This window comes from Salvelinus fontinalis, chromosome 3, assembly GCF_029448725.1.
Source record: "Salvelinus fontinalis isolate EN_2023a chromosome 3, ASM2944872v1, whole genome shotgun sequence".
NCBI lineage: Eukaryota > Metazoa > Chordata > Actinopteri > Salmoniformes > Salmonidae > Salvelinus > Salvelinus fontinalis.
In genome coordinates this window covers 9,856,661-9,998,817 of record NC_074667.1, presented here as the reverse complement: position 1 = coordinate 9,998,817, position 142,157 = coordinate 9,856,661, and the positions used below count along the sequence as shown (strand labels likewise).

The window sequence follows — 142,157 nt, the reverse complement described above, 5'->3', positions numbered from 1 at the left end:
GAAAGTAATTTAGAAAACCCTTAGCCGACAACATCCGACAGAGGTGATATGTAAAATGTCATGACATTGTGTCCTACAGTCAGAACTTAAAACTAAATGGCCAACAACTAATGAGGGAAAATATTCAGATATCTTAGCTCACAAACAAAACAATATATGGTGTGTGTGAGTCCAATTAGGTTGGACAAGATTGTTATTATTATGAATTATGTAATTATTATTAATGATTTAATTAGTATTATTATTACGTATTACATGTGCATTATTATTAATAATTATGATTTAATAAATATTATTATTTAATTATTATTCATATGTAATTATAATTATTAATAATAATTCTTACATTGTTATTGGGCAAGGAACCTTTCCATGTACAGTAGTTGCAGCCAGAGTCACCTCTGATTCCGAACACGGATAGCTACTTGTTCCACCCAAGCACTAATATTCCTGATTAATTTGATCAACTAATTATGGTCTCAGCCTGGACCTAGATACTGTAGCTTTAATCTGGTTTGTTAATGCTGGCATTGAACCTCAACACAAACATAGAGCTATGAGGAAATATCTGGGATTTCTCCTATGGATTGAAGATGCTTGAGGTTTGACTGTGTTACTGTATCATTTTTTATTACATACATTGTAATTAATTACATGGAAATAAGACTACCCAAGCCTGAAATCACAACAGAAGTGCAAGAATGTTGGTTGGGGGTGGCAGAGTGCGTAACTTGTATATAACTGCCTTAATGTTGCTGGACTCCAAGAAGAGTAGCTGCTGCCTTGGCAGAAACTAAAGAGAATTCTTAATAAATACAAATACAAATATACACTGGACTGGTATGGTCACGTGTGGCGGTGTTTTGAATCCAGGTGTGTTTTCCATTTGGCACGTTTTTGATTTTTGACCTTACCCTGACTGATAACCCTATCTGCAAACCCCACTCGCTAGCACATCTGAACCTAACTTTACCCTAACCACTCGCTATCATATCTGAACCTAACCTTACCCTAACCACTCGCTATCATGTCTGAACCTAACCTTACCCTAACCACTCGCTATCATATCTGAACCTAACCTTACCCTAACCACTCACTAGCACATCTGAACCTAACTTTACCCTAACCACTTGCTAGCACATCTGAACCTAACCTTACCCTAACCACTCACTATCATATCTGAACCTAACCTTACCCTAACCCCTCGCTATCATATCTGAACCTAAACTTACCCTAACCACTCACTAGCATGTCTGAACCTAACCTTACCCTAACCACTCGCTAGCACATCTAAACTTCACTTTACCCTAACCCCAATCACAAGCATATTTAAACCTTACCCTAACCACTCGCTATCATATCTGAACCTAACCTTACCCTAACCACTCGCTATCACATCTGAACCTAACCTAACCCTAACCACTCGCTATCATGTCTGAACCTAACCTAACCCTAACCACTCGCTATCATGTCTGAACCTAACCTTACCCTAACCACTCGCTATCATGTCTGAACCTAACCTTACCCTAACCACTCGCTATCATATCTGAACCTAACCTTACCCTAACCACTCGCTATCACATCTGAACCTAACCTTACCCTAACCACTCGCTATCATGTCTGAACCTAACCTTACCCTAACCACTCGCTATCATGTCTGAACCTAACCTTACCCTAACCTCACTCGCTAGCATATCTGAACCTAACCTTACCCTAACCACTCGCTATCATGTCTGAACCTAACCTTACCCTAACAACTCGCTATCATATCTGAACCTAACCTTACCCTAACCACTCGCTATCATATCTGAACCTAACCTTACCCTAACCTCACTCACTATCACATCTGAAACTAACTTTACCCTAACCACTCGCTATCACATCTGAACCTAACCTTACCCTAACCACTCGCTATCATGTCTGAACCTAACCTTACCCTAACCACTCGCTATCATGTCTGAACCTAACCTTACCCTAACCTCACTCGCTAGCATATCTGAACCTAACCTTACCCTAACCACTCGCTATCATGTCTGAACCTAACCTTACCCTAACCACTCGCTATCATATCTGAACCTAACCTTACCCTAACCTCACTCACTATCACATCTGAAACTAACTTTACCCTAACCACTCGCTATCATGTCTGAACCTAACCTTACCCTAACCACTCGCTATCATATCTGAACCTAACCTTACCCTAACCACTCGCTACCATATCTGAACCTAACCTTACCCTAACCACTCGCTATCATATCTGAAACTAACCTTACCCTAACCACTCGCTACCATATCTGAACCTAACCTTACCCTAACAACTCACTAATATGCCTCAATGTAACTGGGATGAACCCCCTGGATTATGCTGAGAAAGATTTTATTTTCAAAGTGCTTATGTTTTCATTTGGTCCCATTCTTGATATTGTATTGTTTTCATTTAATTGTCATGGTGTCCAGCTTTCCCCTGTATATTATTTTTGGATGGCTCCTTTTAGATCATATTCTAAAATCTATATTTATTCATTACTTTAGCACCCCTTTAAGACTATCTTATTGTTGTACTCAGGGGATACACAAAACAGAAACACAGATGAATGAAACCAATGAGAGTAACTGAATTGTTTTATATTTTTTTAATTAAATTGTTACCAATACAACATGCACAAATGCATTATAAGATTCACACCATCACTCTCTGGTTAAAAGTTTGTTTTCCTTCATTGTTTGCATAGTGTCAGGCTAAGCGTTTGCACATACACTCTTAGAAATAATGGTTCCAAAAAGGGATCTTCAGCTGTCCCCATAGAATAATCCTCTTTGGTTCCACATAGAACCCTTTTGGGTTCCATGTAGAACCCTCTGTGGAATGGGTTCTACAGGGTTTTACCTGGAACCAAAAAGGGTTTTTCAAAGGGTTCTCCTATGAGAACAGCCAATTAACCATTTTACGTCTACATCTAGATAGCACTTTTTTTTTCTAAGAGTGTAGTTGTCACGTTTAATAATGATAGGAGACAGATGCAGGAATACGATTTTTACTTTTTTATTTCACTACCCAAAATAGAGTACGTCATGCAATAAAATGCAAATTAATTACTTAAAAATCATACAGTGATTTTCTGGATTTTTTTTTAGATTCCGTCTCTCACAGTTGAAGTGTACCTATGATAAAAAATTACAGACCTCTACATGCTTTGTAAGTAGGAATACCTGCAAAATCGGCAGTGTATCAAATACTTGTTCTCCCCTCTGTATATAACACAGGGCTGTAAACCAAACAAAGAGTGAGTTGTAAACCTCTAATAAATACACGGGACGAGAACCGTAATAACAATACACGGGACGAGACCCGTAATAACAATACACGGGACGAGACCCGTAATAACAATACACGGGACGAGACCCGTAATAACAATACACGGGACGAGACCCGTAATAACAATACACGGGACGAGACCCGTAATAACAATACACGGGACGAGACCCGTAATAACAATACACGGGACGAGACCCGTAATAACAATACACGGGACGAGACCCGTAATAACAATACACGGGACGAGACCCGTAATAACAATACACGGGACGAGACCCGTAATGACAATACACGGGATTAGACCCGTAATAACAATACACGGGACGAGACCCGTAATAACAATACACGGGACGAGACCCGTAATAACAATACACGGGACGAGACCCGTAATAACAATACACGGGACGAGACCCGTAATAACAATACACGGGACGAGACCCGTAATGACAACACACGGGATTAGACCCGTAATAACAATACACGGGACGAGACCCGTAATAACAATACACGGGACGAGACCCGTAATGACAATACACGGGATTAGACCCGTAATGACAATACACGGGATTAGACCCGTAATAACAAGTGCACACTAACACGGTAACACACAAGCCGATACAACAGAGCACAGGTACTCACAAGACCAACAGACATGGAACAATAATCAACAAGGACAATGGGGAACAGGCGGCACATATATACACATACTAATCAAGGGGAATGGTTACCAGACAGCCGTAGACCTCCTGAGCTGATGAACGGAATGAGCAGCAGTACCGGGGGGATCCGTGACAGTAGTTCCTGCAATATATACTCCAGGTGAACTGTTTACATTGATCTGGTATTAAGGAAAACATTTCTACGCAGCAGGCAAAACTATTTATATGTATACAGAATATCTTTGATATTGTTAGCATGGGAAATGTATTTTCATTACATTCTGAATTTGACATTTGAATTTACATTTACATGACGCTCTTATCCAGAGCGACTTACAAATTGGAAAGTTCATACATATTCACCCTGGTCCCCCCGTGGGAATTGAACCCTGGTCCCCCTGTGGGAATTGAACCCACAACCCTGGCGTTGCAAGCACCATGCTCTACCAACTGAGCCACACGGGACCACTATGAGTTTCATTACATAGATAAATGTTGATGACCTACTCAGCGTCCTGCAAAGTTGACACACTCACAACTTGGCAGTTTGATGATGGTGAACCCTTGATGATTGAAAGGTTGTGGTCGGCCTAAGTGCACCACATCTCTTGGCCAAGGGGTTCCATGCTGTAAAACATGATATAAAGCCCCACGCGTAAAAACCTGCCAGGCATAATATACTAATTTTAAGGACCTTATCAATACTCTTTTTACACCGATCACTTAGGAACTTTTAGGATGTAAAACGAGTTGACTACCTGTTCTTAAAAAACGTTTGCCAGAATATTTAATTTCCTGTAGAAAACAAAGTGGTGTAACACGAGGATATGAGAGTAAAATGATCCCACAACCGCTGGGCTTAGCAAACAGACTGGGTATCTTCTACCCATGATGCACGGGTAGAAATATCAGAGCCTCTGAAAACAAGATGTACCTCTAGATCTGTGCCACTGTGACATTGAGGATAGTGTATGAGTGATGACAGGATGGCTTTTTCAGCAGGAAATCATTTTTACCTCTCTGTGCACTTTGGGATATTTCAGTGACAGTAGATGCTGAATCATTCTGTTGTGTCATTTTACCCCCCCAACTCCAATTTGCACGTCTAGGCCGAAATGGTCTGATTAACCGTTTTTTTTCTTCTCTTCAACCATTAGATGAACAGCGAAAATTCAGTCTGTGGAAAGGTACTTTGATAAAGGGAAGAGCCTCTTTTCCTTCTAAAAGAGAACCCTAGCTGACCACAGCCTCTGATTGGCTTGCTGCTGATTGCTCCCCTTCTGTGATGCCAGGAAGTTTGCTGAGGAGCTCTGTACGTTTACATTATGTTGTGGAGACTTGAGACTCATTCTAACTCCCAAAGCAATCAGATAAAAAAGAATACGACAGTGGGTTCACTCAAAATGCTTGTTCTATATCGGAGGTCGAAGGCCAAGTTAAAACCCAACACACCTTGCAAGCTCTGCCTTTCACGGACATTGTCATTAAATATTGACGCGAAACCAAATCTTTAAATACTGAAGTTTCTTTAGGTGTTGGGTCTGGGTTCCAATGAAGTTACACTGCTGTAGTGACTCAGGGTGGATACTGTAGTGACTCCGAGTGTATTCCGTAGTGACTCAGTGGATACTGTAGTGACTCCGAGTGTATTCTGTAGTGACTCAGTGGATACTGTAGTGACTCCGAGTGTATTCTGTAGTGACTCAGTGGATACTGTAGTGACTCTGAGTGTATTCTGTAGTGACTCAGTGGATACTGTAGTGACTCCGAGTGTATTCTGTAGTGACCCAGGGTGGATACTGTAGTGACTCAGGGTGGATACTGTAGTGACTCAGGGTGGATACTGTAGTGACTCAGGGTGGATACTGTAGTGACTCAGTGGATACTGTAGTGACTCCGAGTGTATTCCGTAGTGACTCAGTGGATACTGTAGTGACTCCGAGTGTATTCTGTAGTGACTCAGTGGATACTGTAGTGACTCAGAGTGTATTCTGTAGTGACTCAGGGTGGATACTGTAGTGACTCCGAGTGGATTCTGTATTGACTCAGTGGATACTGTAGTGACTCCGAGCGTATTCTGTAGTGACTCAGTGGATACTGTAGTGCCTCAGAGTGTATTCTGTAGTGACTCAGTGGATACTGTAGTGACTCCGAGTGTATTCTGTAGTGACTCAGTGGATACTGTATTGACTCCGAGTGTATTCTGTAGTGACTCAGGGTGGATACTGTAGTGACTCAGGGTGGATACTGTAGTGACTCATGGTGGATACTGTAGTGACTCAGAGTGGATTCTGTAGTGACTCAGTGGATACTGTAGTGACTCCGAGTGTATTCTGTAGTGACTCAGTGGATACTGTAGTGACTCCGAGTGTATTCTGTAGAGGCTCAGGGTGGATACTGTAGTGACTCAGGGTGGATACTGTAGTGACTCATGGTGGATACTGTAGTGACTCAGAGTGGATTCTGTAGTGACTCAGGGTGGATACTGTCGTGACTCAGGGTGGATACTGTAGTGACTCAGGGTGGATACTGTAGTGACTCAGGGTGTATACTGTAGTGACTCAGGGTGGATACTGTTGTGACTCTGAGTGGATTCTGTAGTGACCCAGTGGAAATTATAGTGACTCAGAGTATATTCTGTAGTGACTCAGTGGATACTATAGTGACTCAGAATATATTATGTAGTGACTCAGAGTATATTCTGTTTCTTTAGGTGTTGGGTCTGGGTTCCAATGAAGTTACACTGCTGTAGTGACTCAGGGTGGATACTGTAGTGACTCCGAGTGTATTCTGTAGTGACTCAGTGGATACTGTAGTGACTCCGAGTGTATTCTGTAGTGACTCAGTGGATACTGTAGTGACTCCGAGCGTATTCTGTAGTGACTCAGTGGATTCTGTAGTGACTCAGGGTGTATACTGTAGTGACTCCGAGTGGATTCTGTAGTGACTCGGTGGATACTATAGTGACTCAGAGTATATTCTGTAGTGACTCAGTGGATACTATAGCGACTCAGAGTATTTTCTGTAATGACTCAGGGTGGATACTGTAGTGACAGTGGATACTATAGTGACTCAGAGTATATTCTGTAGTGACTCAGAGTATATTCTGTAGAGACTCCGGGTGGATTCTGTAGTGACAGTGGAGACTATAGTGACTCAGAGTATATTCTGTAGTGACAGCGGATACTATAGTGACTCAGAGTATTTTCTGTAGTGACTCAGAGTATATTCTGTAGTGACTCAGGGTGGATACTGTAGTGGAGGATGAAGGTAGTTCGCCGAGCTAATTTCTAACCCTGAAATATCAAATGCAACATTTACTCAAACAAAAAAGTTTGTTGCCATCAATAACACTATTTAAAAGTAAGACATTTACTAATGAAGCCCACTAATTTGGTTGCATTAAAGAGATCATGCAGCATTTCTGCACACAGTCTGCTGCAGGCACCTGTGCTGTGGTGACTTAATATAGAGACGAATCAACCAACTTATAAACTCATTCAAATGATGATTTGCAAAAAACACGTCCTCATATTGCACTTCTGGCCCCTGAAATAGAAGAGGAGCTAAAGAGTCCAGCATCAGACATCTGGTAATGCGGAGAGGTAATGTGGAGAGGTAATGTGGAGAGGTAATGCGGAGAGGTAATGCGGAAAGGTAATGCGGAGAGGTAATGCGGAGAGGTCATGCGGAGAGGTAGTGTGGAGAGGTAGTGTGGAGAGGTAATGCGGAGAGGTAATGCGGAGAGGTAATGCGGAGAGGTAATGTGAAGAGGTAATGCGGAGAGGTAATGTGGAGAGGTAATCGAGCTACATAGAACCACACAAACCAAAGCCTTTGCAAATTAGGCCCATGTTACTTAAGGAATTTAAATTAAGTTTGTACTCTTAAAAAAGGTGTCTCAACGCTAGACTAAATTAAGTATGATCGCCCTCTGACTCAGAGAGTCGAAGGAGCGGCGCAAGTGTGAGAGGTAGGAGAGTGAGATGATTTGTCTGTTCCTGGTGCTCTCACTTCTCCCATTTTCCCTCGTTTCCCTGGTTCATCACCGTTGACCTGGTTCATACGATATCCTCTTCTATCCACTTCATCACCGTCCCGACAGAAACGTCCTGACAGAAACGGAGCAGAAGGGCAGAAGGAACCACGCTTGGCAGCTTGAATAGGAATTTATTTCCGGTGTCATTTTCTCCATAATCTATTTTGATGACATGGCCAAACATCAATGTTCCTGTCATTTGGTGAAGAAAAGTTTAGCGTAAATGATGTCGGAAATCTGACCCTGGGCCACCAGCTGCGAAATTTTATTTTGTATTTATCTCAAGGGGGAAAATGCATTTGGAGGTCAAGGTAAACCGTATGCATTTCCAGGTAAATCAACACGGCCCAGTGTATGTGTATGAAAAAATTAACTCTGTATTGAGTATTATATCAAATCCTCATTCCCATCTTAGAGCTAAGTCCTTCAGCCCCCACCACTCAACAAAGACGCAGGAATTAAGTGTCAATTCTTGAGAGAAACGTGCTTCCTGTCCTTTGCTGTGGGGCATATTTGAGTTTGAAGGGCAGCGAGTCTAGAATCAGGCCTAGCTTTGCCACAGCATCTCTCCCGGTAGGACCTCATTAAAAGTAATCCTGTCATTCTTTCTTTACCTGAGAATTTGGGAGACAATCTTGGTTTTGTTACACTTTATTGTAATGAGACTTCCCGGGTGTCTTAAAGCCGAGTCGACATCAATATCGTGGAAATACATACCAGTACCACCAGGAATATTACCCTTTCATAAACGATTTGGCTTGGCTTGGGACCGAGCGAATTTCAATATACAAATGTATCTAAAGCCGTTACTGTGGTATTCAGTACATCAAGGCATCAGCCCTTCTCCATACAAAGACCATTGGAGCCCCCCCCCCCTCAGGAAATCTAGAGCCAAACAAAGTGATTCAAAGTTTATTATAATGAATGAGTGTCACTTTGGATCACTGTTAGTTGTTCCTGGTTGATATCATTCGTTGAATGATCATCTTTAATTTGAGTTATTGTACGCCATGCACTTGTTTCGCTGTCACAACTTTATACCCACAGGGCACACAATTTACGCAGTTACTTTAAACGGCTATCTTTTGTTTTAATCACGTACTTATGATGTTCATTTTGTCTCTGGTGGACGCCAGTGGATTTCAAGGGATCATGGCTCAATTCTCCCCCTTCCTGTCCTAGAGCTGAGTTCTATATAGCTTGTGTCTCTGGTGACAACACAGCACCATTTGTAACAGAATATTGACAGACCTCTAGTCTGTACTGAGGTGGATATAGAAGAGTCATGACGATTGGAAGATATAAAGAGACAAAGTAGACTCCTGGTCTGGTTGGTATCTAATTCCCCAGGGATCAGGTGACCCTCACCTGTAGTATGTGCTGATCCAAGGTCAGATCAGCTCCTTGTGTTTAAAGCCAAGAATGCGCTCTATAAATCCAATGAATTATTATTTGTTATTAAGAATAGATATTAGAGAGGCTGATTGTAGATCTGAGCATACGGGCAACTTCTGCCTAAGAGATTGTTGTCTGTACAAGGATGGTTTTCACCAGTCAGTCCTATGTAATGTTGTCTCCCTAGGCAGACGGTTACCTCCTACAACGTATCCTAAGTTACTGCTGTTGCTAGGGTTGGATTTACAAGACTATATGTAATGGGGTTTGTGTTGGTTACAGCTGACAAGACTGAGGAAATCTAAGACCTTAGTGATGCAAGAGAAAACCACCACAATATCAGACACTTTACCAGTGACCACACATGAGGACGTTTTCTGCCCTATTTACTAGAGTTAATTAACTATGGGGGAAAAAAGAAAATCCATGGATGTCAAACAAAGTAAGGGTGGGGAAGGTCTCTTGGTTTCCACGGTTGTTTCAGCTCCAGCTGAGCCAAGTGGAAAAAGCCAGACTTACACCTCATTTAATGATTTGTATAATTACAAAAAGTCACCTATGAACCTTTTATTTAAATGGCATCAAACTGGGAGGATGGCAACAACAAAAATGTCACCATTCCTGCTTTTATTTTCATTGGACAATAGAGAGAAAAGCTGAGTGAAATAACTGTCTTATTTGCTTGGCTTGCTGAATGGGACTAAAGACAAAAGCCGAGGATAAGGAGAGGATTTATTCATTCAAGTTGATTAATCCAACCTGCTACTCAACTGATTGTATTAAAGTTTTAGTTACAGCTGAATACACACACGTTCGGTCAACAATTGTTATTTGACGGCGCCATGAATGCGACCTCAACAACAATACACTGCTGTGCTGGAGAATGAGTCATTTATCTGTTGATGATCTCAATACACTAGGAGAGGGGGGGGGGGGGGGGGGTAGAGAGAGGGGGTAGAGCAGAGAGAGGGAGTAGAGAGGAGAGGGGGGGTAGAGAGGAGAGAGGGGGTAGAGCAGAGAGAGGGAGTAGAGAGGAGAGAAGGGGTAGAGAGGGGGTAGAATGGAGAGAGGGGGTAGAGAGGAGAGAGGGGGGTAGAAAGGAGAGAGGGGGGTAGAGAGGAGACAGGGTGGTAGAGAGGAGAGAGGGGGTAGAATGGAGAGAGGGGGTAGAGAGGAGAGAGGGGGTAGAGAGGAGAGAGGGGGGTAGAGAGGAGAGAGGTGGGTAGAGTGGAGATAAGGGGTAGAGAGGAGAGAGGGGAGAGAGGGGTAGGGAGGAGAGGGGGGGTAGAATGGAGAGAGGGGGTAGAGAGGAGTGAGGGGGGTAGAGCGGAGTGAAGGGGTAGAGGGGATAGAATGAAGAGAGGGGTAGAGAGGAGAGAGGGGGGTAGAGAGGGGAGAGAGGGGTAGAGAGGAGAGAGGGGGGTAGAGAGGAGAGAGGGGTAGAGAGGGGAGAGAGGGGTAGGGAGGAGAGAAAGGGTAGAATGGAGAGAGGGGGGTAGAGAGGAGAGAGGGGTAGAGAGGGGAGAGAGGGGTAGGGAGGAGAGGGGGGTAGGGAGGAGAGGGGGGGTAGAATGGAGAGAGAGGGTAGAGAGGAGAGAGGGGAGTAGAGCGGAGTGAAGGGGTAGAGAGGGAGAATGGAGAGACGGGGGTAGAGCGGAGAGAAGGGGTAGAGAGGGGGTAGAATGAAGAGAGGGGGTAGAGAGGAGAGAGGAGGGTAGAATGAAGAGAAAGGGTAGAATGGAGAGAGGGGGGTAGAGAGGAGAGAGGGGGGTAGAGAAGGGAGAGAGGGGTAGAGAGGAGAGAGGGGGGTAGAGAAGGGAGAGAGGGGTAGAGAGGAGAGAGGGGGGTAGAATGGAGAGAGGGGGTAGAGAGGAGAGAGGGGGGTAGAGAATGGAGAGAGGGGGTAGAGAGGAGAGAGGGGGGTAGAATGGACAGAGGTGGGTAGAATGGAGAGAGGTGGGTAGAGAGGAGAGATAAGGGTATTCAACTCTTACCCTACGAGGTCCGGAGCCTGCGGGTTTTCTGTCCTACCTAATAATGAATTGTACACACATGGTGTCCCAGGTCTAAATCCCTCCCTGATTAGAGTGGAACAATGAAGAAATGCAGTGGAACAGGCTTCAAGGTCCAGAGGTTGATGGTCCTAGACTGTGTACACTTTCAACTTTTGACCGTCTTCCTTTTTTCAAAGATACATTTTCAACCTCTAGCAAACGATCCGCTCTGTATTGTTCCCCACCCCGGCAATCCCCGGCCGTCCCATCAGCCGCCCTTCCCTCCAGTTAAATTGTTCTCAGTGGTGAGAATCGGTACGGAGGGCAGAGTGTATTCTAACTAATGGGATGTGACTTACCGTGTGGCACTGATGAATGGTGTTGACCGCAGCAGTGGTTCCCAGAATGCCACAGTGTGGTCGGAAGGGCTTGCTACTCTCTTCAAACATGCACTCGGCAACAGTCCACTCTCCACTATCTACCTCTCAGGCCTGCATGCGCACTACTGTGACTTGTGGACTGACACAAGACGTGGCGACAAGCCAGCTCTCATGCCTCATGTAAAGTAACATTGCAGCGGCCAGGCTGTGTGCTGCAATGTGGACAAAGCAACACCCGACAGTGAATGAGAAAGGGGTGTTAAGACACTGCTCGCTGTAAAGGAGTCATCAACACATCGCCTGCAGTATGGTGAGAAAAACAATACACAATAGAAATAGAATTACAAGAACAGGAATTTCTGATTCTAATCAATATTCTGTGCTAGGTGTAATGCTTTTTCTATGGGAAAGAGAAAGTGGTGGTGGTAATGGACTCAAGTAATAGAATAGGTACCATCATATTCATAAAATAAATATAAACGCAAAATGAAGCAATTTCAAAGATTTTACTGAGTTACAGCTCATAATAAGGAATTCAGTCAATTTAAATAAATAAATTAGGCCCTACTCTATGAATTTCACATGACTTGGAATACAGATATGCATCTGTTCGTGACAGATACCTTAATAAAGAGTAGGGCCGTGGACCAAAAGAACAGTCCGTATCTGGTGGGACCATTTGCCTCATTCAGCTCATCTCTTTCGCATAGAGTTGATCGGGATGTTGATTGTGGCCTGGGGAATGTTGTTCCACTCCTAGAGAGTAGAGAGGGGGGTAGAATGGAGAGAGGGGTAGAATGGAGAGGGGTTAGAATTGAGAGAGTGGTTAGAATTGAGAGACGGGGGTAGAATAGAGAGGAGGTAGAATGGAGAGAGGGGTAAGGAGGGAGGGGGGGGTAGAATGGAGAGAGGAGGGTAGAATGGAGAGAGGGGGTAGAATGGAGAGATGGGGTAGAATGGAGAGAGGAGGGTAGAATGGAGAGAGGGAGGTAGAATGGAGAGAGGGGTTAGAATGGAGAGAGGGGTAAGGAGGGAGGGGGGGGTAGAATGGAGAGAGGAGGGTAGAATGGAGAGAGGAGGGTAGAATGGAGAGAAGAGGGTAGAATGGAGAGAGGAGGGTAGAATGGAGAGAGGGGGGTAGAATGCAGAGATGGGGTAGAATGGAGAGAGGAGGGTAGAATGGAGAGAGGGAGGTAGAATGGAGAGAGGGGTTAGAATGGAGAGAGGGGTAAGGAGGGAGGGGGGGTAGAATGGAGAGAGGAGGGTAGAATGGAGAGAGGAGGGTAGAATGGAGAGAAGAGGGTAGAATGGAGAGAGGGGGTAGAATGGAGAGAGGGGTTAGGATGTAGAGAGGGGTTAGAATGGAGAGAGGAGGGTAGAATGGGGAGAGGAGGGTAGAATGGAGAGAGGAGGGTAGAATGGAGAGAGGGGGGTAGAATGGAGAGAGGGGGTAGAATGGAGAGATGGGTTAGAATGGAGAGAGGGGGTAGAATGGAGAGATGGGGTAGAATGGAGAGAGGAGGGTAGAATGGAGAGAGGGGTTAGAATGGAGAGAGGGGTTGGAATGGAGAGAGGGGTTGGAATGGAGAGAGGGGTTGGAATGGAGAGATGGGTTAGAATGGAGAGAGGGGGTAGAATGGAGAGAGGAGGGGTAGAATGGAAAGAGGAGGGTAGAATGGAGAGAGGGGTTAGAATGGAGAGAGGGGTTGGAATGGAGAGATGGGTTAGAATGGAGAGAGGGGTTAGAATGGAGAGAGGGGTTGGAATGGAGAGAGGGGTTGGAATGGAGAGATAGGTTAGAATGGAGAGAGGGGGTAGAATGGAGAGAGGAGGGGTAGAATGGAAAGAGGAGGGTAGAATGGAGAGAGGGGTTGGAATGGAGAGATGGGTTAGAATGGAGAGAGGGGGTAGAATGGAGAGAGGAGGGGTAGAATGGAAAGAGGAGGGTAGAATGGAGAGAGGAGGGTAGAATGGAGAGAGGAGGGTAGAATGGAGAGAGGGGTTAGAATGGAGAGAGGGGTTGGAATGGAGAGAGGGGTTGGAATGGAGAGATGGGTTAGAATGGAGAGAGGGAGTAGAATGGAGAGAGGAGGGTAGAATGGAGAGATGAGGGTAGAATGGAGAGAGGGGTTAGAATGGAGAGATGATGGTAGAATGGAGAGAGGGGTTAGAATGGAGAGAGGGGTTGGAATGGAGAGAGGGGTTGGAATGGAGAGAGGAGGGTAGAATGGAGAGAGGAGGTAGAATGGAGAGATGAGGGTAGAATGGAGAGATGAGGGTAGAATGGAGAGAGGGGTTAGAATGGAGAGAGGAGGGTAGAATGGAGAGAGGAGGGTAGAATGGAGAGAGGGGGGTAGAATGGTAGAATGGAGAGAGGGGGGTAGAATGGAGAGAGCGGGGTAGAATGGAGAGAGGGGTAGAATGGAGAGGGGGGGTAGAATGGAGAGAGGAGGGTAGAATGGAGAGAGGGGTAGAATGGAGAGAGGGGTTAGAAGGTAGAGAGGGGGATAGAATGGAGAGAGGGGTTAGAATGGAGAGAGGAGGGTAGAATGGAGAGAGGGGGGTAGAATTTTAGAATGGAGAGAGGAGGGTAGAATGGAGAGAGGGGGTAGAATGGAGAGAGGGGTTAGAATGGAGAGGGGTTAGAATATAGAGAGGAGGGTAGAATGGAGAGAGGGGTTAGAATGGAGAGAGGGGTTAGAATGGAGAGAGGGGTTAGAATGGAGAGAGGGGGGTAGAATGGAGAGATGGGGTAGAATGGAGAGAGGAGGGTAGAATGGAGAGAGGGAGGGAGAATGGAGAGAGGGGTTAGAATGGAGAGAGGGGTAAGGAGGGAGGGGGGGTAGAATGGAGAGAGGAGGGTAGAATGGAGAGAGGAGGGTAGAATGGAGAGAAGAGGGTAGAATGGAGAGAGGAGGGTAGAATGGAGAGAGGGGGGTAGAATGGAGAGATGGGGTAGAATGGAGAGAGGAGGGTAGAATGGAGAGAGGGAGGTAGAATGGAGAGAGGGGTTAGAATGGAGAGAGGGGTAAGGAGGGAGGGGGGGTAGAATGGAGAGAGGAGGGTAGAATGGAGAGAGGAGGGTAGAATGGAGAGAAGAGGGTAGAATGGAGAGAGGAGGGTAGAATGGAGAGAGGGGGGTAGAATGGAGAGAGGGGGTAGAATGGAGAGATGGGTTAGAATGGAGAGAGGGGGGTAGAATGGAGAGATGGGGTAGAATGGAGAGAGGAGGGTAGAATGGAGAGAGGGGTTAGAATGGAGAGAGGGGTTGGAATGGAGAGAGGGGTTGGAATGGAGAGAGGGGTTGGAATGGAGAGATGGGTTAGAATGGAGAGAGGGGGTAGAATGGAGAGAGGAGGGGTAGAATGGAAAGAGGAGGGTAGAATGGAGAGAGGGGTTAGAATGGAGAGAGGGGTTGGAATGGAGAGAGGGGTTGGAATGGAGAGATGGGTTAGAATGGAGAGAGGGGTTAGAATGGAGAGAGGGGTTGGAATGGAGAGAGGGGTTGGAATGGAGAGATAGGTTAGAATGGAGAGAGGGGGTAGAATGGAGAGAGGAGGGGTAGAATGGAAAGAGGAGGGTAGAATGGAGAGAGGGGTTGGAATGGAGAGAGGGGTTGGAATGGAGAGATGGGTTAGAATGGAGAGAGGGGGTAGAATGGAGAGAGGAGGGGTAGAATGGAAAGAGGAGGGTAGAATGGAGAGAGGAGGGTAGAATGGAGAGAGGAGGGTAGAATGGAGAGAGGGGTTAGAATGGAGAGAGGGGTTGGAATGGAGAGAGGGGTTGGAATGGAGAGATGGGTTAGAATGGAGAGAGGGAGTAGAATGGAGAGAGGAGGGTAGAATGGAGAGATGAGGGTAGAATGGAGAGAGGGGTTCGAATGGAGAGATGATGGTAGAATGGAGAGAGGGGTTAGAATGGAGAGAGGGGTTGGAATGGAGAGAGGGGTTGGAATGGAGAGAGGAGGGTAGAATGGAGAGAGGAGGTAGAATGGAGAGATGAGGGTAGAATGGAGAGATGAGGGTAGAATGGAGAGAGGGGTTAGAATGGAGAGAGGAGGGTAGAATGGAGAGAGGAGGGTAGAATGGAGAGAGGGGGGTAGAATGGTAGAATGGAGAGAGGGGGGTAGAATGGAGAGAGGGGGGTAGAATGGAGAGAGGGGTAGAATGGAGAGGGGGGGTAGAATGGAGAGAGGAGGGTAGAATGGAGAGAGGGGTAGAATGGAGAGAGGGGTTAGAAGGTAGAGAGGGGGATAGAATGGAGAGAGGGGTTAGAATGGAGAGAGGAGGGTAGAATGGAGAGAGGGGGGTAGAATTTTAGAATGGAGAGAGGAGGGTAGAATGGAGAGAGGGGGTAGAATGGAGAGAGGGGTTAGAATGGAGAGAGGAGGGTAGAATGGAGAGAGGGGTTAGAATGGAGAGAGGGGTTAGAATGGAGAGAGGGGTTAGAATGGAGAGAGGGGGGTAGAATGGAGAGATGGGGTAGAATGGAGAGAGGAGGGTAGAATGGAGAGAGGGAGGTAGAATGGAGAGAGGGGTTAGAATGGAGAGAGGGGTAAGGAGGGAGGGGGGGTAGAATGGAGAGAGGAGGGTAGAATGGAGAGAGGAGGGTAGAATGGAGAGAGGGGGGTAGAATGGAGAGAGGAGGGTAGAATGGAGAGAGGGGGTAGAATGGAGAGAGGGGTTAGAAGGTAGAGAGGGGGGTAGAATGGAGAGAGGAGTGTAGAATGGAGAGAGGAGGGTAGAATGGAGAGAGGGGGGGTAGAATGGAGAGAGGGGGTAGAATAGAGATAGGGGGTATAATGGAGAGAGGGGTAGAATGGAGAGAGGAGGGTAGAATGGAGAGAGGGGTTAGAAGGTAGAGAGGAGGGTAGAATAGAGAAAGGAGGGTAGAATGGAGAGAGGGGTTGGAATGGAGAGAGGAGGGGTAGAATGGAAAGAGGAGGGTAGAATGGAGAGAGGGGTTAGAATGGAGAGAGGGGTTGGAATGGAGAGAGGGGTTGGAATGGAGAGATGGGTTAGAATGGAGAGAGGTTAGAATGGAGAGAGGAGGGGTAGAATGGAAAGAGGAGGGTAGAATGGAGAGAGGGGTTAGAATGGAGAGAGGGGTTGGAATGGAGAGAGGGGTTGGAATGGAGAGATGGGTTAGAATGGAGAGAGGGGTTAGAAGGTAGAGAGGGGTTAGAATGGAGAGAGGGGTTAGAATGGAGAGAGGGGTTAGAATGGAGAGAGGAGGGTAGAATGAAGAGAGGGGTTAGAAGGTAGAGAGGAGGGTAGAATGGAGAGAGGGGTTAGAATGGAGAGAGGGGTTAGAATGGAGAGAGGGGTTGGAATGGAGAGAGGGGTTGGAATGGAGAGAGGAGGGTAGAATGGAGAGATGAGGGTAGAATGGAGAGATGAGGGTAGAATGGAGAGAGGGGGTAGAATGGAGAGAGGGGGGTAGAATGGTAGAATGGAGAGAGGGGGGTAGAATGGAGAGAGGGGGGTAGAATGGAGAAAGGGGTAGAATGGAGAGGGGGGGTAGAATGGAGAGAGGAGGGTAGAATGGAGAGAGGGGTAGAATGGAGAGAGGGGTTAGAATGGAGAGAGGAGGGTCGAATGGAGAGAGGGGGGTAGAATGGTAGAATGGAGAGAGGAGGGTAGAATGGAGAGAGGGGGTAGAATGGAGAGAGGGGGTAGAATGGAGAGAGGAGGGTAGAATGGAGAGAGGAGGATAGAATGGAGAGAGGGGTTAGAATGGAGAGAGGAGGATAGAATGGAGAGAGGGGTTAGAATGGAGAGAGGAGGGTAGAATGGAGAGAGGAGGATAGAATGGAGAGAGGGGTTAGAATGGAGAGAGGAGGGTAGAATGGAGAGAGGAGGATAGAATGGAGAGAGGGGTTAGAATTGAGAGAGGGGGTAGAATGGAGAGAGGAGGGTAGAATGGAGAGAGGAGGATAGAATGGAGAGAGGGGTTAGAATGGAGAGAGGGGTTAGAATGGAGAGAGGAGGGTAGAATGGAGAGAGGGGGGTAGAATGGAGAGAGGGGGGTAGAATGGAGAGAGGGGTTAGAATGGAGAGAGGAGGGTAGAATGGAGAGAGGAGGGTAGAATGGAGAGAAGGGGGTAGAATGGTAGAATGGAGAGAGGAGGGTAGAATGGAGAGAGGGGGGTAGAATGGAGAGAGGGGGGTAGAATGGAGAGAGGGGGGTAGAATGGTAGAATGGAGAGAGGGGGGTAGAATGGAGAGAGGGGTTGGAATGGAGAGAGGGGTTGGAAGGTAGAGAGGGGTTAGAATGGAGAGAGGGGTTAGAATGGAGAGAGGGGTTGGAATGGAGAGAGGGGTTGGAATGGAGAGAGGAGGGTAGAATGGAGAGAGGGGGGTAGAATGGAGAGAGGAGGGTAGAATGGAGAGAGGGGGTAGAATGGTAGAATGGAGAGAGGAGGGTAGAATGGAGAGAGGGGTTAGAATGGAGAGAGGAGGGTAGAATGGAGAGAGGGGTTAGAATGGAGAGAGGAGGGTAGAATGGAGAGAGGGGTTAGAATGGAGAGAGGAGGGTAGAATGGAGAGAGGGGTTAGAATGGAGAGAGGGGTTAGAATGGAGAGAGGAGGGTAGAATGGAGAGAGGGGTTAGAATGGAGAGAGGAGGGTAGAATGGAGAGATAGGTTAGAATGGAGAGAGGGGTTAGAATGGAGAGAGGGGGGTAGAATGGAGAGAGGAGGGTAGAATGGAGAGAGGGGGGTAGAATAGTAGAATGGAGAGAGGAGGGTAGAATGGAGAGAGGGGGTAGAATGGAGAGAGGGGGTAGAATGGAGAGAGGAGGGTAGAATGGAGAGAGGAGGATAGAATGGAGAGAGGGGTTAGAATGGAGAGAGGAGGATAGAATGGAGAGAGGGGTTAGAATGGAGAGAGGAGGGTAGAATGGAGAGAGGAGGATAGAATGGAGAGAGGGGTTAGAATGGAGAGAGGAGGGTAGAATGGAGAGAGGAGGATAGAATGGAGAGAGGGGTTAGAATTGAGAGAGGGGGTAGAATGGAGAGAGGAGGGTAGAATGGAGAGAGGAGGATAGAATGGAGAGAGGGGTTAGAATGGAGAGAGGGGTTAGAATGGAGAGAGGAGGGTAGAATGGAGAGAGGGGGGTAGAATGGAGAGAGGGGGGTAGAATGGAGAGAGGGGTTAGAATGGAGAGAGGAGGGTAGAATGGAGAGAGGAGGGTAGAATGGAGAGAGGGGGGTAGAATGGTAGAATGGAGAGAGGAGGGTAGAATGGAGAGAGGGGGGTAGAATGGAGAGAGGGGGGTAGAATGGAGAGAGGGGGGTAGAATGGTAGAATGGAGAGAGGGGGGTAGAATGGAGAGAGGGGTTGGAATGGAGAGAGGGGTTGGAAGGTAGAGAGGGGTTAGAATGGAGAGAGGGGTTAGAATGGAGAGAGGGGTTGGAATGGAGAGAGGGGTTGGAATGGAGAGAGGAGGGTAGAATGGAGAGAGGGGGGTAGAATGGAGAGAGGGGGGTAGAATGGAGAGAGGGGGGTAGAATGGTAGAATGGAGAGAGGAGGGTAGAATGGAGAGAGGGGTTAGAATGGAGAGAGGAGGGTAGAATGGAGAGAGGGGTTAGAATGGAGAGAGGAGGGTAGAATGGAGAGAGGGGTTAGAATGGAGAGAGGAGGGTAGAATGGAGAGAGGGGTTAGAATGGAGAGAGGGGTTAGAATGGAGAGAGGAGGGTAGAATGGAGAGAGGGGTTAGAATGGAGAGAGGAGGGTAGAATGGAGAGATAGGTTAGAATGGAGAGAGGGGTTAGAATGGAGAGAGGGGGGTAGAATGGAGAGAGGAGGGTAAAATGGAGAGAGGGGTTAGAATGGAGAGAGGAGGGTAGAATGGAGAGAGGAGGGTAGAATGGAGAGAGGAGGGTAGAATGGAGAGAGGAGGGTAGAATGGAGAGAGGGGGTAGAATGGAGAGAGGGGTTAGAATGGAGAGAAGGGTTAGAATGGAGTGAGGAGGGTAGAATGGAGAGAGGGGTTAGAATGGAGAGAGGGGTTAGAATGGAGAGAGGAGGGTAGAATGGAGAGAGGAGGGTAGAATGGAGAGAGGAGGGTAGAATGGAGAGAGGAGGGTAGAATGGAGAGAGGAGGGTAGAATGGAGAGAGGGGGTAGAATGGAGAGAGGGGTTAGAATGGAGAGAGGGGTTAGAATGGAGAGAGGGGTTAGAATGGAGAGAGGAGGGTAGAATGGAGAGAGGAGGGTAGAATGGAGAGAGGAGGGTAGAATGGAGAGAGGAGGGTAGAATGGAGAGAGGAGGGTAGAATGGAGAGAGGGGGTAGAATGGAGAGAGGGGTTAGAATGGAGAGAGGGGTTAGAATGGAGAGAGGAGGGTAGAATGGAGAGAGGGGTTAGAATGGAGAGAGGGGTTAGAATGGAGAGAGGAGGGTAGAATGGAGAGAGGGGGTAGAATGGAGAGAGGGGTTAGAATGGAGAGAGGAGGGTAGAATGGAGAGAGGAGGGTAGAATGGAGAGAGGAGGGTAGAATGGAGAGAGGAGGGTAGAATGGAGAGAGGAGGGTAGAATGGAGAGAGGAGGGTAGAATGGAGAGAGGAGGGTAGAATGGAGAGAGGGGGGTAGAATGGAGAGAGGGGTTAGAATGGAGTGAGGGGTTAGAATGGAGAGAGGAGGGTGGAATGGAGAGAGGAGGGTAGAATGGAGAGAGGGGGTAGAATGGAGAGAGGGGTTAGAATGGAGAGAGGGGTTAGAATGGAGAGAGGAGGGTAGAATGGGGAGAGGGGTTAGAATGGAGAGAGGGGTTAGAATGGAGAGAGGAGGGTAGAATGGAGAGAGGAGGGTAGAATGGAGAGAGGAGGGTAGAATGGAGAGAGGAGGGTAGAATGGAGAGAGGAGGGTAGAATGGAGAGAGGAGGGTAGAATGGAGAGAGGGGGGTAGAATGGAGAGAGGGGTTAGAATGGAGAGAGGGGTTAGAATGGAGAGAGGAGGGTAGAATGGAGAGAGGAGGGTAGAATGGAGAGAGGGGTTAGAATGGAGAGAGGAGGGTAGAATGGAGAGAGGAGGGTAGAATGGAGAGAGGAGGGTAGAATGGAGAGAGGGGGGTAGAATGGAGAGAGGGGTTAGAATGGAGAGAGGAGGGTAGAATGGAGAGAGGGGTTAGAATGGAGAGAGGGGTTAGAATGGAGAGAGGAGGGTAGAATGGAGAGAGGAGGGTAGAATGGAGAGAGGAGGGTAGAATGGAGAGAGGAGGGTAGAATGGAGAGAGGGGGGTAGAATGGAGAGAGGGGTTAGAATGGAGAGAGGAGGGTAGAATGGAGAGAGGGGTTAGAATGGAGAGAGGGGTTAGAATGGAGAGAGGAGGGTAGAATGGAGAGAGGAGGGTAGAATGGAGAGAGGAGGGTAGAATGGAGAGAGGAGGGTAGAATGGAGAGAGGAGGGTAGAATGGAGAGAGGAGGGTAGAATGGAGAGAGGGGGTAGAATGGAGAGAGGGGTTAGAATGGAGAGAGGGGTTAGAATGGAGAGAGGAGGGTAGAATGGAGAGAGGGTTAGAATGGAGAGAGGGGTTAGAATGGAGAGAGGAGGGTAGAATGGAGAGAGGGGGTAGAATGGAGAGAGGGGTTAGAATGGAGAGAGGAGGGTAGAATGGAGAGAGGAGGGTAGAATGGAGAGAGGAGGGTAGAATGGAGAGAGGGGGGTAGAATGGAGAGAGGAGGGTAGAATGGAGAGAGGGGGGTAGAATGGAGAGAGGGGTTAGAATGGAGAGAGGGGTTAGAATGGAGAGAGGAGGGTGGAATGGAGAGAGGAGGGTAGAATGGAGAGAGGGGGTATAATGGAGAGAGGGGTTAGAATGGAGAGAGGGGTTAGAATGGAGAGAGGAGGGTAGAATGGAGAGAGGGGTTAGAATGGAGAGAGGGGTTAGAATGGAGAGAGGAGGGTAGAATGGAGAGAGGAGGGTAGAATGGAGAGAGGAGGGTAGAATGGAGAGAGGAGGGTAGAATGGAGAGAGGAGGGTAGAATGGAGAGAGGAGGGTAGAATGGAGAGAGGGGGGTAGAATGGAGAGAGGGGTTAGAATGGAGAGAGGGGTTAGAATGGAGAGAGGAGGGTAGAATGGAGAGAGGAGGGTAGAATGGAGAGAGGGGTTAGAATGGAGAGAGGGGTTAGAATGGAGAGAGGAGGGTAGAATGGAGAGAGGAGGGTAGAATGGAGAGAGGGGGGTAGAATGGAGAGAGGGGTTAGAATGGAGAGAGGAGGGTAGAATGGAGAGAGGGGTTAGAATGGAGAGAGGGGTTAGAATGGAGAGAGGAGGGTAGAATGGAGAGAGGAGGGTAGAATGGAGAGAGGAGGGTAGAATGGAGAGAGGAGGGTAGAATGGAGAGAGGGGGGTAGAATGGAGAGAGGGGTTAGAATGGAGAGAGGAGGGTAGAATGGAGAGAGGGGTTAGAATGGAGAGAGGGGTTAGAATGGAGAGAGGAGGTAGAATGGAGAGAGGAGGATAGAATGGAGAGAGGAGGGTAGAATGGAGAGAGGAGGGTAGAATGGAGAGAGGAGGGTAGAATGGAGAGAGGAGGGTAGAATGGAGAGAGGGGGGTAGAATGGAGAGAGGGGTTAGAATGGAGAGAGGGGTTAGAATGGAGAGAGGAGGGTAGAATGGAGAGAGGATGGTAGAATGGAGAGAGGGGTTAGAATGGAGAGAGGGGTTAGAATGGAGAGAGGAGGGTAGAATGGAGAGAGGAGGGTAGAATGGAGAGAGGGGTTAGAATGGAGAGAGGGGTTAGAATGGAGAGAGGGGTTAGAATGGAGAGAGGAGGGTAGAATGGAGAGAGGAGGGTAGAATGGAGAGAGGGGTTGGAATGGAGAGAATGGTTAGAAATGAGAGAGGGGTTAGAATGGAGAGAGGAGGGTAGAATGGAGAGAGGAGGGTAGAATGGAGAGAGGGGTTAGAATGGAGAGAGGAGGGTAGAATGGAGAGAGGAGGGTAGAATGGAGAGAGGGGTTGGAATGGAGAGAATGGTTAGAAATGAGAGAGGGGTTAGAATGGAGAGAGGAGGGTAGAATGGAGAGAGGAGGGTAGAATGGAGAGAGATTAACCAGGCGTTAAACCAAACACTCCCGGCTCAGAGTAACCTCTCAAATATCATCTCTTCGCCCTCCTTTCATTTGGGGTTGTTATCCCAGTATGCCCATCACATGACTTGTGACCTTAGCCCAAAAGTCCTAATTGGTTTGTCTTATGATGTTGAAACTGCTGCCTCACAAGTCTTGTCTTTTCCCCCCTACTTAGATGGCACAAGACATAACTTTAAAGTCCTTATATAGTGGAAGAAGGAGCCACATTGTTTATACCTCTGTCTTTAGGCCAAAATATAATACAGTATCATTTGAGTGTTGAGGGTTGCTTGACAAGGCCTAGACGTAAATAATTCCCGACATGATCTAACGAATGTATTGCAAAAACTGACGACTATCCCAAAAGACGCAAACTTCGAACTGCAAAGCTGCAGTAAAACGTCCTATAATGCCTTGACATGTGCAGCATGGTTGCCCAAATCTGCACCCAAGATGCAGGGCTCATTTGCTTGTGACAAGTTGAGGTTGAATCCATATATAATGTTACGGTAACGGATAATGAGAGGGGGTAAAACAATTGCTACACACGGGAATCTAATCTGCTGGGTTTGGAGCCGTGGTTAAAGGTAGTTTCCGATTGAGCTGAAATAAACAGCGTTTACCATGAATGCAATCTCCACTAACGCGGGAACATTGCCTTTAAATTTCAATCACAGCTGTAACGCAGAACTTCCGCTATACGGATTTAGTTACCTGAGAGTCATTTTTAGTCTTGGAATCGAGCAATGTTCAGGTCCTCCACCCACTCATGTTCCCCCGTAACAATGTTCAGGTCCTCCACCCACTCATGTTCCCCCGTAACAATGTTCAGGTCCTCCACCCACTCAGGTTCCCCCGTAACAATGTTCAGGTCCTCCACCCACTCATGTTCCCCCGTAACAATGTTCAGGTCCTCCACCCACTCATGTTCCCCCGTAACAATGTTCAGGTCCTCCACCCACTCATGTTCCCCCGTAACAATGTTCAGGTCTTCCACCCACTCATGTTCCCTCGTAACAATGTTCAGGTCCTCCACCCACTCATGTTCCCCCGTAACAATGTTCAGGTCCTCCACTCTCTCATGTTCCCCCGTAACAATGTTCACGTCCTCCACCGACTCATGTTCCCCCGTAACAATGTTCAGGTCCTCCACTCTCTCATGTTCCCCCGTAACAATGCTCAGGTCCTCCACTTACACACGTTTCCCCATAACAATGTTCAGGTCCTCCACCCACTCATGTTCCCCCGTAACAATGTTCAGGTCCTCCACTCACACGCGTTCCCCCGTAACAATGTTCAGGTCCTCCACCCACTCATGTTCCCCCGTAACAATGTTCAGGTCCTCCACCCACTCATGTTCCCCCGTAACAATGTTCAGGTCCTCCACCCACTCATGTTCCCACGTAACAATGTTCAGGTCCTCCACTCACAAACGTTTCCCCATAACAATGTTCAGGTCCTCCACTCTCTCATGTTCCCCCGTAACAATGTTCAGGTCCTCCACTCACAAACGTTTCCCCATACCAATGTTCAGGTCCTCCACCCACTCATGTTCCCCCGTAACAATGTTCAGGTCCTCCACCCACTCATGTTCCCCCGTAACAATGTTCAGGTCCTCCACCCACTCATGTTCCCCCATAACAATGTTCAGGTCCTCCACCCACTCATGTTCCCCCGTAACAATGTTCAGGTCCTCCACCCACTCATGTTCCCCCATAACAATGTTCAGGTCCTCCACTCTCTCATGTTCCCCCGTAACAATGTTCAGGTCCTCCACCCACTCATGTTCCCCCGTAACAATGTTCAGGTCCTCCACCCACTCATGTTCCCTCGTAACAATGTTCAGGTCCTCCACTCTCTCATGTTCCCCCGTAACAATGTTCAGGTCCTCCACTCTCTCATGTTCCCTCGTAACAATGTTCAGGTCCTCCACTCTCTCATGTTCCCCCGTAACAATGTTCAGGTCCTCCACTCTCTCATGTTCCCCCGTAACAATGTTCAGGTCCTCCACCCACTCATGTTCCCCCATAACAATGTTCAGGTCCTCCACCCACTCATGTTCCCCCATAACAATGTTCAGGTCCTCCACTCACTCATGTTCCCCCGTAACAATAATCAGGTCCTTCACCCACTCATGTTCCCCAATAACAATGTTCAGGTCCTCCACCAACTCATGTTCCTCCGTAACAATGTTTAGGTCCTCCACTCTCTCATGTTCCCCCGTAACAATGTTCAGGTCCTCCACCCACTCATGTTCCCCCGTAACAATGTTTAGGTCCTCCACCCACTCATGTTCCCCCGTAACAATGTTCAGGTCCTTCACCCACTCATGTTCCCCAATAACAATGTTCAGGTCCTCCACCCACTCATGTTCCTCCGTAACAATGTTCAGGTCCTCCACCCACTCATGTTCCCCCGTAACAATGTTCAGGTCCTCCACCCACTCATGTTCCCCCGTAACAATGTTCAGGTCCTCCACTCTCTCATGTTCCCCCGTAACAATGTTCAGGTCCTCCACCCACTCATGTTCCCTCGTAACAATGTTCAGGTCCTCCACTCTCTCATGTTCCCCCGTAACAATGTTCAGGTCCTCCACCCACTCATGTTCCCCCATAACAATGTTCAGGTCCTCCACTCTCTCATGTTCCCCCGTAACAATGTTCAGGTCCTCCACCCACTCATGTTCCCCCGTAACAATGTTCAGGTCCTCCACCCACTCATGTTCCCCCATAACAATGTTCAGGTCCTCCACCCACTCATGTTCCCCCGTAACAATGTTCAGGTCCTCCACCCACTCATGTTCCCCCGTAACAATGTTCAGGTCCTCCACTCACACGCGTTTCCCGATAACAAAGGTTGTGAATAATGATTATTCAACTTCTGTTCTGAACAGAAAGAGACAAAAGAGATTTAAAAAAGTCTTGTTTGAATGTTCTAGAACTGAAGTCCTCACCCAGACCGTAACACTACCTCCTATTAAACTAAACAACATAGCCTGCAAATACAATGTTTCCCTGTTGAAATACAGCATTCAGTATTCATGCCTTGATGGGGTTCATTGACACCCGTGCGACAATTTCAACACAGACCTAATCAGGGAAAAATAATCTCCTGACTGTTTCCGTTTGATGAAGCTGCTATAATTCATTGATATTTATCGATACATAGACATGTAATGGAAAGTTAATTTACTACTAAATCAATGGGATAATTAGTGGAATATTTAGACGGCCGATGTGTGTGTGAGCTGCTTGGGGCACTAAATGATTGTGTTTAATAATGGCCTCATTATATCATGGTGAATTTACAGGTCAGTGCAATAGATTATATCATTGCCTTTTTGGTTGCTATACGATGTGAATAGGAATTGCGTAATTGTAGAGACAAGCGTTCTGCCTGCATTACTACTGGATTATTACAAACAGAAGACAATTGAACCTCAAATTATCTTTACAACCTCGGAGAAGAAGTTCAAGTAAAAAAAAATACGGCTTTGTTTTTTAGCATTTATCCAGACGGCTTCACCACGGTGAGTTAACATAGAGGAGACATCTCTATAAACATTGTCTAATCTCCGACAACAACAACAATTATGTGGCCCACCGATTGTCATTATCCTGTGAATTAAATACAATGCATTTCTGTCAAAAAGGTCAATGGTGGAGAAAAAAAATAATATATCGGGTCAGATATAGCAGAGGTTTGGAAAAGGTTGTGGCCGATTCCATAAGGTAGATAAAGTGATGAATTTGTAATGGCCGCTCTTTCTCACCACATCAGCACTTCTCTGAGGTACGGCAGTTAAAAATGAGGAGCGTAAAGGGAGACTGGACCGGTCAAGTGCCGTTAAACGAAACGAGAGGGACCTTTTTCTTTTTTGAATGGCTCCCAGTTTGTTTGGGGCGATTTGGTTCATCGTCCTGGTGAGTCAGGCACGTTGAGAACCCTGAGGTCTCTCTGACATGTAGTGTAAGTAGCCAAGCGGTTGATGGATGACTCTCATTTTCCTGTCAACCTTGAACTCCTTTTTCTGTTTATCTTGATATCGCCTTGATGTGACTTCATTCACCTGTACAGTCCGGAGAGAAGGAGATTTTTACGAGACAGAAAGAGGGAGAAACGGCAGAGAGAGAGAGAGAGCATATGTCTATCAATTTGAACATAAATAGGCAGGTGTGCATTTCAACCATAGAGCTGTGATCGCTACAGTACATACAGAATCCGAGCCATTCATAGGATAGTCAAGGACAGAAATGGGCATGAAACGATAAACTTTAATATTATATGGCGGACAAACAGATACAGTAATTGTGGACATGAATCAGTAATTTTGTTTTAAAGGCAATCACCCTATTTTGCAAAGGGGATCCCAGAAGCCCTGTGAATGTAGAGTTAAATATTGTCTGTCTAATGTTCAGATCCCGTCTTTCATGGGTCATACATTTGTCTGTTCAATCGCTTTCTGTACATCACTTTGTAACCTTGGCATCTACTCCTGCTAGACATATCAAAGAACACCAAAAAGAGCCTCATTTATTAAGTGTCTGCACTAGGACCAAACAAAAGTCAAAAAGTGAAACTGTCTCCATTTACCTGAATGTCATTCAGGCTGTTAACCTATTTAACCTGTTTCTTCTGTCCTCTATGCTTCATTCCCTCTATGGTAACTATGTTTGCACCAGTTATATTTTTCCCTCCAAAGTCAAACAGTCTGTAGAAGATTATTTTTCTCCTGCTGATTTTATCTCTGCCCTGTGGTTGTGAGGTACTGGATGAGTTTCCCCTCAACATACTCTAGGGAAATTCAAAACCACCCCAGAATGATTTTTCTTTTAAATACCCTAACCAATTTATCTCATGAAATCCCGAGGATCCTTGTGGGCTTTCCTAGAGGGTCCAAGACTTGGACAGTATCTGGCATCTAGGGCAATCCAAACTCTTGAGCAATCCAATCAAACCACTGATATGCTCAGTGTGTCATGACGGAGGGTACATTGTAGCGGTTTAGCAAAGTGCTATGACCTAACGCTTCCTTTCTGAATCTCTGTTGAGATTAAATGGGTGGGTTCCAGAACATGCCCTTTGTTAGGGTCTAATTATTAGGCGGACACTGTGAAAGCTTAAACCAAGTTTATTCTTCCCAGCGGATCGAACAGCTGAATCGACAAAGACATGATTCCACCCGTTTTAGTATACATACCCCAATTTGGGTGGAGTTACCTCCTTATCGCTAAACATTTTCATCATTATTGCCTGTCAGGGAGCAATATGGGTAATATGGACCTCTTTTATACAGTTCCTCCCCTTATCCGTACTGCCTCACGTGACTGTTTTCCCTGCACTCAGCCCCTCCCAAGCGTAAGAACAGCACCCCTCATGTCACTATTATAAAAAAATGATTTAAAATATAACTAGTGATTAATAATATAACTAATGATTAATAACATAATTAATGGTTAATAACAGTTAACTTCTTATGGCTTGGGGGCAGTATTTCAACGTCTGGATGAGAAGCGTGCCCCAAGTAAACTGCCTGTTGCTCAGGCCAAGAAGCTAGGATATGCATATGGACAGACTTTGATCAGTCATCGAACAGGGAGTTTAATCTCCCTGTTCGAAGACTGATTAAAGTCTGTCAATCACACAGCATCATCTGATTTAGGAATTAGCAGTGTGCCAGGCTTTTGGGAGAGACAATTATCATCTAAAGCAGCATTGGTTTGTTTGTTTTCGTGTGTGATTAGTACTGTAAAGCCACATTGGTACTAGTGCTGATTCATTGAGTAAAGAAGTCGGAGATCACACACATAAAAATACTGACTACGACGTGGTTTGAACACACAACCTTCTGATCTGGAGTCAGATTTGCTACCATTGCGCCACAAAGTCTTGGACAAATTGCAACTTTGGAGGGGATGCCTAGTTCAGATTTCGTTGACTGTATAATTTGGAATGGAGACCTGGTTCTCTGGGGAAATATACCATCTGACAATGCCCCCTCGTCAGCACGTGCCTCTGCCCGGCAGGTTAGGTGTATGAAAATAAGCAAATGCAGAGCCCAGATACCTCAGTCGGTAGAGCATCAGACTTTTAATCTGAGTGTCCAGGGTTCAAGTCCCTGTTCGGGCGTGGCTTAATTTGTTCTACACTCTCATTTTCTATGACTTTCCATGACATATTCACCTGTGGACAATACACTCCCAGAGCCAAAACTACTTAGTCTGAAGACATTAGGATTTTTAATCTGAACCTCTATGTTTAACCTCTCTGGCGCAGGTCTTCTGCTAGCATCCCACCTCGACAACATCCGGTGAAATTGCGCCAAATTCAAAATACAGAAATAGTCATAATAAACATTCACAAAAATACAAGTGTTATACATCGGCTTAAAGATTCATTTCTTGTTTATCCAGCCGCTTTGTCAGATTTCAAAAAAGCGCCCAGCTTACAAAAGCATACAAACATATTCCAACCAAGTAGAGGAGTCACGAAAGTCAGAAAGAGCGATAAAATAAATCACTTACCTTTGAAGATCTTCATCTGGTTTCAGTCACAAGAGTCCCAGCTACACAATACATGTTTGTTTTGTTCGATAAAGTCCCTCTTTATATCCCAAAAACTCAGTTTTGTTGGCGCGTTGTGTTCAGTAATACACTGGCTCAAAGGTGGTAAGAACATGCAGACGAATACATCCTAATAGTACCGGTAAAGTTTGTCGAAAATGTCAAACGATGTTTATAATTAATCCTCACGTTGTCAATTGTCGAAATAATCGATAATATTTCAACCTGACAATAGCTTATTCAATAGAAAGGAAAAACAACGAAGGGCGTGCACTCTGTCACGCGCTCAAACCAGCACTGCATGCTTCCTCAGTCCACTGACAGAAAGTTCTCATTCTTCTTAATTTTTCAGAAAACAAGCCTGAAACAAAGTCTAAAGACTGTTGACATCTAGTGGAAGCCATAGGAACTGCAATCTGGGTCCTAGCCCATTAGAAACTCAATAGGCATTCAATTGAAAACTACCCACATCAAAAAAATGCGAGAGTGGAGGACCTTATATCCTTCTAATCTGGAGTCAGACGCGCTACCGTTGCACCACTAAGTCTTGGACAAATTGCATCTTTGGAGGGGAGGCATAGTTCAGATTTCACATTCACGACTCAGGTGAATCAGTAGAAATCATTCACACCTCAGACGACTCAGTAGAAATCATTCACACCTCAGTAGAAATCATTCAAAACTCAGACGACTCAGTAGGAATCATTCACACCTCAGTAGAAATCATTCACACCTCAGTAGACATCATTCACGACTCAGACGACTCAGTAGAAATCATTCACGACTCAGACAACTCAGTAGAAATCTACAACATCATCCATCACCCTATGACAGCCCTTTGCTGGTTCATCTATCTCATGCGGAAGGGTTTTCTCCTACCCCTAATCCTACCCCTTCAGCCATTTACCCAACAGTCTGTGAGGTTGCACATATAGGGCTCTAAGGGTGCTCGAGCACCTACCATTTTGCCCTCAATAGAGACATTTTGCCTTCATATAAGAAAAGTGCCCTTGCGGATTGTTGATGTTTTTATTTCTTATTTTAATTCTCTCTTGTAACTGTAAACGTAACAAATTGCCCACCAAACTAGTCAATTTCACAAGCTTTTGAATCTTAGAAAATGTCTGTACTGCTACTGTAGCAGTTCCCCAAAGGTCTGTCCTGGCAATGTTGCTGTGAAGAGAGCCCCTAAACATGATCTTGCTTAAGGCCTCCAAAAAGCTTTTAACCAGCCCTGAGTGAGGCTGTGGGAGTGAGGGGGCGGTGGGTTGTGGTGGCTCAAGGACAGCTAGCTAACTGTGAGGATAATCTCTATTAATGTGCTGATGAATAGGTAAAGGCACTGGATTCTCCATCTGCACTGTTTGGAGGGGACACTTGGAAGCTCCCTCTCGGTTGGCTGCAACCCAGCTGCCCTGTCTAGGTTGCAGCAGTAGCTAAAACTCAGTCGAGACTTTAAGTAGAACTCCTGCTGTCTTTCTTTTATGTGGTCCATCTCTCATTCTTTCTCTGTTTCTCAATCTATCTCTCTGTCCATATAGATACAGCAAGAGCGACATTTTGAGGCCCCATCTCCCTTTTCTGTCTCTTTTTTCTATCAATCTCTCCCTCCCTGAAACATTTGTCTGAGAGACAACAGCAGGGGTGTCCTAGTGTGAAGTCTGTATGACCGTCCAAACAATAGACAAGGCCATCTGCTGTCTCAAATGGAAGAAACACACAAACAAACAACAACATCAATTTTTCAGGTCGTGCTACAATGCTAATCAATGCTAATCAAATTGGCATCTATCTGTGGGGGGTTCGGAACACAATAAAGAACTGTGACACAAAAGACTTCCACTAACTCAAAAACAGAATAAAGCAGAGATTTTTGAAAGTAGCTCAACATACTCGCTTTTCCCCCGACCTTGATGAAGTAGCTGAAATAATTGAATGGGCAGGAGATATCCTCCCCTAGGTGTTGACTTCACACAGGTGCCATCTTGGCTGCGACAATTTCCAAGCCAAACAAGTTCATCAATAAGTATCACGCCACAATAAATAACATCTGGCCAACGTTGAAGAACACCCAAGTAGTGTATCTCTTCGTCTTTTGCGGAGAAGTTAGTTTCTCTGTACTGTGGTTCTGAGAAAACAATTCTCTGGTTTGCTGGTGTATATCAGGGTGGTCCTGGAATATGGCCAATCTAATCAATATGCTCTTGGTATTCTGTTATCTCCCTTCTATCTGATCTTGGGGGAAAAAACAAACAAACCCAGCCTCTCAACATCCTAAATATTTTTAAAGTTTACCTCCTTGTTAAAACTTTTAGTAGAAAAGCAATACTTTTCTTTGTTGAGTAAAGTATTAGAAAACAGGAAGCGTATATCTATTAAACCCAAATGAAAGAAAAAAAGATTGAAAGGGTCTTGGACAAGGTGGGGGGGGGGGGGATTTCCAACATTAAACCGGAGCTCTAATGTTTGTAGACAGCCAAATACATTACCAGTAACTTGAGTGGACAAAACATTAAGAACACCTGCTCTTTCAATTACGTAGATTTGACCAAGTGAATCCAGGTGATAGCTATGATCCCTTATTGATGTCACTTGTTAAATCCACTTCAATCAGTGTAGATGAAGGGGAGGAGACAGTTTAAAGAATAATTTTTAAGCCTTGAGACAAATGAGACATGGATTGTGAATGTGTGCCATTCAGAGGGTGAATGGGTAATACAAAATATTTAAGTGCCTTTGAACGGTGTATGGTAGGTGCCAGGTGCACTCGTTTGTTTCAAGAACTGCACCGCTGCTGGGTTTGTCACGCTCAACAGTTTCTCATGTGTATCAAGAATGTTCCACCACCCAAAAGACATCCAGCCAACTTGACACAACTTTGGGAAGCATTGGAGTCAACATGAAACGCTTTCGACACCTTGTAGAGTCCATGCCCTGACGAACTGAGGCTGTTCTGAGGGCAAATGGTGTGTGTGTGGGGGGGGGGGGGGGGGGGGGGGGGGGTGCAACTCAATACTTGGAAGGTGTTCTTAATGTTATGTACGTCCTTGGGAAGGAGAGTGAGTATATCTTTGCCACCTGGTCACATAAACCTCATCACACACTCCCCCCGGCGAAGTTGACTGATGAGTTGTGTGATTAATGATGTCTTTATAATCTCAAAGAAAGTCACAGGGGCAGAGGCAACTGTCAGAGGAAAAAAAGGAATAAATGTAAGGCTGAGCATGGAACTGTTTCATCAGACAGCCACTGGCGGACTTACCATTAGGCAGAAGAGGCAACTGCCTCAGGCCTCACTCAACCCCCCCATGATTGGGTTGAGTCACTGACGTGATCTTTCTGTCTGGTTTTGCGCCCCCTCGGGCTCGTGCGGTGGAGGAGATCTTTGTGGGCTATACTCAGCCTTGTCTTAGGGTTGGTGGTCTTTTGATATCCCTCTGGTGGTGTGGGGAGTGTGCTTTGGCAAAGTGGGTGGGGTTATATCTTGCCTGGTTCGCCCTGTCCGGGGGTAACGTTGGGCGGTGCCACAGTGTCCCCCACCCCCGTCTCAGTCTCCATTATCTATGCTGCAACAGTCTATGTGCCGGGGGACTAGGAACAGTTTGTCCTATCTGGTGTAATTCTCCTGTCCTATCTGGTGTAATTGTCCTGTCTTATCTGGTGTAATTCTCCTGTCCTATCTGGTGTAATTCTCCTGTCTTATCTGGTGTACTGTGTGAAGTAAGTATGCTGCCTCTAATTATGTAAGTATGCTCCCTCTAATTCTCACATCTCTCTCTCTCTCTCTCTCTCTCTCTCTCTCTCTCTCTCTCTCTCTCTCTCTCTCTCTCTCTCTCTCTCTCTCTCTCTCTCTCTCTCTCTCCCCTCTCTCTCTCTCTCTCCCCTCTCCCGGAGGACCTGAGCTCTAGGACTATGCCTCAGGATTACCTAGCCTGATGACTCCTGGCTGTCCGCATCCCCAGTCCACCTGGTCTTGTTGCTGATCCAGTTTCTACTGTTCTGCCTGCAGCTATGGAACCCTGACCTGTTCACCGGATGTGCTACCTTTTCCTGGACCTGCTGTTTTGACCTTGCCTCTCCATCTCCTTCTCTCTCACTCTCTCTCTCTCTCTCTCTCTCTCTATTTCTCTCTCGCTCTCTCTCTCTACCGCACCTGTTGTCTCAACCTCTGAATGCTTGGCTATGAAAAGCCAATTGACATTTACTCCTGAGGTGCTGACCTGTTGCACCCTCTATAACAACTGTGATTATTATTTGACCCTGCTGGTCGTCTATGGACATTTGAATATCTTCAAGAACGATCTGGCCTTAATGGCGATGTACTCTTTTAATCTCCAACGAGCACAGCCAGAAGAGGACTGGCCATCCCTCAGAGACTGGTTTCTCTCTAGGTTTCTTCCTAGGTTCCTGCCTTACTAGGGTGTTTTCCCTAGCCACCGTGCTTCTAGATCTGCGTTGCTTGCTCTTTAGGGTTGTAGGCTGGGTTTCTGGGCCTCATGAGCTTGGCGTTCTGAAAAAAATATCTACAATTTTTTTTGTATTTTTGTAAATAATTTCACTTCTTGAGGCCCCCCTGTGCTCCTCCCCCTGACAAACGACCTGTTGTTGTGGATTGCTCAGTTCATTGCTCTCACTCTGTCTTGATTTAGCAGTTTGGTCTGCGGGAAGCTTCAAAATTGCAAAGGACATTTGCAGGGAGGGGATTTTTCCTGGCTACTGTGCCCAGGTTAATGAGGACACATTGTTGAGAAAAATGGACGTCCAATGAAGTAAATTAATCCATACAGCCAAATAATAATAATAGATTCATACTTTTTTCCCATACAAACATTTCATATTAATATAATCCAAGTTTTTCTCATAATAGTAGAAACAAGTTTCATTAATCACCCACGGACTGGTTCACATTAATAATGAATTATTTCACCCTGACTATTGTTATCATGCTGTTATTGCCGTGCATTGTTTCACGTGATATGATTGCAAATGTGACTTTCATTGAACGTAAGCTAGAGCAAAAATTCTGTGATGAGGTGGTTTCAGAAGAGCAGAGAAAAGAAAATGAAAGAAGATTAAATTTTAACCGAAAAATGTATTTCTTTAGTAAAAAGACAGGTGCCCGCTGATAATGCTGCCATCATCGTCGAGGCAGAGGCAGCAGACACGACGGCAAGCCTATAGACAGTGTATTCAAGTGAAGAGGGCACAACAACGCCTATTCCCCCTCAGGAGACTGAAAACATTTGGCATGGGTCCTCAGATCCTCAAAACGTTCTACAGCTGCACTATCAAGAGCATCCTGACCGGTTGCATCACTGCCTGGTATGGCAGCTGCTCAGCCTCCAACCGCAAGGTCCTAGTGAGTAAGACCCAGTACATCATTGGGGCCAAGCTTCCTGCCATCCAGAACCTCTATACCAGGCGGTGTCAGAGGAAAAATTGCCAAAGACTCCAGCCACCCTAGTCATAGACTGTTCTCTCTGCTACTGCACGGTAATCGGTACCGGAGCGCCAAGTCTAAGTCCAAAAGGCTTCTTAACAGCTTCTATCCCCAAGCCATAAGACTCCTGAACAGCTAATCAAATGGCTAACCAGATTATTTTCATTGACCCCCCCCCCCCCCACACACACACACACATGTTTGATCTGCTGATACTCGCTGTTTATTATCTATGCATAGCCACTATACCTCTACTACATGTATATATTACCCCGACTAACCGGTGCCCCCGCACATTCACTCTGTACCGGTACCCCCTGTATATAGCCTCATTACTGTTATTTTATTGTTGTTCTTTAATGACTTTTTTTCTTCCGTTTATTTAGTAAATACTTTCTTAATACTTATTTTTCTAAACTGCATTGTTGGTTAAGGCCTTATAAGTCAGCATTTCACTCTAAGGTCTACACCTGTTGTATTTGGCGCATGTGACAAATACAAATTGATTTGATGTGATGATGCGGCATTGTGGCTTGAAGCGCTGTGTGACAAACCAAAGGTGTGATCTTGTCAAAAAGGGGCCAAAACAGATCAGAGTTATTGTATTTCCCCAGTCCCTCAGTAGATTTAGTAGTGACAACTATGAACACGTTATGAATAACGGAGAAAAAATGACACGGACATGGCTAGTGTAGAGCTGATGCAGATTTTTGTTTTTGTTGTTACATATTGGGAAAAAGAGACTCTCATTTGAACAGTAACGGTTTTCGTTACTGGAAAAATATCAGGATCAATTTGAAAGCACATGAGTTGCGCAGCGGTCCAAGGCACTGCATTTCAGTGCAAGAGGTGTCTCACAGCAGTCGTTGGTTCGAATCCAGCATAACCTTCAGCTGTGATTGGGAGTCGCATAGGGTGGTGCACAATGGGCCCAGTGTCATCTGGGTTTGGCCGGGGTAGGCTGTCATTTGAAAAAATAATTTGTTCTTAACTGACTTGCCTAGTTAAATAAAGGTATGAAATTGTACTGAGCATAAACAAAACATGGAGAGCTGGCATCATCTTGTGCAAAGATTGAAAACAGGCACAACGATTGATGCAATTTCGCCCAGGAGTTTATGGCACTTGAGTTAAATCACTGGAAGATGGTTTTGAGGAGATTGCTCGCCATTTTCTTTCATTAGGCTGAATGAAACCAGGCCTTTGGTGGACACTTAGAGGATCATCATGAGCCTAGAAATGGCAACTTCCTTGGGCAGGTGGAGTTAATGGAACAATTTAACCCTGTAATGATTGAATGTTTGAAAATCAGGAAATAAGTGACCATTATCTGAGCAAGAGTATCCAAAATGAACTGATAACTATGGTTGCGCAAAAAAAACAATAGAGCCAATTGTTGAGAAGATTAAGAAGGCAAAACACTTTGCTGTCATCATGGACTCCAGATATAAAGCCATACTGGACAGCTGTCAGTCTTATTACATATCTTGAAGAGCACTTTGTAGGGTTCATCAATGTCCATGGTACAACTGGGAGGAGACTCATTTTTTAAAACCCTCTGAACAAACTCAAACTGAACATCTCTGACTGCTGTGGCCAGTCATGCGTCAACGGCAGCAACACACAGTGGGGTAGAACCATGGGGTACAACGAAGAGTGCTTGATGTAAACAAAAAAAGTCTCTGTGTGGGTCCATGTGAGAGTCACACCCTCAATCTGGTAGTAGTGGATGCAACAAAATAATGTGTAAAGTCGCTGAGCTTCTTTGGGCTTCTCCAGAGGTTGTACAACCTGTTCAGCTCCCCTGTGCAGCGCTGGGAGATAATGCAGAAGTATGTCAACTTGACAGTCAACAATCTGCCAACAAGCAGATGTTGTGTAGTTAGTGATAAAGCTCTTCGCTATCAAAACACCTGAAGTTTTGGAGGGTTTTGGAGGCCCTGGAAAAAAAGAATGCTGCCGCTGTGTCCACATCACAGAGCACATACAAAGAAATTAGGACATGGAGTTACGTACTGTTATTATTTGGTATAACATATTGTATCAAATCAGTCGTGTCAGCAAACTCCTGCAGTCACCGTGTGTCAATAGAAGCACTGAACAGTTAGACTGATGCAGTGAAAGATGTCCTACAAGAGTACAGGGACACAAAGCAGCAGAAACAGATGCAAGGGAAGAAGAGCTGCATATTGACCTGCCAGGAGAGAGACAGAGGACCTCACCGGTTCCTTTATGAAGGAAGAGAAGAAGCTCCAGAGCAACGGTTCCACAATGAGTTTTTCCTGCGGTTCAACCATGAGTTTTTCCTGCTGTTCAACCATGAGTTGTTCCTGCGGTTCTACCATGAGTTTCTCCTGCCACTTGTGGACACAGCACTTACCAGCCTCAATGATCAATTCATCCATATGGATTTTTGTTATTCAGTAGAGTTGAAAAACTCTAAAAAAGCAGTCCAGGATCAGACATTGGGCCAGAGCTGCAGGAATATGGAGCTGAAAACAGAAGATTTTGACGTTGAGGACTTCAAATCAAATCAAAGTTTATTTGTCACGTGTGCCGAATACAACAGGTGTAGACCTTACAGTGAAATGGTTACTTACAAGCCCTAAGCGACAGTGCACTTTTCAAGTAAAAATATGTATTAGGTAACCAATAGATAAGTAAAGAAATAAAAGAAAACAGTAAAATGACAGTGAAAATAACAGTATACAGGTGGTACCAGTTCAGAGTCAATGTTCGGGGGCACTGGTTGGTCGGGCTAATTGAGGTAATATGTACTTGAATGTATAGTTAAAGTGACTATGCATAGATGATAAACAGAGAGTAGCAGCAGCGTAAAAGAGGTGAGGGGGGGTTTGGGTGGTGGCGGGACCCAATGCAAATAGTTCGGGTAGCCATTTGATTACCTGTTCAGGAGTCCTATGGCTTGGGGGTAAAAGCTGTTGAAGAGCATTTTTGGTCCTAGACTTGGCACTCCAATACCGCTTGCCATGCGGTAGCAGAGACAACAGTCTATGACTGGGGTGACTGGGGTCTTTGAAAATGTTTAGGGCCTTCCTCTGACACTGCCTGGTATAGAGGTTCTGGATGGCAGGCAGCTTAGCCCGAGTGATGTACTGGGCCATATGCACTACCCTCTGTAGTGCATTGCAGTCGGTCGGAGGCCGAGCAGTTGCCGTACCAGGCTTTGATGCAACCAGTCAGGATGCTCTCGATCTTGCAGCTGTAGAACCTTTTGAGGATCTGAGGACCCATGCCAAATATTTTCAGTCTCCTGATGGGGAATAGGTTTTGTTGTGCCCTCTTCATGACTGTCTTGGTGTGTTTGGACCATTCTAGTTTGTTGGTGATGTGTACACCAAGGAACTTGAAGCTCTCATTGTGTCACTGGGCAGCTCGCGGCTGTGTTTCCCTTAGTAGTCTGTTATAGTTTGCAGGCCCTGCCACATCCGACGAGCGTCGGAGCCGGTGTAGTACGGTTCAATCTTAGTCCTGTATTGGCGCTTTGCCTGTTTGATGATTCGTTGGAGGGTATAGCAGGATTTCTTATACGCTTCCAGGTTAGAGTCCAACACCTTGAAAGCGGCAGCTCTACCCTTTAGCTCAGGGCGAATGTTTTCCTGGTTGGGGTATGTACGTACAGTCACTGTGGGGACGACGTCCTCGATGCACTTATTGATGAAGTCAGTGACTGATGTGGTGCACTCCTCAATGCCATTGGAAAAATCCCGAATCATATTCCAGTCTGTGCTAGCAAAACAGTCCTCTAGTATCTGCTTCATCTGACCACTTTTTTAATAGACCAAATCACTGGTGCTTCCTGCTGTAATTTTTGCTTGTTAACAGGAATCAGGAGGATAGAATTGTGGTCAGATTTACCAAATGGAGGGCGAGGGAGAGCTTTGTACGTGTCTCTGTGTGTGGAGTACAGGTGATCTAAAACAACATTCTCTCTGGTTACACATTTAACATACTGATAAAAATTAGGTGAAACTGATTTAAGTTTCCCTGCATTAAAGTCCACAGCCACTAGGAGCACCACTTCTGGGTGAGCGGTTTCCTGTTTGCTTACTTCCTTATACAGCTGACTCAGTGCAGTCTTAGTGCCAGCATCCATCTGTGGTGGTAAATAAACAGCCCCGAAAAAAATAGTGTGGTCAAATAGTGTGGTCTACAGTTTATCATGAGATACTCTACTTCAGTCGAGAAAAATCTAGAGACTTCCTTAGATTTCATGCACCAGCTGTTGTTTAAAAATATACACAGACCGCCCCCGCTATTCTTACCAGAGTGTGCTGTTCTATCTAGCCGGTGCAGCGTATATCCCGCTAGCTGAATATCCATGTCGTCATTCAGCCATGATTCAGTGAAACATAAGATATTACAGTTTTCATGTACTGTTAGTAGAATATTCGTGATCTTACCTCGTCTTATTTATTGTACGTTAGCAAGTAATATTGACGGTAATGGCAGCTTCCCCGGTCGCCGTCTGAGGCACCCCACTCTGTGTCCTCTGTACCTGCGTCTCCTTTCTCTTGCCAATGACGGGGATGTTGGCCTTGTCGGGTGTCTGAAGTACATCCTGTGCGTCCTGCTTGTTGAAGAAAAAATCTTTGTCTAATCCGAGGTGAGTGATCGCTGTCCTGAGATCCAGAAGCTATTTTTTGCTGTAAGATAACCTGTTAAGAATAGGGGGTGCTGTTGTCACTATTTATGGAAATCGTGTAATTTTTGAAACGGCTTCCTACAAAATTTTTGATCGTACAATATGCATATTATTACTATTATTGGATAGAAAACAGTCTATAGTTTCTATAGGCGTTGAAATTTTGTCTCTGAGTGGAACAGAACTCATTCTACAGCAATTTCCCTGACATGGAGTCAGATTTCACACATTTTGGCCCCTGTTCTGGAGTCAGTTTTAAGCCCACTGTTATTCCTATGAGTATACGGACACTGCTTACGTCTTCCCCTGGATGCCTTTACGTGATGACGCTTTGAATGGTATCGATTGCCCAATCACAGCCACTATAAATGAAAAAATCCTGTAGGTAGGAACTCTTTTCTTGGTGCGTCAGGCGCGCGGAGGACACTGACCTACTGTTTTTCCAAGCATTAGTGTAGCCAGTTATATTTCTCCGGTCATATTTTTACTCGTTATAGGAGTTAAAAACATCATAAGGTAGTTAATTTAAAGCGTTTTATAGCAATTTATATCCGTTTAGTGCGATTTTGGGACATTTATTTCTGAGCCACTGTGAATCTCTGGGCACCGTTCCAGTTCATGCCGAACGCAATGTGCATTTCTACATGGCAAGAGGACAGCTTTCGACCAAAAGACGATTAGACCCAAGAAAGGATTCTTTGACCAAGATTCTGATGGAAGAACAGCTCAAAGTAGGAACAATTTATTATGATAAATCGTGTTTCTGTCGAAAAATGTTAGTGGCTTAGGACGCCATCTTTTTTGACGTAGCTTCGCTTGGCGCAAACTGTATTGAAAAGTAAGGATAATTTAAAAAATGTAATTCCGCGATTGTATTAAGAATTAAATTGTCTATCAATCGCTGTCCACCCTATATTTTTTAGTCACGTTTATGAGTATTTATGTATACGACTAGATCACTGTCTAATATGGCGCACGACATTTTCTGACCAGCTGGGCTACTTTTCTCATTGTCTAACCATGATTTTGGTAGCTAAATATGCACATTTTCGAACAAACTGTATATGTATGTTGTAATGTGATGTTACAGGAGTGTCATCTGAAGAATTCTGAGAAGGTTAGTGAAAAAATGTATATATTTTGGCGATGTTTACATTATCGCTCTCTTTGGCTAGAATCAATGCTGGGGTAATGTTTGCTCATGTGCTATGCTAATATAACGATTTATTGTGTTTTCGCTGTAAGACACTTAGAAAATCTGAAATATTGTCTGTATTCACAGGATCTGTGTCTTTCGATTAGTGTATGCTGTGTATTTTTACGAAATGTTTGATGATTAGTAGTTAGGTAAACACGTTGCTCATTGTAATTATTCTTGTCCATTTGTGACGGTGGGTGCAATTGTAAACTATGACATCTACCTGAAATATGCACATTTTTCTAACAAAACCTATCCTATACCATAAATATGTTATCAGACTGTCATCTGAGGAGGTTTTTTCTTGGTTGGTGGCTATCAATATCTTAGTTTAGCCGAATTGGTGATAGCTACTGGTGTTGGTGGACAAAGAAAAGATGGTGGATTATGCTAATGTGTTTTTAGGTAATAGATTTACATCTTTACATATTGTGTCTTCCCTGTAAAACATTTTAAAAATCGGACATGTTGGCTGGATTCACAAGATCTGTGTCTTTCATTAGCTGTATTGGACTTTAATGTGTGAAAGTTAAATATTTAAAAAATATATTTTTTTTGAATTTCGCGGCTCTGCCTTTTCAGTGGGGGTGGGGGGGGTGTGCCGCTCGCGGCACCCCGGGGCTAGACAGGATAAGGTGGCAGAAACATTATGTACAAAATAAGTTACAAATAACGCGAAAAAAAAATGTATTAGCACAATTGGTTAGGCGCCCGTAAAACTGCTGCCATTTCTTCCGGCACCATTTCTCCATTGGAGCTGGAGGTAAGGGCTGCTGTTAAGGCCTTCCCCGACTGCATTTCTACAGTACACCAACAGAATTGCTGGACTACATATATACGGAAAACCTGCTTGTTTTGTATCCCAACTTAAGCATCGCCTTCAGGTAAGATGAAAGATGTAAGTATTTACACCAGGAGCCCTGCAGCATGTTTGTGTGTGTGTGTGTCGTCTCCGTCTGAAGCAGGACTATTTTATCCTGGTGGAGAAGCAATACAGGATGCAGCCTAAAGCTCTGGGCAGGGCTAAAGATGTGTAGGAGATCAATGATTGAGTCAAGCAGCTGACTGGCTACTCGACTTGCATCCTGACAAAGCCCCTGGGTGGAAGCGGTGGCTTGGTTGATCTGGGTGTTACCTACTTCAAAGGAACTTGATGGCTGGGGTTCCATCTCCTGATGTTGTTTTCACCTTTCACCTGTGGGCTCTTATTTGCGTGTGTGTGTGTGTGTGTGTGTGTGTGTGTGCGATGTGTGTGTGTGTGTGTGTGTGTGTGTGTGTGTGTGTGTGTGTGTGTGTGTGTGTGTGTGTGTGTGTGTGTGTGTGTGTGTGTGTGTGTGTGTGTGTGTGTGTGTGTGTGTGTGTGTGTGTGTGTATATATGTGTGTGTCAGTGTAGATGGATAACTCGGTTCAGTCAAAGTAGAGGGATGGAGGACTTCCAGCTAGATGGGGAGGCGCTCATCCACATTGCCATGATGACCCAGGACCATTACCCAGTGAAATTGGGCATCAACTGAGACCTGGGTTGCACAGTCAGTACACAGTTCATTTGTTCTCACAGCATAAGAAGTTTTTCATTAACCTATTTTCCAATTCATCTGATCTCTCCCCTTCTCTATTTTCTCCCTGCCTCTTTCTCTTTCTCCTTCCCTCGCTCTCCCTTTCTCTCTGCAGATTGTTCAGATGCAGGGCTCCTGAGTGGCGCAGCAGTTTAAGGTACTGCAGCTCAGTGTTAGAGGTGTCCCTACAGTCCCTGGTTGAAATCCAGACTGTATCACATCTGACTGATTGGGAGTACCATATGGTGGCGCACAATTGGCCCAGCGTTGTCTGGGTTTGGCCGGGGTAGACCATCATTGTAAAATAAGAATTTGTTCTTAACAGACTTGCCTAGTTAAAAAATGCAGAATGTTTGTGCTGGTCACTACCAATATGACCCTGATGGAGGAGAGTTTGTCCAGGACCTCTACATGAGCCGTTAGTCTGCCTCCCTAGAGTTCAGCTACACCACTGACCTGCTGCCTCTGCTCACTGACCAGGAGAGTACTCATTCATGCTGTCTTTGAATGGTTGTCCCCCTCACTTCTCAACCCTTAGGACCAGTAAAACTCAAAACTTTAGGAGTAAAGTAACTATAATGAAAAAAATGATGAGGGAAGATAATAGGTGTGTCCAGTGGTGATTTTAGCATGTACATTTTTGGGGAAAAAAAGTGGGATGCATGCCAGTAAAGCCATTAAACAATACATGAATTGCACTATAACGGTGACAAATGTTGCCCACAAACTGTTAGGGTCTACAGAAAGCTGTCCCGACAGCAGAGGTTACCCTTCAGCACCATGGAGTGAATCCTTACTCAAATCAAGTTTATTTTATATAGCCCTTCGTACATCAGCTAATATCTCGAAGTGCTGTACAGAAACCCAGCCTAAAACCCCAAACAGCAAGCAATGCGGGTGTAGAAGCACGGCGGCTAGGAAAAACTCCCTAGAAAGGCCAAAACCTAGGAAGAAACCTAGAGAGGAACCAGGCTATGAGGGGTGGCCAGTCCTCTTCTGGCTGTGCCGGGTGGAGATTATAACAGAACATGGCCAAGATGTTCAAATGTTCATAAATGTTCACAAATAATAATAAGGAGTAAATGTCAGTTGGCTTTTCATAGCCGATCATTAAGAGTATCTCTACCGCTCCTGCGGTCTCTAGAGAGTTGAAAACAGCAGGTCTGGGACAGGTAGCACGTCCGGTGGACAGGTCAGGGTTCCATAGCCGCAGGCAGAACAGTTGAAACTGGAACAGCAGCAAGGCCAGGTGGACTGGGGACAGCAAGGAGTCATCATGCCCGGTATTCCTGACGCATGGTCCTAGGGCTCAGGTCCCCCGAGAGAGAGAAAGAAAGAGAGAAGGAGAGAATTAGAGAGAGCATACTTAAATTCACACATGACACCGGATAAGACAGGAGAAGTACTCCAGATATAACCAACTGACCCTAGCCCCCGACACATAAACTACTGCAGCATAAATCCTGGAGGATGAGACAGAAGGGGTCAGGAGACACTGTGGCCCCATCCGATGATACCCCCGGACAGGGCCAAACAGGAAGATTTTTTTTTTTACCGTTACTTCAAGCATACAGCGTGCGCTAAAGCGAGATGCACTGAAAAACATGGCGGAATAATTATTTGCCATTTGTCATCATAAATATGAATTAATACATTAAAAATTGCTTACTATTTGCCGGGCTTCCATCAGAATCTTGTGAAAGGCGTCATTTGTCCAAAAGAATCGTTGCTAGGTTGTATTATGTCGTCTTCCACTTTGCAACTAGCAGTAAACATTAGCTTGAGAGAGAGAGCTACCCAACTTTCTACTGCGCCAAGAAAATAAATACCAGAAAATCGCAATATACTGACATAAACTGATATAATTCGGTTCAAAATAACAACATTACGATGTCTTCAACACCTATATCGAATAAAAACACAGCCGGAAATGTCTGAGCCGGAAATGTCTGAGGAACCGATGGTTCCAAAAGAACGTCCCCAGCTCCTCAGTGCGCCCGAGCGAAGGTGAAAAGAATCAGCCACCTCGTTCCCAATCAATTTATAGACTTTGGGAACTACGTAGAGACACCATTTCAAGACTCCCTATTCGCTAATAACCAGGGGAAGGCGTATGCAGTGCATCTCAACCAATAGAAGACAGTCAGGGTTATCCACAGGTCTGGGAACAGCAAGCAGATTTCACCATTTTCAAATCCTCATAGGAGAATTGCTCTGAGTCTAGTTCTGTTTCACTTACAGACATAATTCAAACGGTTTTCGAAACTAGAGAGTGTTTTCTATCCAATAGTAATAATAATATGCATATTGTACGAGCAAGAATTGAGTACGAGGCAGTTTAATTTGGATACGAATTTGTGCTATGTCGAAATGGCACCCCCCTAGTGGCAAGAAGTTTTAACAAGTCCAAGACACCAGATGAAAGGTACACATCTTGTGAATCAAGCCAACATGTCCGATTTTTAAAATGTTTTACAGGGAAGACACAATATGTAAATCTATTAGCTAACCACGTTAGCAAAAGACACCACTATTTTTACTCCATCAGTTTTTTACTACATCAGTAGCTATCACAAATTCGACCAAATAAAGATATAATTGGCCACTAACCAAGAAACAACTTCATCAGATGACAGTCTGATAACATATTTATTGTATAGCATATGTTTTGTTAGAAAAATGTGCATATTTCAGGTATAAATCATAGTTTACATTGCAGCTACAGTCAGAAATTGCACCGAAAGCAGACAGAAAAATTACAGACATCAACGCCAAATAACTCAATACTCATCATAAAACATTTCTGATAAATACATAGTGTACAGCAATTGAAAGACAGGCATCTTGTGATTCCAGACAATATTTCCGATTTATCAAGTGTTTTACAGCGAAAACACAATATAGCGTTATATTAGCTTAGCACAATAGCAAACATAACAACAGCATTGATTCAAGGCAAAAATAGCTATAACGTATAAACCACCAAAATATATTAATTGTTTCACTAACCTTCTCAGAATTCTTCACATGACAGTCCTGTAACATCATATTACACAATGCATATAGAGTTTGTTCGAAAATGTGCATATTTGGCGGCACAAATCGTGCTTATCCTGTTGAGGCTGGGGGCGCTGTTGTCACTATTTATGCTAATCGTGTAATTTTTGAAACGGCTTCCTACAAAATTCTTGATCGTACAATATGCATATTATTATTATTATTGGATAGAAAACAGTCTATAGTTTCTATAGGAGTTGAAATTTTGTCTCTAAGTGGAACAGAACCCATTCTACAGCAATTTCCCTGACATGGAGTCAGATTTCAGAAATTTTGGCCACTGTTCTGGAGTCAGTTTTAAAGCCAATGTTATTCCTATGAGTATACGGACACTGCTTACGTCTTCCCCTGGATGCCTTTACGTGATGACGATTTGAATGGGGTCGATTGCGCGTTCACAGGCACTATAAATTAAAAAACCCTGTAGCTAGTAAGTCTTTTGCAGCTGCGTCATGCGCGTGGAGGACACCGACCCGCACCTGTTCCAAGCATTAGTGTTGGGAGTAATCTTTCTCCGGTCATGTTAAGACTGGTTATAGGAGTTAAAAACATCATAAGGTAGTTAATTTAAAGCGTTTTATAGCAATTTATATCCGTTTAGTGCGATTTTGGGACATTTATTTCTGAAACGCTGTGAATCGCTGGGCACGCTTCCAGTTCATGCTGAACGCAGTTGGCATTTCCACATGGCAAGAGGACAGCTTTCCACCAAAAGACGATTAGACCCAAGAAAGGATCCTTTGCCCAAGATACTGATGGAAGAACAGCTCAAAGTAGGAAATTCTTATTATGATAAATCGTGTTTCTGTCGAAAAATGTTAGTGGCTTAGGACGCCATGTTTTTTGACGTAGCTTCGCTTGGCGCAAACTGTATTGAAAAGTAAGGATAATTTAAAAAATGTAATTCCGCGATTGTATTAAGAATTAAATTGTCTATCAATCGCTGTCCACCCTATATTTTTTAGTCACGTTTATGAGTATTTATGTATACGAGTAGATCACTGTCTAATATGGCGCACGGACATTTTCTCACCAGCTGGGCTACTTTCCCCATTGTCTAACCATGATTTTGGTGGCTAAATATGCACATTTTCGAACAAACTGTATATGCATGTTGTAATGTGATGTTACAGGGGTGTCATCTGAAGAATTCTGAGAAGGTTAGTGAAAAAATTTATATATTTTGGCGATGTTTACGTTATCGCTCACTTTGGCTAGAATTAATGCTGGGGTAATGTTTGCACATGTGCTATGCTAATATAACGATTTATTGTGTTTTCGCCGTAAGACACTTAGAAAATCTGAAATATTGTCTGTATTCACAGGATCTGTGTCTTTCGATTAGTGTATGCTGTGTATTTTTACGAAATGTTTGATGATTAGTAAGTAGGTAAACACGTTGCTCTATGTAGTTATTCTAGTCCATTTGTGACGGTGGGTGCAATTGTAACCTATGCCATCTACCTGAAATATGCACATTTTTCTAACAAAACCTATCCCATACCATAAATATGTTATCAGACTGTCATCTGATGAGTTTTTTTCTTGGTTAGGGGCTATAAATATCTTAGTTTAGCCGAATTGGTGATAGCTACTGGTGTTGGTGGACAAATAAAAGATGGTGGATTATGCTAATGTGTTTTTAGCTAATAGATTTACATCTTTACATATTGTGTCTTCCCTGTAAAACATTTTAAAAATCGGACATGTTGGCTGGATTCACAAGATCTGTGTCTTTCATTAGCTGTATTGGACTTTAATGTGTGAAAGTTAAATATTTAAAAAAAATATTTTTTTTGAATTTCGCGGCTCTGCCTTTTCAGTGGGGGTGGGGGGGGAGTGCCGCTAGCGGCACCCTCATCCTAGACAGGTTATACAAGAGAATAGTGTCCATAACGTCAAGCAATCTGTCCGGCGCCATCTTGTAAAGGCACCTATTCTTATCGAAAACTATTCATAAACTTGACTAAAAAAATACAGGTTGGACAGCAATTGAAAGACAAAGTAGTTCTTAATGCAATCGCTGAATTACATTTTTAAAATTAACCTTACTGCGCAATACAGGCTGCGATAACGCAAGGCTACACTGCAGGAAATGGCGTCTCATGCATTTGACATTTTTCAACAGAACAATGAATTATCAGCATAAATAGTTCTTACTTTTCGATGAACTCCCATCAGAATCTTGGGAAAGGTGTCCTTTGTCCAAAAGAATCGTTGCTAGGTTGGAGAACGTCGTCTTCAACGTTGCAATTAGCAGTAAACAATAGCCATGTGGGCCAGAGATACCCAACTTCCTACAACGTCACGAAAATAAATACCCGAAAATCGCAATATACTGACATAAACTGATATAATTCGGTTTAAAATAACAACATTACGATGTCTTCAACACCTATATCGAATAAAAACAGAGCCGGATATATCTAGGAGCTAAAACGGGAGCTTCTAAAATGACATGCCAAGACCCTCCCTGCGTCAGAGCGAAGAGTGGAAAGATGGGACACTTCGGTTCCAAGCAATTTATAACCTTTGGGAACTACGTAGAAACTCCATTTCAACTCTACCTATTCGCTGACACCCAGTGGAAGGCGTATGCAGTGCATCTCAACCAATAGAGGACAGGCAAATTAATACACAGGTCTCAGAACAGCCAGCAAAATTCTGCCTTCTGACATACACATAGGAAAATTGCTCTAAGTCTAGTTCTGTTTCACCCACAGATATAATTCAAACGGTTTTAGAAACTAGAGAGTGTTTTCTATCCAATAGTAATAATAATATGCATATTGTACGAGCAAGAATTGAGTACGGGGCCTTTTTGAAATGGGCACCTTTTATCTGGCTACTCAATACTGCCCCTTGAGCCCAAAAAGGTTAACAAGAAGTTCATCTTTAAGCCAATGTATAACACTTGTATTTTTGTGAATTTTTATTATGACTATTTCTGTGATTTGAATTTGGTGCTCTGCAATTTCACCGGATGTTGTCGAGGTGGGTTGCTAGCAGAACACCTGCGCCGAGAGGTTAAACCTGGAGGTTCAGATAAAAAATCCTAAAGTCTTCAGAATAAGCTGTTTTGGCTCTGGGAGTGTATTGTCCACAGGTGAACATGTCATGGAAAGTCATAGAATATGAGTGTGTAGAAAGACTTCCTAATGAAGGAAGGAGAACATCTCCACCACACCCGAACAGGGACTTGAACCCTGGACTCTCAGATTAAAAGTCTGATGCTCTACTGACTGAGCTATCCGGGATCTGTAGATAACTGTATTCATACACCTAACCTGCCGGGCAGAGGCACGTGCTTACGAGGGGGCATTGTCAGATGGTATATTTCCCCAGAGAACCAGGTCTCCATTCCAAATTATACAGTCAACGAAATCTGAACTAGGCATCCCCTCCAAAGGTGCAATTTTTCCAAGACTTCGTGGCGCAACGGTAGCGCGTCTGACTCCAGATCAGAAGGATTGCGTGTTCAAGTCACGTCGTGGTCAGTGTTTTTATGTGTGTAATCTCTGCTTTCTTTACTCATTTAATCAGCACTAGTACCAATGTGCCTTTACAGTACTAATCTCACACGAAAACAAACAAACCAATGCTACTTTACATGACAATTGTCTCTCACAAAAGCCTGGCACACTGCAAATTCCTAAATCAGATGATGCTGTGTGATTGATTGACTTAACTCAGTCTTCGAACAGGGAGTTTAACTTCTTATTGCTTGGGGGCAGTATTTCGACGTCTGGATGAGAAGCGTGCCCCAAGTAAACTGCCTGTTACTCAGGCCCGGAAGCTAGGATATGCATATAATGGGCAGATTTGGATAGAACACACTCTAAAGTTTCCAAAACTGTTAAAATGATGTCTGTGAGTATAACAGTACTGATAGGGCAGGCAAAAACCTGAGGAAAATCCATCCAGGAAGTGGGATTTTTTTGATGTGGGTAGTTTTCAAATGAATGTGACTGCAACCAGATGAAGATCTTCAAAGGTAAGTGATTCATTTTATCGCTATTTCTGACTTTCGTGACTCCTCTACTTGGTTGGAATATGTTTGTATGCTTTTGTGCTTTCCCTCTAGTGGTGTGGGGGCTGTGCTTTGGCAGAGTGGGTGGGGTTATATCCTTCCTGTTTGGCCCTGTCCGGGGGTTTCTTCGGATGGGGCCACAGTGTCTCCTGACCGCTCCTGTCTCAGCCTCCAGTATTTATGCTGCAGTAGTTTATGTGTCGGGGGGCTAGGGTCAGTTGGTTATACCTGGAGTACTTCTCCTGTCTTATCCAGTGTCCTGTGTGAATTTAAGTATGCTCTCTCTAATTCTCTCGTTCTCTCTTTCTCTCTGAGAACCTGAGCCCTAGGACCATACGTCAGGACTACCGGGCATGCTGACACCTTGCTGTCCCCAGTCCGCCCGGCCTTGCTGCTATTCCAGTTTCAACTGTTTCTGCCTGCGGTTACGAAACCCCTACCTGTCCCAGACCTGCTGTTTTCAACTCTTAATGATCGGCTATGAAAAGCCAACTGAGATTTATTCCTGATTATTATTTGACCATGCTTGTCATTTATGAACATTTTGAAAATCTTGGCTCTCTCTAATTTTCTCCTTCTCTCTTTCTCTCGGAGGACCTGAGCCCTAGGACCATTCGTCTGGACTTCCGGCCTTGGTGACTCCTTGCTGTCCCCAGTCCGCCTGGCCTTGCTGCTATTCCAGTTTCAGCTGTTCTGCCTGCGGTTATGGAACCGCCACCTGTCCCAGACCTGTTGTTTTTCAACTCTTAATGATCAGCTATGAAAAGCCAACTGAAAATTATTCATGATTTTTATTTGACCATGCTTGTCACTTATGAACATTTTTGAACATCTTGGCATAGTTCTGTTATAATCTCCACCCGGCACAGCCAGAAGAGGACTGGCCACCCCTCATAGCCTGGTTCCTCTCTAGGTTTCTTCCTAGGTTTTGGCCTTTCTAGGGAGTTTTTCCTAGCCACCGTGCTTCTACACCTGCATTCTAGCTGTTTGGGGTTTTAGGCTGGGTTTCTGTACAGCACTTCGAGATATTATCTGATGTACGAAGGGCTATATAAAATAAAAATTGATTGAAATTGATTGATTTTGTAAGTGGGGTGCTGTCCTCAGATAAACGCATGGTATGCTTTCGCAGAAATGCCTTTTTGAAATCTGACAAAGCGGCTGGATTAACAAGAAGTTCATCTTTAAGCCAATGTATAACACTTGTATTTTTGTGAATTTTTATTATGACTATTTCTGTGTTTTGAATTTTGTGCTCTGCAATTTCACCGGATGTTGTCGAGGTGGGTTGCTAGTAGAACACCTGCGCCGAGAGGTTAAACCTGGAGGTTCAGATAAAAAATCCTAAAGTCTTCAGACTAAGCTGTTTTGGATCTGGGAGTGTATTGTCCACAGGTGAACATGTCATGCAAAGTCATAGAAAATGAGCGTTTAGAAAGACTTCCTAGTGAAGGAAGGAGAAAATTACGTCACGCCCGAACAGGGACTTGAACCCTGGACCCTCAGATTAAAAGTCTGATGCTCTACCGACTGAGCTATCCGGGCTCTGCAAATGCCTATTTTCATACACCTAACCTGCCAGGCAGAGGCACGTGCTGACGAGGGGGCATTGTCAGATGGTATATTTCCCCAGAGAACCAGGTCTCCATTCCAAAATATACAGTCAACGAAATCTGAACTAGGCATCCCCTCCAAAGATGCAATTTGTCCAAGACTTCGTGGCGCAACGGTAGCGCGTCTGACTCCAGATCAGAAGGTTGCGTGTTCAAATCACGTCGTGGTCAGTGTTTTTATGTTTATAATCTCTGCCTTCTTTACTCAATGAATCAGCACTAGTACCAATGTGCCTTTACAGTACTAATCACACACGAAAACAAACAAACCAATGCTACTTTACATGACAATTGTCTCTCACAAAAGCCTGGCACACTGCAAATTCCTAAATCAGATGATGCTGTGTGATTGATAGACTTAAATCAGTCTTCGAACAGGGAGTTTAACTTCTTATTGCTTGGGGGCAGTATTTCGACGTCTGGATGAGAAGCGTGCCCCAAGTAAACTGCCTTTTACTCAGGCCCGGAAGTAAGGATATGCATATAATGGGCAGATTTGGATAGAACACACTCTAAAGTTTCCAAAACTGTTAAAATTATGTCTGTGAGTATAACAGAACTGATAGGGCAGGCAAAAATCTGAGGAAAATCCATCCAGGAAGTGGGCTTTTTTTGATGTGGGTAGTTTTCAAATGAATGTGACTGCAACCAGATGAAGATCTTCAAAGGTAAGTGATTCATTTTATCGCTATTTCTGACTTTCGTGACTCCTCTACTTGGTTGGAATATGTTTGTATGCTTTTGTAAGTGGGGTGCTGTCCTCAGATAAACGCATGGTATGCTTTCGCAGAAAAGCCTTTTTGAAATCTGACAAAGCGGCTGGATTAACAAGAAGTTCATCTTTAAGCCAATGTATAACACTTGTATTTTTGTGAATTTTTATTATGACTATTTCTGTGTTTTGAATTTGGTGCTCTGCAATTTCACGGGATGTTGTCGAGGTGGGTTGCTAGTAGAACACCTGCGCCGAGAGGTTAAACCTGGAGGTTCAGATTAAAAATCCTAAAGTCTTCAGACTAAGCTGTTTTGGCTCTGGGAGTGTATTGTCCACAGGTGAACATGTCATGCAAAGTCATAGAAAATGAGCGTTTAGAAAGACTACCTAGTGATGGAAGGAGAACATTACGTCACGCCCGAACAGGGACTTGAACCCTGGACCCTCAGATTAAAAGTCTGATGCTCTACCGACTGAGCTATCCGGGCTCTGCAAATGCCTATTTTCATACACCTAACCTACCAGGCAGAGGCACGTGCTGACGAGGGGGCATTGTCAGATGGTATATTTCCCCAGAGAACCAGGTCTCCATTCCAAATTATACAGTCAACGAAATCTGAACTAGGCATCCCCTCCAAAGATGAAATTTGTCCAAGACTTCGTGGCGCAACGGTAGCGCGTCTGACTCCGATTCAGAAGGATGCGTATTCAAATCACGTCGTGGTCAGTGTTTTTATGTTTATAATCTCTGCCTTCTTTACTCAATGAATCAGCACTAGTACCAATGTGCCTTTACAGTAATAACCACACACGAAAACAAACAAACCAATGCTACTTTACATGACAATTGTCTCTCACAAAAGCCTGGCACACTGCAAATTCCTAAATCAGATGATGCTGTGTGATTGATAGACTTAAATCAGTCTTCGAACAGGGAGTTTAACTTCTTATTGCTTGGGGACAGTATTTCGACGTCTGGATGAGAAGCGTGCCCCAAGTAAACTGCCTTTTACTCAGGCCCGGAAGTAAGGATATGCATATAATGGGCAGATTTGGATAGAACACACTCTAAAGTTTCCAAAACTGTTAAAATTATGTCTGTGAGTATAACAGAACTGATAGGGCAGGCAAAAACCTGAGGAAAATCCATCCAGGAAGTGGGCTTTTTTTGATGTGGGTAGTTTTCAAATGAATGTGACTGCAACCAGATGAAGATCTTCAAAGGTAAGTGATTCATTTTATCGCTATTTCTGACTTTCGTGACTCCTCTACTTGGTTGGAATATGTTTGTATGCTTTTGTAAGTGGGGTGCTGTCCTCAGATAAACGCATGGTATGCTTTCGCAGAAAAGCCTTTTTGAAATCTGACAAAGCGGCTGGATTAACAAGAAGTTCATCTTTAAGCCAATGTATAACACTTGTATTTTTGTGAATTTTTATTATGACTATTTCTGTGTTTTGAATTTGGTGCTCTGCAATTTCACGGGATGTTGTCGAGGTGGGTTGCTAGTAGAACACCTGCGCCGAGAGGTTAAACCTGGAGGTTCAGATTAAAAATCCTAAAGTCTTCAGACGAAGCTGTTTTGGCTCTGGGAGTGTATTGTCCACAGGTGAACATGTCATGCAAAGTCATAGAAAATGAGCGTTTAGAAAGACGTCCTAGTGAAGGAAGGAGAACATTATGTCACGACCGAACAGGGACTTGAACCCTGGACCCTCAGATTAAAAGTCTGATGCTCTACCGATTGAGCTATCCGGGCTCTGCAAACGCCTATTTTCATACACCTAACCTACCAGGCAGAGGCACGTGCTGACGAGGGGGCATTGTCAGATGGTATATTTCCCCAGAGAACCAGGTCTCCATTCCAAATTATACAGTCAACGAAATCTGAACTAGGCATCCCCTCCAAAGATGCAATTTGTCCAAGACTTCGTGGCGCAACGGTAGCGCGTCTGACTCCAGATCAGAAGGTTGCGTATTCAAATCACGTCGTGGTCAGTGTTTTTATGTTTATAATCTCTGCCTTCTTTACTCAATGAATCAGCACTAGTACCAATGTGCCTTTACAGTACTAATCACACACGAAAACAAACAAACCAATGCTACTTTACATGACAATTGTCTCTCACAAAAGCCTGGCACACTGCAAATTCCTAAATCAGATGATGCTGTGTGATTGATAGACTTAAATCAGTCTTCGAACAGGGAGTTTAACTTCTTATTGCTTGGGGGCAGTATTTCGACGTCTGGATGAGAAGCGTGCCCCAAGTAAACTGCCTTTTACTCAGGCCCGGAAGTAAGGATATGCATATAATGGGCAGATTTGGATAGAACACACTCTAAAGTTTCCAAAACTGTTAAAATTATGTCTGTGAGTATAACAGAACTGATAGGGCAGGCAAAAACCTGAGGAAAATCCATCCAGGAAGTGGGCTTTTTTTGATGTGGGTAGTTTTCAAATGAATGTCACTGCAACCAGATGAAGATCTTCAAAGGTAAGTGATTCATTTTATCGCTATTTCTGACTTTTGTGACTCCTCTACTTGGTTGGAATATGTTTGTATGCTTTTGTAAGTGGGGTGCTGTCCTCAGATAAACCTATGGTATGCTTTCGCAGAAATGCCTTTTTGAAATCTGACAAAGCGGCTGGATTAACAAGAAGTTCATCTTTAAGCCAATGTATAACTCTTGTATTTTTGTGAATTTTTATTATGACTATTTCTGTGTTTTGAATTTGGTGCTCTGCAATTTCACGGGATGTTGTCGAGGTGTGTTGCTAGTAGAACACCTGCGCCGAGAGGTTAAACCTGGAGGTTCAGATAAAAAATCCTAAAGTCTTCAGACTAAGCTGTTTTGGATCTGGGAGTGTATTGTCCACAGGTGAACATGTCATGGAAAGTCATAGAAAATGAGCGTTTAGAAAGACTTCCTAGTGAAGGTAGGAGAAAATTACGTCACGCCCGAACAGGGACTTGAACCCTGGACCCTCAGATTAAAAGGCTGATGCTCTACCGACTGAGCTATCCAGGCTCTGCAAATGCCTATTTTCATACACCTAACCTGCCAGGCAGAGGCACGTGCTGACGAGGGGGCATTGTCAGATGGTATATTTCCCCAGAGAACCAGGTCTCCATTCCAAAATATACAGTCAACGAAATCTGAACTAGGCATCCCCTCCAAAGTTGCAATTTGTCCAAGACTTCGTGGCGCAACGGTAGCGTGTCTGACTCCAGATCAGAAGGTTGCGTGTTCAAATCACGTCGTGGTCAGTGTTTTTATGTTTATAATCTCTGCCTTTTTTACTCAATGAATCAGCACTAGTACCAATGTGCCTTTACAGTACTAATCACACACGAAAACAAACAAACCAATGCTACTTTACATGACAATTGTCTCTCACAAAAGCCTGGCACACTGCAAATTCCTAAATCAGATGATGCTGTGTGATTGATAGACTTAAATCAGTCTTCGAACAGGGAGTTTAACTTCTTATTGCTTGGGGGCAGTATTTCGACGTCTGGATGAGAAGCGTGCCCCAAGTAAACTGCCTGTAACTCAGGCCCGGAAAATAGGATATGCATATAATGGGCAGATTTGGATAGAACACACTCTAAAGTTTCCAAAACTGTTAAAATTATGTCTGTGAGTATAACAGAACTGATAGGGCAGGCAAAAACCTGAGGAAAATCCATCCAGGAAGTGGGCTTTTTTTGATGTGGGTAGTTTTCAAATGAATGTCACTGCAACCAGATGAAGATCTTCAAAGGTAAGTGATTCATTTTATCGCTATTTCTGACTTTTGTGACTCCTCTACTTGGTTGGAATATGTTTGAATGCTTTTGTAAGTGGGGTGCTGTCCTCAGATAAACGCATGGTATGCTTTCGCAGAAATGCCTTTTTGAAATCTGACAAAGCGGCTGGATTAACAAGAAGTTCATCTTTAAGCCAATGTATAACACTTGTATTTTTGTGAATTTTTATTATGACTATTTCTGTGTTTTGAATTTGGTGCTCTGCAATTTCACGGGATGTTGTTGAGGTGGGTTGCTAGTAGAACACCTGCGCCGAGAGGTTAAACCTGGAGGTTAAAAAAAAAAAATCCTAAAGTCTTCAGACTAAGCTGTTTTGGATCTGGGAGTGTATTGTCCACAGGTGAACATGTCATGGAAAGTCATAGAAAATGAGCGTTTAGAAAGACTTCCTAGTGAAGGAAGGAGAAAATTACGTCACGCCCGAACAGGGACTTGAACCCTGGACCCTCAGATTAAAAGGCTGATGCTCTACCGACTGAGCTATCCAGGCTCTGCAAATGCCTATTTTCATACACCTAACCTGCCAGGCAGAGGCACGTGCTGACGAGGGGGCATTGTCAGATGGTATATTTCCCCAGAGAACCAGGTCTCCATTCCAAAATATACAGTCAACGAAATCTGAACTAGGCATCCCCTCCAAAGTTGCAATTTGTCCAAGACTTCGTGGCGCAACGGTAGCGTGTCTGACTCCAGATCAGAAGGTTGCGTGTTCAAATCACGTCGTGGTCAGTGTTTTTATGTTTATAATCTCTGCCTTTTTTACTCAATGAATCAGCACTAGTACCAATGTGCCTTTACAGTACTAATCACACACGAAAACAAACAAACCAATGCTACTTTACATGACAATTGTCTCTCACAAAAGCCTGGCACACTGCAAATTCCTAAATCAGATGATGCTGTGTGATTGATAGACTTAAATCAGTCTTCGAACAGGGAGTTTAACTTCTTATTGCTTGGGGGCAGTATTTCGACGTCTGGATGAGAAGCGTGCCCCAAGTAAACTGCCTGTAACTCAGGCCCGGAAAATAGGATATGCATATAATGGGCAGATTTGGATAGAACACACTCTAAAGTTTCCAAAACTGTTAAAATTATGTCTGTGAGTATAACAGAACTGATAGGGCAGGCAAAAACCTGAGGAAAATCCATCCAGGAAGTGGGCTTTTTTTGATGTGGGTAGTTTTCAAATGAATGTCACTGCAACCAGATGAAGATCTTCAAAGGTAAGTGATTCATTTTATCGCTATTTCTGACTTTTGTGACTCCTCTACTTGGTTGGAATATGTTTGAATGCTTTTGTAAGTGGGGTGCTGTCCTCAGATAAACGCATGGTATGCTTTCGCAGAAATGCCTTTTTGAAATCTGACAAAGCGGCTGGATTAACAAGAAGTTCATCTTTAAGCCAATGTATAACACTTGTATTTTTGTGAATTTTTATTATGACTATTTCTGTGTTTTGAATTTGGTGCTCTGCAATTTCACGGGATGTTGTTGAGGTGGGTTGCTAGTAGAACACCTGCGCCGAGAGGTTAAACCTGGAGGTTAAAAAAAAAAAATCCTAAAGTCTTCAGACTAAGCTGTTTTGGATCTGGGAGTGTATTGTCCACAGGTGAACATGTCATGGAAAGTCATAGAAAATGAGCGTTTAGAAAGACTTCCTAGTGAAGGAAGGAGAAAATTACGTCACGCCCGAACAGGGACTTGAACCCTGGACCCTCAGATTAAAAGTCTGATGCTCTACCGACTGAGCTATCCGGGCTCTGCAAATGCCTATTTTCATACACCTAACCTGCCAGGCAGAGGCACGTGCTGACGAGGGGGCATTGTCAGATGGTATATTTCCCCAGAGAACCAGGTCTCCATTCCAAATTATACAGTCAACGAAATCTGAACTAGGCATCCCCTCCAAAGATGCAATTTGTCCAAGACTTCGTGGCGCAACGGTAGCGCGTCTGACTCCAGATCAGAAGGTTGCGTATTCAAATCACGTCGTGGTCAGTGTTTTTATGTTTATAATCTCTGCCTTCTTTACTCAATGAATCAGCACTAGTACCAATGTGCCTTTACAGTACTAATCACACACGAAAACAAACAAACCAATGCTACTTTACATGACAATTGTCTCTCACAAAAGCCTGGCGCACTGCAAATTCCTAAATCAGATGATGCTGTGTGATTGATAGACTTAAATCAGTCTTCGAACAGGGAGTTTAACTTCTTATTGCTTGGGGGCAGTATTTCGACGTCTGGATGAGAAGCGTGCCCCAAGTAAACTGCCTTTTACTCAGGCCCGGAAGCTAGGATATGCATATAATGGGCAGATTTGGATAGAACACACTCTAAAGTTTCCAAAACTGTTAAAATTATGTCTGTGAGTATAACAGAACTGATAGGGCAGGCAAAAACCTGAGGAAAATCCATCCAGGAAGTGGGCTTTTTTTGATGTGGGTAGTTTTCAAATGAATGTCACTGCAACCAGATGAAGATCTTCAAAGGTAAGTGATTCATTTTATCGCTATTTCTGACTTTTGTGACTCCTCTACTTGGTTGGAATATGTTTGTATGCTTTTGTAAGTGGGGTGCTGTCCTCAGATAAACGCATGGTATGCTTTCGCAGAAATGCCTTTTTGAAATCTGACAAAGCGGCTGGATTAACAAGAAGTTCATCTTTAAGCCAATGTATAACACTTGTATTTTTGTGAATTTTTATTATGACTATTTCTGTGTTTTGAATTTGGTGCTCTGCAATTTCACGGGATGTTGTCGAGGTGGGTTGCTAGTAGAACACTTGCGCCGAGAAGTTAAACCTGGAGGTTCAGATTAAAAATCCTAAAGTCTTCAGACTAAGCTGTTTTGGCTCTGGGAGTGTATTGTCCACAGGTGAACATGTCATGGAAAGTCATAGAAAACGAGCGTTTAGAAAGACTTCTTAGTGAAGGAAGGAGAACATTACTTCACGCCCGAACAGGGACTTGAACCCTGGACCCTCAGATTAAAAGTCTGATGCTCTACCGACTGAGCTATCCGGGCTCTGAAAATGCCTATTTTCATACACCTAACCTGCCAGGCAGAGGCACGTGCTGACGAGGGGGTATTGTCAGATGGTATATTTCCCCAGAGAACCAGGTGTCCATTCCAAAATATACAGTCAACGAAATCTGAACTAGGCATCCCCTCCAAAGATGCAATTTGTCCAAGACTTCGTGGCGCAACGGTAGCGCGTCTGACTCCAGATCAGAAGGTTGCGTATTCAAATCACGTCGTGGTCAGTGTTTTTATGTTTATAATCTCTGCCTTCTTTACTCAATGAATCAGCACTAGTACCAATGTGCCTTTACAGTACTAATCACACACGAAAACAAACAAACCAATGCTACTTTACATGACAATTGTCTCTCACAAAAGCCTGGCACACTGCAAATTCCTAAATCAGATGATGCTGTGTGATTGATAGACTTAAATCAGTCTTCGAACAGGGAGTTTAACTTCTTATTGCTTGGGGGCAGTATTTCGACGTCTGGATGAGAAGCGTGCTCCAAGTAAACTGCCTTTTACTCAGGCCCGGAAGCTAGGATATGCATATAATGGGCAGATTTGGATAGAACACACTCTAAAGTTTCCAAAACTGTTAAAATTGTGTCTGTGAGTATAACAGAACTGATAGGGCAGGCAAAAACCTGAGGAAAATCCATCCAGGAAGTGGGCTTTTTTTGATGTGGGTAGTTTTCAAATGAATGTCACTGCAACCAGATGAAGATCTTCAAAGGTAAGTGATTCATTTTATCGCTATTTCTGACTTTTGTGACTCCTCTACTTGGTTGGAATATGTTTGTATGCTTTTGTAAGTGGGGTGCTGTCCTCAGATAAACGCATGGTATGCTTTCGCAGAAATGCCTTTTTGAAATCTGACAAAGCGGCTGGATTAACAAGAAGTTCATCTTTAAGCCAATGTATAACACTTGTATTTTTGTGAATTTTTATTATGACTATTTCTGTGTTTTGAATTTGGTGCTCTGCAATTTCACGGGATGTTGTCGAGGTGGGTTGCTAGTAGAACACCTGCGCCGAGAGGTTAAACCTGGAGGTTCAGATAAAAAATCCTAAAGTCTTCAGACTAAGCTATTTTGGATCTGGGAGTGTATTGTCCACAGGTGAACATGTCATGCAAAGTCATAGAAAATGAGCGTTTAGAAAGACTTCCTAGTGAAGGAAGGAGAAAATTACATCACGCCCGAACAGGGACTTGAACCCTGGACCCTCAGATTAAAAGTCTGATGCTCTACCGACTGAGCTATCCGGGCTCTGCAAATGCCTATTTTCATACACCTAACCTGCCAGGCAGAGGCACGTGCTGACGAGGGGGCATTGTCAGATGGTATATTTCCCCAGAGAACCAGGTCTCCATTCCAAAATATACAGTCAACGAAATCTGAACTAGGCATCCCCTCCAAAGATGCAATTTGTCCAAGACTTCGTGGTGCAACGGTAGCGCGTCTGACTCCAGATCAGAAGGTTGCATGTTCAAATCACGTCGTGGTCAGTGTTTTTATGTTTATAATCTCTGCCTTCTTTACTCAATGAATCAGCACTAGTACCAATGTGCCTTTACAGTACTAATCACACACGAAAACAAACAAACTAATGCTACTTTACATGACAATTGTCTCTCACAAAAGCCTGGCGCACTGCAAATTCCTAAATCAGATGATGCTGTGTGATTGATAGACTTAAATCAGTCTTCGAACAGGGAGTTTAACTTCTTATTGCTTGGGGGCAGTATTTCGACATCTGGATGAGAAGCGTGCCCCAAGTAAACTGCCTGTTACTCAGGCCCGGAAGCTAGGATATGCATATAATGGGCAGATTTGGATAGAACACACTCTAAAGTTTCCAAAACTGTTAAAATTGTGTCTGTGAGTATAACAGAACTGATAGGGCAGGCAAAAACCTGAGGAAAATCCATCCAGGAAGTGGGCTTTTTTTGATGTGGGTAGTTTTCAAATGAATGTCACTGCAACCAGATGAAGATCTTCAAAGGTAAGTGATTCATTTTATCGCTATTTCTGACTTTTGTGACTCCTCTACTTGGTTGGAATATGTTTGTATGCTTTTGTAAGTGGGGTGCTGTCCTCAGATAAACGCATGGTATGCTTTCGCAGAAATGCCTTTTTGAAATCTGACAAAGCGGCTGGATTAACAAGAAGTTCATCTTTAAGCCAATGTATAACACTTGTATTTTTGTGAATTTTTATTATGACTATTTCTGTGTTTTGAATTTGGTGCTGTGCAATTTCACGGGATGTTGTCGAGGTGGGTTGCTAGTAGAACACCTGCGCCGAGAGGTTAAACCTGGAGGTTCAAAAAAAGAATCCTAAAGTCTTCAGACTAAGCTGTTTTGGATCTGGGAGTGTATTGTCCACAGGTGAACATGTCATGGAAAGTCATAGAAAATGAGCGTTTAGAAAGACTTCCTGGTGAAGGAAGGAGAAAATTACATCACGCCCGAACAGGGACTTGAACCCTGGACCCTCAGATTAAAAGTCTGATGCTCTACCGGCTGAGCTATGCGGGCTCTGCAAATGCCTATTTTCATACACCTAACCTGCCAGGCAGAGGCACGTGCTGACGAGGGGGCATTGTCAGATGGTATATTTCCCCAGAGAACCAGGTCTCCATTCCAAAATATACAGTCAACGAAATCTGAACTAGGCATCCCCTCCAACGACGCAATTCGTCCAAGACTTCGTGGCGCAACGGTAGCGCGTCTGACTCCAGATCAGAAGGTTGCGTGTTCAAATCACGTCGTGGTCAGTGTTTTTATGTTTATAATCTCTGCCTTCTTTACTCAATGAATCAGCACTAGTACCAATGTGCCTTTACAGTACTAATCACACACGAAAACAAACAAACCAATGCTACTTTACATGACAATTGTCTCTCACAAAAGCCTGGCGCACTGCAAATTCCTAAATCAGATGATGCTGTGTGATTGATAGACTTAAATCAGTCTTCGAACAGGGAGTTTAACTTCTTATTGCTTGGGGGCAGTATTTCGACGTCTGGATGAGAAGCGTGCCCCAAGTAAACTGCCTTTTACTCAGGCCCGGAAGTAAGGATATGCATATAATGGGCAGATTTGGATAGAACACACTCTAAAGTTTCCAAAACTGTTAAAATTATGTCTGTGAGTATAACAGAACTGATAGTGCAGGCAAAAACCTGAGGAAAATCCATCCAGGAAGTGGGCTTTTTTTGATGTGGGTAGTTTTCAAATGAATGTCACTGCAACCAGATGAAGATCTTCAAAGGTAAGTGATTCATTTTATCGCTATTTCTGACTTTTGTGACTCCTCTACTTGGTTGGAATATGTTTGTATGCTTTTGTAAGTGGGGTGCTGTCCTCAGATAAACGCATGGTGTGCTTTCGCAGAAATGCCTTTTTGAAATCTGACAAAGCGGCTGGATTAACCTGTTGGGGATGGGGGCGCTGTTTAGACTATTTATGCTAATGTGGCTAATTTTTTAAACGGCTTCCCACAAAATCCTTGATCGTACAATATGCATATTATTATTATTATTGGATAGAAAACAGTCTATAGTTTCTATAGGAGTTGAAATTTTGTCTCTAAGTGGAACAGAGCCCATTCTACAGCAATTTCCCTGACATGGAGTCAGATTTGAGAAATGTTGGCCACTCTTCTGAAGGCAGTTAAAAGGGCACTGTCGTTGCTATGACTATACGGACACTTCTTACGTCTTCCCCTGGATGCCTTTACGTGATGACGATTCCAACGGGGTCGATTGCACGTTCACAGGCCCTACAAATGAAAAAACCCTGAAGCTAGTCATTCTTTCCTTGGTGCGTAACGCGCGTGCTGGTCACCGACCCGCTCCTGTTCCAAGCGTTAGTTTAGCCTGTTATATTTCTCCGGTCATCTTTTCACTCGTTATAGGAGTTAAAAACATCATAAGGTAGTTAATTTAAAGCGTTTTATAGCAATTTATATCCGTTTAGTGCGATTTTGGGACATTTATTTTTGCAACGATGTGAAAAGTTGGGCACGCTTTTCAGTTCATCCCGAACGCAGTTGACATTTCCACATGGCAAGAGGACAGCTTTCCACCAAAAGACGATTTCTCCCAAGAAAGGATCCTTTGCCCAAGATACTGATGGAAGAACAGCTCAAGGTAGGACATTTTTATTATGATAAATCGTGTTTCTGTCGAAACATTTTAGTGGCTTAGAACGCCATGTTTTATGACGTAGCTTCGCTAGGCGCAAACTGTATTGAAAAGTAAGGATAAATTAAAAAATGTAATAACGCAATTGTATTAAGAATTAAATTGTCTATCAATCCCTGTCCACCCTATATTTTTTAGTCACGTTTATGAGTATTTATGTATAAGAGTAGATCACTGTCTAAGTGGCGCAAGGACATTTTCTTTACCAGCTTGTCTACATTTCACATTGTCTAACCATGATTTTGGTGGCTAAATATAAACATTTGCGATCAAACTCTATATGGAATGTGTAATATGATGTTACAGGAGTGTCATCGGAAGAATTCTGAGAAGGTTAGTGAAAAAATTAATATCTTTTGGCGATGTTGACTTTTATCGCTCACTTTGGCTAGAATCAATGCTGGGCTGCTAATTGCTATGTGCTAAGCTAATATAACGATTTATTGTGTTTTCGCTGTAAGACACTTAGAAAATCTGAAATATTGTCTGTATTCACAGGATCTGTGTCTTTCGATTCGTGTATGCTGTGTATTTTTACGAAATGTTTGATGATTAGTAGTTAGGTAAACACGTTGCTCATTGTAATTATTCTAGTCCATTTGTGATGGTGGGTGCAATTGTAAACTATGCCATCTACCTGAAATATGCACTTTTTTCTAACAAAACCTATCCCATACCATAAATATGTTATCAGACTGTCATCTAATGAGTTTTTTTGTTGGTTAGGGGCTATAAATATCTTAGTTTAGCCGAATTGGTGATGGCTACTGGTGTTGGTGGACAAATAAAAGATGGTGGATTATGCTAATGTGTTTTTAGGTAATAGATGTACATCTTTACATATTGTGTCTTCCCTGTAAAACATTTTAAAAATCGGAAATGTTGACTGGATTCACAAGATCTGTGTCTTTCATTAGCTGTATTGGACTTTAATGTGTGAAAGTTAAATATTTTAAAAAAAATATTTTTTTTGAATTTCGCGGCACTGGTTTTTCAGTGGGGGGGGGGGGGGGGGTGCCGCTAGCGCCACGCTGATCCTAGACAGGTTAACAAGAAGTTCATCTTTAAGCCAATGTATAACTCTTGTATTTTTGTGAATTTTTGTTATGACTATTTCTGTGTTTTGAATTTGGTGCTCTGCAATTTCACGGGATGTTGTCGAGGTGGGTTGCTAGTAGAACACCTGCGCCGAGAGGTTAAACCTGGAGGTTCAGATAAAAAATCCTAAAGTCTTCAGGCTAAGCTGTTTTGGATCTGGGAGTGTATTGTCCACAGGTGAACATGTCATGGAAAGTCATAGAAAATGAGCGTTTAGAAAGACTTCCTAGTGAAGGAAGGAGAAAATTACGTCACACCTTGAACAGGGACTTGAACCCTGGACCCTCAGATTAAAAGTCTGATGCTCTACCGACTGAGCTATCCGGGCTCTGAAAATGCCTGTTTTCATACACCTAACCTGCCAGGCAGAGGCACGTGCTGACGAGGGGGCATTGTCAGATGGTATATTTCCCCAGAGAACCAGGTCTCCATTCCAAAATATACAGTCAACGAAATCTGAACTAGGCATCCCCTCCAAAGATGCAATTTGTCCAAGACTTCGTGGCGCAAGGGTAGCGCGTCTGACTTTAGATCAGAAGGTTGCGTGTTCAAATCACGTCGTGGTCAGTGTTTTTATGTTTATAATCTCTGCCTTTACTCAATGAATCAGCACTAGTACCAATGTGCCTTTACAGTACTAATCACACACGAAAACAAACAGACCAATGCTACTTTACATGACAATTGTCTCTCACAAAAGCCTGGCGCACTGCAAATTCCTAAATCAGATGATGCTGTGTGATTGATAGACTTAAATCAGTCTTCGAACAGGGAGTTTAACTTCTTATTGCTTGGGGGCAGTATTTCGACGTCTGGATGAGAAGCGTGCCCCAAGTAAACTGCCTGTTACTCAGGCCCGGAAGCTAGGATATGCATATAATGGGCAGATTTGGATAGAACACACTCTAAAGTTTCCAAAACTGTTAAAATTATGTCTGTGAGTATAACAGAACTGATAGGGCAGGCAAAAACCTGAGGAAAATCCATCCAGGAAGTGGGCTTTTTTTGATGTGGGTAGTTTTCAAATGAATGTCACTGCAACCAGATGAAGATCTTCAAAGGTAAGTGATTCATTTTATCGCTATTTCTGACTTTTGTGACTCCTCTACTTGGTTGGAATATGTTTGTATGCTTTTGTAAGTGGGGTGCTGTCCTCAGATAAACGCATGGTATGCTTTCGCAGAAAAGCCTTTTTGAAATCTGACAAAGCGGCTGGATTAACAAGAAGTTCATCTTTAAGCCAATGTATAACACTTGTATTTTTGTGAATTTTTATTATGACTATTTCTGTGTTTTGAATTTGGTGCTCTGCAATTTCACGGGATGTTGTTGAGGTGGGTTGCTAGTAGAACACCTGCGCCGAGAGGTTAAACCTGGAGGTTCAAAAAAAAAATCCTAAAGTCTTCAGACTAAGCTGTTTTGGATCTGGGAGTGTATTGTCCACAGGTGAACATGTCATGGAAAGTCATAGAAAATGAGCATTTAGAAAGACTTCCTAGTGAAGGAAGGAGAAAATTACGTCACGCCCGAACAGGGACTTGAACCCTGGACCCTCAGATTAAAAGTCTGATGCTCTACCGACTGAGCTATCCGGGCTCTGGAAATGCCTATTTTCATACACCTAACCTGCCAGGCAGAGGCACGTGCTGACGAGGGGGCATTGTCAGATGGTATATTTCCCCAGAGAACCAGGTCTCCATTCCAAAATATACAGTCAACGAAATCTGAACTAGGCATCCCCTCCAAAGATGCAATTTGTCCAAGACTTCGTGGCGCAACGGTAGCGTGTCTGACTCCAGATCAGAAGGTTGCGTGTTCAAATCACGTCGTGGTCAGTGTTTTTATGTTTATAATCTCTGCCTTCTTTACTCAATGAATCAGCACTATTACCAATGTGCCTTTACAGTACTAATCACACACGAAAACAAACAAACCAATGCTACTTTACATGACAATTGTCTCTCACAAAAGCCTGGCGCACTGCAAATTCCTAAATCAGATGATGCTGTGTGATTGATAGACTTAAATCAGTCTTCGAACAGGGAGTTTAACTTCTTATTGCTTGGGGGCAGTATTTCGACGTCTGGATGAGAAGCGTGCCCCAAGTAAACTGCCTGTTACTCAGGCCCGGAAGCTAGGATATGCATATAATGGGCAGATTTGGATAGAACACACTCTAAAGTTTCCAAAACTGTTACAATTATGTCTGTGAGTATAACAGAACTGATAGGGCAGGCAAAAACCTGAGGAAAATCCATCCAGGAAGTGGGCTTTTTTTGATGTGGGTAGTTTTCAAATGAATGTCACTGCAACCAGATGAAGATCTTCAAAGGTAAGTGATTCATTTTATCGCTATTTCTGACTTTTGTGACTCCTCTACTTGGTTGGAATATGTTTGTATGCTTTTGTAAGTGGGGTGCTGTCCTCAGATAAACGCATGGTATGCTTTCGCAGAAATGCCTTTTTGAAATCTGACAAAGCGGCTGGATTAACGAGAAGTACATCTTTAAGCCAATGTATAACTCTTGTATTTTTGTGAATTTTTATTATGACTATTTCTGTGTTTTGAATTTGGTGCTCTGCAATTTCACGGGATGTTGTTGAGGTGGGTTGCTAGTAGAACACCTGCGCCGAGAGGTTAAACCTGGAGGTTCAAAAAAAAAATCCTAAAGTCTTCAGACTAAGCTGTTTTGGATCTGGGAGTGTATTGTCCACAGGTGAACATGTCATGGAAAGTCATAGAAAATGAGCATTTAGAAAGACTTCCTAGTGAAGGAAGGAGAAAATTACGTCACGCCCGAACAGGGACTTGAACCCTGGACCCTCAGATTAAAAGTCTGATGCTCTACCGACTGAGCTATCCGGGCTCTGGAAATGCCTATTTTCATACACCTAACCTGCCAGGCAGAGGCACGTGCTGACGAGGGGGCATTGTCAGATGGTATATTTCCCCAGAGAACCAGGTCTCCATTCCAAAATATACAGTCAACGAAATCTGAACTAGGCATCCCCTCCAAAGATGCAATTTGTCCAAGACTTCGTGGCGCAACGGTAGCGTGTCTGACTCCAGATCAGAAGGTTGCGTGTTCAAATCACGTCGTGGTCAGTGTTTTTATGTTTATAATCTCTGCCTTCTTTACTCAATGAATCAGCACTATTACCAATGTGCCTTTACAGTACTAATCACACACGAAAACAAACAAACCAATGCTACTTTACATGACAATTGTCTCTCACAAAAGCCTGGCGCACTGCAAATTCCTAAATCAGATGATGCTGTGTGATTGATAGACTTAAATCAGTCTTCGAACAGGGAGTTTAACTTCTTATTGCTTGGGGGCAGTATTTCGACGTCTGGATGAGAAGCGTGCCCCAAGTAAACTGCCTGTTACTCAGGCCCGGAAGCTAGGATATGCATATAATGGGCAGATTTGGATAGAACACACTCTAAAGTTTCCAAAACTGTTACAATTATGTCTGTGAGTATAACAGAACTGATAGGGCAGGCAAAAACCTGAGGAAAATCCATCCAGGAAGTGGGCTTTTTTTGATGTGGGTAGTTTTCAAATGAATGTCACTGCAACCAGATGAAGATCTTCAAAGGTAAGTGATTCATTTTATCGCTATTTCTGACTTTTGTGACTCCTCTACTTGGTTGGAATATGTTTGTATGCTTTTGTAAGTGGGGTGCTGTCCTCAGATAAACGCATGGTATGCTTTCGCAGAAATGCCTTTTTGAAATCTGACAAAGCGGCTGGATTAACGAGAAGTACATCTTTAAGCCAATGTATAACTCTTGTATTTTTGTGAATTTTTATTATGACTATTTCTGTGTTTTGAATTTGGTGCTCTGCAATTTCACGGGATGTTGTCGAGGTGGGTTGCTAGTAGAACACCTGCGCCGAGAGGTTAAACCTGGAGGTTCAAAAAAAGAATCCTAAAGTCTTCAGACTAAGCTGTTTTGGATCTGGGAGTGTATTGTCCACAGGTGAACATGTCATGGAAAGTCATAGAAAATGAGCGTTTAGAAAGACTTCCTAGTGAAGGAAGGAGAAAATTACGTCACACCTTGAACAGGGACTTGAACCCTGGACCCTCAGATTAAAAGTCTGATGCTCTACCGACTGAGCTATCCGGGCTCTGAAAATGCCTGTTTTCATACACCTAACCTGCCAGGCAGAGGCACGTGCTGACGAGGGGGCATTGTCAGATGGTATATTTCCCCAGAGAACCAGGTCTCCATTCCAAAATATACAGTCAACGAAATCTGAACTAGGCATCCCCTCCAAAGATGCAATTTGTCCAAGACTTCGTGGCGCAACGGTAGCGCGTCTGACTCCAGATCAGAAGGTTGCGTGTTCAAATCACGTCGTGGTCAGTGTTTTTATGTTTATAATCTCTGCCTTTACTCAATGAATCAGCACTAGTACCAATGTGCCTTTACAGTACTAATCACACACGAAAACAAACAGACCAATGCTACTTTACATGACAATTGTCTCTCACAAAAGCCTGGCGCACTGCAAATTCCTAAATCAGATGATGCTGTGTGATTGATAGACTTAAATCAGTCTTCGAACAGGGAGTTTAACTTCTTATTGCTTGGGGGCAGTATTTCGACGTCTGGATGAGAAGCGTGCCCCAAGTAAACTGCCTGTTACTCAGGCCCGGAAGCTAGGATATGCATATAATGGGCAGATTTGGATAGAACACACTCTAAAGTTTCCAAAACTGTTAAAATTATGTCTGTGAGTATAACAGAACTGATAGGGCAGGCAAAAACCTGAGGAAAATCCATCCAGGAAGTGGGCTTTTTTTGATGTGGGTAGTTTTCAAATGAATGTCACTGCAACCAGATGAAGATCTTCAAAGGTAAGTGATTCATTTTATCGCTATTTCTGACTTTTGTGACTCCTCTACTTGGTTGGAATATGTTTGTATGCTTTTGTAAGTGGGGTGCTGTCCTCAGATAAACGCATGGTATGCTTTCGCAGAAAAGCCTTTTTGAAATCTGACAAAGCGGCTGGATTAACAAGAAGTTCATCTTTAAGCCAATGTATAACACTTGTATTTTTGTGAATTTTTATTATGACTATTTCTGTGTTTTGAATTTGGTGCTCTGCAATTTCACGGGATGTTGTTGAGGTGGGTTGCTAGTAGAACACCTGCGCCGAGAGGTTAAACCTGGAGGTTCAAAAAAAAAATCCTAAAGTCTTCAGACTAAGCTGTTTTGGATCTGGGAGTGTATTGTCCACAGGTGAACATGTCATGGAAAGTCATAGAAAATGAGCATTTAGAAAGACTTCCTAGTGAAGGAAGGAGAAAATTACATCACGCCCGAACAGGGACTTGAACCCTGGACCCTCAGATTAAAAGTCTGATGCTCTACCGACTGAGCTATCCGGGCTCTGGAAATGCCTATTTTCATACACCTAACCTGCCAGGCAGAGGCACGTGCTGACGAGGGGGCATTGTCAGATGGTATATTTCCCCAGAGAACCAGGTCTCCATTCCAAAATATACAGTCAACGAAATCTGAACTAGGCATCCCCTCCAAAGATGCAATTTGTCCAAGACTTCGTGGCGCAACGGTAGCGCGTCTGACTCCAGATCAGAAGGTTGCGTGTTCAAATCACGTCGTGGTCAGTGCTTTTATGTTTATAATCTCTGCCTTGTTTACTCAATGAATCAGCACTATTACCAATGTGCCTTTACAGTACTAATCACACACGAAAACAAACAAACCAATGCTACTTTACATGACAATTGTCTCTCACAAAAGCCTGGCGCACTGCAAATTCCTAAATCAGATGATGCTGTGTGATTGATAGACTTAAATCAGTCTTCGAACAGGGAGTTTAACTTCTTATTGCTTGGGGGCAGTATTTCGACGTCTGGATGAGAAGCGTGCCCCAAGTAAACTGCCTGTTACTCAGGCCCGGAAGCTAGGATATGCATATAATGGGCAGATTTGGATAGAACACACTCTAAAGTTTCCAAAACTGTTACAATTATGTCTGTGAGTATAACAGAACTGATAGGGCAGGCAAAAACCTGAGGAAAATCCATCCAGGAAGTGGGCTTTTTTTGATGTGGGTAGTTTTCAAATGAATGTCACTGCAACCAGATGAAGATCTTCAAAGGTAAGTGATTCATTTTATCGCTATTTCTGACTTTTGTGACTCCTCTACTTGGTTGGAATATGTTTGTATGCTTTTGTAAGTGGGGTGCTGTCCTCAGATAAACGCATGGTATGCTTTCGCAGAAATGCCTTTTTGAAATCTGACAAAGCGGCTGGATTAACGAGAAGTACATCTTTAAGCCAATGTATAACTCTTGTATTTTTGTGAATTTTTATTATGACTATTTCTGTGTTTTGAATTTGGTGCTCTGCAATTTCACGGGATGTTGTCGAGGTGGGTTGCTAGTAGAACACCTGCGCCGAGAGGTTAAACCTGGAGGTTCAAAAAAAGAATCCTAAAGTCTTCAGACTAAGCTGTTTTGGATCTGGGAGTGTATTGTCCACAGGTGAACATGTCATGGAAAGTCATAGAAAATGAGCGTTTAGAAAGACTTCCTAGTGAAGGAAGGAGAAAATTACATCACGCCCGAACAGGGACTTGAACCCTGGACCCTCAGTTTAAAAGTCTGATGCTCTACCGACTGAGCTATCCGGGCTCTGCAAATGCCTATTTTCATACACCTAACCTGCCAGGCAGAGGCACGTGCTGACGAGGGGGCATTGTCAGATGGTATATTTCCCCAGAGAACCAGGTCTCCATTCCAAAATATACAGTCAACGAAATCTGAACTAGGCATCCCCTCCAAAGACGCAATTCGTCCAAGACTTCGTGGCGCAACGGTAGCGCGTCCGACTCCAGATCAGAAGGTTGCGTGTTCAAATCACGTCGTGGTTAGTGTTTTTATGTTTATAATCTCTGCCTTCTTTACTCAATGAATCAGCACTAGTACCAATGTGCCTTTACAGTACTAATCACACACGAAAACAAACAAACCAATGCTACTTTACATGACAATTGTCTCTCACAAAAGCCTGGCGCACTGCAAATTCCTAAATCAGATGATGCTGTGTGATTGATAGACTTAAATCAGTCTTCGAACAGGGAGTTTAACTTCTTATTGCTTGGGGGCAGTATTTCGACGTCTGGATGAGAAGCGTGCCCCAAGTAAACTGCCTTTTACTCAGGCCCGGAAGTAAGGATATGCATATAATGGGCAGATTTGGATAGAACACACTCTAAAGTTTCCAAAACTGTTAAAATTATGTCTGTGAGTATAACAGAACTGATAGTGCAGGCAAAAACCTGAGGAAAATCCATCCAGGAAGTGGGCTTTTTTTGATGTGGGTAGTTTTCAAATGAATGTCACTGCAACCAGATGAAGATCTTCAAAGGTAAGTGATTCATTTTATCGCTATTTCTGACTTTTGTGACTCCTCTACTTGGTTGGAATATGTTTGTATGCTTTTGTAAGTGGGGTGCTGTCCTCAGATAAACGCATGGTATGCTTTCGCAGAAATGCCTTTTTGAAATCTGACAAAGCGGCTGGATTAACAAGAAGTTCATCTTTAAGCCAATGTATAACTCTTGTATTTTTGTGAATTTTTATTATGACTATTTCTGTGTTTTGAATTTGGTGCTCTGCAATTTCACGGGATGTTGTCGAGGTGTGTTGCTAGTAGAACACCTGCGCCGAGAGGTTAAACCTGGAGGTTCAAAAAAAGAATCCTAAAGTCTTCAGACTAAGCTGTTTTGGATCTGGGAGTGTATTGTCCACAGGTGAACATGTCATGGAAAGTCATAGAAAATGAGCGTTTAGAAAGACTTCCTAGTGAAGGAAGGAGAAAATTACATCACGCCCGAACAGGGACTTGAACCCTGGACCCTCAGATTAAAAGTCTGATGCTCTACCGACTGAGCTATCCGGGCTCTGCAAATGCCTATTTTCATACACCTAACCTGCCAGGCAGAGGCACGTGCTGACGAGGGGGCATTGTCAGATGGTATATTTCCCCAGAGAACCAGGTCTCCATTCCAAAATATACAGTCAACGAAATCTGAACTAGGCATCCCCTCCAAAGACGCAATTCGTCCAAGACTTCGTGGCGCAACGGTAGCGCGTCCGACTCCAGATCAGAAGGTTGCGTGTTCAAATCACGTCGTGGTCAGTGTTTTTATGTTTATAATCTCTGCCTTCTTTACTCAATGAATCAGCACTAGTACCAATGTGCCTTTACAGTACTAATCACACACGAAAACAAACAAACCAATGCTACTTTACATGACAATTGTCTCTCACAAAAGCCTGGCGCACTGCAAATTCCTAAATCAGATGATGCTGTGTGATTGATAGACTTAAATCAGTCTTCGAACAGGGAGTTTAACTTCTTATTGCTTGGGGGCAGTATTTCGACGTCTGGATGAGAAGCGTGCCCCAAGTAAACTGCCTTTTACTCAGGCCCGGAAGTAAGGATATGCATATAATGGGCAGATTTGGATAGAACACACTCTAAAGTTTCCAAAACTGTTAAAATTATGTCTGTGAGTATAACAGAACTGATAGGGCAGGCAAAAACCTGAGGAAAATCCATCCAGGAAGTGGGCTTTTTTTTGATGTGGGTAGTTTTCAAATGAATGTCACTGCAACCAGATGAAGATCTTCAAAGGTAAGTGATTCATTTTATCGCTATTTCTGACTTTTGTGACTCCTCTACTTGGTTGGAATATGTTTGTATGCTTTTGTAAGTGGGGTGCTGTCCTCAGATAAACGCATGGTATGCTTTCGCAGAAAAGCCTTTTTGAAATCTGACAAAGCGGCTGGATTAACAAGAAGTTCATCTTTAAGCCAATGTATAACACTTGTATTTTTGTGAATTTTTATTATGACTATTTCTGTGTTTTGAATTTGGTGCTCTGCAATTTCACGGGATGTTGTCGAGGTGTGTTGCTAGTAGAACACCTGCGCCGAGAGGTTAAACCTGGAGGTTCAAAAAAAGAATCCTAAAGTCTTCAGACTAAGCTGTTTTGGATCTGGGAGTGTATTGTCCACAGGTGAACATGTCCACAGGTGAACATGTCATGGAAAGTCATAGAAAATGAGCATTTAGAAAGACTTCCTAGTGAAGGAAGGAGAAAATTAGGTCACGCCCGAACAGGGACTTGAACCCTGGACCCTCAGATTAAAAGTCTGATGCTCTACCGACTGAGCTATCCGGGCTCTGCAAATGCCTATTTTCATACACCTAACCTGCCAGGCAGAGGCACGTGCTGACGAGGGGGCATTGTCAGATGGTATATTTCCCCAGAGAACCAGGTCTCCATTCCAAAATATACAGTCAACGAAATCTGAACTAGTCATCCCCTCCAAAGATGCAAATTGTCCAAGACTTCGTGGCGCGACGGTAGCGCGTCTGACTCCAGATCAGAAGGTTGCGTGTTCATATCACGTCGTGGTCAGTGTTTTTATGTTTATAATCTCTGCCTTCTTTACTCAATGAATCAGCACTAGTACCAATGTGCCTTTACAGTACTAATCACACACGAAAACAAACAAACCAATGCTACTTTACATGACAATTGTCTCTCACAAAAGCCTGGCGCACTGCAAATTCCTAAATCAGATGATGCTGTGTGATTGATAGACTTAAATCAGTCTTCGAACAGGGAGTTTAACTTCTTATTGCTTGGGGGCAGTATTTCGACGTCCGGATGAGAAGCGTGCCTCAAGTAAACTGCCTGTTACTCAGGCCCGGAAGCTAGGATATGCATATAATGGGCAGATTTGGATAGAACACACTCTAAAGTTTCCAAAACTGTTACAATTATGTCTGTGAGTATAACAGAACTGATAGGGCAGGCAAAAACCTGAGGAAAATCCATCCAGGAAGTGGGCTTTTTTTGATGTGGGTAGTTTTCAAATGAATGTGACTGCAACCAGATGAAGATCTTCAAAGTTAAGTGATTCATTTTATCGCTATTTCTGACTTTTGTGACTCCTCTACTTGGTTGGAATATGTTTGTATGCTTTTGTAAGTGGGGTGCTGTCCTCAGATAAACGCATGGTATGCTTTCGCAGAAATGCCTTTTTGAAATCTGACAAAGCGGCTGGATTAACGAGAAGTACATCTTTAAGCCAATGTATAACTCTTGTATTTTTGTGAATTTTTATTATGACTATTTCTGTGTTTTGAATTTGGTGCTCTGCAATTTCACGGGATGTTGTCGAGGTGGGTTGCTAGTAGAACACCTGCGCCGAGAGGTTAACCTGTTGAGGATGGGGGCGCTGTTGAGACTATTTATGCTAATCGTGTAATTTTTGAAACGGCTTCCCACAAAATCCTTGATCGTACAATATGCATATTATTATTATTACTGGATAGAAAACAGTCTATAGTTTCTATAGGAGTTGAAATTTTGTCTCTTAGTGGAACAGAGCCCATTCTACAGCAATTTCCCTGACATGGAGTCAGATTTCAGAAATTTTGGCCACTGTTCTGGAGTCAGTTAAAAGGGCACTGTTTTTGCTATGACTATACGGACACTGCTTACGTCTTCCCCTGGATGCCTTTACGTGATGACGATTTCAATGGGGTCGATTGCGCGTTCACAGGCCCTACAAATAAAAAAACCCTGTAGGTAGGAGCTCCTTTGCAGCTGCGTAATGCACGTGGAGGACATCGACCTGCTATTTTTCCAAGCGTTAGTTTAGCCTGTTATATTTTTCCGGTCATGTTTTTACTCGTTATAGGAGTTAAAAACATCATAAGGTAGTTCATTTAAAGCATTTTATAGCAATTTATATCCGTTTAGTGCGATTTTGGGACATTTATTTCTTTAACGCTGTGAATAGCTGGGCACGCTTTCAGTTCATCCCGAACGCATTTGGCATTTTCACATGGCAAGAGGACAGCTTTCCACCAAAAGACGATTACTCCCAAGAAAGGATCCTTTGCCCAAGATACTGATGGAAGAACAGCTCAAAGTAGGACATTTTTATTATGATAAATCGTGTTTCTGTCGAAAAATTTTAGTGGCTTAGGACGCCATGTTTTTTGACGTAGCTTCGCTTGGCGCAAACTGTATTGAAAAGTAAGGATAAATAAAAAAATGTAATTCCGCAATTGTATTAAGAATTAAATTGTCTATCAATCCCTGTCCACCCTATATTTTTTAGTCACGTTTATGAGTATTTATGTATAAGAGTAGATCACTGTCTAAGTGGCGCAAGGACATTTTCTGACCAGCTGAGCTACATTTCACATTGTCTAACCATGATTTTGGTGGCTAAATATAAACATTTTCGATCAAACTCTAAATGGATTGTGTAATATGATGTTACAGGAGTGTCATCTGAAGAATTCTGAGAAGGTTAGTGAAAAAATTAATATATTTTTGGCGATGTTGACGTTATCGCCCACTTTGGCTAGAATCAATGCTGGGCTGCTATGTGCTATGTGCTATGCTAATATAACGATTTATTGTGTTTTCGCTGTAAGACACTTAGAAAATCTGAAATATTGTCTGTATTCACAGGATCTGTGTCTTTCGATTAGTGTATGCTGTGTATTTTTACGAAATGTTTGATGATTAGTAAGTAGGTAAACACGTTGCTCATAGTAATTATTCTAGTCCATTTGTGACGGTGGGTGCAATTGTAACCTATGCCATCTACCTGAAATATGCACTTTTTTCTAACAAAACCTATCCCATACCATAAATATGTTATCAGACTGTCATCTGATGAGTTTTTTTCTTGGTTAGGGGCTATAAATATCTTAGTTTAGCCGAATTGGTGATAGCTACTGGTGTTGGTGGACAAATAAAAGATGGTGGATTATGCTAATGTGTTTTTAGGTAATAGATGTACATCTTTACATATTGTGTCTTCCCTGTAAAACATTTTAAAAATCGGACATGTTGACTGGATTCACAAGATCTGTGTCTTTCATTAGCTGTATTGGACTTTAATGTGTGAAAGTTAAATATTTAAAAAAAATATTTTTTTTGAATTTCGCGGCACTGGTTTTTCAGTGGGGGTGGGGGGGGAGTGCCGCTAGCGGCACACTCATCCTAGACAGGTTAAACCTGGAGGTTCAGATAAAAAATCCTAAAGTCTTCAGACTAAGCTGTTTTGGATCTGGGAGTGTATTGTCCACAGGTGAACATGTCATGGAAAGTCATAGAAAATGAGCGTTTAGAAAGACTTCCTAGTGAAGGAAGGAGAAAATTACGTCACGCCCGAACAGGGACTTGAACCCTGGACCCTCAGATTAAAAGTCTGATGCTCTACCGACTGAGCTATGCGGGCTCTGCAAATGCCTATTTTCATACACCTAACATGCCAGGCAGAGGCACGTGCTGACGAGGGGGCATTGTCAGATGGTATATTTCCCCAGAGAACCAGGTCTCCATTCCAAAATATACAGTCAACGAAATCTGAACTAGGTATCCCCTCCAAAGATGCAATTTGTCCAAGACTTCGTGGCGCAACGGTAGCGCGTCTTACTCCAGATAAGAAGGTTGCGTGTTCAAATCACGTCGTGGTCAGTGTTTTTATGTTTATAATCTCTGCCTTCTTTACTCAATGAATCAGCACTAGTACCAATGTGCCTTTACAGTACTAATCACACACGAAAACAAACAAACTAATGCTACTTTACATGACAATTGTCTCTCACAAAAGCCTGGCGCACTGCAAATTCCTAAATCAGATGATGCTGTGTGATTGATAGACTTAAATCAGTCTTCGAACAGGGAGTTTAACTTCTTATTGCTTGGGGGCAGTATTTCGACGTCTGGATGAGAAGCGTGCCCCAAGTAAACTGCCTGTTACTCAGGCCCGGAAGCTAGGATATGCATATAATGGGCAGATTTGGATAGACCACACTCTAAAGTTTCCAAAACTGTTAAAATTATGTCTGTGAGTATAACAGAACTGATAGGGCAGGCAAAAACCTGAGGAAAATCCATCCAGGAAGTGGGCTTTTTTTTGATGTGGGTAGTTTTCAAATGAATGTCACTGCAACCAGATGAAGATCTTCAAAGGTAAGTGATTCATTTTATCGCTATTTCTGACTTTTGTGACTCCTCTACTTGGTTGGAATATGTTTGTATGCTTTTGTAAGTGGGGTGCTGTCCTCAGATAAACGCATGGTATGCTTTCGCAGAAAAGCCTTTTTGAAATCTGACAAAGCGGCTGGATTAACAAGAAGTTCATCTTTAAGCCAATGTATAACACTTGTATTTTTGTGAATTTTTATTATGACTATTTCTGTGTTTTGAATTTGGTGCTCTGCAATTTCACGGGATGTTGTTGAGGTGGGTTGCTAGTAGAACACCTGCGCCGAGAGGTTAAACCTGGAGGTTCAAAAAAAAAATCCTAAAGTCTTCAGACTAAGCTGTTTTTGATCTGGGAGTGTATTGTCCACAGGTGAACATGTCCACAGGTGAACATGTCATGGAAAGTCATAGAAAATGAGCATTTAGAAAGACTTCCTAGTGAAGGAAGGAGAAAATTAGGTCACGCCCGAACAGGGACTTGAACCCTGGACCCTCAGATTAAAAGTCTGATGCTCTACCGACTGAGCTATCCGGGCTCTGCAAATGCCTATTTTCATACACCTAACCTGCCAGGCAGAGGCACGTGCTGACGAGGGGGCATTGTCAGATGGTATATTTCCCCAGAGAACCAGGTCTCCATTCCAAAATATACAGTCAACGAAATCTGAACTAGTCATCCCCTCCAAAGATGCAATTTGTCCAAGACTTCGTGGCGCGACGGTAGCGCGTCTGACTCCAGATCAGAAGGTTGCGTGTTCATATCACGTCGTGGTCAGTGTTTTTATGTTTATAATCTCTGCCTTCTTTACTCAATGAATCAGCACTAGTACCAATGTGCCTTTACAGTACTAATCACACACGAAAACAAACAAACCAATGCTACTTTACATGACAATTGTCTCTCACAAAAGCCTGGCGCACTGCAAATTCCTAAATCAGATGATGCTGTGTGATTGATAGACTTAAATCAGTCTTCGAACAGGGAGTTTAACTTCTTATTGCTTGGGGGCAGTATTTCGACGTCTGGATGAGAAGCGTGCCTCAAGTAAACTGCCTGTTACTCAGGCCCGGAAGCTAGGATATGCATATAATGGGCAGATTTGGATAGAACACACTCTAAAGTTTCCAAAACTGTTACAATTATGTCTGTGAGTATAACAGAACTGATAGGGCAGGCAAAAACCTGAGGAAAATCCATCCAGGAAGTGGGCTTTTTTTGATGTGGGTAGTTTTCAAATGAATGTGACTGCAACCAGATGAAGATCTTCAAAGGTAAGTGATTCATTTTATCGCTATTTCTGACTTTTGTGACTCCTCTACTTGGTTGGAATATGTTTGTATGCTTTTGTAAGTGGGGTGCTGTCCTCAGATAAACGCATGGTATGCTTTCGCAGAAATGCCTTTTTGAAATCTGACAAAGCGGCTGGATTAACGAGAAGTACATCTTTAAGCCAATGTATAACTCTTGTATTTTTGTGAATTTTTATTATGACTATTTCTGTGTTTTGAATTTGGTGCTCTGCAATTTCACGGGATGTTGTCGAGGTGGGTTGCTAGTAGAACACCTGCGCCGAGAGGTTAAACCTGGAGGTTCAGATAAAAAATCCTAAAGTCTTCAGACTAAGCTGTTTTGGATCTGGGAGTGTATTGTCCACAGGTGAACATGTCATGGAAAGTCATAGAAAATGAGCGTTTAGAAAGACTTCCTAGTGAAGGAAGGAGAAAATTACGTCACGCCCGAACAGGGACTTGAACCCTGGACCCTCAGATTAAAAGTCTGATGCTCTACCGACTGAGCTATCCGGGCTCTGCAAATGCCTATTTTCATACACCTAACCTGCCAGGCAGAGGCACGTGCTGACGAGGGGGCATTGTCAGATGGTATATTTCCCCAGAGAACCAGGTCTCCATTCCAAAATATACAGTCAACGAAATCTGAACTAGGTATCCCCTCCAAAGATGCAATTTGTCCAAGACTTCGTGGCGCAACGGTAGCGCGTCTGACTCCAGATAAGAAGGTTGCGTGTTCAAATCACGTCGTGGTCAGTGTTTTTATGTTTATAATCTCTGCCTTCTTTACTCAATGAATCAGCACTAGTACCAATGTGCCTTTACAGTACTAATCACACACGAAAACAAACAAACTAATGCTACTTTACATGACAATTGTCTCTCACAAAAGCCTGGCGCACTGCAAATTCCTAAATCAGATGATGCTGTGTGATTGATAGACTTAAATCAGTCTTCGAACAGGGAGTTTAACTTCTTATTGCTTGGGGGCAGTATTTCGACGTCTGGATGAGAAGCGTGCCCCAAGTAAACTGCCTGTTACTCAGGCCCGGAAGCTAGGATATGCATATAATGGGCAGATTTGGATAGACCACACTCTAAAGTTTCCAAAACTGTTAAAATTATGTCTGTGAGTATAACAGAACTGATAGGGCAGGCAAAAACCTGAGGAAAATCCATCCAGGAAGTGGGCTTTTTTTTGATGTGGGTAGTTTTCAAATGAATGTCACTGCAACCAGATGAAGATCTTCAAAGGTAAGTGATTCATTTTATCGCTATTTCTGACTTTTGTGACTCCTCTACTTGGTTGGAATATGTTTGTATGCTTTTGTAAGTGGGGTGCTGTCCTCAGATAAACGCATGGTATGCTTTCGCAGAAAAGCCTTTTTGAAATCTGACAAAGCGGCTGGATTAACAAGAAGTTCATCTTTAAGCCAATGTATAACACTTGTATTTTTGTGAATTTTTATTATGACTATTTCTGTGTTTTGAATTTGGTGCTCTGCAATTTCACGGGATGTTGTTGAGGTGGGTTGCTAGTAGAACACCTGCGCCGAGAGGTTAAACCTGGAGGTTCAAAAAAAAAATCCTAAAGTCTTCAGACTAAGCTGTTTTTGATCTGGGAGTGTATTGTCCACAGGTGAACATGTCCACAGGTGAACATGTCATGGAAAGTCATAGAAAATGAGCATTTAGAAAGACTTCCTAGTGAAGGAAGGAGAAAATTAGGTCACGCCCGAACAGGGACTTGAACCCTGGACCCTCAGATTAAAAGTCTGATGCTCTACCGACTGAGCTATCCGGGCTCTGCAAATGCCTATTTTCATACACCTAACCTGCCAGGCAGAGGCACGTGCTGACGAGGGGGCATTGTCAGATGGTATATTTCCCCAGAGAACCAGGTCTCCATTCCAAAATATACAGTCAACGAAATCTGAACTAGTCATCCCCTCCAAAGATGCAATTTGTCCAAGACTTCGTGGCGCGACGGTAGCGCGTCTGACTCCAGATCAGAAGGTTGCGTGTTCATATCACGTCGTGGTCAGTGTTTTTATGTTTATAATCTCTGCCTTCTTTACTCAATGAATCAGCACTAGTACCAATGTGCCTTTACAGTACTAATCACACACGAAAACAAACAAACCAATGCTACTTTACATGACAATTGTCTCTCACAAAAGCCTGGCGCACTGCAAATTCCTAAATCAGATGATGCTGTGTGATTGATAGACTTAAATCAGTCTTCGAACAGGGAGTTTAACTTCTTATTGCTTGGGGGCAGTATTTCGACGTCTGGATGAGAAGCGTGCCTCAAGTAAACTGCCTGTTACTCAGGCCCGGAAGCTAGGATATGCATATAATGGGCAGATTTGGATAGAACACACTCTAAAGTTTCCAAAACTGTTACAATTATGTCTGTGAGTATAACAGAACTGATAGGGCAGGCAAAAACCTGAGGAAAATCCATCCAGGAAGTGGGCTTTTTTTGATGTGGGTAGTTTTCAAATGAATGTGACTGCAACCAGATGAAGATCTTCAAAGGTAAGTGATTCATTTTATCGCTATTTCTGACTTTTGTGACTCCTCTACTTGGTTGGAATATGTTTGTATGCTTTTGTAAGTGGGGTGCTGTCCTCAGATAAACGCATGGTATGCTTTCGCAGAAATGCCTTTTTGAAATCTGACAAAGCGGCTGGATTAACGAGAAGTACATCTTTAAGCCAATGTATAACTCTTGTATTTTTGTGAATTTTTATTATGACTATTTCTGTGTTTTGAATTTGGTGCTCTGCAATTTCACGGGATGTTGTCGAGGTGGGTTGCTAGTAGAACACCTGCGCCGAGAGGTTAACCTGTTGAGGATGGGGGCGCTGTTGAGACTATTTATGCTAATCGTGTAATTTTTGAAACGGCTTCCCACAAAATCCTTGATCGTACAATATGCATATTATTATTATTACTGGATAGAAAACAGTCTATAGTTTCTATAGGAGTTGAAATTTTGTCTCTTAGTGGAACAGAGCCCATTCTACAGCAATTTCCCTGACATGGAGTCAGATTTCAGAAATTTTGGCCACTGTTCTGGAGTCAGTTAAAAGGGCACTGTTTTTGCTATGACTATACGGACACTGCTTACGTCTTCCCCTGGATGCCTTTACGTGATGACGATTTCAATGGGGTCGATTGCGCGTTCACAGGCCCTACAAATAAAAAAACCCTGTAGGTAGGAGCTCCTTTGCAGCTGCGTAATGCACGTGGAGGACATCGACCTGCTATTTTTCCAAGCGTTAGTTTAGCCTGTTATATTTTTCCGGTCATGTTTTTACTCGTTATAGGAGTTAAAAACATCATAAGGTAGTTCATTTAAAGCATTTTATAGCAATTTATATCCGTTTAGTGCGATTTTGGGACATTTATTTCTTTAACGCTGTGAATAGCTGGGCACGCTTTCAGTTCATCCCGAACGCAGTTGGCATTTCCACATGGCAAGAGGACAGCTTTCCACCAAAAGACGATTACTCCCAAGAAAGGATCCTTTGCCCAAGATACTGATGGAAGAACAGCTCAAAGTAGGACATTTTTATTATGATAAATCGTGTTTCTGTCGAAAAATTTTAGTGGCTTAGGACGCCATGTTTTTTGACGTAGCTTCGCTTGGCGCAAACTGTATTGAAAAGTAAGGATAAATAAAAAAATGTAATTCCGCAATTGTATTAAGAATTAAATTGTCTATCAATCCCTGTCCACCCTATATTTTTTAGTCACGTTTATGAGTATTTATGTATAAGAGTAGATCACTGTCTAAGTGGCGCAAGGACATTTTCTGACCAGCTGAGCTACATTTCACATTGTCTAACCATGATTTTGGTGGCTAAATATAAACATTTTCGATCAAACTCTAAATGGATTGTGTAATATGATGTTACAGGAGTGTCATCTGAAGAATTCTGAGAAGGTTAGTGAAAAAATTAATATATTTTTGGCGATGTTGACGTTATCGCCCACTTTGGCTAGAATCAATGCTGGGCTGCTATGTGCTATGTGCTATGCTAATATAACGATTTATTGTGTTTTCGCTGTAAGACACTTAGAAAATCTGAAATATTGTCTGTATTCACAGGATCTGTGTCTTTCGATTAGTGTATGCTGTGTATTTTTACGAAATGTTTGATGATTAGTAAGTAGGTAAACACGTTGCTCATAGTAATTATTCTAGTCCATTTGTGACGGTGGGTGCAATTGTAACCTATGCCATCTACCTGAAATATGCACTTTTTTCTAACAAAACCTATCCCATACCATAAATATGTTATCAGACTGTCATCTGATGAGTTTTTTTCTTGGTTAGGGGCTATAAATATCTTAGTTTAGCCGAATTGGTGATAGCTACTGGTGTTGGTGGACAAATAAAAGATGGTGGATTATGCTAATGTGTTTTTAGGTAATAGATGTACATCTTTACATATTGTGTCTTCCCTGTAAAACATTTTAAAAATCGGACATGTTGACTGGATTCACAAGATCTGTGTCTTTCATTAGCTGTATTGGACTTTAATGTGTGAAAGTTAAATATTTTAAAAAAATATTTTTTTTGAATTTCGCGGCACTGGTTTTTCAGTGGGGGTGGGGGGGGAGTGCCGCTAGCGGCACACTCATCCTAGACAGGTTAAACCTGGAGGTTCAGATAAAAAATCCTAAAGTCTTCAGACTAAGCTGTTTTGGATCTGGGAGTGTATTGTCCACAGGTGAACATGTCATGGAAAGTCATAGAAAATGAGCGTTTAGAAAGACTTCCTAGTGAAGGAAGGAGAAAATTACGTCACGCCCGAACAGGGACTTGAACCCTGGACCCTCAGATTAAAAGTCTGATGCTCTACCGACTGAGCTATCCGGGCTCTGCAAATGCCTATTTTCATACACCTAACCTGCCAGGCAGAGGCACGTGCTGACGAGGGGGCATTGTCAGATGGTATATTTCCCCAGAGAACCAGGTCTCCATTCCAAAATATACAGTCAACGAAATCTGAACTAGGTATCCCCTCCAAAGATGCAATTTGTCCAAGACTTCGTGGCGCAACGGTAGCGCGTCTGACTCCAGATAAGAAGGTTGCGTGTTCAAATCACGTCGTGGTCAGTGTTTTTATGTTTATAATCTCTGCCTTCTTTACTCAATGAATCAGCACTAGTACCAATGTGCCTTTACAGTACTAATCACACACGAAAACAAACAAACTAATGCTACTTTACATGACAATTGTCTCTCACAAAAGCCTGGCGCACTGCAAATTCCTAAATCAGATGATGCTGTGTGATTGATAGACTTAAATCAGTCTTCGAACAGGGAGTTTAACTTCTTATTGCTTGGGGGCAGTATTTCGACGTCTGGATGAGAAGCGTGCCCCAAGTAAACTGCCTGTTACTCAGGCCCGGAAGCTAGGATATGCATATAATGGGCAGATTTGGATAGAACACACTCTAAAGTTTGCAAAACTGTTAAAATTATGTCTGTGAGTATAACAGAACTGATAGGGCAGGCAAAAACCAGAGGAAAATCCATCCAGGAAGTGGGCTTTTTTTGATGTGGGTAGTTTTCAAATGAATGTGACTGCAACCAGATGAAGATCTTCAAAGGTAAGTGATTCATTTTATCGCTATTTCTGACTTTCGTGACTCCTCTACTTGGTTGGAATATGTTTGTATGCTTTTGTAAGTGGGGTGCTGTCCTCAGATAAACGCATGGTATGCTTTCGCAGAAAAGCCTTTTTGAAATCTGACAAAGCGGCTGGATTAACAAGAAGTTCATCTTTAAGCCAATGTATAACACTTGTATTTTTGTGAATTTTTATTATGACTATTTCTGTGTTTTGAATTTGGTGCTCTGCAATTTTACGGGATGTTGTCGAGGTGGGTTGCTAGCAGAACACCTGCGCCGAGAGGTTAACCCTGGAGGTTCAGATTAAAAATCCTAAAGTCTTCAGACTAAGCTGTTTTGGCTCTGGGAGTGTATTGTCCACAGGTGAACATGTCATGGAAAGTCATAGAAAACGAGCGTTTAGAAAGACTTCTTAGTGAAGGAAGGAGAACATTACTTCACGCCCGAACAGGGACTTGAACCCTGGACCCTCAGATTAAAAGTCTGATGCTCTACCGACTGAGCTATCCGGGCTCTGCAAATGCCTATTTTCATACACCTAACCTGCCAGGCAGAGGCACGTGCTGACGAGGGGGCATTGTCAGATGGTATATTTCCCCAGAGAACCAGGTCTCCTTTCCAAAATATACAGTCAACGAAATCTGAACTAGGCATCCCCTCCAAAGATGCAATTTGTCCAAGACTTTGTGGCGCAACGGTAGCGCGTCTGACTCCAGATCAGAAGGTTGCGTGTTCAAATCACATCGTGGTCAGTGTTTTTATGTTTATAATCTCTGCCTTCTTTACTCAATGAATCAGCACTAGTACCGATGTGCCTTTACAGTACTAATCACACACGAAAACAAACAAACCAATGCTACTTTACATGACAATTGTCTCTCACAAAAGCCTGGCACACTGCAAATTCCTAAATCAGATGATGCTGTGTGATTGATAGACTTAAATCAGTCTTCGAACAGGGAGTTTAACTTCTTATTGCTTGGGGGCAGTATTTCGACGTCTGGATGAGAAGCGTGCCCCAAGTAAACTGCCTGTTACTCAGGCCCGGAAGCTAGGATATGCATATAATGGGCAGATTTGGATAGAACATACTCTAAAGTTTCCAAAACTGTTAAAATTATGTCTGTGAGTATAACAGAACTGATAGGGCAGGCAAAAACCTGAGGAAAATCCATCCAGGAAGTGGGCTTTTTTTGATGTGGGTAGTTTTCAAATGAATGTGACTGCAACCAGATGAAGATCTTCAAAGGTAAGTGATTCATTTTATCGCTATTTCTGACTTTTGTGACTCCTCTACTTGGTTGGAATATGTTTGTATGCTTTTGTAAGTGGGGTGCTGTCCTCAGATAAACGCATGGTATGCTTTCGCAGAAAAGCCTTTTTGAAATCTGACAAAGCGGCTGGATTAACAAGAAGTTCATCTTTAAGCCAATGTATAACACTTGTATTTTTGTGAATTTTTATTATGACTATTTCTGTGTTTTGAATTTGGTGCTCTGCAATTTCACGGGATGTTGTCGAGGTGGGTTGCTAGTAGAACACCTGCGCCGAGAGGTTAAACCTGGAGGTTCAGATAAAAAATCCTAAAGTCTTCAGACTAAGCTGTTTTGGCTCTGGGAGTGTATTGTCCACAGGTGAACATGTCATGGAAAGTCATAGAAAATAAGCGTTTACAAAGACTTCCTAGTGATGGAACGAGAACATTACATCACGCCCGAACAGGGACTTGAACCCTGGACCCTCAGATTAAAAGTCTGATGCTCTACCGACTGAGCTATCCGGGCTCTGTAAATGCCTATTTTCATACACCTAACCTGCCAGGCAGAGGCACGTGCTGACGAGGGGGCATTGTCAGATGGTATATTTCCCCAGAGAACCTGGTCTCCATTCCAAATTATACAGTCAACGAAATCTGAACTAGGCATCCCCTCCAAAGATGCAATTTGTCCAAGACTTCGTGGCGCAACGGTAGCGCGTCTGACTCCAGATCAGAAGGTTGCGTGTTCAAATCACGTCGTGGTCAGTGTTTTTATGTTTATAATCTCTGCCTTCTTTACTCAATGAATCAGCACTAGTACCAATGTGCCTTTACAGTACTAATCTCAAACGAAAACAAACAAACCTATGCTACTTTACATGACAATTGTTTCTCACAAAAGCCTGGCACACTGCAAATTCCTAAATCAGATGATGCTGTGTGATTGATAGACTTAAATCAGTCTTCGAACAGGGAGTTTAACTTCTTATTGCTTGGGGGCAGTATTTCGACGTCTGGATGAGAAGCGTGCCCCAAGTAAACTGCCTGTTACTCAAGCCCGGAAGCTAGGATATGCATATAATGGGCAGATTTGGATAGAACACACTCTAAAGTTTCCAAAACTGTTAAAATTATGTCTGTGTGAGTATAACAGAACTGATAGGGCAGGCAAAAACCTGAGGAAAATCCATCCAGGAAGTGGGATTTTTTTGATGTGGGTAGTTTTCAAATGAATGTGACTGCAACCAGATGAAGATCTTCAAAGGTAAGTGATTCATTTTATCGCTATTTCTGACTTTTGTGACTCCTCTACTTGGTTGGAATATGTTTGTATGCTTTTGTAAGTGGGGTGCTGTCCTCAGATAAACGCATGGTATGCTTTCGCAGAAAAGCCTTTTTGAAATCTGACAAAGCGGCTGGATTAACAAGAAGTTCATCTTTAAGCCAATGTATAACACCTGTATTTTTGTGAATTTTTATTATGACTATTTCTGTGTTTTGAATTTGGTGCTCTGCAATTTCACCGGATGTTGTCGAGGTGGGTTGCTAGCAGAACACCTGCGCCGAGAGGTTAGCCCTGGAGGTTCAGATTAAAAATCCTAGTCTTCAGACTAAGCTGTTTTGGCTCTGGGAGTGTATTGTCCACAGGTGAACATGTCATGGAAAGTCATACAAAATGAGCGTTTAGAAAGACTTCCTAGTGAAGGAAGGAGAACATTACTTCACGCCCGAACAGGGACTTGAACCCTGGACCCTCAGATTAAAAGTCTGATGCTCTACCGACTGAGCTATCCGGTCTCTGCAAATGCCTATTTTCATACACCTAACCTGCCGGGCAGAGGCACGTGCTGACGAGGGGGCGTTGTCAGATGGTATATTTCCCCAGAGAACCAGGTCTCCATTCCAAATTATACAGTCAACGAAATCTGAACTAGGCATCCCCTCCAAAGATGCAATTTGTACAAGACTACGTGGCGCAATGGTAGCGCGTCTGACTCCAGATCAGAAGGTTGCGTGTACAAATCACGTGGTGGTCAGTGCTATTTTATGTGTGTAATCTCTGCCTTCTTTACTCATTGAATCAGCACTAGTACCAATGTGCCTTTACAGTACTAATCTCACACGAAAACAAACAAACCAATGCTACTTTACATGACAATTGTCTCTCACAAAAGCCTGGCACACTGCAAATTCCTAAATCAGATGATGCTGTGTGATTGATAGACTTAAATCAGTCTTCGAACAGGGAGTTTAACTTCTTATTGCTTGGGGGCAGTATTTCGACGTCTGGATGAGAAGCGTGCCCCAAGTAAACTGCCTGTTACTCAGGCCCGGAAGCTAGGATATGCATATAATGGGCAGATTTGGATAGAACACACTCTAAAGTTTCCAAAATTGTTAAAATTATGTCTGTGAGTATAACAGAACTGATAGGGCAGGCAAAAACCTGAGGAAAATCCATCCAGGAAGTGGGATTTTTTTGATGTGGGTAGTTTTTAAATGAATGTGACTGCAACCAGATGAAGATCTTCAAAGGTAAGTGATTCGTTTTATCGCTATTTCTGACTTTTGTGACTCCTCTACTTGGTTGGAATATGTTTGTATGCTTTTGTAAGTGGGGTGCTGTCCTCAGATAAACGCATGGTATGCTTTCGCAGAAAAGCCTTTTTGAAATCTGACAAAGCGGCTGGATTAACAAGAAGTTCATCTTTAAGCCAATTTATAACACTTGTATTTTTGTGAATTTTTATTATGACTATTTCTGTGTTTTGAATTTGGTGCTCTGCAATTTCACGGGATGTTGTCGAGGTGGGTTGCTAGTAGAACACCTGCGCCGAGAGGTTAAACCTGGAGGTTCAGATAAAAAATCCTAAAGTCTTCAGACTAAGCTGTTTTGGCTCTGGGAGTGTATTGTCCACAGGTGAACATGTCATAGAAAGTCATAGAAAATGAGCTTTTAGAAAGACTTCCTAGTGAAGGAAGGAGAACATTACATCACACCCAAACACGGACTTGAACCCTGGACCCTCAGATTAAAAGTCTGATGCTCTACCGACTGAGCTATCCGGGCTCTGCAAATGCCTATTTTCATACACCTAACCTGCCAGGCAGAGGCACGTGCTGACGAGGGGGCATTGTCAGATGGTATATTTCCCCAGAGAACCTGGTCTCCATTCCAAATTATACAGTCAACGAAATCTGAACTAGGCATCCCCTCCAAAGATGCAATTTGTCCAAGACTTCGTGGCGCAACGGTAGCGCGTCTGACTCCAGATCAGAAGGTTGCGTGTTCAAATCACGTCGTGGTCAGTCTTTTTATGTTTATAATCTCTGCCTACTTTACTCAATGAATCAGCACTAGTACCAATGTGCCTTTACAGTACTAATCTCAAACGAAAACAAACAAACCTATGCTACTTTACATGACAATTGTCTCTCACAAAAGCCTGGCACACTGCAAATTCCTAAATCAGATGATGCTGTGTGATTGATAGACTTAAATCAGTCTTCGAACAGGGAGTTTAACTTCTTATTGCTTGGGGGCAGTATTTCGACGTCTGGATGAGAAGCGTGCCCCAAGTAAACTGCCTGTTACTCAGGCCCGGAAGCTAGTATATGCATATAATGGGCGGATTTGGATAGAACACACTCTAAAGTTTCCAAAACTGTTAAAATTATGTCTGTGAGTATAACAGAACTGATAGGGCAGGCAAAAACCTGAGGAAAATCCATCCAGGAAGTGGGCTTTTTTTGATGTGGGTAGTTTTCAAATGAATGTGACTGCAACCAGATGAAGATCTTCAAAGGTAAGTGATTCATTTTATCGCTATTTCTGACTTTCGTGACTCCTCTACTTGGTTGGAATATGTTTGTATGCTTTTGTAAGTGGGGTGCTGTCCTCAGATAAACGCATGGTATGCTTTCGCAGAAAAGCCTTTTTGAAATCTGACAAAGCGGCTGGATTAACAAGAAGTTCATCTTTAAGCCAATGTATAACACTTGTATTTTTGTGAATTTTTATTATGACTATTTCTGTGTTTTGAATTTGGTGCTCTGCAATTTCACGGGATGTTGTCGAGGTGGGTTGCTAGTAGAACACCTGCGCCGAGAGGTTAAACCTGGAGGTTCAGATTAAAAATCCTAAAGTCTTCAGACTAAGCTGTTTTGGCTCTGGGAGTGTATTGTCCACAGGTGAACATGTCATGGAAAGTCATAGAAAATGAGTGTTTAGAAAGACTTCCTAGTGAAGGAAGGAGAACATTACTTCACGCCCGAACAGGGACTTGAACCCTGGACCCTCAGATTAAAAGTCTGATTATCTACCGACTGAGCTATCCGGGCTCTGCAAATGCCTATTTTCATACACCTAACCTGCCGGGCAGAGGCACGTGCTGACGAGGGGGCGTTGTCAGATGGTATATTTCCCCAGAGAACCAGGTCTCCATTCCAAATTATACAGTCAACGAAATCTGAACTAGGCATCCCCTCCAAACATGCAATTTGTACAAGACTACGTGGCGCAATGGTAGCGCGTCTGACTCCAGATCAGAAGGTTGCGTGTTCAAATCACGTCGTGGTCAGTGTTTTTTTATGTGTGTAATCTCTGCCTTCTTTACTCATTGAATCAGCACTAGTACCAATGTGCTTTTACAGTACTAATCTCACACGAAAAAAAACAAACCAATGCTACTTTACATGACAATTGTCTCTCACAAAAGCCTGGCACACTGCAAATTCCTAAATCAGATGATGCTGTGTGATTGATAGACTTAAATCAGTCTTCGAACAGGGAGTTTAACTTCTTATTGCTTGGGGGCAGTATTTCGACGTCTGGATGAGAAGCGTGCCCCAAGTAAACTGCCTGTTACTCAGGCCCGGAAGCTAGGATATGCATATAATGGGCAGATTTGGATAGAACACACTCTAAAGTTTCCAAAACTGTTAAAATTATGTCTGTGAGTATAACAGAACTGATAGGGCAGGCAAAAACCTGAGGAAAATCCATCCAGGAAGTGGGATTTTTTTGATGTGGGTAGTTTTCAAATGAATGTGACTGCAACCAGATGAAGATCTTCAAAGGTAAGTGATTCGTTTTATCGCTATTTCTGACTTTTGTGACTCCTCTACTTGGTTGGAATATGTTTGTATGCTTTTGTAAGTGGGGTGCTGTCCTCAGATAAACGCATGGTAAACACTTTGGATGTACAGAGCTGCGGGCAGGTTAGTGAAGCATAATAGCACACACACACACACACACACACACACACACACACACACACACACACACACACACACACACACAGAAAATAATGGGGCTCTGAGTAACACATCTCAGATCCCTCAGGGTCATATTGTTACTGAATTTGAAATATGGCCACAGACGAGGAAACAGGCCGTTTCTTTGGGATTGATGTTCCATTCACGCAACATGCTTTCAAGTCCTACAGCAGCATTGTCCTCGAACCTTCACAACACTGCCAAGAGCTTAAGCACAGGATGGTGATGTAATCGCCTACACAATGAATCTAAGTGGGCATCGCCATTAGGCGAGAGCGACCTCACGAATCCCTCACTTCCTTCTCGAAAACCACGTAGGACGTGGAAAACGAGGAAGAGGAACAAGACCCTGGATTGCTCGTTGGCTGACCGAGTCTCAGGCTTTCAAGGGCTTTGTTCCGTGCTTTTTTAAACTGGCGACAGAAGATCCATTTCTGGATACAGAGTTTGTCTGGCTACAGAAAATCCGTTTCTGGCTAGAGACTTTGTCTGGCTGCAGAAGATCCATTACAGCACCGTCAACACTCTCTGAGCCCCCCGTCCTCCTCGACGAGGAAGTGATATCATGGCGTGTCAATGTCAGAGTGTGTCACGTCTAAGACCGAATGCACACCACACACACACACACCTCCTGTAAGAGGATAAGAACACACACCAAAGACTAGCCCATCAAAGGAAGGGATGTGAGAGATTCTTTCCGGAGATGAAAGCGAGGGATATTCTCTCATTTCAGAGAGGGATCGAGCTCAGCTCTTCTCCCTCCATCGCCACGAGAAGCCTTGAAGTAACACTAACACATTTTTTTTTTTAAAGATGGAGAAAGGAAAAAAATGTGATTTTACGTCCCACTCGGTGCTATTTGGTCTGTCACTTCCAATTTTCTACCACAGCTTTCCTCTTAGCTGGCTTCACTCACTCTGCCCCCCCCCCATCTCCCTCCCTATCCAAGTCTGTATTTGTTGAGGTAATTACAAAGTGACAGCTTCAAATCCTCCGCCACACACTCTTCATTATAGCCACCTCCGCTTCAGAGGCCCCGCTGATGACTGGTTTTGATGGGCTTTTGCTACTGTGACACTGTCGAGCATGGGAGGGTGGATGCTCTTTTTGGTGTTTGTATGTGCATCGGTTTGTAGCTGGGGTAAGCTTCTGAAGGACAGAAAGGCAAAAAAATGCATTTCGACAGCAGATTTGGGGAGGGGGGGACTCCATCTTCTCTATTTTCCATCCCCCTTTTCTCCCCCTCTCTTCCTCTCTGAAGATGTAAGAGAGGGTGTACCCCCCCCCCCCCCCCCCTCATCCCCATGTCTTAAGAAGCTGGGACTCCCTGCAGGTCGGCCTATTTGATGACCCCCAGAAGCATTTACTGGTGGGGTGAAACCTGGAACCTGGCCAAGGGTCTCGCTGAATCAATTATGTTTCTTTTGAAGTGAGAAACTCTGAAGTCGAAGGGTGTAGAAGACATACTATCTTAACAGTCTGACCATGACCTAGACTCCGGCCATATCAGCCATTTTTCATCTTTAAGCCGAGCTAGCACAAACCTCTTTTCTCCCTTAATACAAGGTCATCGTCATACAGGGTCTTCGTCACACATGCATGTTTATGTGCCACATAAACATGCACGTGTGCACACACACACACACACACACACACACACACACACACACACACACACACACACGTGTGCAAGCAAGCAAGCAAGCACACACACACACACACACACACACACACACACACACACACACACACACACACACACACACACACACACACACACACACACACACACACACACACACACACACACACACACACAAAGCAGACACACACACACACACACAACCGACACTGAGCCCCTCTGCCAACAACAAGCTATAAAGCCCACATCTGTCCCACTTCTCACCACCACTTTTTAGGACATGCCAGTATCTCAGACCGTATCTTACTGTAACCTATCTTTGGATGTCGGATGTAATCCATCAACAAAGTGAATGTAGTGTACCTTCATCTGTGTTTTTACTACATACCAGTATAGAAATATATCCAGATGCTGACTGTGAAGAAATACAGTACACTACTCTAAATAAACGCACGCACGCACACACACACACACACACAAACACTTTTGTTTTACTATCCTTGTGGGGACCAAAACATGTATTCCCTTCCAAAATTGTATTTTCCCTAACCCCGAACCCTAACCCTAACCTTAACCTAATCCCAAACCCCTAACTCCTAAACCGAAAATTAAACCGAACCCTAACTCCTATCTCTAAATCTTACTCTTAATTCTGACCATAATTGTAACTCTAAACCTAACCCCTAAGCCTAAAATAACCTTTTTCCTATTGGAAAAATGTCCACACTTGTCCGTATTTTCCTTGTTTTACTATCCTTGTGAGGACTTATTTTCCCCACAAGGATAGTAAAACCAAACCAACCCAACCCCCCCCCCCCCCCCCCCCCCCCCCCCAACCCCCCACACACACAGTCTACAGAACTGCACGTTCCCTATCACAGATGTAACTAGGAAGACTAGCTTCAGATGAGTTTGGACGAGACCAAATAGAAAAAGGGGGAGAAATCAGAAAATTGCTGATAGCTAGCCATGCACCCTTTAAGCTGTGACATAAACCCCCGTTGTTTCTGAGAATGGTTGGAGCCAGAGGAGATAGGCCTGGGTATTAGGAGAAATGCAAGGCTGTTGTTCTGTCTGAGGTTGACTTTCTCCACACCGATATGCCTGAAAGATGATTTGATGATTTGTCTGTTTCGCTGCCAGGTTATCCCCCTTCTTTCTCCTTCGCCACCTCCTCCCCCTTTTTCTCTCTCCTCGCCCTGGTAACTTATTAATTTCTGTCAGCTGTTTTTCTGTCACTTAGAGATACACCAAATCACATTATGTTTGTCATGGATTATGTAGAGGCAATACATATCAGAGAAGAGAAGAAAAAGATCAAAGATGTTTCACAATCACCTACTAGTGGTGAAGGAGGGTGTGTGTGTGTGTGTGTGTGTGTGTGTGGTGTTTTGAGCGATCAGTTTTCAAGTTTCAAGTTTTAATGTCTTTCTTTTAATGCCTTTCTTGCATAACAATGTATTACTAGGAAACAAATATGAAATACCCAATGACGTAAGGAAGTAATGAAGTAAGGAAGAATACTATATACGTGAAGCAAAGTTTGGTCGGAGCTTGCAAAACGGAGGCCATCCAGTACGGTGCCATCTTACAGTAAGTCTGATTTATTTAGGAATTCACAGGTTGTGGTCAGTGCGAGGACCACCTTTGCCATTGCCTAACCTTTGAACTTGAGCCAGGGGGTGCCATGAGACCCTCGAAATCTAGTTTGGGACACACAATCATGGTGTGGGAAAAGGAGATGATTGACACAAGCCAGGTCAAACTTAAATAAGACTCGAGAAAAGCTTCCCTGATGTCTTTAGTGGACATAGAGTGTGTGTGTGTGAGAGAGAGAGAGAGAGAGAGAGAGAGAGAGAGAGAGAGAGAGAGAGAGAGAGAGAGAGAGAGAGAGAGAGAGAGAGAGAGAGAGAGAGAGAGAGGGAGAGGGAGAGGGAGAGGGAGAGGGAGAGGGAGAGAGAAAATACATATACACAGACATTATGGATTTAGCTGTTTCACTCTAACCAAGGTCGTTTCTCAGTATATTCTGTATGGTGTAGGTCCTGCCTGTCAAGCCCTACCCTCTCCTTTCTTTCCCTCCTCCCCCTATTCAGACAACCTTGGATACACACACACCTCAATCTGCTCACACTTAGCCTCTGTCTCTGTCTCTGTCTCTGTCTCTGTCTCTGTCTCTGTCTCTGTCTCTGTCTCTGTCTCTGTCTCTGTCTCTGTCTCTGTCTCTGTCTCTCTCTCTCTCTCTCTCTCTCTCTCTCTCTCCTATCTTCCTCCCTTTGTCATCCCTGTTGTTCTTTCCATCCCTTTGAAACGTATAAATATCCTGGACCGATTGTGTTCTGTTCTGTGCATTCTGTTACCATGGTAATTGCCATGCAGAGCATAGGGAGTGTGTGTGTTTGTGTTCATGTGTGTGTATGCATGTGTGTATGGGTGTGTGCATGTGCTCGTGTGTGTGTGTGTGTGTTCATGTGCCAGTGCTGTCAGCCAAGCACAGAGGGTGTCCAAATCTGTTTAAAAAAGATCAACTATAAAATTTGAATACCCCTCCCTACCTCCATCCCTCCCTCCCTCTTTCCTTCTCTCTGCAGTGGCTACACCAGCTCACTCCTTCAAACAAACCGTCCCCCCCTTTCCCTTTCTCTCTCTCTCTGCAGCAGCAGTTGAGAAGGATGGAAGAAACTCACAGGTCTAGTGGGAGTAGAACGTGATGATAGTGAGGAAAGGAGCGAGAGGCTGGGGCTCATCTGGCTTACAGATTGCAGCAACAGCAAAGTCTCAGTAATCATGGCATCTCGGTGTCAGCTTACATTACCCTCCGCTCTGACCATAAACCACAAGTGCAACTGGTTTTAATGGAACACCCTGACTGGGATGTGAGGGGAGTGTGGGGTGTGTGTGTGTGTGTGTGTGTGTGTGTGTGTGTGTGTGTGTGTGTGTGTGTGTGTGTGTGTGTGTGTGTGTGTGTGTGTGTGTGTGTGTGTGTGTGTGTGTGTGTGTGTGTGTGTGGGGGGGGGGGGGGGGGGGGTGGCAGGGGGCAGGGGGCAGGGTCGTTCCTGTTGATTGAGAGAGCAAGAAAGCTTTTTATCTCGTTTATCCAGAGGTGGTCCACAATCATCCAACCTGAGAATCAACCAACCAAGAGAAGATGAATGGGAAGGAGAAGTAGTGTGTGGTTCGTGCTCATCTTAAAAGCTCCACACGTTCACCTCAATGAGCCTGACAGTGTTGTGGCACAAGTGCTTATTGAGGCATGGCGAAGACCAAATCAAGACCTTTTCATTGGTGTGTGGGTTCCATCTCAGTCATCCATAACATACAGTTGTGCTGTGGTCAAAATGAGTGCACTATAAAGGGAACGTCCATTTGGGACGCATCTGTTTTGGTACTATGTGAACTGAACTATTCTAGCTGTTCTTATTATTTCATCTGTCTGGTGCGATATAGTTTTGACTGGGTGACTGGTGTGTGTGTGTGTGTGTGTGTGTGTGTGTGTGTGTGTGTGTGTGTGTGTGTGTGTGTGTGTGTGTGTGTGTGTGTGTGTGTGTGTGTGTGTGTGTGTGTGCGTGTGTGTGTGTGTGTGTGTGTGTGCGTGTGCGTGTGTGTGTGTGTGAGAGAGAGAGTGAGAGACAGACAGACAGACAGACAGACAGACAGACAGACAGACAGACAGACAGAGAGAGAAAACCTCAAATGGCGCCGACAGAGATGGTCGCCTCGCTTCGAGTCCTTAGGAAACTATGCAGTATTTTTTTTTTTTTATGTATTATTTCTTACATTGTTACCCAGGAAATGTTAAGTCTTATTACATACAGCCGGGAAGAACTATGGAATATAAGAGCGACGTCAACTTACCAACATTACGACCAGGAATACGACTTTCCCGAAGTGGATTCTCTGTTTGGACCACCACCCAGGACAATGGATCTAATACCAGAAGCCGACGCAGAACAACGGTGCAGACAGAGATGCCTCCTGGTCAGGCTCCGTAGACGTGCACATCACTCACCGCTCCTGAGTATACTACTAGCCAATGTCCAGTCTCTTGACAACAAGGCAGGCAGAATTCAAGCAAGGGTTGCCTTCCAGAAAGACACCAGAGATTGTAACATTCTCCGTTTCACGGAAACGTGGCTCTCTCGGGATATGTTGTTGGAATCGGTTCAGCCACCTAGCTTCTCCATGCATCGCGCCAACAGAGATAAACACCTCTCTGTGTATGCCTCATGATTAACGACTCATGGTGTAATCATAACAACATACAGGAACTCAAGTCCTTCTGCTCACCCAACCTAGAATTCCTTACAGTCAAATGCCGACCATATTACCTCCCAAGAGAATTCTCGTCGGTTATCATCACAGCTGTGTACATTCCCCCTCAAGCAGACACCACAACGGCCCTCAAGGAACTTCACTGGACTCTATGTAAACTGGAAACCATATGTCCTGAGGCTGCATTTATTGTGGCTGGGGATTTTGACAAAGCAAATTTGAGAACAAGGCTACCGAAATTCTATCAGCATATTGATTGCAGTACTCACGGGGGTAATACACTCGATCACTGCTACTCTAACTTCCGCAATGCATACAAAGCCCAGCACCTCTTGTCCGGTTCATAACCCTCCCAGTCAACTAGGTACTGGAAACCCCTGCCCCGTGGTCGAACACTCGGGAGGCATCTCACTGTGTATGCCGGATGGCCATCGATGACACTGGGAGGCGGGTTGGGCCTGGAAACAGAAGACAAAGGGCTGTGAGACACAGGCTTGATCCTAGACACATGGAAAGTAGGGTGAATACGGAGGGTACAAAAAAGACAAAAGACAAACAGCAGTGGGGCTAATGACTCTAGAGATGGGGAACGGACCGATGAAACGGGAGGAAAGTTTACGGGACTCCACTCGAAGCGGCAGGTCCCGGCTGGAGAGCCATACGCTCTGCCCGATCCAACAGCATGGAGCTGGGGTCCAGTGGCAATCCACTTGTCGTCTATACCTGGAAGTGGTCTTCAACAGAAGGGCTCTCTTCCAGGTATGGCGACAGATGAACATCTGGGCAGAGGGATAGCTGACCTCCTCCTCTTGCTCGGGGAAGAGCGGAGGCTGATATCCCAAGGAACACTCGAAGGGCAAGAAACCCGTGGCAGAGCAAGGAAGGGTGTTGCGAGTATACTCAACCCACACCAGTTGCTGACTCTAGATGGTAGGGTTGGCGGAGACTAGGCAGCGAAGAGTCGTCTCTAAGTCCTGGTTGGCTCGCTCTGACTGGCCGTTGGACTGGGGGTCGAATCCGGAGGACAGGCTGGCCGGCGACCCAATGAACGTGCAGAATGCCTTCCAGAACTGGGACGAGAACTGCGGAGACCATGTCCACCGGGAGAGGAATGAAGTTGGCAGCTTTGGAAAACCGGTCGACCACTGTCAGGATGGCAGTGTTGTCCTCAGACGGAGGGAGATCCGTTATGAAATCCAGGGATATATGGGACCAGGGACGGTGAGGGACAGGCAGTGGTTGGGGAAGACCAGCCGTAGCTTACCGAAGAGTCTTGTTCTGTGCGCAGACCGTGCATGCGGTGACAAACACGGCAACATCCGGAACCATAGTAGGCCACCAAAAGCGTTGTCGCACGAAGGCCAGGGTCCGACGAGAGCCTGGCCTTGGGAGAAGCAGAAGAAGACGAGGATGTCATCAATGTAGATGAAGACGAACCGGTTCAGCATGTTGTGGAGAACATCATTCACCAGAGCCTGGAACACGGCAGGGGCATTGGTGAGGCCAAAGGGCATGAGCAGATATTCGTAGTGGCCACTGGTCGTGTTGAAGGCTCGTATCCGCACCAGGTGGTAGGCGTTTCGTAGATCCAGCTTGGAGAAAACAGTGGCCCCCTGGAGCGGCTCAAAGGCTGAGGAAATGAGTGATGGCGGTAATGTCACAGTAATGTCATTGAGTCCCTGGTCAATGCACGGGCGCATGGTCTTGTCCTTTTTCTCCATGAAGAAGAAACCTGCGCCAACGGGAGAGGAAGAGGGACGGATAAATGCTGTAGTTAGGGAGTCTCCAATTTAGGCGGTGCGGCGGAAGGGAAGAGGCCCGGGACTTGCTGAACACCTCCCAGAGGTCCTGGTACTCCGCAGGAATGGCGGAGAGGTCTAGAGCAACTTCCGAGCCTCCAGGAAGACATCCCTGGGCAGGCTGCATCGACTTCAGACAATGATCACACCCATAGACCAGTTGATGAGGGGATTGTGTCACTGGAGCCAGGAGAATCCCAAAACCATGGGAATCTGGGGGGACTTGAATGGTCTCACTGGGATTCCCTGACACATGTAAGTTGATGTGAGTGGTGTTATGGGTGACCCAACCTATAAAGCGCCCGTCCGGGGCTCTAACATCCATGGGAATGGAGAGGGGCTGAGCGGGGATGTTCAGCTCGGAAGCCAGTGTGGTATCCAAAAAGCTCTCACCGGCCCCAGAGTCAACGAGGACCCGGAGAGATTTGGACTGGTTTCCCAACAGCAGAATGACATGAAAAGGGGTGAGGAAGGGAAGCAGAAAGGTTCTCCATATGGCCCACCAGTGTAGTTGCTCCTCCCGATGAGCCTGGTCTTTTACCGTGCAAAAGGACACAAAATTACCAAAAGTCCCGCAACACAGACAGCTCCTTGTGTTGATCCTGTGTTGCCATTCCGCTGGCGACAGCCCAGCTCTGCCTAGTTGCATATGCTCGGGAAATAGTGCCTCGGCCGTCTTCGGTGACTCTCGAGGAAGGTCGGGAAACCTCGGGTGCTCTCGGCAATGGGACCATCGGGGACTTCCAGGATTTCTCAAGGCGAGGTGGAATCCCTGGACGTGCGAGCAAAGTTGAATTTCCTCTCCGACCGTCGTTCCCGCAATCGCCCATCAATGCGGATGGTCAAAGCGATGAGGGAGTCAAGATCCGTGGGTAACTCCCGAGCAAAAAGCTCGTCCTTAACCTCCTCCGAGACATCGTGCAGGAATAGTCGAACAGTGCTTCCTGGTTCCAAGCACTCTCCGCTGCCAAGTGCGGAAATCCACTGCATGGTCGGCCACTCTGCGGGCGTCCTGCCTGAGCTGGATTAGCTTCCGGGCAGCCTCTCTCCCGAAGAACGTAGCATCAAAAACCTTCCTTACCTCTCCCACGAACCCCTCCAGACTCACGCACATGGCCAGCTGTTGTTTCCATACTGCGGTAGCCCAGGTGAGAGTCCTCCCTGACATCAGCATGATGAGGTAGGCTATCTTGGAGCCATCCGAGGGGAAGGAGGAGTGCTGAATTGCGAAAATGAGGGCACACTGAGCTAAAAACGCCCGACAGGTGCTCGGCTCTCCGTTAAAGTGTTTTGGGAGAGGTAAACGGGGCTCCCGGGAAGGTGGAGTGGCTGGTGGTGCAGTGCTGCCAACCGCAGAGTTACTGAGTGGCGGCAGGGTTACCACCGTGGCAGGCTGCCCCCCAGACAACCTGCGGAATTGCTCCAGCAGCATGTCCAACACCCGGTCATGGCACTCAGCCAACGTTTGGACCCCCTCCAAGACCACCTAGACCATGAAGCAATTCCTTGTGCCCACCAATGGAGGCTCCTTGGGAGGAGATGGCATTGTGCAACTGGCCCGGGTCTGCTGGGTCAGTCATGGCCAATTCGTACTGTCAGGTATGAAGGTAAGACCCAGATGCAGACAACATCGAAATAACAATGGTTTAATAATCCAACAGGGGCAGGCAATAGACAGGTCAAAGCAGGCAGGGGTCAGTAAACCAGAGGTGGGGCAATGGAACCGGACGGCAGGCAGGCTCAGGGTCAGGGTAGGCTCAGGCAGGATCAGGGTCAGGGTAGGCAGAGGTCAATAATCCAGAGATGGCGCAAAGATACAGGTCGGCAGGCAGGCTCAGGATCAGGGGCAGGCAGAGTGGTGAGGCAGGCGGGCTCAGAGTCAGGACAGGCAAGGGTCAAAACCAGGAGGGCGAGAAAAAGAAAGACTGGGAAAAGCAGAAGCTGAGACACAAAAACGCTGGTTGACTTGACAAACAAGACGAACTGGCAACAAACAAACAGAGAACACAGGTATAAATACACAGGGGATAATGGGGAATATGGGAGACACCTGGAAAGGGGTGGAGACAATCACAAAGACAGGTGAAACAGATCAGGGTGTGACAACGGGAAGAGGGCCAGCCACGTCACGGACACCGACGTCACACTTCCGGACGGGCTGGGCACCTTCTTTGCCCGCTTTGAGGATAATACAGTGCCACCATCGTGGCCCACTTACAAGGACGTTCTTTGTGTCCGACGTGCGTGGAACGTTTGGGCTTGTTGGCCAGGATTTGGGCTTGTTGGCCCTCGCAGGGCTGCTGGCCCAGACGGCATCCCTAGCCGCGTCCTCAGAGCATGTGCAGACCAGCTGGCGGGTGTGTTTGCAGACGTCTTCGGTCGCTCCCTGTCCCGGTCTGCTGTACCCACGTGCTTCGGGATGGCCACCGTTGTTCCTGTGCCCAAGAAGGCAAAGATAACTGAACTAAATGACTACCCCCCCCTAGCACTCACTTCTGTCATCATGAAGTGCTTTGAGAGACTAGTCAAGGATCATATCACCTCCACCTTACCAGCCACCCTAGACACACTTCAGTTTGCATACCGCCCCAACAGGTCCACAGAAGATGCAATCGCCATCACACTGCACACTGCCCTATCCCATCTGGACCAGAGGAATACCTATGTAAGAAGGCTGTTCATTGACTACAGCTCAGCATTCAACACCACAGTACCATCCAAAGTCATCATCAAGCTGGAGGCCCTGGGTCTCAACCCCGCCCTGTTCAATTGGGTCCTGGACTTTCTGACGGGTCGCCCCCAGGTGGTGAAGGTAGGAAACATCTCCACTCCCCTGACCCTCAACACTGGGGACCCACAAGGGTGCGTGCTCAGCCCCCTTACTGTAGTCCCTGTTCACTCACGACTGAGTGGCCATGCATGCCTCCAACTTAATCATCAAGTTAGTAGACGACACAACAGTAGTGGGCTTGATGAGGGCTTGATGAGGGCACTCGGAGTGTGGTGACAGGAAAACAACCTCTCACTCAATGTCAACAAAACAAAGGAGATGATTGTGGACTTCAGGAAACAGCAGAGGGAGCACCCCCTATCCACATCGAAGGGACAGCAGTGGAGAAAGTGGAACGTTTCTAGCTCCTCGGCGTACACATCACAGATAAACTGGAATGGTCCACCCACACAGACAGCGTGGTGAAGAAAGCGCAACAGCGCCTCTTTAAAAACCTGTTGAGGATGGGGGCGCTGTTGTCACTATTTATGCTAATCGTGTAATTTTTGAAACGGCTTCCCACAAAATTCTTGATCGTACAATATGCATATTATTATTATTATTGGATAGAAAACAGTCTATAGTTTCTATAGGAGTTGAAATTTTGTCTCTAAGTGGAACAGAAGTCATTCTACAGCAATTTCCCTGACATGGAGTCAGATTTCAGAAATTTTGGCCCCTGATCTGGAGTCAGTTAAAAGGCCGCAGTTATTGCTATGAGTATACGGACACTGCTTACGTCTTCCCCTGGATGCCTTTACGTGATGACGATTTGAATGGGGTCGATTGCGCGTTCACAGGCACTACAAATTAAAAAACCCTGTAGCTAGGAACTCTTTTCTTGCTGCATAATGCGCCTTGAGGACATCGACCCGCACTTGTTCCAAGCATTAGTGGAGGGAGTAATATTACTCTGGTCATGTTTCTACTCGTTATGGGAGTTAAAAACATCATAAGGTAGTTAATTTAAAGCGTTTTATAGCAATTTATATCCGTTTAGTGCGATTTTGGGACATTTATTTCTGAAACGCTGTGAATTGCTGGGCACGCTTCCAGTTCATCCCGAACGCAGTTGGCATTTCCACATGGCAAGAGGACAGCTTTCCACCAAAAGACGATTAGACCCAAGAAAGGATCCTTTGCCCAAGATACTGATGGAAGAACAGCTCAAAGTAGGAAATTTTTATTATGATAAATCGTGTTTCTGTCGAAAAATGTTAGTGGCTTAGGACGCCATGTTTTTTGACGTAGCTTCGCTTGGCGCAAACTGTATTGAAAAGTAAGGATAATTAAAAAAATGTAATTCCGCGATTGTATTAAGAATTAAATTGTCTATCAATCCCTGTCCACCCTATATTTTTTAGTCACGTTTATGAGTATTTATGTATAAGAGTAGATCACTGTCTAATATGGCGCACGGACATTTTCTCACCAGCTGGGCTACATTTCACATTGTCTAACCATGATTTTGGTGGCTAAATATAAACATTTTCGATCAAACTCTATATGGATTGTGTAATATGATGTTACAGGAGTGTCATCTGAAGAATTCTGAGAAGGTTAGTGAAAAAATTAATATATTTTGGCGATGTTGACGTTATCGCTCACTTTGGCTAGAATCAATGCTGGGCTGCTATGTGCTATGTGCTATGCTAATATAACGATGTATTGTGTTTTCGCTGTAAGACACTTAGAAAATCTGAAATATTGTCTCTTATTCACAGGATCTGTGTCTTTTGATTAGTGTATGCTGTGTATTTTTACGAAATGTTTGATGATTAGTAAGTAGGTAAACACGTTGCTCTATGTAGTTTTTCTAGTCCATTTGTGACGGTGGGTGCAATTGTAACCTATGCCATCTACCTGAAATATGCACTTTTTTCTAACAAAACCTATCCCATACCATAAATATGTTATCAGACTGTCATCTGATGAGTTTTTTTCTTGGTTAGGGGCTATAAATATCTTAGTTTAGCCGAATTGGTGATAGCTACTGGTGTTGGTGGACAAATAAAAGATGGTGGATTATGCTAATGTTTTTTTAGGTAATAGATGTACATCTTTACATATTGTGTCTTCCCTGTAAAACATTTTAAAAATCGGACATGTTGGCTGGATTCACAAGATCTGTGTCTTTCATTAGCTGTATTGGACTTTAATGTGTGAAAGTTAAATATTTAAAAAAAATATTTTTTTTGAATTTCGCGGCACTGGTTTTTCAGTGGGGGTGGGGGGGGAGTGCCGCTAGCGGCACCCTCATCCTAGACAGGTTAACCTCAGGAGGCTGAAGAAATTTGGCTTGTCACCCAAAACCCTGACAAACTTTTACAGGTGCACAATCGAGAGTATCCTGTCGGGCTGTACCACAGCCTGGTACAGCAACTGCAACGCCCTCAACCACAAGGCTCTCCAGAGTGTGGTGCGGTCTACACAACGCATGGCCGGGGGTAAACTACCTGCCCTCCATGACACCTACAGGAGGGCCAGGGTGATCATCGGGGACGGTAACCACCCAAGCCACTGCCTGTTCACACCGCTGCCATCCGGAGAGCGAGGTCAGTACAGGTGCATCAAGGCTGGGACCGAGAGACTGAAAAACAGCTTCTACCTCAAGGCCATCGCACTGCTAAACAGCAATCACTAGCTCAGAGAGGCTGCAGCCTACATTGAGACCCAATCACTGGCCACTTTAATAAATGGATCACTAGTCACTTTAAACAATGCCACTGTAAATAATGCCACTTTAATAATGTTCACATATTTTACATTACTCATATCATATGTACAGTTGAAGTCGGAGGTTTACATACACCTTATGCGAGTGTAGATAGACAGAGAGACAGAAAGACAGACAGACAGACACAGAAACAGTAACAGTAACAGAACAATAAATAAAAAACAGCTAGAGTTACACACAGTGGGCAGGGAGAGGGGGGGGAGGGGGTTCCATGTCTTCAGCACCGCCTTGCCAGACACATTCTAGGATGGGGGCAGCAGTAGTGTGATAAGCCCTGTCTCTCCTTGGATTGCAATTACCTCTTGAGGAAAGGGAGACAAGGGGAAATAAAGAGGAGACGTGTAGGGACTGAGTAATAGGAGATTTAGACAGGCAGTGGGTTTATCTGTCGGTACAAGAGTTCCCACCCATGCACACACACATACATGCACACACACACATACATGTACACACACATACATGTACACAAACAAACTGGGCAAAATAATTTTTTTTACAGTTCTGTCACGTCCTGACCATAGAAAGCCTGTATTTTCTATGGTAGAGTAGGTCAGGGCGTGACTAGGGGTGTTTAGTCTAGTTTATTATTTCTATGTGGGATTCTAGGTTTCTTTTTCTATGTTGGTGTTTGTGTATGATTCCCAATTAGAGGCAGCTGGTAATCGTTGTCTCTAATTGGGGATCATACTTAAGTTGCCTTTTTTCCACCTGTGGGTTATGGGATATTGTTTATGTTTAGTTGCCTGATTCGCACTGCTTTGTCGTCACGGTTCGTTTATTCTTTATTTGTTTTGTTTTGCTGTGAGTTTCACCTAGTAATAAAAATATGTGGAACCCAGATCACGCTGCGCTTTGGTCCAGTTATTATGACGAGCGTGACAGAATATCCCATCTACAAAGGACCAAGCAGCGTGCCCGGGAGGTAATGGCATCCTGGTTTTTAGAGGAGATTAGGGAGAGAACATCCTGGACTTGGGACGACATAATGGAAGGAGAGAAGAGCCTGCCATGGAAGCAGGCGGAAGCAGGGAAAGAGGGACAGCGTCGAAGTCGGGGAGGAAGGCCACAGAAACCCCAATAAATATTTTTTTTTTGGGGGGGGGCACATGAAGCAGTCGGCGGAGCCGAGGAGTGAACCAGATCCAGTCTGGGAGAAGAAGGAGAATTTGGAGGAGAGAGGAATTTGGAGGAGAGAGAAATGGGAGAGTTGTTGAGTTGGTGGAGGATGCACGGATTTGGACTAAAGGAACGTGTTGTCAGTTTGGTGCCACCGGATTCAGCTCCCCGTACTCGTCCTGAGAAGTGTGTTAAAGTTCCGGAACAATTGATGCCGGCTATACGCACCAGGTCTCCAGTGCACCTTCACAACCCAGTACGTCCTGTGCCAGCTCCTCGCACTTGCCGTGCGAAGTGTGTTAAAGTTCCAGTACCATTGATGCCGGCTATACGCACCAGGTCTCCAGTACGTCTCCACAACCCGGTACGTCCTGTGCCTGCTCCTCGCACTCTCCCTCAAGTGCGCTTTCCCAGTCAGGTGCGTCCTGTTCCTGCTCCTCACACTGTCCTTGGAGTGCGTGTCCCCAGTCCAGTACGTCCTGTACCTGCTCCTCGCACTCGCCCTGAGGTGCGCCTCCCCAGTCCAGTACGTCCTGTGCCTGCTCCTCGCGCTCGCCCTGAGGTGCGTGTCACCAGCCCGGTACCACCAGTGCCGGCCCCATGCACCAGGCTGCCTGCGACGGGCCCCAGTCCAAAGCTTCCGGCGGCAGTTCCCAGTCCAGAGCTTCCGGCGGCAGTTCCCAGTCCAGAGCTTCCGGCGACAGTTCCCAGTCCAGAGCTTCCGGCGACAGTTCCCAGTCCAGAGCTTCCGGCGACAGTTCCCAGTCCAGAGCTTCCGGCGACAGTGCCCAGTCCAGAGCTTCCGGCGACAGTGCCCAGTCCAGAGCTTCCGGCGACGGTCCACGGTCCGGAACCTCCTGAGACGGTCCACGGTCCGGAACCTCCTGAGACGGTCCACGGTCCGGAACCTCCTGAGACGGTTCACGGTCCGGAACCTCCTGCGACGGTTCACGGTCCGGAACCTCCTGCGACGGTCAACGGCTCGAAACCTCCTGCGACGGTCAACGGTTCGAAACCTCCAGCTCCATGGCCAGAGCCTTCCCCTGCGCCAATGCCCAGTCTAAGCACGGCGTCCAGTCCAGCTCCAAGGCCAGAGTCTTCTTCTGCGTTGGTGCCCAGTCCAGGCACAGCGTTTAGTCCTGCTCCATGGCGGGAGCCTTCCCCTGCGCCGATGCCCAGTCCAGACAAAGTGTTCAGCCTGGGTCCATTGCTGGATCCGCAGGATGAGCGGGTACTTCGTCCCACACCAGAGCCACCCCTGATGCTGGTGGATGAGCGGGTACTTCGCCCCGCACCAGAACCGCCACCGACACTAGACACCCGGTCGGAGTCCGCACCTTTGGGGGGGGGGGGGGGTACTGTCACGTCCTGACCATAGAAGCCTGTATTTTCTATGGTAGAGTGGGTCAGGGCGTGTCTAGGGGTGTTTAGTCTAGTTTATTATTTCTATGTGGGGTTCTAGGTTTATTTTTATATGTTGATGTTTGTGTATGATTCCCAATTAGAGACAGCTAGTAATCATTGTCTCTAATTGGGGATCATACTTAAGTTGCCTTTTTTCCACCTATGGGTTATGGGATATTGTTTATGTTGAGTTGCCTGATTCGCACTGCATTGTCATCACGGTTCGTTCATTTGTTTTGTTTTGCTGTGAGTTTCACCTAGTAATAAAAAGATGTGGAACCCAGATCACGCTGCACTTTGGTCCAGTTATTATGACGAGTTTGACAAGTTCTAACACCTTGTTAGCAACCAGGCAGCCAAATGAATGTGTCTTGGTCAGGTCATTTCTCTCCTCTCTCGCCCTCCTCTCTCTAACATTACTTCTCCGACTACAGTACGTAGCAATCAGCCATTCAATCTGATCTCTTCTGATATTCGCTCTCCCTCGACCACACAATCCCTTCAAACAAACGCCTGTTAATGAAAATGCATTCCAGAGTTGTGTGGATTTAACCGGATTTTCTCCACTCTTTTTCTCGGCTTCGGGGAAAGTGCTGAGGCTCCGGCAGCCCACTTTAAGAAGTGCTGACACCAGAGGAATGAGGACTACAGATCAGCTTAGGAGAACTCCAGCCACGCGTTATGGAGCAGCAGCACAACCCACCCGAAAAATAGGGCCTCCTGTTGTGCATACCAAATGGCACCCTATTCCCTATAAAGTGCACTATTTTTGACCAGAACCTTATGGGCCCTGGTCAAAAGTAGTGCACTACATAGGAAATAGGGTGCCATTTGAGACATGTCCTTACTGAAATACCAGGATGAATTTTGCACCTATTTCGGGAAACTGGGATTGTGAGAGCTTTAACCTGGCACATTTGACATGCTCAAGTGTAGATTCAGCTCTAAGTATTACAAGCATCACAGGCCGTTGTACCACTGTGGTGTCGTCAGTATCGCCACGTTACTGTGTCCTTGTCGAAACGTTTACCTTTGAAATGAATGGATAACGAGTCAGAAAACATTTGATCATTTGACACAGTGTTCAAACAAACATTAGGACTTAAAGTGCTTGAAACAGTGAAACTGTGAAATATCACTCTGTGCATTTATATGCATTAGGTTATGTACATATAATATCCATTACAGACATTCAGGATGGGAGGGGTCGGCTGTACGGTATACATATGGACCTAAATGAAGTCTGGATTTCGAGACATTCCCAGACGACAATAATACCGTGCAGATGTATTGAGAGGACTTGGCGACACAGGCACATTAGTTCCATTGAAAGGACAATGGCTTTGATGGGAACCAATCAAGACCATGATTCCTGATAAATGCCACACAAATCAATTACCTTTTTATTCTGCAAGGTAACCAAGCTGCTAGGTAACCATGACTGTTATGGACTGTTTATAAAAGGTTTATAAAGCCTGTATAAATAGTCATAGCATAGGTACATGTGCTGGTAGTTATAGATAACTATATTAAAGCAGTAAGGCCCGAGGAGGTGTTGAATATGGCCAATATACCACTGCTAAGGACTGTTCTTAAGCACGACGCAACAAGGAGTGCCTGGATAGAGCCCTTAGCTGTGGTATATTGGCCATATATCACAAACCCCCAAGGTGCGTTATTAATATTTTAAACTGATTACCAATGTAATTAGAGCAGCAATTGTTTTACCTCTTTATAACCCCTTTATAACCAGATATGTCATAGTAACGGTACATTGATTAGGAAGTGAGGGGTTATGTCACATCCGTGGCCAACAGATCTCAACATTCCTCATGGTCTGCTGATATGAAGAGTGACAGGGGTTAAGGCGGCAGCGGCACATCGGTCCAAACCACAGTCCCCCCACGGCAGCCAAACGAAACCCAGTCCAACCCTACTGCCGTGCCTGTCTCGCCCCTGCCAAATCCTCAGAGGCTCAGGCCTAGTTTGCAATGTGGAGACGTCAGAATATCGACCTCCTACACAGCTGAGAGGGGATGTTCAGCCCTGGAGGACTGTGGAGTTTGCACACAGGGTCCGGGGTCTACCATTGACAGAGAATTAAACAAACTTCGAAGAATAGCCGCCACAAAGTAACATTCACTGACAAAATTGGTTAGAATGATGAAAATGAAATGAAAATAAAGGTTCACATGAAGAACAAAAGTGAAAAAAACTAAACTTTACAAGCCAATAATGAGCTGAATATGAACAATAACACTCACGCTACATCAACATGTTGACAACATACATTACAACATGCCAAGTCATGCTCTCAATAATGAGTCTTGGAGCAGGGCCTAAAGGGTGATTGGACAGCGAGATAAACAACTAAATGGAGGACACTAAAGGGAGAACATCACATCTTCATGCCTCTCACTTTCAAGATGGTCCATGTTGGTCTGAACAGAAAAAGTCCGTCTTCGACTGGTCCAGATGTCCCCTTGTCCCATTGTCATCCAGACGCAAGCCTGGTTCCTTGACAAGCCTCTCCAGACAGAACCCACTCCCATTGGCCCACACTGGACCGCTTCCAATCTTCTGACAGCTCCTTTCCACGGGTCAACATTAGAATAGTCCTTTGTGCCATAGCCTGAAAGACAAAGGAAGAGAGCACATCCCCCTTGAGGTTAGTATAATGAAAGAACCTTTGGACACATATTAGCTCCACAGGGAGCATTGGGGACATATATCCAGGTAGATAATATTCTAGATAGTTTATTATTCAGACCCTGCTTAGGGCGTTAGTCAGATCTCCCTCATGATCGCCACAGTGGTCGAGGGTGAAAGGTCACATCAAATAGACAAGGCCTAAGATGACAGCAGCAGACGCCACCGCGCAATTCCCCAGAGTCCGCCATGAGCCAGGATCCCCCCCCCCCCCCCCCATTCAACGGTTTTCGGCAAGGGATTGGAAAGGTCGCCCGGCAACACAGGTCAACGCTTTGATCCAATCAGAGGAAATATCAAGGCCCTTTTATGCATGAGAAGAAGTGGGCTGCCATTTTGAATTTCAGAGGTGAAAAGCTGGGCCAGAGGGTCCCAAAGGAAGCCGGCAGCTCTTCATTATTCAATCAGCAGCGTCGCTTAGATGCTGATGGACTAAAACAAGATGGGTGGAAACAAAAAAGGACCCATTGATAGCAGTTATTAAACTGCATATTTTATCAGGCCCCCCATTAGAAAGTCAATTGGCGGTTATGTATTCATGCAGGCAGTGAAAGGCTCCGAGAGAGACTGACCCCTATGCTTGACCTCTCTACGGCTTTGAACTTTTTTTTTTTGTGTGTGTGGTGCCGACTCCCTCCCAGAATGAATGCTTTGATTCGGCGTCCAGTTGCAGAAGTAAACCACATTACATTTTAGGAATGTAAATAATAGAAAGTGCTTTTGTGAAAAATTCATTGGACGCTCCGGCGTTGCCACATAATTATTTAGAGAGCATATGTAAATACCTCTTACGATTATGGAGGAATGCGTGCCATTTCCTCTTCAAAGCCATAACCATTCATTTGGTTAGCGGAGATAGGAGTTCCATAAAGAAGAAATGCCGGACAACTATAGAAATCAGTTGCTTCGTGGTTGTGAACTGCGGACATTGCATTTTCAAGTGTTCCAAGTGCTCCTTAGCCCGAGTATAAAGGCCTATTTATCGTTCTATGAAGCATGTGTTTAAGTCCATTTGTCTGAGAGCTTCAATTAACACCGTTCTTGAGTTCTCAAATGAAAACGGTTTATTGAACCCAAACTTTCACAGGCTACTGTCTGGCCGTAGCCCACACCGAACAAACCCTTAAAGAAACAGCAACAAGTTACACAAGAAAAGAGAGAGAACAAAGAAAAAGCCTGGTCTTATAACTTGCAGTGCCTGTTCCACCAACCACAAGGACTCCTGGCCCGAACACATTTCAGGCATTCACTTGACTGGCAGACAGCAGGGGTACTGGCACGCTGGGCCCCGTGAAACCCAGAGCAAATCGAGAAATGGGTCCTAATTACCACAGAACAGCAGCACATCCGAACACAGGCGCATAACTGTCCAAGCGGGTCGCTGCTATATAAAACAACAAAACAAAACTGGGAACATTCTATCATATGAATCAAGAACATTTTTCGCAGATATTCACATGTCTGTCTGTCAGCTGTGTATGTTTTGACTCAGATATTCACATGGTCTTTAAGTCTGTCAGCTGTGTATGTTTTGACTCAGATATTCACATGGTCTTTAAGTCTGTCAGCTGTGTATGTTTTGACTCAGATATTCACATGGTCTTTAAGTCTATCAGCTGTGTATGTTTTGACTCAGATATTCACATGGTCTTTAAGTCTATCAGCTGTGTATGTTTTGACTCAGATATTCACACGGTCTTTAAGTCTGTCAGCTGTGTATGTTTTGACTCAGATATTCACATGGTCTTTAAGACTGTCAGCTGTGTATGTTTTGACTCAGATATTCACATGGTCTTTAAGTCTATCAGCTGTGTATGTTTTGACTCAGATATTCACATGGTCTTTTTCCTATGCTTCCTGGCTGATGTTTTGGTCACTTTTGAATGCTGGCGGTGCTCTCACTCTAGTGGTAGCATGAGACGGAGTCTACAACCCACACAAGTGGCTCAGGTAGTGCAGTTCATCCAGGATGGCACATCAATGCGAGCTGTGGCAAAAAGGTTTGCTGTGTCTGTCAACGTAGTGTCCAGAGCATGGAGGCGCTACCAGGAGACAGGCCAGTACATCAGGAGACATGGAGTAGGCCGTAGGAGGGCAACAACCCAGCAGCAGGACCGCTACCTCCGCCTTTGTGCAAGGAGGTGCACTGCCAGCGCCCTGCAAAATGACCTCCAGCAGGCCACAAATGTGCATGTGTCTGCTCAAACGGTCAGAAACAGACTCCATGAGGGTGGTATGAGGGCCCGACGTCCACAGGTGGGCTTACAGCCCAACACCGTGCAGGACGTTTGGCATTTGCCAGAGAACACCAAGATTGGCAAATTCGCCACTGGCGCCCTGTGCTCTTCACAGATGAAAGCAGGTTCACACTGAGCACATGAGCACATGTGACAGACGTGACAGAGTCTGGAGATGCCGTGGAGAACGTTCTGCTGCCTGCAACATCCTCCAGCATGACCGGTTTGGCGATGGGTCAGTCATGGTGTGGGGTGGCATTTCTTTGTGGGGCCGCACAGCCCTCCATGTCCTCGCCAGAGGTAGCCTGACTGCCAATAGGTACCAAGATGAGATCCTCAGACCCCTTGTGAGACCATATGCTGACACATGCACATTTGTGGCCTGCTGGAGGTCATTTTGCAGGGCTCTGGCAGTGCACCTCCTTGCACAAAGGCGGAGGTAGCGGTCCTACTGCTGGGTTGTTGCCCTCCTACGGCCTACTCCACGTCTCCTGATGTACTGGCCTGTCTCCTGGTAGCGCCTCCATGCTCTGGACACTACGCTGACAGACACAGCAAACCTTTTTGCCACAGCTCGCATTGATGTGCCATCCTGGATGAACTGCACTACCTGAGCCACCACTGTGGGTAGACTCCGTCTCATGCTACCACTAGAGTGAGAGCACCGCCAGCACCGCCAGCATTCAAAAGTGACCAAAACATCAGCCAGGAAGCATAGGAACTGAGAAGTGGTCTGTGTTCACCACCTGCAGAATCACTCCTTTTTTGGGGGTGTCTTGCTAATTGCCTATAATTTCCACATTTTGTCTATTCCATTTGCACAACAGCATGTGAAATTTATTGTCAATCAGTGTTGCTTCCTAAGTGGACAGTTTGATTTCACAGAAGTGTGATTGACTTGGAGTTACATTGTGTTGTTTAAGTGTTCCCTTTATTTTTTTGAGCAGTGTAGTTAATTGTCATAAATCAAAGGATATATGATGAACACTCTTTGCGCTAAAATCTGCATTGAATAATTTGGCCAACCAATGGAGATGGTGTTATCGATTCCCATGTGACCAAGTGAACCGACGTTGACAAAAACACTTATAGAAAAACCTTGTTTTTTACAAGATACCATAATCATGTAAATGAATATGGTTTGATATAAACTCTGTCAAACATCAGTAGCTAGACTAAGACTACCGCAAAACAAGATAAAAATGAAAATAACGACAGTATTTTTGTTGAAGTTACTGAGGAAAATAATTAGCTAAGCACACAATGGGACAAAGATATACTACAAAGACACCCCAACTATCCCTTGGGAGAGACACACGGCTTCAATTAACTGACAGACAGGGACAGCATTAGGAATTCTATCATGTGTTGGCTGTAGCCTCTACTGCTTTCAACCTCAACCATACAGCAGCTAGCGCGCTAGCGTGGCTTCCCATCAATCGTGTCCTCTGGGTGTTTTGATCTGCTGGGTGGTATGTGTCCTTGGAGATACACGTCTCTCTCCTCCTCCAACCTCTTTGTTTCCAACACCTGATTTTCCTTCCTGCATTGAAGCCAGCTAGCTGATCTGTTCTCTGCTGCAGCGGCTTCCTGCTTATGGCTTCCTGCTTATTATGCAGTAAAGGTCACGTGACTGTGGTGACTTTAAACATGCATAATGCTGAGTCCGCCCCTAACAGTTTTACAGACACATGGAATGGGATACACGCACACACGCACACACACACACGCACACACACACTACCTCTTTGGAACCGGGTCTAACCTAACCATGTAAGCCCAGAGCCTCCTCCTCCGGCGGCCCAGAGCCAAGTCATTCCGACAGGCCGACAGAACCCCCTGACTGCCTACGTCAGCCATTTCCACGGTTCCCCTTGAACATGGAGGGTCGTTTCCTGTAAGCCAGACAATATGCATGAATGCCCCTTCGTACTCCTGCTCCCCCTGTGAAGTAGTGTTCAGGTTACATTCCTCCAGGCTTAGCCTCAGCCTTCCCCCAACCTGCCAGACCCAGACACACACACACACACACACATAGATCTGTAAACTGTTTACACCCCAGTTCTCCCACCTGGAGGAGGGCCAAGCCAAACCTCCCTCTAAACCAAACCCAGAGCTCCAATGAGCATCAAGGCACCTCGGATTTCACCGTCGGGGATTCAGGAATAGTTGTGCTTGGAGACACTCTCCATGATAGGGGAAGAGAGGAAGAGGAGAAGAGGAAGAGGGGAAGAGGACATGGAAGTGATCTTCCTAAAAAAGAGGAAGAGAAAGCAGGAAGTTTTGTCTTCACAGTTAGAGCTTGTTTTCTCAGTAAGAGCTGGAAATGAATTCCAACATGTATTCTCAGGTTTGGAGGGTATCTGCCTCCCCAATGCTTTGATTTTGATGGAAGCTGCTGAGAATGGAGAGAGGCAACATACGCCATTGTCTCCAATAGACTCAGGTGTTCCCTTACACATCACTGTCTTCAAAGTCCCATAAGAACCTCATATACTGCATTTACCACCACTTTAAACATTCCGCTACGTCAAACCCTATTTGCTCCACCACATGGTAATGCATGTTGAATTCTTGACATATTGTGCAAATGTGATGTAAATCTACGACGGAGAAACCTCCCTACCCATACTCCCTGCATAGAGTTGCTTAGAACGAGCTAAACATACACTATTACTAAAAGAGGGAGAGAAAGGGGGGAGGGAGGGAGGGAGGGAGAGAGGGATATGTCACGAGAGCATGGGAGTGAAAGAGACAGAGAAAGAGGTATGTCGAGAGGGAGAAATAGAGAGATGGAGGGAGAAAGATAGAGAAATATAGATTTACTGAGAAAGGGAGGGGGAGAAGAAGAGAGAGTTGGAGAACGAGAGGGGGGAGTGTGTAATCAGAGAGGGAGGAAGAGCCTTGCATACATGAGGAATGAAAATGACGTTCCTTAACACATTTGCAAGGCTGCCACTCCCTTAATTCCGTGTCCAATTTGCTGCATCTTTGTCATAACGAGGAACTGTGGCCAAAAAAAGACAGTTTTATGGCTGGGGAGTGGAATTAAGAGAAGAAAAGGGCAAAGAAAAGAAAAGAAGAGAGAGAGAGAGAGAGAGAGAGAGAGAGAGAGAGAGAGAGAGAGAGAGAGAGAGAGAGAGAGAGAGAGAGAGAGAGAGAGAGAGAGAGAGAGAGAGAGAGAGAGAGAGAGAGAGAGAGAGAGAGAGAGAGAGAGAGAGAGAGAGAGAGAGAGAGAGAGAGAGAGAGATAGAATCCACAGCCTCCAAACTAGCATGTCCTGCAGTGACATGTACACTACCGTCCAAAAGTTTGGGGTCACTTAGAAATGTCCTTGTTTTTGAAAGAGAAGCACTTTTTTTTTGTCCATTAAAATAACATCAAATTGATCAGAAATACAGTGTAGACATTGTTAATGTTGTAAATGACTATTGTAGCTGGAAACGGCAGATTTTCTATGGAATATCTACATAGGTGTACAGATGCCCATTATCAGCAACCATCACTCCTGTGTTCCAATGGCACGTTGTTTTAGCTAATCCAAGTTTATAATTTTAAAAGGCTAATTGATCATTAACCTTTTTGCAATTATGTTAGCACAGCTGAAAACTGTTGTTCTGATTGAATAAGCAATAAAACTGTCCTTCTTTAGACTAGTTGAGTATCTGGATCATCAGCATTTGTGGGTTTGATTACAGGCTCAAAATGGCCAGTAACAAAGACGTTTCTTCTGAAACTCATCAGTCTATTCTTATTCTGAGAAATGAAGGCTATTCCAGGCAAGATATTGCCAAGAAACGGAAGATCTCGTACAACACTGTGTACTACTCCCTCTAACCAGAATAGAAAGAGGAGTGGGAGGCCCCGGTGCACAACTGAGCAAGAGGACAAGTACATTAGAGAGTCTAGTTTGAGAAACAGATGCCTCACAAGTCCTCAACTGGCAGCTTCATTAAATAGTACCCGCAAAACACCAGTCTCAACGTCAACAGTGAAGAGGCGACTCCGGGATGCTGGCCTTCTAGGCAGACTTCCTCTGTCCAGTGTCTGTGTTCTTTTGCCCATCTTAATCTTTTATTTTTATTGGCCAGTCTGAGATATGGCTTTTTCTTTGCAACTCTGCCTAGAAGGCCAGCATCCCAGAGTCACCTCTTCACTGTTGACGTTGAGACTGGTGTTTTGCAGGTACTATTTAATGAAGCTCCTCTTTCTATTCTGGTTAGGGCCAGTTTGCGTTGTTCTGTGAAGGGAGTAGTACACAGCGCTGCACGAGATCTTCAATTTCTTGCCAATTTTTCACATGGAATAGCCTTCATTTCTCAGAACAAGAATAGACTGATGAGTTTCAGAAGAAACGTCTTTGTTACTGGCCATTTTGAGCCTGTAATTGAATTCTCCAGATACTCAACTAGTCTCAAGAAGGCCAGTTTTTTTGCTTCTTTAGTCAGAACAACAGTTTTCAGCTGTGCTAACATAATTGCAAAAGGGTCTTCTAATGATCAATTAGCTTTTTAAAATGATAAACTTGGATTAGCTAAAACAACGTGCCGTTGGAACACAGGAGTGATGGTTGCTGATAATGGGCCTCTGTACGCCTATGTAGATATTCCATAAAAAATCTGATGTTTCCAGCTACTATAGTCATTTACAACATTAACAATGTCTACACTGTATTTCGGATTAATTTGATGTTATTTTAATGGACAACAAATGTGCTTTTCTTTCATAAACAAGGATATTTCTAAGTGACCCCAAACTTTTGAACGGTAGTGTACATTTAATACAAATCAGAGGCATTGCCTGTTTTACTTGCTAGCTGTGGCGCTGCAACTCATTTGCAATGCATCAACTGGAGCTCAATCAGAGAAGGGCCCTGGTGCATAAAAAGGCGAGCTGCTCTGTGAGTATTAGCTAATACTACATTTGCAAGTCTTGCGAGACAGAGAGAGACAGAGAGAGAAAGAGAGAGAGGGAGAGAGGGAGAGGGAAAGGGAGAGAGAGAGAGGGGAGGATTTCTTGTGAAACCTCTCTATAAATCACTTTGTAGTGCTGGATTGATGGAAGTGATGCCTGGGTAGGGATTACTCTTTTCATTACAAACCCCCATCTGGTACCAAGACCACGTCTGTCCAGCCTTTTGCCTTTAAAGTGCCGGCTTGGGTTTCACATCAATCTATTCCTATTGCAGCTGTGCTGGAGAAATAAGACAGACCCACACACGCATATACACATGTATTTACACACACGCACGGATACACACACTCATACACACACGCACGGATACACACACTCATACACACACGCACGGATACACACACTCATACACACAAGTATGGTGCACAAAACCCCATCCGCCCCTTCCTTACACAAGCATCTGCACTCATACACACACGTGCACAGCATTTATAAACACACACCAAAACACAGACATATGTCCCCATCCCCCCTCCCCACCCAGTCACAAAGACACAAAGGGAAAACACAAGAAAAGGACAGCACTGATTTTTGAACCGTGCCTATTTCCAACTTGAAAGAGGCAGCCATAATTAAAACCAATGGGCACCATCGCGAACTAAATGAAAAGCAATCCATCTGCCATGCAGCCCCCCCCATCCCTCCTTTTAACTGAAGCATTGGTCCAGAGCCCCACAGATATTCTCTCCCCCTCCCTCTCTCAGATGTGTGAGGCAAGGCAGAGAGACAGACAGGAAGCTGTCATTAGGTCAGACCTCAGGGAATGGCCTCCCTATAGACCACTGTTTCTTTTTCTTCTCCACCCTGTCTTCGGTCATTCAAAATGGCCGCCACTCTTTGTGTATCACGTCGCCTGGACAGCTCGACACTTCATTAAAACCCCACTTGTCATTAGATAAAGTGTTATAATGGCTGAACCCTGCACCCCTAAAGCTACGCTGCATGCCAAATTACACTCAATTCACTCAATTCCCCGAAGGGCTCTGGTCAGAAGTAGTGCACTATGTAGGGAATAGGATGCAGCTATAGTCTCTGTTGTAAATGATGGTATGACAACTGGAACATGACTATGGGGTAGTATACCAGGTGTCAACACCATTCAACCCCAAACTCTGCTGTCTTATTTTAAACAATAAACGGAATTCATCCGTCCATATAACAAAGGCAGAGGTTCCCTTAACATGGAACCATGTAGTATCCTCCTAGTTGAGCCAGTTTTGAATTATTCACGATTCATATCAAGTGGGTGGGAGAGACGTCTGATGCTGCTCAAGAATGGCCCTTATTGGTGGTGGTTACATGCCAATGTTTCAACATATGTCGGGGGGGGGGGGGGGGGGGGGGGGCGAGAGAGAGAGAGAGATGCACCTGTTCTATCACTAACTTATAGTCATTACACAGCTATGGGCCGCCAATTAGCCTAATAACATGCTAGTAACTGAAGCAGGAATGTAAGTATTCGAATTGTTATTTTTACAATAAAGAGATTGAAACTGTCATGGAGCATTAAAGGAATATTGATGAGCAAGAGAGATGGGGAATTAAAATGTGTGTTACACTGACATGCAAGTACTCTAAAAAGAAACATGAAGATCCCTCTAGTCTGCTCTGGCAATGGAAATTATTCACGAAGTAGAAGTAGTGTATTAGGCAAGACATCTCCCATTTGTCACAAATGGTATTGGATTTCACACGTCACATTGGCGAGGCACAATTCCCTTTGTAATTCTACGGTCTAAATTGGCTGCTAGGGACGGGAGCTCTTTATCTTGAACTGTGTCATCCTAGATCTAGTCTCATCAGAAATAAGAGTGTATCCATTATCTCCTCATCTGCCTGTCCTGAGCAGTCCCAGACCAACTGGATGTGAACAAAGAGCATGATATTACATTCTGACTAGATAAAGGAAAGCCGATTTCATTACATTTGACTTTTTTTTTTTTTTATTCACTACCTTTTGATTTAGTTTTCTATACATGCAGGAAATATTTTTTTAAATTCTTCTATATTAGGGTGGAGGTGAATTTGAGCTCTCGTTGGACCAATGCATCAGTTTTAAACAAAGTACAATCCTCTAGCCTTTCCCTGGAATAACGATTGGTGTAACATGCAGGTACACCACTGGTCAATTGGAGCTACTAGTGTCTAGTAGCTCCTGTCTTTGTGGTGTCAGTAATTTGTCTCTTCACTGAACTGGACACCACAGCGCTGTTGGTAACCATTAGTTGACAGGAGAAACATGACTTAAAGAGGCAAACATCACTATCACCTCCTCCCCTGTCAGGAGAGTCTGGACAGCCCCTTGGTGTTCAAACCTGTTTGCAGTCTTGCTCTTTCTCTTTATGGCTGCATGTCGACAACGTGGACACATTGCACATCGTTGCTCTAGCCATGCGCTCTCTGAGCTTCGTCTGTGGTCTCTCTCTCTATTAAATGAACTGAAAGAAAGAAATATCGTATGCATTCAACTGATGAACAATTAGCGAGCCAGAAGAACTCCTCCCCTGCAATCTCCACATGCAAGACGCATCAGGCCTAGGTCAAGCCAGGGGCTCTGAAGCCAACCAACTCCTTCAAGGTGCCCTGGTATCACTGACATCATCTGAAGTGTTCTTGTTATGGTTTGTTCCAGGGAGGAATGTACACTAACTGTATAGAACACGATGTTCCCATTGCTTCCCATTGCTCTGGGGACCCTAGGTCTTTCTGATCATGTTCGGGTTCCTTTAAACACAGTAATTTACGGGGACCCCAGCCCTAGATCAGAGGTCTTTATGTGGGTTAGCTGGGGGGAACCGTGGGGTGGGGTGGGGGAAACATGGTCGAGCTACAGCGCTGGAAGTTCTGAATGAAAACAGCATGGCCTTTAATGGGTTGACCTCTGGGTGGTCCAATCAACCTCAAGATGACATTTACTGACACATGGCGTCCATGGCGATTGATGACAGACTGGGAAATGGCTGCTTATAATCCGTCCTCTTCAGATGGTTCAAGTGTTGATTTATCCAGATGACAACATCGCATGATTACATGATGCAAATTAAGGGATTCCAAACAGGTTGCGCTGGTTTTCTCCGAGTTTTGTGGCTTTTTGACAGCTTCATCTAGGCTTGGATTCATAAGCCTTATGGTCTAAGGCTTAGGGAGTAAAACGGGTACAAATATCTCACACTCCCCAAACCAAAGGCATTTGCCTTATGAGGAGGTTTGTGGTGGATAACTGAAATGCATATTGACTCCATACTTTCCATAAGATCTTGGTTCTGGCCGGGACATACCATTCTTTATTGCTAAAGGGGGACACTGGTGCATAAATCAGGAAATGTCTAAAAACAACTCACTTCCTCCTCAGACCCAAAGTCATGAGGTACATGCTGTGGAGTGCTGCTCACCACATCTGACCTCAAATCTCACAAACCTAGTGTTACTAATCTGCATCATAAGACACCTCTGGTCTTTCCCCCTATATGGGTTTCCTGGTAAAAACCCCCTCAGCATGTTGCGATTGACCTGCTGCCCAGAGTTCGAAGCCTTTAAGACCATTGTGAAACGTCCATCGTAAGAGACTGCTGTCAGTGCTTATTAACGTCGAGGGACCAAACCTCTTACACGTGGCACACGGCTTCAAAGCAATTGAAAACCCATTTCCTGAAACAGGAATAACAATGAGTAAGCAATTCTTCAATGGAATAGCAACCATTCTGGACATGAGTTTCAACTACTGGCCAGCATGCTTTCGTTTACAAAATGACATCTACAACTTGCTCTGTTGTATCTCCCCGCTACTGTTCAAGGTTATGTGTCAATCACTGGTGGATGGAACTATTTTAAAACTGTTAATAGGTTGAACGGAGGCTGAATGAAACCTGAATGGGGGTTGAATCAAGGTTGAAGCGTGTTTTTCTGTCTTTGGCCTTGCCATCTAAAACAACAAAATAATCCAGCAATCAGCTCAGAGTGATAGCTATGGCGTTGGGGCTATTTCTCCAAAACCAACTTCCCATTATTGCAGTTATCTCCCCTATCCAAATGGCCTCAGTATCTCCAACCGGAGGTCCAACTGACCAGCTTAGACTTAGCCTCATGCTGTTATGATGTGTTTTGTTGCGAGGCTGAAGAGAATAGGCTTGGAAGATACGCTTAAAGTGACTCAGACTTAAAACACACTGTTTTAGAAATGCTGAATTGGAAAAGAAAGTTATACCCTTGCTCTATCTTACCAGCAATGAGGCCTTCAAACTTTAAAAACGTATAGGGAACAGGTGCTCTACAATCATTTCAGTCACACGATGTTCTCGCTAGTCAATCTATCAATAATTTGAAAGCATTTAAGAGACATTTTGAAGAACTTAAAGAATGGGGTTACGTGGTCCAAAATGTTCAACATTTCGGCTATCAGTGGAAAGCACCAAGATTTAAAATGTGTGTCAAATCACAAGTGGTTCCTGAAATGGCAGTCTGTAATTTCCTGGAACGCTGTGCTACTAAGCTCTCACCCACTTCAGAGAACTATCTCAGTGTGGAGCCACCGCCATTCGCAAAACTGTCCAAGAACACAACATAAAAATATATCGGGCCTCCCGGGTGGCACAGTGGTCTAAGGCACTGTATTGCAGTGCTAACTGTGCCACTAGATATTGTGGGTTCGAGTCCAGGCTCTGTCGCAGCCGGACGCGACCGGGAGAACCATGGGGCACCGCACATTTGGCCCAGCGTCGTCCGGGTTAGGGGAGGGTTTGGCTGGCAGGCATGTCCTTGTCCCATCGCGCAGTAGTGACTCCTGTGGCGGGCTGGGGGCAGTGCACGCTAACACGGTCGCCAGTTGTATGGTGTTTCCTCCGACACATTGGTGCGTCTGGCTTCCAGGTTAAGTGGGTATCAGCACCTATTTCGGGAAACTATCAAGAAGCAGTGCGGCTTGGTTGGGTGGGCTTCGGAGGACGCACGGCTCTTGACCTTTGCCTCTCCCGAGTCCGTACGGGAGTTGCAGCGATGAGACAAGACTGTAACTACCAATTGGATACTACAAAATTGGGGAGAAAAATTGATAAAATATATAAAAAATTATAAAAAATAAAACAATAAAACACAGATATCCAGCCAGGATCCAATAAAGATGGTTTCTCCATGCTGACAATATCCATTTCATTTGGAGGTTTGAAGAGTCAGTCTGACAAATGGCTTCCCACAGAGATCCCATGATGGAGGGATTGGGGATGGAAGGGGGAAGACGAGGAGGGGGGAGGTCGGGTGGTATGGTGCTAAACAGACCTGGTTATGAAGAGAGTAGCAAATTGTTATCGTCTTATGACCAAGTCCGTATTCCAAACCCATTTTAAATCCTCCAAGGCGGCCGATATTTAATTGTGGGCAGCTGTGATTTAATAAGAAGAATACGAGGCGTGTTTTAAAAGGATGATGACCGCAATGGCTACCTGCAGTGCTCAGAGAAAAACAGAGGGCACCCCCCCTAAGCGCTCCATCTTTTACAAGGCTATAAACAGCTCAGCTTTGGCTGGCCAGTTTTGAAGACAGCCCAAAGACGTAAAATAGTAGGAAAATGTAGCCCAGGATTCTGAATAAAAGGCCTGAATCGCACTTCACTGGGATAGTTTTCTGTTCATTTGGCTACCTGTGGTTTCTGCATATTAGCCTAGTATACTATAGCTTTACAACCCACAGTGAAACCAACACATACAGAATTGTGTAAAGTTTTTACCCGGTTTTATCAAAAACATTTGTTTTCTTTTTCCATTCACATCCGTAAAACCACCTGCAGGAGTGGTTTACGAATTTGGAAAAAGTACACCTGAAAAACCCTCACCAGAAACAATACTTCCACAAAAACATTCCCGCCAATACTCATAGCGATACACAGTGACCGCCCAGTATCTGCATTTTTACATAAGTCGATCATGAAAAGAATTGTAAACAACGCTTTGACCATCGTATTGATAGCAATGATGAATTGTGACATGAACAGCATCAGACACGATATTGGACCCCCTACCTGGCAGCCCCTCATCCTCGTCCCCCGCTGGGCTGTGTTTTGTTGAACCATGGCGGCTCCATTGACTGCCTCCCCCAAATCGTCCATTTCGTCCGTAGGTGGTCCAGGATCGGGCTGTCCTTCTCGGCATTGTGCAACTGGAATAGGTGCGTCCTCTCCTGTTTCATACTGCAGATTTAGACTCCGCGATCTGATTGGACAACGAGGAGCGAGACTTCATCAGCAGAACATCCCTGTCGTCATGACAACTTGCCAATATCTCAACAGGGGTGGAGGGGTGAAAAAAAACATGGCTGCCTTCTTGACTCAGAACGGAAGATGTCAACGGTAGTTTATTTCTACATCATCGTTACCTCATTTCTTGTTTTCTTTCCCAACCTCGTTGCTAATTTCCTGGTCGGTCTGCCCCTTGAGAGTTACTAGGCCAATGTGCTACTGGGTCTGAAGCCAGCAGATGTCCCGTCGGAGTTCCTTAGTCCTAGTACTCGCTCCACCGGATGCCCAATCGGCTTAAAATGCTGCCTATAATCATTCATATACGCTTCAATCACTCGGTGGAGAAAAGAAGGAGCCAAAAACTCCACAACCAGCTACTTTCACCTGTAACCCAGTTCTCTCTATGAGATTGCATCATTGAACTTGGTTATAATACAGGGGATTATTCAATAGCGCTTATAATGTCCATGGAACCATTACAGTGGCTGTATATCTTGTGTTAAAAAGAAACTTGAAAAAAGTTCCTCTTCTTCAGTCTCTATACCCCCCCCCCCCCCCAAATTGGTGTTCCCATGCTGGGATCGTCCCTAACCTTTGAGTCTCCCCCCAAATCTCTCTTTAATAACTTGGGACTGATTTCCAGTCAAGTGCAAAGCATTCGGTTAGAATGCATAAGTCTGATAAGTAAGCATACATTTGGTGCTTTCGGTAGAAACAACCAAAAAGAAAAGATGGAGAAAGAAAGAAAACCAAGGAAACCACGCCAAATAAAGCAAAAGAGCGAAACAAAAAAAGAAGAAAGAACAGAGAAAAGGAAAGTAGAGAAAGAAGAGAGAAAGGAAAACGTAAAGCCATTGGGGCATTCTCTCGTTGTCAGCCACGCTATCCGCGGTCCAAACAGATGTACATTTAGCGGGCGAGACACCTGCTGTGCTGCTAGCCTGGCTAGCTCTCTGATTAGCAGGGGGAGACGGCTGGTTCCCAGGGTTCCTTCCCCAGTCTCCCTCCACGATGACCTTGGCTGCTCCCGCAGCGCTTCTCAGCTATGGCTCCCATGCTAGGGCTGAATGGCGGCCCGGGACGCAGGGCCTCGCCCGAGCTGCTTTGATACTAATCCCCCTACATTGTGCTAGCACGGCACCCTACCTGGTCCGCTAGCCTAGAGGCGGCGCGGCGGCCATTGAAAGTAAGGTGATGAATGAAGGCGTAGCTGCAGGAAGCCTGGCTCCCCATGAAGCCTATGCGACAGTGCAGGCCACAAAGCTGCTTAAAACAGTCACTAGCGTTTTTCCTCAGTTTTGGTGGATTTCGGGTATAAGAAAAAAGATGCCCCAAGTATTCCTTGTTGTCCCGGGCTTTTGGCGAAAGCATATCATTCTCTGAATATGACGAGCGGGGAACGGTGGTCAGGCTTTTCGAAAAACGTAAACAACGAGTCACCAGCCGTGCTTAGATGCGAAGCATACCTGGAGACGCTGGTCAACACATCATTGCATACACACCAAGGCAAAACTGACACAAGCACGCGCATGCAGACAGACACACACTAACCTGCACACTCAAGACAACTGAGAAAAAAAATGCATAATGCTGCTGACAGTAGGAGCTGGCAAAAAAGTATCGAGTGTGGCGAGGGACAGTGGATGTACCTCTTAAAGCGGTAGCATCCTTTTTTTTTTTAAGACCACCGCCCCACTGTTTTTAGGGATGCAAGAGGGGGCCGACCTGTGTCCAGCTAAGCCACAGAACCAACCTTAACCATGACCCTGTTGTCACAGAATCGTATGGAATGTCTCATCCTTTATCGTCAACACGCATTCGTCTAAAGTCAAGGAAAATACTAGAACTATTTCCAGTACGACCATAACTCGCTAATGTTTACGGAAATTCCACCTGACACCATGAGAACCTCCTGAGATCCATAAAGTCTATTCATTACTGTTCCTCAGTCCTAGCCGACAAAAGAGGGGTTTGATCGTGTTTGGAATTCACCACAGTGCGAATATAAAAGCCCACTCATTCCATCATTCACACATCTAGAAGGAACCGGGGCTGGCAGCAATGCTCGATTCTGCCAATTCAGATTTCGCCCGGTGACACGGAATCGTAAATCTGTCTCCAAATACATTTAGACAGCGGTAAAAAACAAAAAACACAACCATTTCATTGTAACGTCACCACGCTGTAGAGAGAAGAGAGGACTGCTGGGTGCCAGACTCTTAAGGGGCCCGAAGCCGAATTGAATGCCTCTTGTCAGGGGGCCCTGATGTGATTACCGCCCCCTGCTAGGGCAGGGATAGTGAAGTTGTCTGGAGCTAGCAAGGAGACTCAAACGGCACCACGGGATGTCCTCTCGCCTGGAAGCCTGCTCTGGACGCAGCAGGGGAGGGGGGGGGGGGGGGGGGGCAGGGTATCCACCATCCACACCAGGGAGTCTCTACCTCTCTGTTGTGTGTGTGTGTGTGTATGTATGTATGTGTGTGTGTGTGTGTGTGTGTGTGTGTGTGTGTGTGTGTGTGTGTGTGTGTGTGTGTGTGTGTGTGTGTGTGTGTGTGTGTGTGTGTGTGTGTGTGTGTGTGTGTGTGTGTGTGTGTGTGTGTGGAATTCAGCTTTTATTGTTACTGTGAAGAGAGCATCAATTGGTCACTGTCAGGTCTGCCTGATTGCAACAGAGGCTCCTGGATGTGTGTGTGTGTGTGTGTGTCTCCTACCCCCATTCATGACCTCTGAATGTCAGGTCAATGTCGTATGTTGTTGGGACAAAGGCTTGTTGTCCTTGAGAGTCACCGGAGATGCTACTGATCATTTAATGATATTGACATCATTGTATACCTCCTTCCAAAACAATTGCCGCCATAACCTGAAACACAATATTACATATACTATGTGTAAAAAAAAAAAAAAGTAGTTGAAAATACAACAACTTGGTAAACTCATAGATGAGACAACTCCCATCAGCTCTTCTAGGCCTAAACCTTTCTCTATTTTCTAAGAATACACCCATGTTTTCCAGCGCCACTGAGACGTGTTTCTTCTTATCATGATTATATTTACCCTTGAACATCTCTCTCTGGCCTGCAGACTTTGAGAACAATATCTCATGAATAATTCATGCTTGAAAATGATTCCGATCACAACGGAACGTTCACATTTGGTTCAGGACGCCCGCATGTAAGTGAACAACACAGCAAGTGGAACATCTCTCGTCATCACCTTCTTTGAATTACTCCCTAGGTAGATATCATACTGGTGTAATAAGACGAATGATAAGATGAAACACCATGTGAAATCAAGGGAACCAGTGGCATACAGTAAGTGACATATGATCTTAAAGCCTCTGTGTTACTTCTCCCTGCTTCTCTCGAGCCCTCTGACCACCTACGTGGTGTATGGATCAGACGGATAAAGTATTTTGGGTTCCGGGGCATTTCAGATGTTTTAGCTGATACCCCTACCTCTCTGTGCTGCAGTCCCCCCTGAGGCGGTGTAAAATAAGACTTCAAAGCGCCCTCCGAAATAGTCCTGACACAATCTCATTTCCTCGTGTTGCAAGGAGGGCCGCTCAGACTGGAATGTCTCCCTCAGACTCTGTCCTAAGTAGCACCCTATTCCATATGTAGTGCACTACTTTTGACCAGAGTCCTATTGTCCCTGGTCAAAAGTAGTTCACTATATAGGGAATAAGGAAGTCATTTAGGATGTAGACTGGGTCTGCTCTACCTCAGAGCGACTGACTGCTGCATGATGACGGGAGGCCATTTTGACAGAGGCGATTAAATATGGACACTTGGACATCTGCTCGAGGCAAAGCCAGATGGGATGAGAATTTACAAGGGCCCGGCTAGGTCACGTTAGGTCTGGGATGAAAAGGAAATGGCAGAGGCTCTTTTGGTAAGTGGCTATAATGAGTGACGGCCCACAAATGACTGGGAAGTATGACATTGTACAGGTGACGTATTAGTGGTTACGTTTCGGTCTGTGGGATTGGGAGATGTAATGATATTAGTCACTGGCAGTTGATTTACTATATCTAAAGCATGCCTTTCGTGATTAATTGTGTATTCGTATGTGCTGATTTGAATAAATAGGCCTTGTGGGTAAGATGAAGCTAAACCTTACATCTACACAAACATGAGATTTCTAAGTATTTCTTAGAATGCTGTGTGTTTGAATAATGGAATGATTCTGTTTGGGTTTATACTAGCAAACTGGATCAAACATGTCCGACACTCTCCTCGACTGGAATTCAGTCACAACTTTTAACACACTTATTACGCAGGAATTCAACCAGAAATTCCAGCTGCCACAGATCTGACGCTCATTAAGTCTCTCTATCCTTGATGGACGCTTCCCATCGAAGGCAGTCCCTCATTTTCTACTTTTCGAAATGTGTCGTTTCACTCATTTCAAGCATGGCTAAAATGACAGCCACAACTTAAATGGCATTCTCTCTCTCTCTCTCTGCTTCGCTCTCTCTGCAGTCGGTAGTAGAAGCTGGTAACCTTGAAGGAAGCTATAATATTCTAGGGAAATTGCTACATTTGATTGAGAACGTGTAGTTCAAAATGGATGCCATCAGCCAAATTGGCCTACAGGTATTGAGTTGTTGCCAGGGCAACCTCGCCCTGAAGCGAATGGAAGTAAACGGTTAATGGAATTCATCTAATGGGATTGGAGCGGTGTATTTCTCAAAACCACGCAGACGTTGAGATAATGTCCAGGTAAGGACTTTAATTGCAATTGTACCACCATCAAAGAACCATTTGGCCAAAACAGAAGAATGTCTTTTTCCACCAATTACACATCATTATCAACATGATACGTTTCAATCATACAATGAAATGAGTTGCGATTACCAATCAAGATAAAGTGATTGATAAGTTGGGATGTAATGCGTCTCATATATTTTGAAACTTGGGTGAATTATATGTACTGTATGATAATTATTGGACTAAGCCTTCGCAGTCTCCAGAAATCCTATTTCCCCTCATACTTAAGTCAGCCTGCACCAAATCTGAGGCTTTACATGTTTAAGTAAAAACCCAGTGGAAAAGATTATTAGTTGAGTTTTGATTCGTGATCCAGAGATACTGCAATAATGAATGGAGAATAAGTGAGACATGCAATTCTCAGCCGTCTCCTAAGACATGCCGATCTCTCGACTCGGAATGCGGATTTTTCATTGATTTTCACAACTGCTTTTGAGGTTTCGATTGAGATCTCACCACTTGATCTATTTGACACTGCGTGATAAACGTACGCTCAACGGGAACGAACTCTGTAGCAGCCGGCGTCTTGAGCTGATGTGTAGATAGACAAATACTGTAAGGTTCCGCATTTATTTTCTTAGTCAAACATATGTTCTGTTTCGTTGTGTTCTTGAACGTAGCCCTGTTTCCTTTGTGTTCTTGAACGTAGCCCTGTTTTCTTTGTGTTCTTGAACGTAGCCCTGTTTCTTTGTGTTCTTGAACGAGGCCCTGTTTCCTTTGTGTTCTTGAACGTAGCCCTGTTCCATTGTGTTCCTGAACGTAGCCCTGTCTTTCATTTTAGTTTATTGATTTCACCTGTGTTAGTTACTCACCTGGTCTCATCAGCTCCTTATTTAGTTCAGTTCATTCTGTTTGTGCCTTTGTGAGGTATTGTCTGTTTTGACTCTACTACGCCTTTTCCTAGCTGGTTTGTGAGAACCAGTTATAGCCTTCAGTCTTAGTTTTGATTCACCTGCCTGTGACCAAGATCCCTGCCTTCTGCGAAGGCAGAATAAACACCTGGTGCACTCTGTGCGTGAATCTACACCTTTTTCTGCCTGAGTATTCATTACAAATACATTGCTCAGCTGTCTCTCTGTCAGACAAGCTGAGTGACAGTTGCGGGCAAGACGTAAAATAACAGATACGTATAAACAGGCTAACACTTTATCAGTAGACGCTCTACAAACTACCAGTCAACATCAGAATATCTCATCATTTTCAACAAGGTAGTCAGCCTACAAACCATCTGTAGACTATTAGCATCGGTTCAACAGCATATCTGTAGCCTGTCAGTAGTATCTACAGATGGACTATCCAATGTAAGTGTTACCATTACATTGCCACATGACAACGTTGGGACAAGTTAATTGTATAAGTAAATAAGGCTAAATTAGTATGTACAAACAGCTTGCCTGACGACTCACCCTAAATTGAATTCCCCTGCTCTATCGATTGCTACATGCATTCAGTCTGAAACTGCCATCCCTGAAGTAGTTTTCAGGAGTTCAAAACGAGGGGCGCTGTACATAACAAATGAATCAGCGATTGGATCGCGTCCAACAAATCTAACCAAAGTTGATAACTTCATCATGATGGCCAGCTCTAGCCCAACACTTTGGATTCTGGGACCAATCAGAACAATCAGAATGTGTTCCCATTCCAGAAGTCATCAGGGAGGGAGTCAAATCCAGACTCATTGTGGAGAAGAAACGTCAGTTGGCCGGAGCGGTGTGGACGGGTAGCCGTGATATCATGACTTTACCAATGTAACAACCGTGTGATGACATTTTATCAGTGGGTAAGTTCCAAAAAGGAGTAACTGGCAGCTATGATGTTGGAGCACCACTAACCTATTGAACAAGTCAGTCTTCTCAGCTCTCCCAGTTGCAGTTTACACTTGTTTCTCACGGGGCACTGTTTGATCTCTCTACGTCGGCATCCGCTTCTTCCATCTACAAAGTCCATGAAAGAGAATGAGTAATTCACCTATCGTTTCTTCTTTTGTTGTTGTTGTTGTTGACCTATTTCAGTTGCGGCGACATGGTGTTTGTCGTGTCTCTGTCACTGTGGAGGAAGAGACTGTGGAACACCTGGAGAGCCAGGAGAACGTGTGAATTTGGAATTAGCCTTGGCGCCTATGCAATGGACACCATAGGGCCCAATATTATGTGGCAGAACTAATGCTGAATACTCTTTTGATATGTGGAGACAGTTAAAAACAGTTACATGTAATTAAATGTAATCGAAAATGTAATCTTGTAACGGCTTTCGTCCTCTTCGTCTGAGGAGGAGTAGGAAATATCGGACCAATGTGCAGCGTGGTACGTATCCATAATATCCTTTAATAGAATGAATACAAAATACAAAAAGAACAAGAGAATCAAAATGAAAACCGAAACAGTCCCAAATGGTGAAAACACTGAAACGGAAACAACTACCCACAACCCATAGTGGGAAAACAGGCTACCTAAGTATGATTCTCAATCAGAGACATCGATCGACACCTGCCTCTGATTGAGAACCATACTAGGCCAAACACACAGAAATATAACGTACAGAACAAAATGTAGAAAAACAACATAGAATGCCCACCCCAACTCACGCTCTGACCAAACTAAAATAAAGACATAAAAAAGGAACTAAGGTCAGAACGTGACAAATCTACGTAATCCCCCAAAAGTAATTATTTATGATGAGAGGGCCAGTAACAATAACTAGAAGTAGTTATCTTCAAAGAAAGGTTAAAATCTCACCTTTCTGGTAAAACTGATATAAATTGCTGAGGTGTAGTCACTTTTGAGGACACAAGCTCAAGTACACAGTACAAATCTGATACAAATAGGATACAAATAGGAAATATTTGATATCATGTATTTCCTATTCAACAAAACTGTATCAGGCGTGAAATGACTGATATGCTTTCTAAATATAGTATAATCAAAATATAAAACGACCAACTATAAGATTTCACCTTCCTTAAAAGTGTAAAATACATATTTGTATGTTTAGTGTTCGAGAAAAGGTCTCTCTTGATCCAAACGTATGCCCCCATCACTGTGAACATCTCACTGTGCTGTAGCACGGCTTCCTGGACTCGTCAGAAACGTACCTTTCATCTCCTATCAATATTGTCATAGGCAAACAGAACGTGTTTTTTGTTTGAAATCTATGAATCATTTTAAATGAATGGCTATAAATCGATGTGCTACAGTGATGAAACCACTCTATCCCCCTGTGCTATGATGTAAGTATGGCAGGCATGTGCTTCGTCAGTGGCTGTGATATTCAATAGGGTTCAGCTAGGAGTTGATGGACAGTCAGAAGAGCGAATTAAATGGTAGAAGGGACATTCCAGCTTCAAGTGGTTTCAGATTTCACATTCTAAGTCACAGAGGCTCCAAAAAATATACTACTGAGTCAGATCGATTTATAAGCAGAAATGTTGGTAGGAACCACGCAGGTTCTCTAAACTGAGAACTTTACATCTTAAGAGTATGAGAGAGAGTACATATTTTTCAGAATTAATAAACGTTCTCATTATTTTTACCCAGGGTTTGGCCGGGGTTGGCTGTCATTGTAAAGTTTGAATTTGTTCTAAACTGACTTGCCTTGTTAAATAAAGGTTGACATGGTACAGTTGTCTTCTTTTCTTTTTATCCCATAACCATGAGTGTGAGGTGTATTCACACACACACACACACACACACACACACACACACACACACACACACACACACACACACACACACACACACACACACACACACACACACACACACACACACACACACACACACACACACACACACACACACACACACACACACACACACACACACACACACACACACAATTATTAAGCTGGTGCTAGCTAGCTGCACTCTGAGAAAAAAAGGTGCTAAGTAGAACCATACAGGACTCTTTGGTTTGTCCACATAGTGGAACCCTTTTTGGTGCTGGGTAGAACCCTTTGCAGAGAGTTCTATCTAAAACCCACTAGGTAGGGTTCTTCAAACAATCCCCTATATATGGTTCTACCTAGAACCCTCTATGAAGGGTTTTACCGAGAAACCTTTGGTCTTTGGAGAGTTCCACCAGTTCTATTAGCCTTTAAAATGTAATTATTTATGACAATACATTGCATGTATCATAAGGCATTCTTTGAGGGCGTAGTTATACCTTAACAGAGTGGTGTTAGGAATCTCCTGATTTACAGGCCACGCCAGGCCTGTAAGTCACATTATGCTGGCATGTAAAGTGATTTGTAAATCCTATTGGAATCCAGCCAGAGTTAGGATATCCAACAAGTGGAATTAATAATCACCCACAACCTGCATTCAGAATGACTGCCAGGGAAGATTGAAAACTGAGACTACCTCAGTCATCTAAACTGGAACAACCATCTCAGTAACGGGTGTAATAAATCAAATTACTAATAGATTGGATTCATTTAGATGTTATTTATATTTGTGTAGCACACAAGTAATCAACCAATCAATCTACATGCAAAAACACAGATATGACAGTAAAACAAACAATTCTGAGACTCTCCCTGCAATAGAGCATGCTGGGAAATAGTATATATGGTTCTAATGTATGTAGAACCCTTCTTGCAGTCCAAAGAATCATCAAAGTACCCTTTCATGTTAAAGGTTCTAGGTAGAACCCTTTGCCTTACAAAGAACCCTTGTCTTCCTAAAAGGGTTCTTCTGATCAAAATGGTTCTTGGTAGAACACTATCCCTCTGCAAAGAATCTTTTTGGAATCCTTTTTCCTAAGAGTGTAGCTTCATGGACCATCTCATAATATCCCCAGTGTTATATGATTGAAACCATGTTGAGTTACTATAAGGACCACTTTAATAGTGAAGACTGTGCCTTACCAAGGGGCTGTTGTTGTTTACGAGAGTGTGCCGTTTCTTTCATAACCAGCATTATTCAAAACAGGATGCTTTTTTTGAAATAATTACTGAGGCATTCTGGGGGGATGTTTGTAATTTCATACGCTCATACAAAACAATTCCGTTCTTCTCGGCACCAGATGGAACGTATTATTTCAAAATGCTTCAAGATAGGACATTTCATTATTCGCATTCTTGTCTAGTGACCACTGTACTAACGGAATGGATCACTACTGTACACAACAGAATCTCAATAGAATCTCAATAGAATCTCAATAGAATTTCAATAGAAACTCAATAGAATCTCAATAGAATCTCAATAGAAACTCAATAGAATCTCAATAGAATCTCAATAGAATCTCAATAGGAACTCCCACTGACTCTCAGATGCTAAAACGGCTGTGGGCTGTACTTCCCATTAAAATATCTTCGTTTCCCCTAGTTATTATCAAATAGCCCTGGGAGGTGGTGGAGGGTGTGAACAGGGATTCCTACATGGAGCCCTCATCAAGTGCATTCACAGGAGGGACTCGTTTGGATTCACAGCCATTCTGTAACCTCTGATCTGGGTGCATCTGAAAAAGACCTCATGATAGAAACAGCATGCGGGAGGAAATTGAATGCAGCTGTCCCACGTTGTTTGTTTCTGTGCTGTTCATCCCTCTCCCCCCCCCCCCTTTTCTTCCAACTTTCCTTCTTTTGTTCTCTAAGTTAGGATTCGGAAGAGGGACCTTCAACTAACAGAGCTGAAGGTTGAACTTGAGGATAAAGTCAAGCAGCAAGACAGGTGTCTGGCATGTGCTTTGTGTAGATCTGATTGGGTGGCACAAAACCACCGAACCCCACTGCATGGTCCCAGGGGGCGTAGGCTTCACATCTCAGACAGCTATGATGGTGAAGGAAGGCATTTCGTCGCAAACCGCGAGGCGTCTGAGACCATAACTCACTTCGTCGCAAGCAAAAGTCGATCTCCCAGTCATCTGACTTGTCTCAGTTGGATCTGTGGGAGGGCTTCAGTGAGTAACAACACTGACAAATTTCCACATTACCCCCCCCCCCCGAATCCAAAACACAGCTATTGGAAACAAACAACTTGACTTGTTTACGCCAACTTTCACAATTGTCAAGGTCCCCCCCCACCGCCTCCCTTTCCCCCTCCCACTTTCCCCAACACTAGGTTGTTCCTTGAGCATTTCTGGTAAAGAAGTAACACATCCACTCAACAGTAGGAGGAGAGCTTATGACGGAGTTGACTTGTTTTCATTGTCAATCATGTTAACTCTTGTAACATAATGACTATTGGCTACAGCATGGAAATGGCTGGCACATCAGTCCTAATACGGCGTCACTTTTCGATTAACCCCTAATGGGACAGACATGGTAAACTTATTCCAGAGCGAGAGTCAGCGGCGTAGGATGACGTCTCTGGAAAGTTCTCGAATCTCACCCTCATAGTAGGGTTTTGAGCCTTTCTTATCCGCCAGCTGTTGCTGGTCAACGGCCTCAGAGCGTCTCCCCACCTGTTCTGGACAGTTTCACCACACTTCCTGTTGTACCTGCTGAGTACACAGCGGCCACATTTCCATTAGAGGTCCCATATAATCAACTCTGTTACTTCCCGTCAACTCTTTACCTCATATCAACTATGTTCCCCGCTGTCAACTGTTATCAGCAATCACTAGCGTTGAATACAGATCAACTCCTGTGTTTCACAGCAGCTCCGCTACCTTCAGAAACCTTATTTCCATTCCGTTAGCACCAATGACAGTAGAATGGTGGTGGCACAAATATGAGGAACTGAATCCGGAAAAGGAACATAAAGATTCTAATTCCAATGATGGTATCAGGATGTTTCACCGAATTCCATTTGAAGTTTTGTTTTTCCCACCTTAACAGAATACACATACGTAAACAGAAGAGGCATCAACTGTCATGGCGTCAGCAGATGACCCTTGTGTTTGGAACACAAGACACTGCGGTGACACACGCAACACCCCGGCTGAGCAAAGCGCGCTGTCATCCTTTTCCCTCCGGTGCGCTTTCTCTCAGGTGGCACTCGTCGTTGACGCAGCAGCTCCTTTTGTCACCGTTCAAACAGGCACGGTGTGACACCCCTTAGCTTTATAGAGGAGGAACACAGTCTCTGCCCTGACTGACACTAGTCAAACGCACTGTTGCATCTCCAGAAGGTCTGCCGTTGAGAAACAATCGCTACGAAGCAGTTGTCATGTCACTGATGTTTTGCCTGGCTTCTCCCTCCTACCTGCATGGGCGGCAGATTGAATCCTGCTGCATTGGGAAGATGTTCCATGAAGGAGGAAAAAAAGTTGTACTCATCCTCCGTTCAAAATCACTAACACTTTATCGTTCAGAGTAGTCTAACACTCGATCAGCATAATAACACAACTGTCCAACCGGGCTTGAGTAATATGAACTAAAGATCTGACATGTTATTTTCTAAACGTAGGGGATTAAAACACATATCACCAATTACTCAACATAGTACTAGGGACGGGGGGGGGACGGGGGGGGGACGGGGGGGCAGGGATGGGGGGGGACGGGGTATCACTGATTCAGTAACTCAAAATGGCATGGTAAAGTACTAGAAGGGACTGTAAATGTTCACTCCAATGATGCATGCTTTTAAAGTAAAGAGCACTCCCAACCATTCAGTTACAGAGCATAATCATAACTGTGGACCACAACACTGAGCCACAGTTAGTCCTACATCTGGCCTTGAATCCTGTCTGTAGCATAGATACATAACAAGGGACGGGGAGGCGGGGGAGAGGGGGAGGGAGCGATGGCGCTGATGTACTCACACATGTAAACATTGAGATCAAAAACCTTAACAACATGAAATACAACTCTCTCTTCATCTTGCTGACATTTGTCACAAATATGGCCGCCGCGCCCCTCTCCAATGTGCCCTCCCTCCCCAAGGGGACCCCCCCCCCCCCCTTTATAGTTCTCTTTATGTTTGTAATGCACTGCCAAACAGTAGACAGCAACAATAACAGGAAATACTGCCAAGAGCGAGAGAAAGAAAGACCTAAACTTCAGGACCTTTCCTCTTCAGACCTTTTTCTTTGTAATTTTGGTGTCTCATGTTTGACATCAAATATCCAGAGTTTTTTTTCCCCTCAATGCTGTGTACTCTGTAATTATTAATCTGACTTGCAAGATGACTGCCTTCAGGGCAAAGTCAGACACAAAAGGCCCTTCTCTGATGTGGAGAAACACAGAAGAACACAAAAGGAGAGAGAGAGAGAGAGAGAGAGAGAGAGAGAGAGAGAGAGAGAGAGAGAGAGAGAGAGAGAGAGAGAGAGAGAGAGAGAGAGAGAGAGAGAGAGAGAGAGAGAGACAGAGAGACAGAGAGAGAGATAGAGAGAGAGAGAGAGAGATAGAGAGAGAGAGAGAGAGAGAGAGAGAGAGAGAGAGAGAGAGAGAGAGAGAGAGAGAGAGAGAGAGAGAGAGGACAAGAAGAAAAGCAGAACTCTGCCACCAAACTCATGTGTGAACTTTCTGACAACAGTTGTACAACTTTAGAAGATAGAGAGAAGAGAAGCAAAGAAAAACTGAAAAGCAGAGGCAGAAGGAGAGAGAGAGAGTGAGAGAGAAAGAGAAAGAGAGAGAGAAACCCACTTGAAAACAAAGCTCCAGAAGCTGTGTTGTTGTGACAGTGCCACGGCGAAAGCAACAGTGACTGGATGCAGTAACGAGCTCCTCTTACTTCTTCCAGACACGCTCATCTCCCACATATTTCTTCTTATCACCTTGAAAAGATTAGTCACCATTCACTGCTCTGCTGCTTCCCATCGCTGTGGATTTCATGCCTGTGTACTGTGGCAGAGTTACAGCAGAATTACTTCATGTTACTCTGAATGACTTCACCGTGTCACACTGCAGTAGTTGGCTTTAGACAAGCCAGACACCATTCTCCTCATAGGCTGAATCCCAAATGGCACCCTATTCCCTCTGTATAGCACGGTTGGGGTCAATTCAGAATTGAATTAGTGCACTACTTTTGGCCAGGGCCTAAAGGGCTCTGGTCCAAAGTAGTGCACTATGTAGAGAATAGGGTGCTATTAGGGAAGCAGTCATAGATCCTTGTCTCTATGACTCAGGTGGATGGTGACTCCTGCCCTATAGCTGTTAAATCTGTCCATTGGATGATATGTTGTTTTTTTGGTCTACCTACCCTAACAGCCAGTTCGACTGACAGAGTTTCTCCTTGGTTTCGGGGGGGACCCTTTTGTGCTTCAGCTATGTTGAAACAGTGTTACGCTCTTGCATTAATGTACAAATGTAATTCATGTACATTTAAATTGCAATGCATTCATTGAAGTTAACCAGGTCTTTCCTGAGCAGTCGTCACCATTAAGACCATTGAGAAATGAGCTCTTCTGCCTTGCCGGTCTTTGGCAGTGCGCAATGTAGGTGGCAGAGAGGCAGAGACGACACGGCAGCCCCTCTGAAATCCCATTAAGTGTTACTCCCACCAAACCATGTTCACAATTGGAAACAGGAACATGAACAGGTGGAGAGTCTGTCAGTCACTCTCACTGGCAGGAGGAGGAGGAACCAGCTGGGGAGAAACCAGAGAGAGAACATGGGTTGAACTGTGATTATGGTAACACTGTTTTGCGGCGGTAAAAAATGACAAGGTAAAAATGTGTCGTTCTGCCCCTGAACAAGGCAGATCCCCCCCGGTAGGCCGTCATTGTAAATAAGAATTTGTTCTTAACTGTCTTGCCTAGTTAAATAAAGGTCAAATGTAAAAATGAAAAATAAATATTGGTGTTTTGTATGTGGGGTGTGTCTTAACATTGGCCATCGTTACAGTCTAAGAGGATGAGTGCTGAAGTAACACTAAACAAATGATTTAATGTATCTGAAGATATAGATGTAAAAGCAGAGAAAGCCAGTGAGAAGAAAATCATGAGATAAAGAGACAGAGAAAGAAAACAGAGAGAGCAAGAAAAAGACAGACAGAGAGAGAGACGGAGCCACGGAAGTGAACAGGGAGGGAAAGTTCAAGAGGAATGCCAGCTCCCATGTGGCCGCCTGCTGACTTAAAATGGTTTCTGGTCAGGGGAAGTGGCAGAAGTAGATGCCCAAATTAGAGAGGAACCCGTCAGATCCCTGGAAACCCTGTCATCCTCGGAGCACTGGCGTTCCAGACCCAACGACATGGGAGTGGGTGCCGCCTGACGTTGTTTGGTTCAGATGAGATGGGAGGGCCCCGGCTTCGTGGCGGATTTTCCGAACCTCCGAAACCGCAATGCACTTTAGAAGACAGGGCTCGTAGATTCGGACAGTCAGAGTCTATCGATCACAGGGTTGATTTCTGCTTTGCTCTCTCTGTAACAAGTCAGTTGGTTGGAGAGACAGGCCCCCACAGCGTTGAGATGTAAAGTTGTTGTTATTTGCCAGGCTAAGAGCATTTCATGATTTTTCAAAGTAGAGCCACACACTGAAAAAATACTTTTTGGGGATAAACTTAAATACATTTCTTCAAGTGGTAACACGTAAATGAGTATTTTCAGGTCAAATAAATACTTTAGATAACATTTTATTATTAGGTCAATGATACTTGTATCATTTGATTACAATCAAATCCATAATTCACCTCAGTTAAACCTAATTCCACTGCAACTCAAACGTTTCATATTTTTCAAACTTGCTTATTTGCTTTACTGAAAACTAAAATACTATGCAATTACAGCCTCATAATTAGGCTTAAAGAAAATTGTTGGATTGGAGTAATTTAATAAATTGAATGAATTTCCTGCAAATCAAAATATTAGGTTTGTTCAAAAAGTCCTCAAAATGCACTGTACTCAAAAAAGTACTCAAAAACATTCTACTCAAAACGCGCTGTAAGAAATGACTCTTTGTTGACCTAAAAAATATATTCAGATTAAAAGTAAATAAATCAGGTTCTCAATTGAATAAACAACCAAATACAGTATCATTCAATATCAAGAGTTATATTTGATTATTAACAAACCTATATTTGAAGTTGCAACCTATTTCTTTCAACACTCAATTTGCTTTCCCCCTTTGGTTAAACCTAATAAATACTCATAAATACAAACTAATATTTAATGTAATCACAAACTATATATATTTATGCAAATATCATTGCAGATGCAGTGCTGGCAGTGAATACAACAGAACAGATTCACTTAAATGACATTCACTCCGATGAGTGGCTAAAAAGAACCAACTGAAAGCCACGCCCCAAATAAGCCACTACCGATACGCTGCCGTTACACTGCCACCACCGCAAGCACACAAAAAACAAACATTCATCTGACAAATACATTGTTTGATGCCAGACACATTGAATAGGTTGAACGAACCTTGCCAAAGTGTACACCAATCAGTAAAAGTGCCTAAGGTGAACAACAGTTTTTACAGTCTAAAAGCATACACTTATGCAAAGATGATTACAGATGCTGGCAATAGACCACATTAACTGGAATGACATTCACTCTGACGGGTGGGCATAAAGAACAACCTGAACACCCTGTACCCAATAAGCTACGCTTCCAACTCTTCTGTTAGGCTGCCGCCACTACACCCCCCCCCCCCACCGCTATTCAATGCCCATATGCATGTGGTGTTGAAAACAATTGAGAAGCTTTCATTTAGTTAAAACAAACCCAAAATGTCATTTTCAATCATTCCAATCAATTAAAGCACTTCAGATGAACAACAGCGGCTTCACACCTTCTCAGTGCCGTATACAAGATGGCGGCTTAGCTCAGAGGTCTTCGGAGCTGAAAGGTGTTGGAAAATGTGTACTTTGGTTTGAGTCCTCTCACAAAATGTATCTTTTTTAATACTCATTGAGCTACAGTTTTATTTCAAATGTACAGTGCTGTCTATCTTTAAAAACATCATTGTGTCAACATGTTTGTGTTTGCGTCTTCGCTGCAGCGGTTGTATGATATAAAGCCCTTAGACTTTGCATATTGGCCACTAATTCACATCTATACTGTACTACAAATCAAATAGGCAAGTCTGTGTCTCGGAATCTTTCATCTCTTTGTATTTCCAGCTCGGCTCCATAGGCATGCAGCTAATTAGAGGCAATACGACGACCGCACAGTATAATTAATTCCTTAATGTGTTCTCCTTTAGTACAGAGGATCATCACATGCCTGGCTGGACTCAGACCAACCGCATCACCTCATGTACTGTAGCCGTGGCTGATAAACGTGATCCACAGCTGGGGCGCTGCATGCCGTTCCAACTGGGGTGTTGAACGCCGTTCCGAAATGTCTATATTAGACACAGCACTTTGTGATTCACCCATTCCATAGTGTGCGAGTGGGAGGAGGAAAGAGGGAATATGGAGAATGATGTGTAAGAACATGCTGAATCTGTGGAATTATTTTGGGAGGGCGCAAGACTCATCCTGAGTGAACTCATCCAAATGGAATGACATCCAAACCAAAGCCAGATCAAAGGAAGTATGGAGAGGGGCAGAGACAGAGAAAGAGAGCACGCAACCAAGAGAAATGCAAAAATAGTATTCATCTCCATCAAAACAGCCCTCTTTCTTCCTCCTATGAGACTACGGAGAGACAGTACTGTCAGCTCTGTGCTGCTTTGCTCGACACCCATGTGTATATACACGCATACATTAGGAAAATGACAATCACTACAATACAAACGAGAGATGGGAACAAAAAAAATTCCCGCCATCTCATTGTCCCACACACCAAAGGAGGTCAAGGGAGCCAAGACGAAATAGAGCGCCGATGCGAAAAGACAAGACGGCTCGCCACACATCAGCTGAGGGAAGGGGGAGTGAGAAAAAAAACAGACCTTGCTGTAATGAACCAATCTTTTGCTTGTTGTTTACAATCAACAAGAGTATTGATTTGAATAGGGGATGGGGAGTGGGAGACGAGGGATGGAGAGGAGGGGTGAAGGAGCTTATGTTATCTGTTAGGCTCTGTCTGTCCAGGGCATTACGAGTCCTGCATCGCTCATTTCATGGCAAGTGCACTGGAACAGATTATTGCTGGCAGTAGAGAGAGAGAGAGGGAGAGAGAGAGGAAGAGAGAGAGATGTAGAGAGAGAGGAAGGGGAATGAGAGAGGCCTGGTTTTGTAGTCAGAGACGAGGAGGAGAGTGAGCTCACTCCAAATCCCTGATTATGCACACCCCACAATTGCCTCACATTAGCCGTCGATTTATTTACTTTATTTATTTACTCTGGCATTCAGCAGGTTTCTTTCTCTCCCTCTCCGAAATCATTTCCTGGCTGTGCCGCCGCTCTACCAAAAGCTCTCTAGCCAGTTGAATAGGCAATTGGACTCTCCATAATGTTTTCTACAGATGCTGTCAAATCCTCTGTGACTAGCGCTGATTGCCTCGCTCGCATCCGGAGTTGCACCGTTAGCTCGTCTCATGCAGAGTTCATATATACACACCAAGCCTTCAACTCCAACACCCTCCCCTTCCATTTTGTCGCACAAATTTTCTGAAAATGCATCCCGAAACCCCCAAAAAGTAATTTTTGGGACACAGAGACATCCTCCATCCTTTGACAGTTCAAGTTCATGTCTTGTAGCTTTTGGGGGTGGGGGGGTCTTCACTTGAAGGTTTACTGTCCAAGATGCCATAGCAGGTCCAGCACAGGAGGAGCCATTTTGTGGGTTTCCCTGGCATGTGTTGATCCCCCGACACTTCCTGCTGCCTCCTGTGCTCAGTGAAAGACGATATGACAACGGACCACCGGGAGAGGGATGTCTTCACCCAGCGGGGGCCGACAACTGCAGTCATCTGGAGGCCTAAACTTGGCTCAAGGGCTGAGAGATGGAGCTGGAGAGCTGGAGGGGGTAATACAGTTATTGGAGGGACGCAACAAGGTTGACCTCTTTCACCCTTGGCCTTTCTCAATCAGTTTCAATGGCAATGCCAGCAATGTGTCCTTTCTCTCTTCAGAGCTGGAGCTATATCAAGTTCAGTAGGGATTAACTGTCCTGGGAACACTTCACATGTTTGACAAGACCAGGGAAACTAACTGTCCCCACATTGTTGCACTAACACAATTCCACAAAATATACAACATGCGCAGCGCCAGATTAGCAAAAAATTTAATTACACATTATCCAATTTACTTCACAAAATGTTGCCAATGCAGTTAATAAACCCTACAGGAAACCCCTAGAGTATAGACTATAAAATAACACATGACTGAGTTGTCATTGTGACTCTTCAAACAGTCAAAAATGTTATAGGCCTATGCACAATTCACTACATAGGCATCTCAGTCACAGACTGTCACACAACAATTCAGAGAAGCATGAAGGAAAATCTTCTCCTGTCCTAGAGCCTAGTCTAGCCAAAATCCTGACTCTCGCATGAAAATCAAAGCATGTCTCTTGCCTATGCATGTGAAAGCGCCTGCTTCTCTGCGCTGTCTCCTACTTACTACCCATATGAGAGCTTCTGTTGAGCTCTGTGTCGAGATAGCCTACTGCTAGAATTAAAATGGAATTAATTGAGGAACATGATAACGCTAGCAATTTATGAACGGCCTGTTTCGCAATTCACAATGTCATTGGCGACCAAAGATAGTTACTCTATCATTGCTAAATATCAGTTACAGAGTCACACTACCAGCCAAGGTGGAGCAGCACCCCTCTTATTAAGGGAGAACACGGGCATAGTGACCATATCTTGGTTTTAAAAGCTCTAAAAAGGGCACTTCCGAGTTTTGCTGTATTTCCCGGGACTATAGGGATAAATATGAAGTATTCCCGGTATTGAAACTTGGTAGATTTTTGGGAAAATGTTGTTCCCTAGAGTTCAAGTAGTGGGTAATTATAGTATCCCAAGGCATTCCAAGATGAATTTCAACTAATGAACTAACGAAACTGCATCACTTCAGCACCTTATTGTACCTTATTGTACATATACTTTATTAGTCTCAACATTCCTCGTTCATGTGATGCTAGCATGCCCACATACTTCCCCGGCGAAGTCCATCTCCTAGGTTTAGACCATCCACCATTGTTTGCTCCCCCTCTCTCCTTTGTATGAGCAACCACCACAGGGGTGTGCAAGTAAGCGAGCTACACACAACGACCCGCCTCGTTTTCCCTCCTTCTTCTTCTTCTTCTTCCTCCCCGTCGAGGCGGTACACAAAGCATTCAAAGATGAGGTCTTATCTGAAGCC

The 142,157-nt window shown here is 44.3% G+C and overlaps 1 protein-coding gene and 34 non-coding genes across 35 annotated transcripts; 12 read left to right on the top strand and 23 right to left on the bottom strand.

Moving 5' to 3' along the window:
* Positions 1-50,849: 50,849 nt before the first annotated feature.
* On the bottom strand, positions 50,850-50,922 carry trnak-uuu (transfer RNA lysine (anticodon UUU)). The gene has a single exon. It is a non-coding gene; the product is annotated as a tRNA-Lys (tRNA).
* A 167-nt stretch (positions 50,923-51,089) lies between these two features.
* On the top strand, positions 51,090-51,161 carry trnaw-cca (transfer RNA tryptophan (anticodon CCA)). The gene has a single exon. It is a non-coding gene; the product is annotated as a tRNA-Trp (tRNA).
* Positions 51,162-52,120: 959 nt separating this feature from the next.
* On the bottom strand, positions 52,121-52,193 carry trnak-uuu (transfer RNA lysine (anticodon UUU)). Its single transcript has one exon. It is a non-coding gene; the product is annotated as a tRNA-Lys (tRNA).
* A 167-nt stretch (positions 52,194-52,360) lies between these two features.
* Positions 52,361-52,432, top strand: trnar-ccg (transfer RNA arginine (anticodon CCG)). Its single transcript has one exon. It is a non-coding gene; the product is annotated as a tRNA-Arg (tRNA).
* Positions 52,433-54,662: 2,230 nt separating this feature from the next.
* trnak-uuu (transfer RNA lysine (anticodon UUU)) lies at positions 54,663-54,735 on the bottom strand. Its single transcript has one exon. It is a non-coding gene; the product is annotated as a tRNA-Lys (tRNA).
* A 167-nt stretch (positions 54,736-54,902) lies between these two features.
* trnaw-cca (transfer RNA tryptophan (anticodon CCA)) lies at positions 54,903-54,974 on the top strand. Its single transcript has one exon. It is a non-coding gene; the product is annotated as a tRNA-Trp (tRNA).
* A 960-nt stretch (positions 54,975-55,934) lies between these two features.
* trnak-uuu (transfer RNA lysine (anticodon UUU)) lies at positions 55,935-56,007 on the bottom strand. Its single transcript has one exon. It is a non-coding gene; the product is annotated as a tRNA-Lys (tRNA).
* A 167-nt stretch (positions 56,008-56,174) lies between these two features.
* On the top strand, positions 56,175-56,246 carry trnaw-cca (transfer RNA tryptophan (anticodon CCA)). Its single transcript has one exon. It is a non-coding gene; the product is annotated as a tRNA-Trp (tRNA).
* Positions 56,247-57,206: 960 nt separating this feature from the next.
* trnak-uuu (transfer RNA lysine (anticodon UUU)) lies at positions 57,207-57,279 on the bottom strand. Its single transcript has one exon. It is a non-coding gene; the product is annotated as a tRNA-Lys (tRNA).
* Positions 57,280-58,477: 1,198 nt separating this feature from the next.
* On the bottom strand, positions 58,478-58,550 carry trnak-uuu (transfer RNA lysine (anticodon UUU)). The gene has a single exon. It is a non-coding gene; the product is annotated as a tRNA-Lys (tRNA).
* A 1,198-nt stretch (positions 58,551-59,748) lies between these two features.
* On the bottom strand, positions 59,749-59,821 carry trnak-uuu (transfer RNA lysine (anticodon UUU)). The gene has a single exon. It is a non-coding gene; the product is annotated as a tRNA-Lys (tRNA).
* A 1,198-nt stretch (positions 59,822-61,019) lies between these two features.
* Positions 61,020-61,092, bottom strand: trnak-uuu (transfer RNA lysine (anticodon UUU)). Its single transcript has one exon. It is a non-coding gene; the product is annotated as a tRNA-Lys (tRNA).
* Positions 61,093-61,259: 167 nt separating this feature from the next.
* On the top strand, positions 61,260-61,331 carry trnaw-cca (transfer RNA tryptophan (anticodon CCA)). The gene has a single exon. It is a non-coding gene; the product is annotated as a tRNA-Trp (tRNA).
* A 4,052-nt stretch (positions 61,332-65,383) lies between these two features.
* Positions 65,384-65,456, bottom strand: trnak-uuu (transfer RNA lysine (anticodon UUU)). The gene has a single exon. It is a non-coding gene; the product is annotated as a tRNA-Lys (tRNA).
* Positions 65,457-65,623: 167 nt separating this feature from the next.
* Positions 65,624-65,695, top strand: trnaw-cca (transfer RNA tryptophan (anticodon CCA)). The gene has a single exon. It is a non-coding gene; the product is annotated as a tRNA-Trp (tRNA).
* Positions 65,696-66,654: 959 nt separating this feature from the next.
* On the bottom strand, positions 66,655-66,727 carry trnak-uuu (transfer RNA lysine (anticodon UUU)). The gene has a single exon. It is a non-coding gene; the product is annotated as a tRNA-Lys (tRNA).
* Positions 66,728-66,894: 167 nt separating this feature from the next.
* On the top strand, positions 66,895-66,966 carry trnaw-cca (transfer RNA tryptophan (anticodon CCA)). Its single transcript has one exon. It is a non-coding gene; the product is annotated as a tRNA-Trp (tRNA).
* Positions 66,967-68,166: 1,200 nt separating this feature from the next.
* trnaw-cca (transfer RNA tryptophan (anticodon CCA)) lies at positions 68,167-68,238 on the top strand. Its single transcript has one exon. It is a non-coding gene; the product is annotated as a tRNA-Trp (tRNA).
* Positions 68,239-69,194: 956 nt separating this feature from the next.
* On the bottom strand, positions 69,195-69,267 carry trnak-uuu (transfer RNA lysine (anticodon UUU)). The gene has a single exon. It is a non-coding gene; the product is annotated as a tRNA-Lys (tRNA).
* A 167-nt stretch (positions 69,268-69,434) lies between these two features.
* On the top strand, positions 69,435-69,506 carry trnaw-cca (transfer RNA tryptophan (anticodon CCA)). Its single transcript has one exon. It is a non-coding gene; the product is annotated as a tRNA-Trp (tRNA).
* A 959-nt stretch (positions 69,507-70,465) lies between these two features.
* Positions 70,466-70,538, bottom strand: trnak-uuu (transfer RNA lysine (anticodon UUU)). Its single transcript has one exon. It is a non-coding gene; the product is annotated as a tRNA-Lys (tRNA).
* A 1,198-nt stretch (positions 70,539-71,736) lies between these two features.
* On the bottom strand, positions 71,737-71,809 carry trnak-uuu (transfer RNA lysine (anticodon UUU)). Its single transcript has one exon. It is a non-coding gene; the product is annotated as a tRNA-Lys (tRNA).
* Positions 71,810-73,024: 1,215 nt separating this feature from the next.
* On the bottom strand, positions 73,025-73,097 carry trnak-uuu (transfer RNA lysine (anticodon UUU)). The gene has a single exon. It is a non-coding gene; the product is annotated as a tRNA-Lys (tRNA).
* Positions 73,098-76,114: 3,017 nt separating this feature from the next.
* Positions 76,115-76,187, bottom strand: trnak-uuu (transfer RNA lysine (anticodon UUU)). The gene has a single exon. It is a non-coding gene; the product is annotated as a tRNA-Lys (tRNA).
* Positions 76,188-77,402: 1,215 nt separating this feature from the next.
* trnak-uuu (transfer RNA lysine (anticodon UUU)) lies at positions 77,403-77,475 on the bottom strand. Its single transcript has one exon. It is a non-coding gene; the product is annotated as a tRNA-Lys (tRNA).
* A 1,198-nt stretch (positions 77,476-78,673) lies between these two features.
* Positions 78,674-78,746, bottom strand: trnak-uuu (transfer RNA lysine (anticodon UUU)). The gene has a single exon. It is a non-coding gene; the product is annotated as a tRNA-Lys (tRNA).
* A 1,215-nt stretch (positions 78,747-79,961) lies between these two features.
* Positions 79,962-80,034, bottom strand: trnak-uuu (transfer RNA lysine (anticodon UUU)). The gene has a single exon. It is a non-coding gene; the product is annotated as a tRNA-Lys (tRNA).
* A 3,017-nt stretch (positions 80,035-83,051) lies between these two features.
* trnak-uuu (transfer RNA lysine (anticodon UUU)) lies at positions 83,052-83,124 on the bottom strand. The gene has a single exon. It is a non-coding gene; the product is annotated as a tRNA-Lys (tRNA).
* Positions 83,125-84,322: 1,198 nt separating this feature from the next.
* Positions 84,323-84,395, bottom strand: trnak-uuu (transfer RNA lysine (anticodon UUU)). Its single transcript has one exon. It is a non-coding gene; the product is annotated as a tRNA-Lys (tRNA).
* A 1,198-nt stretch (positions 84,396-85,593) lies between these two features.
* On the bottom strand, positions 85,594-85,666 carry trnak-uuu (transfer RNA lysine (anticodon UUU)). The gene has a single exon. It is a non-coding gene; the product is annotated as a tRNA-Lys (tRNA).
* A 167-nt stretch (positions 85,667-85,833) lies between these two features.
* On the top strand, positions 85,834-85,905 carry trnaw-cca (transfer RNA tryptophan (anticodon CCA)). The gene has a single exon. It is a non-coding gene; the product is annotated as a tRNA-Trp (tRNA).
* Positions 85,906-86,864: 959 nt separating this feature from the next.
* trnak-uuu (transfer RNA lysine (anticodon UUU)) lies at positions 86,865-86,937 on the bottom strand. The gene has a single exon. It is a non-coding gene; the product is annotated as a tRNA-Lys (tRNA).
* A 1,440-nt stretch (positions 86,938-88,377) lies between these two features.
* On the top strand, positions 88,378-88,449 carry trnaw-cca (transfer RNA tryptophan (anticodon CCA)). The gene has a single exon. It is a non-coding gene; the product is annotated as a tRNA-Trp (tRNA).
* Positions 88,450-89,648: 1,199 nt separating this feature from the next.
* On the top strand, positions 89,649-89,720 carry trnaw-cca (transfer RNA tryptophan (anticodon CCA)). Its single transcript has one exon. It is a non-coding gene; the product is annotated as a tRNA-Trp (tRNA).
* Positions 89,721-95,094: 5,374 nt separating this feature from the next.
* On the bottom strand, positions 95,095-123,974 carry LOC129838269 (uncharacterized). Its single transcript, XM_055905114.1, has 4 exons — positions 122,088-123,974; positions 108,577-108,789; positions 100,349-100,565; positions 95,095-96,789 (listed from the first exon to the last, which is right to left on the bottom strand). The coding sequence occupies exons 1-4, from the start codon at positions 122,215-122,217 to the stop codon at positions 96,624-96,626; spliced, it is 726 nt and encodes a 241-aa protein (XP_055761089.1). The 5' UTR covers positions 122,218-123,974; the 3' UTR covers positions 95,095-96,623.
* Between the last annotated feature and the right edge of the window lie 18,183 nt (positions 123,975-142,157).

What these genes read in the sequence shown, in the direction of transcription:
- LOC129838269 (XM_055905114.1), bottom strand. Translation starts at nt 122,217, where the DNA reads ATGCCGAGAAGGACAGCCCGATCCTGGACCACCTACGGACGAAATGGA. An exon ending in CGAGGATGAGGGGCTGCCAG is followed by an intron (nt 108,790 to 122,087) that starts GTAGGGGGTCCA and finishes TTTGTCTTTCAG; the next exon opens with GCTATGGCACAAAGGACTAT. An exon ending in CAACATGGACCATCTTGAAA is followed by an intron (nt 100,566 to 108,576) that starts GTGAGAGGCATG and finishes TCTTGGGCACAG; the next exon opens with GAACAACGGTGGCCATCCCG.